Source organism: Spodoptera frugiperda, chromosome 25 (assembly GCF_023101765.2).
Source record: "Spodoptera frugiperda isolate SF20-4 chromosome 25, AGI-APGP_CSIRO_Sfru_2.0, whole genome shotgun sequence".
Classification (NCBI taxonomy): Eukaryota; Metazoa; Arthropoda; class Insecta; order Lepidoptera; family Noctuidae; genus Spodoptera; species Spodoptera frugiperda.
In genome coordinates, this window is record NC_064236.1 from 15,764,885 (window position 1) to 15,875,349 (window position 110,465).

The window sequence follows — 110,465 nt, forward strand, 5'->3', positions numbered from 1 at the left end:
AGCATCTATTGTAGTATTTTCAAAAACGAAAGCTATGTTGCATTCACATGAAATGAACACATTATTTACGCCAGTTTTATTAAACTGCAGTAAAATAAATGTGCACGGTAATCGCTAATCTTTGAGAGATCGCTACTTCGTTGCGCCTACGTTGTTCGCTGCGCTTCAGCAGCTCTTCTTCCAAAGGTGTAACCTCTGGCGTATATCGTCATCGTTCGTGTTCGAGTCACGATAGCGGGAACCACTGCGGCCAAGGCACCGTCTTCATCTCCTGTGTTCCGTGTGCTCGCCGGCAGCAACGCTCCTCCTCGCGTGCTCTCATACTCCAGCAATCCGGCTGCGGCGACTGTCAGGCTTGAGTTTCTGGCCGCCGTCGTCCAACGTCGTTGTATTCCTTCATCCATCTGAAATTTGTATTCATGATTTCCATTATTTCTGATCTCGTGTAAAAGTGTGTCTCGTGTCAAGTGAAGTCAAAGGTAGTCTACATTTGTCAAGAAAAATTAATTGACTGTTTATTTTTATACAGTTCGATGTCAATTTCAGGGTATTAGTTTATTAAGAATGTTAATATTTATGCAATTATAACTATTCATCAGCTGTATATTTACAAAAATACTAATATTTTATAACGATTGAGTAAATTAATTTTAGCAAAATAATATAATTCCAAAGATTTAACCAGGGCGTGCATTTCCGAGAGTAGTTCGGCGTAATTATCCGTCTAGGGAAAAGATTCCTGTAATATGCATTTCCATTCTAACATATGTTTAATAGGAGTTAAATCCTAGTACCAAGTTTTAGCCAGTGCCGTAGCGTGTCTTGGCGGGGCCCCGTATAATAATTTGTTTGAGCCCCTTTGAGGTGGGTTAATCATCGAATCAGCGAACCATGTTTGGAGGCCCTTATGATGACATTAATTATCCCAAGTTGCTGCTAACTTTTGAACGCATGCTTTACGCGGAAAAAAGGAATTGATTCGTTTTTGGACTTTTGTCGTTTCTTGTCATGTTGAGGGCCCCCGTAGCCCGGGGCCCCGTATAATTTATACGGCAGATACGGCGCTAGCTATGCCCCTGGTTTTAGCATATCCAGTCAGCTTGGGTAGGGCATAATTAACCGTTTGTTTGTCGTTCCAGTTGAAAATATTCGCGCAGTCGTCTACTTTATTCAGCCATACGTCAATACTTTGCTCTTTTAAAAGAGGGGATTACGTTATTCAATGAAGACGACACGAACGAAAGGTTCATGAAAAACGGCCCTAAAAAAAATTGCAACCTCTTCAAAAAAGGGTTCTCTTAAGTGTTCTAACTCTAGCCTCCGTCTGACGATATCCCAACCCATCTCCCATTATGTTAAGGACTTTTAAGAACCCAAAGGAAGAGTGGGGATGTACCCGGTGGACCTCCAGTCATTGTAGTCGGTCCCGTCACCAGCAGCTTTTTGGCTATATGCTTCTGTTAAACTAAACTGTTACGGTTTAAAAATCTGTCTTATGTCTGCCGTATTTTTTATCTATTTTCAATAAATAGTAGTCGTTAATAAAGAACCTACCTATTTAGGAGGTTGCATAGTTCTTTCCCGGGCCGCTCTGCTTGGAGCTTGCCTTCTACACTCCTCAACAGCTCGCAAGAAAGTTTTCAATTTGTTTCAAAGTTGTTGAACCCGTCCATGGAACCAGAAAACTAAGGTTATAAGGGAAATAATTTATAGAAACTGATAATTTACAATACGGAAAATAATAACAGCTTTGCCGCAAAAAACAAAAGAGAGGGAAAAATGTTGCCAACCTAACAATAACAATTTGACTCCACTACGCAATAAGAAAAAAACATTTTTGTCTAAATTGTGTAACCAACAAAATTAATGATATTTTGAATAAAGTTGATTTACTTACAATATTGTACCAAATAATTTGTTCCACGTATACAACTATAATGTTGATGAAAGTCATTAACGTTTTTAATAAGAAAAAAATATCGTTGGTTCCTTTTTGCAAAACTATCTCTGTGTGAGTTGGTTCTTAATTGATAATTAGGAATTCACCTCGGAATTCGAGATACCCAGCTGTAATTTTGTATATACTTGTAACGAGTGATTTTTTAAGTGGTATTTTTTTGATTTTCAAAAAAAAAACACAAAAAAAATGAAAAACTTGATGAAATCTTTATTGGAATCGATAGAACGATCAATATAATTTAATAATTAATGATGATTTCATCCAAATGCTGGCCGCGGCTCCGGTTTGGATGGCCCATTCGCAAGGCTCAACGACAATGGCCGAAACGTTACTGTGAATACCGTGTGATGATTGGCGATTTTTTTTGCTAGTTAGTTGTTGTTGTAGTTAAGTTGCTGATGAAGTTGCAGAGAAAAAGAAAAGTGAAAAATACAGGCGGGAGATAAAAAATGTGAGCACTCTTGAGTTCAAAGATACTGTTATAAAAAAAGCAGACGAACGTGGGGATGATTTTGGAGAATTGGTGAAAAGTCGATTTGATCACTGCTGATGCGAAGTACCATGCTGCTTGCTTTACAAACTTTTCAAATAAATCATCATCATCATCACCTCTTGAGAAACCTCGTCAAGATAATCAAGTTACAGAAGCTATGTTACAGATTTTCAATTACATCGAAAATAATAATGATTCTCAATTCACGCTAAAAGAGCTTAAAGATATTTTGACAAATGTGCCAGATGATAAAACTATCATTAACGTACAAGACTACAAGTACTTAACCGATATCGTAATTACGAAGAAAGTTGGAGCTTACACAATCATTTCTTTCCGTGATGCACAAGCTAATATTATATCGAAAGTTTAGTACGAAAGTAAAAAAAAAATATCCTGAAGCAGAAAGGCTAAGAATTGTAGAAGCTGCAGCAGCAATTATTAGAGAAGATATTCGAACATCTATAGTTGAAACTAAATCTTATCCACCTCCTAATAAAATGTTAGATAATGTTAATCAAGAAATTCCAAAAACTTTATTACATTTCTTAGAAGAAGTCATCATCAAAAACAAGAAAGGACAAATTGATCATTTAAAAACAAAATGTACTTCAGTAAGTCGTGCAATTATGGCTGGTAACAGTACTTTTCATGTTATGGGGATTATTTAAGATAGTAAGTCCAAAAAATGCTGTTCTCTACGATGAAAGGATAGAAAAATGTACTACCAAACCAAAAGCGAAAGAGTTGGCAGCCATATCACATGTATCTTTACAAGTTTACGATAAAACAATCGTACCTGGATACAGTAAAGTTCAAGTTGAAAATCTGCATGGCGGTCGAGCACTAACAGAAAAAACAATCAACGGAACTGATTTTTTGTGGTTATACGGAAAATGGAGGGATATTGCATCGTTGCTAGGGTGGAATGGTTATCTTGAGCAGCTCACTAAAAATGAAATGAATTTTTCAACATCTGAGGTGATGTTTCTTCCTTTTATTGATCATCCTGATAGTAATGTAGACACAATTTACACATCTTTACTTTGCGCTCTCGATATTGCCAAGTCACACGGACAAAAACGTGTGTAATTACTTTTGATCAACCCCTCTACTCTAAAGTACGTGAAATGGTAACTGCATCAGATTCTAGCTCAAATTTATGTAAAGTCGTTGTAAAATTAGGAGGATTCCATATGCTCATGTCTTTTCTTGGAAGCATAGGATATATAATGGATGGAAGTGGCCTTTAGGAGGCTCTTGGTAATAATATACGCAAAAAAATCTGTTGACAAGATGCTGAACGGTCACGCTTACTCAAGAAGCATCAGAGGCCATATATTGGTGCGACTTGCATTATCAAAGATCATTTTTTTGAACACATGAAAATTGAAGATGGTACGTTAGATGAGTTAATACAGCAAATCGCTTCTCGAGATGTATCCTACTCAAACGTAGAAGAATGCATTAATAACTCAATTTATCTTTCAACATTTCTAGACAAACTAGATGATTTGAAAGTTCGAGGTCCAGCAGCACAATTTTGGGTGCAATATTTCGAAATGGTTACAATAGCACTTGATTTTGTTCGCGCTGAAAGACTTGGGCTTTTTCAAGAACACCTTGATGCAGTGCGCAGGATGCTGCCATATTTTCACGCCAGTGGTCGCTTCTTATATGCAAAATCAACCCACCTGTATCTGCAAGATATACTCAAGTTGGAAGAAACTATGGATGAGCAAACTTATGAGAATTTCAGAAATGGATTTTTCATAGTGAAACGAACAGAAAAATATAATTCAGGTACATGGACAGATATGGTCATCGAACAAAGTCTCATGAAATCCATGAAAACCGAAGGAGTATCTCGTGGTCGAAGTACGAAAGAAAGTGTTTTATGTAAATGGGTATATGCTATGTACGCCACAAATACTATTTGTGAGGAAATCGAGAAGTTCTGTAATATCTCCTTGTAGTGGACCGAACAACACGTAGATTCCAGAGACTCAAGAGTGAAAAAAGACAATGCTGATGTAAATATTCTATTTGATTGGTTTAAACTCCATGATCCTTTTCCAAATACTATGTACGCAGTTATTATCAATAGCTTCTGGAATATTAAAAAAAAGGGGAAAACTATAACATTTTAAAACTTAAGTCCGTGGAAAGAAATATACTTAATTAAATAGACTATAAAAGGGGAATGAGAATAAGTGAGAAGAGACTGGAAGTTGATAGGTCGGGGTATATCTTGAGGAAGAATGTCGTATAATGAAAATGTTAATTTAGGACAGTTGAAAAAGATATGGTCTACCGTCCCATCATCCAAACCGCACTCACAGAGAGAGCTATCACTAGCTAGAATTCGGGTTGAACCCGGAGGCGCCATTTGAAACAATTTCAGAGAGTCTTACAAGTAAAGGAGCAACGTCGTACGGTAACACATCACTAAATTTAGCAATGATATTTGTGATCAGCATTACCAGTAGTTCTGGTAAGTTTTCGTTGGGTAATGTGTGAGCTTTATTTAGTCCACAACCATTAGGAAGAGATGGTGTCGGTTCTCTAATTAGGTCGTAATGAGCACGACGGTCATAACCCTCCGGAAGGGGAGTTCTCTCACGGTGGGGAATTTGAACTGTTTTGCGGTAAGAGATCTTTTGAGGGGTGGAACTAGGAGTTGTGTAGGGAGATGATGGGATCTGTACAGATTGGGGTGGAGATGAGGCAAGCAGGGTTTTAGCAACGTCAGAGTAGGCCCGTCTTATAGACGGTTCCTGTGCAGAGGCTTCCATATATGAGATACTCTGTTCTGACATAATTTTTTTAATGCGCTTTTGTCTGTCGAATTCAGGGCAGGATGGGTCAGTGGCTAGATGACTCCCTGTACACAGGAGGCATCTGACACGGTCAGGGGAAATATTACAGTTGTCTCCTGAATGTGACTGTCCACACTTAAAACAACGGGCATTTGACCGGCAAACATTCTGTACATGGCCGAACCTAAGGCATTTTCTGCATTGGATGGTCGGGAGTTGGTATACCTCCACAACCAAAGAGGTATAAAATGCAAAGATTTTTTTGGGGAGGGATTGGCCCTCAAATGTCAGTACCACAGACTGTGTGGGCAGCCAAGAAGACGACCCATCGTCTTTTTTGATTTTCCTATTGAGTCTACGAGTTTTGACTATTTTACCGTTGCCTTCTTTATATTCTGTGGCACTTACGAATTCCTCCATTGTCCATTCTGTTGGGACGCCACGAACCAAACCCAGTCGGGAAACGTTGTAGGAAGGTATCTCCGCTTTAAATTTGTGCTTATCTAATAATTTATGGTCTAAAAACTCGTTAGCTGCCTTAGCGGAGTTAAATTCAACCGATAATCTTTTACAGCCAACAGCTCTGATACCATCTTTTTTAACGCTTTCTACACCACCCTCCACCAGAAACGCTCCTAACCTTATAGGTTTTAAACTAACACCAGAATTTGGGGAGTCAGCAACGCGGGACACATGTACAATAAACGGGCCAAAATCTTCGACATTGTATCTACGATTACTAGTGTCGAGAGATGGGTGTTTGTAAATGTTGGATACTGAACCAAGACCACTCTCTGGGTCAGTAATGGTACGCTTGGACAATGGCTCGGTATTCACATTGTCAGCAGTCCTTTTCCGGGAAGATATTTGTGCAGCTGCACAAGCCTGAGAACCTTCAGTCTCCATCACACATTCATACTCACCACCCCCCTTATCAGGGGGCTTCAAGCGCTCGTCTCCATCCATGGCCTACATGGCAGTGGCCTACAATAGAGCAAGGTTCACTCACCTACGCGAACTTAAAATTAACCACCACCACACAAAAACACAAGGGAATAATTGGATTCACGGGAAGATAATCTCAAAACGAACCATGTAAGAGACTTCTAATTTTGATGGAAAGTATAAAGCACCGTTCAAGGTGACGAGCACTGATGCACAAAAATATGTATAGAGCAACAAGAAAGCTAACAAGAAGCGACGAACAAAAATATTAATGAACAGTTATTATTTTAAAACGTAAATAATTGCACCAAATCCAAAACTGTTTTGTTTGTATTTATATTGAAGAAATCTGTAAATTTACCAAATCTCACTCCGAATTGTTTGGAAAAGTGGGAGATAACTGCAACTGTAAAACTAGATTTCTAAATAAATTATCTCTTCCAAATATGAGAACGGAATTGTACAAACGAAGTTGTTTTCCCATGTGTATCCAAATTTATAATAAACTTCCTGACAAAATACGGGAACTACCGATGATTCGGTTTAAGAGGGCATTACACAGATGGTTAATGGATAATCCCTTCTATTCCATTAAAGAATTCTTGCAATGTAAGTTCCCGAAATAATTGTATACTTAAGATATATATACAGGGTGTCCCTGAAATCGACGTCCAACGGGCACTAGGTGATCAGCAAGGTTCCAACTGTTATCAGAAAAATATAAAAAAAATTCTAAGTCCTACAGTTTTTAAATTACAGTGACTTATGTGTTATCCACGAAAAAGTACACCCTATGTCAGTCTTTTGACTCTTGTTGCTACAAATCTTTATTTTTTCGTCTGCAGTCTTCCTTACATTATCCTGAATAGTGCTCCAGTAATATGGAATCATAAATTCTTAGCCAACTGCTTTAGATTGGAAAACATTGTTAGTTTTAGAGGAACCAAATACTCTGAATAAAATTTTCACCTTACTTTAAGTGACTGTACTGAATAAATTATGTATGGCGCTAGTAGTGGCAAATTTCACCAAAGTTGGCGCATTTAATAAGGATTATAAAATGGTATAGCACTTTGCAAATTATTTCTTAAATTCGACACAAAAAAAGATTTTTCAACGAAACTCCGTTTCGATGAATTTATTTGAACTTACTAATATTTCTTCCAGTGTACTCAAATCATACGTTACAACCTCGTATGCACTAGACAACACTTTGCACGTGATTTGTTATCATCATGTTGAAAATCAGTGAGGATCTCTTGTCAAACAACATTGTCTGTTTACCCGTGATTCGCTTGCAGCATTCGTCGGCAATATTATCGCTAGACGAACTGGTGTTGTGCATCTCGAGCCATCGTACCCGGGCTTCGGCATTTTAGCTGAGTACTGGCTTTTTTGCGCCATGTTGATTATTTATTTTTTTTTAAATTATTTTTTGCTCTGCAATTCCTTGTAACGGTGCAAATAACTCTTTCTCGACAAACTAAAGAATATTTGATGCTTCATCCCGCATTTGATCACAAGGCATGAACACGTAACTTAATCGGAGGATTCACCCATTTCTTTTTTTTTTTTGATGGGGATATGACGAGTAATTGTGCGTAAGGGCTCATGTACACCATACTACTACCGCGTCGATATGCTGTGTACATGAATCTGCCGCGTCCGTTCCTTTTGATTTTACTACACATTTGATAATGTGTTTGATGCACTATGAACATCATATTGCAATCATTCAATATTATTTAGTGAAACATGATTCACAACTTGAGTTCCTCTAGTAAGCGAAATCATGAGTAGACAGACAATGTTGTTTGACAAGAGATCCTCGCTAATTTTCAACATGGTGATAACAAATCACGTGCAAAGTGTTGTCTAGTGCATACGAGGTTGTAACGTATGATTTGAGTACACTGGAAGAAATATTAGTAAGTTCAAATAAATTCATCGAAACGGAGTTTCGTTGAAAAATCCTTTTTTGTGTCGAATTTAAGAAATAATTTGCAAAGTACTATACCATTTTATAATCCTTATTAAATGCGCCAACTTTGGTGAAATTTGCCACTACTAGTGCCATACATAATTTATTCAGTACAGTCACTTAAAGTAAGGTGAAAATTTTATTCAGAGTATTTGGTTCCTCTAAAACTAGCAATGTTTTCCAATCTAAAGCAGTTGGCTAAGAATTTATGATTCCATATTACTGGAGCACTATTCAGGATAATGTAAGGAAGACTGCAGACGAAAAAATAAAGATTTGTAGCAACAAGAGTCAAAAGACTGACATAGGGTGTACTTTTTCGTGGATAACACATAAGTCACTGTAATTTAAAAACTGTAGGACTTAGATTTTTTTTTATATTTTTCTGATAACAGTTGGAACCTTGCTGATCACCTAGTGCCCGTTGGACGTCGATTTCAGGGACACCCTGTATGTATTTTGCATGTCATTATATTATGACTGAATACTGTACTCATAAATATTTTGTAACACCTTTTATATAACTGTATTCATTAGCAAATAAATCCTTTGACTTTGACTTTGATTTGATCGAGGTTCTATTTTTCGGGTATCCTAATTATCTCGCTTTTTTCACTTTAAAATAAATCGCTTTGACCACGTAATGACTTTTAAAATTCCCGCGCCATGTTTTTTTCCTGTCCTTTTCACAAGCAAGCTTACGGTGATACCCGAGTCCCACTTCGTTTTCGAAAGCCCAAAAAATATTCAATTACAGTTTTCATAACATAACATGACAAGTGACAACTTCCATCACCTTCAAAATCAACCATAAACAAAACTATGACTTTTACCATAAATTAAAAATTATTGAATTAAAGAAATATATTTTCTTTACATATATATATTTTATATATATATATATATATATCAATCATTTTGTTTAATTGTTGGGTTACTATGGGGCTTGGATCTTGTTAGTTTATTGAAGAAATCCCAGAAATCCTCCTACTACTTTGTCATAAAAATATTTTGTTCTATCAAAAGATTCTGTATATTTATCTCGATTTTGGCTATATGTGGGTTGGTTCCTTATTATAAAGAATATGTTCCGTAAAGGGGTCCAATTATTAAAAAGAATCTTCTCAATTACCAACAGAAACCTATAATTATCAAATGAATACAAATAGCAATTTTGTACAAACACTATCATGCAGGGAATGTGAGCTCTTACTACCAGCGAGATCTCCTGCAACTTCTTCTAAGGACATGGAGAAAAATCTAATAAGTATGTAGTTTTGCAGGAGGGTTGATGTTAATTTAAAGTTTTGCATAGGAAAAAATACTTTATCTTTTCTTTTATTTCAAGTTTTTATTGAGGTCAAATTAAGAAGAGAGCAATTGAAGTAAGTAGTTACCATAAAATTTTACTTGCCAAGAGTTTAAAGTACGTTGTCGCAGCAGGGTTTCACCAGGTTTTAGTTGGCAGACAAATTTCTTAATCAGAAGCATTATTTCTCGTTATTTATTATTTCGTTTAATCTAAATGGTACATGTAGAATTTTGTATGCGTCTATTCTTTTTTAAAGAGCTGTCTGTCTGGTTATGAGCTGGTCGCCGACAGCGATGAAGCTGAGCCCGAAGCTAGAAGGCAACTTAGAGTGAACGGTCGAACATGTATTTTTGTTTTTGTAGTTTTCGCAATTATTTTCATTAGTTAATTTAAATGAAGTAAGCAGTGCTGCAGCAGTATTTAAGTCCAACCTAGGATTTTGTAGACTTTCGCTAATTTTGTTCATATTGTGTCTAAAATTATCATCATAGATGAATATGACGTAATTATCATCCAAAAAATATTCAATGGGTAATGGTTATTTCTATTTTTGCCATCCTTTTACGCAGAACGACAGCTATTAGTCTTGATTTAGTTGTGTCTTCTTCGTCTTCAATCATTTCTTTGAGGGCAATAATTTTAAAATTAATTCTTTGTGTTTGGTGAATTCCCTCAACATGTCGTCTAATCTGCCAGGCGTTTTTCTTATATTGATTCTTACAAGACTATAGTCTTTATTCTGACTGCCTCGTTGGCCGAGAGGTTGCAAGTGCGACTGCCGGGCAAGGGATCTTGTCGACTATTCTGCCAGTGTCGAGTGGTGACGGTATATTGTGAACCGTCGAACTTATAACTTTGTGGTAGTTTTAGATGTCATATTTTTTAATATTATTTTCATTAATTTTAGATATTAAATTGATTAGCTTAGAAGAAAAATATGTAAGAAGGGAGTGGATATTAATAGGGAGGGGGATTTGTATTTTGGAGAGAGATTTGTAAAGGTCGAAGGACTGGGAATTCAATTGGCAAGAAAAGAAAATGTGGTGCAGAGTACCCTCACCGAAACCACATTCGCACAACGCGAATTGTCACGCACGCGGATCTTACGAAGGAAGACTGGACTGCTGCAGTGGCCAAGTTTGATTCTGCACAACTACGAAACAGTGTGTCGGGGAAGTCTCGTGAACTTAGCAAACCAAGGTTTCCGCCGGATGTCAGGCTGGATGCTAGCGTAATAGACACCTTTCTGTTTGGAGGAGTCTGCCCAAATTGCAGAACAAGAATACAAAAGTATGTGTTCGGTGTCTGCCCGTATATCGTACCCATTCACAACGTAATTATGCCGTTCAACATCGTTCGTGGCCGCGAACTTTGCCAACGTATCTGCACACTCATTACCGCATATGCCAGAGTGGCCAGGGATCCATGCGATTTCAATATTAAGGCCATCCCTGTAGCAGGAGAAGAGTAAACTTTTTATTTCCGTAATTAGACTGTTGTGGGTGCGAGAATAGAGCTGAACTTGGCTGAGAGATTGAAGGCTACTGCGGGAGTCAGTAAAAATGGCCGAATTTTGAAGGTTGTGCGCTTTAATAAATTTCACTGATTCCAAAATGCCAGTGCCTTCACCCGTGGAGACAGATGCCTCAGGGGGGCATTTGGAGAGGAGAGCTATCTTGGAGTTCTGAAAATACGCGGCCACTCCTGTGCATCCGTTTCGGGACAATTTTGATGAGTCTGTGTAAAAAATATTCCAGCCTCTCCAGTATTTGCTTAGGGCCCGTTTAAATTCGGCCGTAGCATCTACGCAAATTTTGGAAATGCCAAGTCCTAGAACCACTTTTGGTCTGAAGTGGATAATCTCATATGCGGAAGAAAAAACCGGCAATATATTGATTGATGGGTGTAGAGAGGTTTTTAAGCTCCTTGGGCCTAGTAGTAGCTAGTAAGAAGCGGAGTTATAGGAACGAAGGATTTGGTCTAAGATAGTAAGTAGGGGTTATGAAAGGGAGAGGACTTTGGAAATGAAGCGGTTTGCCAAGTACTACTAATTTATTTTCATGTCATTGTCAGGTTGATGTAATAATAGGTGAAGGTCAGCTAGGACAACCCTGTCTGGGACAGCGGTTAACTTTTTATGAAGAAAAAAGATTTTATTTACTTAACGTTTCTGAGGATAGCACGCAATCACGCATTTTAAAACGATTATTCAATAAATTCTAGACAGCGAAGAAAAATCACTAATGGTGTTTTGTGCATCAATTTGTCAACGTTTATTGTTCTGTAGATACCCACGTGTCGCTCGTGCATTATGATTGTGTAGGCCCGCATCGGAGTAGTTTGTCGCAGGTTCACCATATATATGGATTTAAAACAAACTGGGGGCGGGCTTGTGCAAGCCGGTGACATCCCGAGCGCGCGTGACCGCACGCCACCGTCCGCTGCTCCTCGCATCCGAACTAAATTACTTTTAACATTAATAAACCATATTGCTTTAATTTACTTTACTTTCTCCTTCTTTTAATAAGCCCTTGGAAAAATTCCCGGGTAATGTGTACCAGTTGTTTTTTACGTCGCCCTGACGTCGGGCGGTTTTTTTCAGTTGCGATTTTTTGTGTAACTAATTGTTTAGTGAGAGAAAATCTGACACGTGGACATGGATGATAAAGACAGAGCACAAGCCATGCTGTTGGCGGAGGAGGAGATCAACAGGGTATGTACACGCGCTGTATGTGGAACGCACGCTAGCGTTCGTGCTGCGTTCGTGCCGATATTTATGACCTACGATCGTCGTTTCCACACATACTTTACAAAGAAGGTAACTTTTGAAGGCAGTCATAAAGATTTTAATTTGATTCGATTTCATATTCGTTATGGTATGAGACGGTCGGATTGTATGGAGACGTCAGCATTTTCTGACGTAATCTGAAGCCAGTTTGTTAACATTGGCATGAGTTCAGTATTTTACAAATTGTATTTTAACATCCGATTTCATGATCGTAAAACCTTTTACATAGTTTGGAGTTAACAATACACTACCAAATATTCGGATAGGCATGTTAAGGTAATATAATTAAAATATTTTTTTCTTTTACACATTCATACATAGATTTAAATTTTGACAATACATAAAATTATACTGCCCTGAATGTGATTATTATTATTTTGGGACTTACTATTACTATCAATTGTTTTTATCATTAATGATTTTAAAAATGTAGTTTTTTTTTCGAGTCAGTAGTATCAGTAAACTCGATTTCCGAAAATTATTTTTAAAATACTGTTTTCTTTGAATAAATTTCATCAATTTGAAAATGTCTGATGTATTTTTTGCTAAGGTGGGTTAGAAAAAGTTCTCGAAACAGCGTCCGATCTTTGCCCAGATCCGCTGCTGGTGCTGGTACACAGTACAAGAAATGAAAAGAAAATGTGAATTCGAAAACCTTAATTATTTTGGCTTCCATGTTTTATTATTTGTGTTTATACTTATTTAATTTATTGTCCAGTGAATTTACGTTGTTTGTTTTAGTACATATACATATGTCTCAGTGCTAGTCAATGAAACATTTTAAGTAAAATAACGGTTTATGACAGAGAGTTATTTTTCATATGGAGTTTTTTGCTCGTTTTTCTTAATTCGACGGTACACTTTAGAACGTGTCACATGAAGCTTCACTGCCGGACAGACTGACAGACAATTTGACGTTTCGAAACCTAATTAAGGATCAATATAATATAAATCCTTTGGTTTTGACTTAATTTCTTTTTCGTTATAACTTTGTCCGCCGGGTTATCCCACCTTAATTGGAATGCAAAAAGTATTGACTGAAAATAACCTTTTAACCCATCTATTTTATCTGAGTTTGTTAAAATCTTGATGTTTGAACTTAAGGGTTTCAATAGCGGACATGTCACAAGAACGACTTGACATACTTATGCACAGAATTCTGTTCGGCTAGTAAATGTACAAATATTAATATGTTATCTTATAATAATAAAAATCTTTGGTCATACAACAGTACAATAAAATATGTGTTATCTACACTAAAGTAGGTTTGGTCTGGTGTGCCGTCGGCAACGAATAAAATATATTTCGAATTGGTTGAATAATTTGAGTTAGGTGTTCTACCACCTAGGTTTGTATGTGACTAGTCTTTATAGTGTGACCACTATTCAGACTTGTGATCATGTAGAATATTATACAGTATGGAGATCACTCATATGATTGAAATAAAACTACAAGCAGTAGGTACTCGTTCACAGACGCATAATACAACAAAATATTTAAAAAAATACCGAAAAAAATTATAAACAAAATAAATAATAAAATCAATCAGGTATTAAATTCTGTGGGATCAGCTTCATGTTTATTGACCACAGAACAGCTGTAAGGTTATCTAGGAATGTTACGGACATGGGGCGCGGGTATTATAATGCCGTATTTGTAATAAAGAGTGTTCAAATTAGCTCAAAGAGAATAATGCACTTTTTGGCTAAACTACTGGGCTTATTTCATTCATTTTTCGCATATTATCAGTCAAGATAATCGATAACACATGTGGTTTAAATTAATTCATAAGAGGTTTCCCCATAGGATTTTATACGAAATACGATACGAAATTGAGAAAAGTGCAATAATCTTTTTAATTTGTTTTCGACTCGTTTTATAGTTATGATCGTATTCCGCTGATTTTAATTTACATACATTCTAATTAGACAGATACTTACTTTTTTAAACAGTTGTGTTGTTAATATATATTTGTTATACATTGAAAAGGGGCTTAACCGCACATACTACCAAAATCTTTGAAGAAACTTGTGTCATTGCTCACTTGTCTTGATGTATAACCTTCATTATTTGATGCGAAACATTCGCATCAAATAATGAAGTCGTCTGTCGCTTTTTAATATCTCATACCTTGGTATGTAATAATAACCAAAAGCTCAGTAGTTAGTAGAATACACGTACAACACTGAATAAACCCGTTCACTTTGTGCTAATGTCTCTAAACAAACACAAACCCCAACCCTCATCAAAATAACAAGAGAATCTATGTATGCATGTCTATAACCAATTCATGTTTGATGTAAAGTAATTACGCACCGCTCCACCCCCATAAACACCTAGATAGAATGTTTTGTCGATAGTTTTACACCTTCACCGTTTTAGTATCTCTCATATGGACAGTTGAAATCGCTTAAACAAGGTAAACATTCTTTTAGTGCTCAATTTCGGAGCAAGTCTTGTTAATTTAGTTAAAAAGTGGTAATTATAAGATACGAGATGAACGGTTGTAATGATAAATAAAGTGTTCTGAGAGCAATGATGAAGAGAGTAGCAGTGAGTGCTTTAGAGAAAGCTGAGGCAAGGGAACATTTTGAGAATCAACTGCGCTACGCTTTCGTGAAGTATGACCATTTTGACGACGACGATGAAAACTCTGAGGTATTTAATATCATTTGTATGGTAAACTAGTTCTTAAAACCCAATTACGATTGCTCATATTGAATTTTATTGCTCAACCATTGCCTGTCCTCGATTTCAAGGTTTCAATGTTAGGTAGATAAATGTTATAAAAGTTTAGATAAATATATTTGATGTAATAATATTGTACAACTGCAAACTCTTCTCAACGATTTAATAACAAAAAAAAAAATGATAAAATGTTAATGGTTGTGCACCGTTGTGCTTATTATGCCTAATTTAATGTTAAGCTATTTCATTGAATAAACACATTAAACTTGATAAGTCTAACAACAATATATTTTGAAAGTAATGAAAATATAATAAAATGAAAGATTGAATAAAACAACAATATGTGCGTTCTAAATTACTTATACAAACTTGTAAAAAAATAGGGTTCTAACCACAATCGAATAAGTAAAAGAGTATTATTTTGCTAATCTTAAAAATTTTGATAAGTAACTAATGTTCCGACTAAAATATTTATTCATTTGCATTCCATTGTTAAGTTCTTGTTGCTAGGGAAATAATAAATGCCTATTTCTTATTTTATAAGTTGTGCTTTTTTTCTAAAAGAAAAACGTCAGCCCCATTATAGCATTTAATTAAAATTAGTACATACTACCTACAATGAAGTAGCTAAACTGTTTACAGGTTTAGCTTGCTCTTAAACTTAAATATGAAATAATTACACTATACAGTGATCTAGCTTCAGACGATAATAGTGACGATAAAATGATAACCTAAACCAATATCGAAGTTCTTAAAACTAAATACCTGACCATATAAGATGTAATACAATGTCCTCTAAAACACCACACACAGCACTGTTTGGTGATTCCATTTGGTGCATGATATGAATACCTATGGGAAATGTTTCTTATGAAATATTAGTGAGACACTTCACTTGAAACTCAGAACTTGACCTTTTTTCATAAAATAAAATACCATGTTGTGTATCGTACCTATACCATTTACATAACGTGTAATGTACCTACGAGTACAAACAAGTATTGAGCACATCGATCTAACTTGTCTTCAATTTAAAAATAAAATTGTGTACTTACAACCTAGATTTTCAGCGGAATCGCGGACGTTAGAAAGAAATTATTACGACAGTTAGACTATTACGTATAACATTTTATTTAACTACGGTATCAATCTGATATGGAAAACAAGTATCTTTTGTAATGGAAAAATGTCATACTGCTTAGTTCACTTGGGTAACACGGCAGAACTACTTGTTTTTAGAAAAATCGTAAACTTAACGCAGTGACATCTCCAACGTAGTGACAGTTACTACGCGTGAAATTAAAATCGGTTTAAAAGTGTCGTTGCATCTAATTCAGAAATCCATTACGAATAACACAATGATTGTACAAAATCGTTTTATAGACGTTGTGAACGAATAAATTTGTTAAAATCACCCAATAAAATTAACTTGCTGACCTAGCATGTATGGATAAATCGAATAGCGTAACGACTAACGTCGAACCAATAAAAAAACTTTGATTACGACCACGCGACCCCAGCCTTACGATGCAAATCACCCACATTTATATGAGGAATGCTACAGACATGTGACATGAACATACAAATTCAGACAAAAAAGTTTTTTGTACCTACAAGTAGACAGACGAACACGGAAATCGGCAAGTAGTGTTATTAGTGTTGTTGGACAAATTTAGTGAAGTGTAGTTAGTGCCAATGGATGAAGATGCGGTCCAGGTGATGTTTATTTATATTTCTCTGCTTACCTATCAATGTGAGTTAGTAGTGCAATGTGGCACCATATAAATAACACATTTTAAAAGTATTTAATTAGGTACTTTAAAAGTTTAAAATTTATGACTGAAAACCTCGTTCAGTGATTTCTTGTTCTTCTTTTTCTTTCTACACACTATTAATGCACATTTGGTGAATGTGTTTTATACCAATTTTAAGATAATGACTAAAGTGCGTATGTATAATTATATTTATTTATTACTTTTATATAATATTTGCAGAATTAAACGTAGTACCTAAAATTATGAAACGCTTTTGTTTTAAAATACACTACAGTTTAATCTTTGAATTTAAGAGATAATTATAATTATCTTTTCTATTTTTCACTAGCTTTAATCTACTTCATCTAAATATGATAAGAAAAGAAATATGTGATTATTTATAACACTTAATTATGATTTTTATACAGGATAGTAAGTACGTGGTAGACAAAATTCCTCTTGGCCGATTGTTGGCTGCACATTGCTAAGTCGGTATTCCGATCGATATCTGAACAATAGCTGTACTAACGTCATAGAATTTACAGGATCTCGTATATCAGATATTAAAATTATATAACTTTTCCTTTAACCAGTGAACTGTAGTCCAGCAGGCGTCACACGTTTTGTTAATTCCTGGAATTGATCAATTCCCGCAGCTTTTAACGATCCTACGTCTCTAGTTTTAGTGCTAAAACGAACGTGAAAGATAGATGGAATATAAGATCTATGTGTTATATAGACCCGATACACAAATAGGTATTTGTGTTATCGGATCTATATAACACATAGATTACACACTTATACTGGTATAACACGTAAGTAATATCAATTAAAAATGACCATAGTCTGTGAGATTCCATCTCACTAATTCTCATAAATAACTTTTTCGTACTCTTTTTTATTTTAACTGCAAAATTTGTTGAAAATACGATCGTAAAAAAGAAAGATTTGCAAACTAAAAAATTGAGCCCACTGCCGAAAATTTATTATACCAAATTACTGAAGCACTTTTCAGGACCAGTGCCTGATGCAGCTGTTTCGCCGCTCTGGGCGAATTAAAAAACACTGTCACAAACCTTGTATTCTATTGAAATCATAGCCAAACCAGTTAATCTATTTTAGATTTTTTTATTATTATTGTTAAGAGAAACTTCTTGCACCACTAGCAACTGTCCCAGTAAAGTAAAAAACATTGTAAAAGCAATACTGATGTTTGGACCAAATCCTAAATCTGTAATGAATTTTAAATAATCTTGCGGAGACAAATTACTGTATAAAATCGTATTAAGGGCTGATAACTCCTCTGAAAGTTCTATTGCGTATATATCATATGAATTCTCATGAGTTAAAATAGTCTGAAGGTTCTTACAATTACTTACAATTCAGCTCATGGCATTTCCCTTATTGCATATGGCTTTTTTCGCCAACGATGCGCTACGCCGCCCGCTATTTTGCTGCTCCGGGCAGTTGCCCAGTTTGCCCCCCCCCACCCCTCCAAGATCGCGCCTTGTTTAGGATAACGTGAGTAAAAATAAAAATAAATGTAGCAATAAGAGTCAAAAGACTGGCACAGGATGTATTTTTTTTTTGTAGATAACACATAATTCACTGTAATTTAAAAATTGTATGACTTTAGAATAATAATTATTTTTATATTTTTCTGATAACTGTTGGAATCTTGACAATCACCTGGTGCCGTTTGGATGTCGACTTCAGGGACACCCTGTAAATCACTAAAATTTAACCATTATTTACAATGAACAACAAGAAACGACGCTATGGCCATTGGCTTTAGCTAAACTTTCGAGTATGCGTAGACAGGATTGTTGCGTAGCTACGTCGCCTCGCTAACTATGTCGCCGCCGCGCCGCTAGAAACTAAGTAGGGAGGTACTTCGAAACAAAAATAATGTAGGTAATGTTAATTACAAACATAAAATAAGGTTTTATGTGACATCTGTTATTTATATGTTTGGGAAAACCATCGGGAAAGTACATCTTTAAGTAAAGGTCAGAATGAAGTTGGTAGGTATAGCTTCTTATTGAGTTTTATAGGGGTTGTAATTATTATATACTTATTTAAAATAAGTATATAATACATAAATTTACTTAGGTTATGTGAATATATATACATAAATTCACATAACTTAAGTAAAAATTAAACTGTAAAGTAAAAATATTTTTATTTACATTAAATGACAGAAACATACATTTAGTGAAGCGTTTGGAATATTTTCATTATTTAAACTCCGACCAAAATAGTCTCCAATAATACTAAATTAGGACAAGACACTTTAGTGGAAAATAAAAAAAGGTGTTACCAAAATTAAATAATCAGCAATCAATCTGGGCTATGGTTTTAGATACCTACATAAAATAATTTCTATTGTGTCTTCGTACAATTATTTTTAAATGTCTTCTAATGAATAAATAATCATTATTAATACCATTACTTACAACAAAAAGGAAACTATATATACCTACTTTCATATTATTATTTCCGTTGAAATAGAAGCCATTGTAGCCCCAATTACAAACGATTGTATCAGGCGGATACTGTCTTTATTAAGTTTTGTTACCAGGGCAACAGTAAGTTACAGTAGACAAAGCAGTTTATGGCGCAAAAGGTAGCGCTTCATCTTAATTTCCCGCTATTTTTACCCAGGTTTCTCCATACTCCACCCATCACAACGCCTGCTTTCTAATCGGCGCGGGGTGTCAAATCAATAACTTAATCTGACCTATAAAATCAATTCCAATCTCTGAAAAGTTACCTATTTCAGAAAAAAAGATCTTTAATATAAAAATAAGTCGGGTTTTCCTTGTTTGTCGGGCCTTCCTGACGCTGTAAGTGCAGAAGAGTCCAAAGAAGAATAATATTGCAAAGAATATTGTGAAAAAAATCAAGAGAAACGCAGGAAAACAGGGAAAACCATTTTACACATACAACGCCATCTCTGATACATAAACAAGCGAAGCCTTCTGGTGGCGAAACGGAGTTCGCCGGGTTTGCTAGTCTTTTATAAGGTTGATTTGACTTTGAGATCACTTTTTAAATATGGTTATTGTGGTAGGTATTCGTTTAATTATTCATGTCTAAATCCTTTATATTTTTTTATACAAATTAGTTAAGTACGGTACTTCGGGAGTAATGCTCTCACATATAAATCAATGGGACATATTCACTGTAAAGTTACTTCCATATTATGTGAATATTAGAAAGATCGAAACTTTTCAGTGCTGTAAGTTAAAACTATTATAGTATATATGTATATATTTTTTTAAAAAAACGTTGCTCAACACTAGCATTTTCTCCTGTGTCGTGGGTGCGTTTACAAATATACAAGTTCACATACACATGACACCCAGACCCGAAACAACAATTTGAAACACAAAGAGTTGCTCCGTGCGGGAATCGAACCCGCTACACGTTGCACGGCAGCCAGTTGCCCAGCCACTGCGGAAACCATGCAGTCAAAATTATAATTATTATAAAAGAATTTTTAAATTGAATAATGATTTTTGGCTTAGGTAGAAAAAATCTTTTGGCTTTAAATGCAGCAAATAAAAACATATTTTTAGTTTTTCAAGTTATTTATTTATTGTAAGAGGGTTTATAATCATAATTATAATGATTTAATTTATCAGAGAACACCCGATTAGAAACTCGTTAAATAATCTACTGGTTCAGATAACTTTGCTCTGTCTGATGCTGCAGCCTTGTCCTTAGCAGTAACTGTGACGTCATCAACCCTTCAACTGAAAAAGACAAAAAAGACATATTTTAATCGTTTCTAAACTCTATGTCAGACCCTTCGGTAGTCAAATAAATTAAACACATGAAGTTTAATCTTAAAATGAAATAAAAAACAAAACTTCGAACAAATGTTTTCAAATTCTGAATAATATTGAATATTTATAATTATATTTTGGTGGCACTGGTGAAACATCTTTTCTAGTATTGTTATTTTTACTTTGTAAACGTAAAAAAATAACAAAGGAACTACATACATGTAATTAATTCTCCACATCTCCGCTTCATCCCATTTGATACTGTGGCAGAATCCCGACGACGGAAATTGTGAACTGTAAAAGAAATATACATAAATATTAAATATATGGCACCACGTTAAACAATGGAGAGGTCCATTGAAGTCAGCGGAGCTTTTGGAATCATATTGAGAGATTGACCGTCTAAATATAATCAATAGACGTTTTATCGCTCAAATATCGATCGATATTTTTATTTAGAGTTTATTGTTTTTTTATATGATATAATAAACGGCAAATATAGTTAATTTTGTCATTAATAAACGATATTTCGACGAAAATAAAACGGTATTTTCTCAATTGAAAGTTATGATTTACTTAAATATCAATTATCATTAACTTTGAGTAACGACTGTTTAAGAAAATTTTAAAACATCAATATAACATTGAAAATAATTTTTTTTTTTTTTTTGATAAGTAATTTGTTTCGTAGTAATCGATTTTAAGAAAATCGATTAAACAACACCCTCACCCACGCTACTTGGACATCCCTTTTTGGTTACTTCGTGAATCTTCGTGCTTATTCGGCAATACACGGTACTCGGTTATATGTCTCTGTCACACGTTAGCATTTGCGTATAGACGCGCCACTACGTTGACGGTACTGTACCGTCCCGCTCCGCACCGCCCCGCTGTTCTCCGCACAGCACCGCCTCGCTGTCCTCCGCACCGCATCGTCTCGCTATATATTTGTATGAATATCCGCTCAAGTCTGTTTCCATTGAAGCGGTGCGGAGATTTCGAGCGTCTAAGCTCTTCTCCGCCCCGCTTTTAAGACATGCGGCGCTGCGCGGCGTTGGTGCGCCGGTGTCATGGCGGCGGCGTCGCGTACATAGCATTATGGCGTCATCTACACCAGTCTTTACCGCAGATACCACCAATGTCCCTTCCATCAATACTTACCTCTCGTGATTCAAATATCACTCATTATTCTAACATGATATTTTATATCACCGACAAATATTTTTCACTCATCCATCACCACAAGGCTCATAAAATTATACAAATACATTACATGAATATTTCCCACCTTCACTGCACGCTTTAAGATTATTTCCGTTAATTATTGACATTAATATATAAACAATAATTACTACAAATACTATTATTAGGTACTGTTAAAATATGGAACACGTTTGGACCGCGAGCAGCACGCAATGAGACTGGCCAGATGTGTGCGGGGTGGCGTCTACTAAAGGGATGTACCTTACAGTGTAGATTTGGCAATCTTATCGATAAATTGAAAATGAAAAGCTCTAAAACACTTTTATTTACTGTATTTACAAGCTAAGAATCATCATCATCAAAAAAAAAAGCAACGGGATTCTGTCCCGTAATCGAAGCGAATCTACTTTTTACTAGCTACTCCGCTAAAACTTGACTTCAAAGTTTGCATGAAAACGCTATATCGAATGTGATTTGTCTATAAATTAATACGTGATGCAAAAACTTTGGACCCCTTTTTACGAAAATTGCGCGGACGTAGGAGCATAAAATTTGGTACACTTATAGTTTATGTGTAGGAGAAGTTGCGAATGCTAATATTTTTCAAAAATAATGCTTATAAAGTACATTAAATCAATACATAAAACATTACACACACTACCATGCATACTATCTGATCGTATTTGACAAAACTTCAAAATCTACAGACATTGCGATGATATTCTCACGTCTAATATGAATAGAGTTTTCCTGTTCATGATGCGCCGGAATATATTTATTTGAATTTTACAAGACTAGTTGCTACTAGTACTAAACGAATTGCTATTCGTTAAATAAATATTATCCTTGAACATTTGTTAAGTGGTATTGTAAATTAAATTGTATATGGTCGAATTTCGACCACTAGGCGATTTAATTTATTTGCGATAATGAACGTTTATTTCACACACAAGAATTCCAGTATGAGAGGATAGAAGACAGTTTATTCAGTCAGACTCTTACCGACTAAAACCCGTCCCGTCTCACACGTGGGTACGAGGAGGGTGCGGGATTCTTCCGTAGATATTTGATGGCCCTCGTCTTAATTTTTTTCCCCTCTGAAAGATATTGCATAGACAATTAAAATAAAATAAGTCACTACACTTGACTACACTGAGCTATAATTGGATGAGACTTTTTCTAATTTCCTCCCCCTAGATTTCTGTATAGGTCACTCAAGTCTTTTCCATATTTTAATGCATCAATTACTGGCCCATTTAAAATACATAGTTTTTTAGGTATGAGCATTACATACCCTCTTTGGTATCGGCTGAGCCACCACTCTGTCAAGTATAAAAATTTTGTTGAAATAAATTTGTAGTTCATTTAAAGTCTTAGGTAACCCTATGGGTCGGTTCATATCTGACGGAACATGCGTGGCGTATTATCGGTTGCGAAATCTCCAGAACTGACAAATGTATAAGAAAACACTTGACCGTTCATACTTAACCGATGATACGTTAGTGCAACCGACGATACGCTCGACGTATATTACGTCAGATATGAACCGACTTTAGGAGTTCAAATATCTTACTTCGATAATCATGAGACTTATTTGAAGTCTTTTATCATCAAAAGATTGATTTTGACGTTGATAGCGGCATGTTACCTATGTAGCCGTCAAAAGCTAAGTTTCTTCTTTGCATGCAAATTGGTCAGTTTTACCCAAGTTAGTTAATCCGCGGTTATTCCCGATGTCCACCACTTGTCTGGCCACCACTGGGGAACAGCGAGACAACTTTAAAACATTATTCCCGATGTCCACCACTGGGGGACAGCGCCACAACATTTCCATTCGTCACCACCGGTGGACAGCGACACGGATTTTTTAACATCCCCTATGGCCGCCGTAGGGGGACAAAGGCACAATTCTTTTGATCCAATTCCCACTGGCCATCAATTTAAATTGTTTAATCTAAAGACCGGTAAGGGATAGCTTAATATACTTACGGATTTGATTTTTAGCAGGGCTAAGGGTAAGACTAATTTAAATATTTATAAATTATATGGTAGGTAAATAATAATCATATTCTTGAATCAACTTTTATTAAATGTTTCACTCAAGTATTAAAAAATGATCCTACTACTTAGTGTTATATAATATAGCTTTGATTGCTTATTTTTTATTGAAGTGGGTAATTAACCGACTTAATTTCCACAGTTTTAAAATCGACTAGAACATTACAATCATAGTCCTATTCCTCGACAGCGGAATAAAAAAATTAAATATTATAAATTAATCAACAGTTTTAAAAATCACATAGTTAAACAAAAAACAATAATAATTTCTTACAATATCTAGAAATTGGCCTTTACAAGACCCATTTGGGTTTCTTGAATTAAACATAATGTAGGTACTACTCAAAAGTCTTAAACACCACATAGTTAAACAAAATACAATAAGTACTTATTAGTTTCTCATAATTTCTAAAAATTTGCCTACAGATATTTGGCCGTTTACAAGTTCCAATTGGGTTTCTTGAATAAACTGATCACTGTAAACATACTTTTTTTTTCGTTTGTTGGACGGTTCTTTTTTTTTTACTTATTTGCATTTTTTTCACAAAGAAAAAACATGCATCTTCTCGAAGAACGCTTAAAGCGTGCATTATGTTTGGGTTTTTCTTGCTCATCGCTGAATTTAGTTTGTGGTGCCACCCTGCGACAGCGTTTGTCGTTCGATGCCTTTCCCCAAAAACGCACCAAACTGGTATAAAATCATCTTTTAGCCATTGTACTTCAACGTATTTCCTGAACTTTAAAATATCAGGATCCGTAGTATCCCTGTGCGTTATATAGAGCCAACCGTTTCTTATTTCTGTCTCGGGCAGTAATGGAAGTACTGTAGTCAATGCTACCTCTCGAAATTTGAATATGTCAGCAGATGTTGTAAGTTTCAAATCACGGCCCTTGTTCCATATTGCTTTTTTAAAGTGTGAGTGACATCCTTTAAATGTAGTTAACGGACATGTCGCTTTTATGGCCTTCATAGCAGCTTTCTCAAAATCAATTGAAAACTTTAAAGGTTGCCATCCAGGAACTTGACTTTTGATTAAATTGAAAAGAATTGTATAGGATTCCTCATCACGGCGACTCATGTATGCATAAATTAGCGGAATTATGTTAGTACTATTTTCAGTACTTCTGAAGTCTCCATGTATCGAGTAAAGTTGAGTGAATGGCTCTGTGCAGCTTTTAAAGGTACCATCACATAAGAAATGATCAATCTCACAGATTACATTTTTGGCTTCTTCAATACAAAACACTACAATTCGGTTGCAGTTATATAAATAGTCTGCTAAAAGAAAGTACTTATAATCTTCTGGAACTTGGAATTCTTCCACATTTTTGCATTTAAGCCTTTTTATTCCAGCGATTGTATTTCTATGTCTGTATAAACTTGACTTGATGCTTTGAAATGACGGTATGTTTTGAATCAAACTTGGTATGGCTTTGAATTCACTCACCATAGCGTTGAAGGTTTCTGGCACTGGTGGAAATTGAGGAGAAACAAATTTATCTTTACATTGCTGTATTTTTTCTTCTACAAAATCTTGCAAAATCAGGTTGGCATAGATGTGGCTTTTTTTCAATTATATTGGTATCCTAGGTCAACAAAAAATATTAATAAATATTTTTTTTTTTACAAAAAAGACATATCAAATCATCACCATAGACAAAAAGTTGTTTTTTATTCACATTTATCTCACATTACCGTCATATTGGGATTGGTAAACAAAATGGGGGTCCTACGAGTAAACAAAATGGCGGCCTTAATAACGATGTCATCGAATTTAAAATTTCGAACATGCCTACTTATAAAACAATAAACAATTCCAAAATGAGTACTAAATAAGGTGTGATATATACCTATATGTATTATTATTAGGACTTACCTTGATTTTGATAAGTCCTTTACATTTGTTCTTCTTCCTGTTAGTACACTCCCAGATTATTAAACCACTTTTATGTTTTCGTTTTATTATATACTAGCTTCCGCCTGCGACTCCGTCCGCGCGGATGTCGGTCTTCGTGTGAAAGTTTTATTTCTCAATTTTAAGTAACTCTGACAATGACATCTTATAAATATCTATTGGACCCAAATACGGCGAGGCCCATAATAATTAAGGAGATCCCTCTATTGAGCTACTGCTGTTGAGCTCGCGTTCTGTAGAATAAAACTGAAAATTTTTTTTTTTGAATGACTTTATTCATTCATTCAAAAAAAAATTATTTTGGGCATAATATTGGATACTTTTTATTAAAAGTTTATATTAATAATAAGGTATAATTGTAAGTTGGATAATAATAAGGTATAATTGTGCCAAGTTTCACAGATAGACAAAAAAAAATTTAATCACATATTTGGGTTTGGTATCAATCCAGTAACACCCCCTGCTATTTATTCTTTCAATATTTTCAATGTACAGAATTGAACCTTCTACAGACTTATTATAATAATATGAATGAATGAATGAATGAGAGTGTTATAAACGTAAGAGTAGACAAATATAGTCAGAAATCTCCGAACTGCTAAGCTATCGGGAGTTATACGTGTTATTGTGAGTCAACCATAAAAGATAGACATTTGCTGTCGTAGAATATTTTTTAAACAATTTTAAGGAGAACATTTCCGTCATACATGATTTCTGTGTAGCTTTAACCATTAAGGCTGCACACGCGACGCAAGCTTAAAAAATGGAGCAAGTTCTCCTGTTTTCCCAACATTTTCCTTCACTGCTCCGCTCCTATTGATTGCAGCGTGATGAAAAGTATACTATAACCTGCCCAGGAGTATGAAGAACAATTGTACCAAGTTTCGTTAAAATCGGTTGAGTGGTTTTTGTTTCTATAAAGAACATACAGACAGACAGACAGACAGACAGACAGACAAAAATTTTTCTGATTGCATTTTTGGCGTCAGTATCGATCACTAATCACCCGCTGATAGTTATTTTGGAAATATATTTCATGTACAGAATTGACCTCTCTACAGATTTATTATAAGTATAGATTCATATCCTCCGTGTAATAAAATTGTCCCGCCCTTTCTATTTATATATGTTAAATGCACTTTTTCTGATGAACTGGAACCACTAGTATTTAAATCGGACATGGCTGGTTATGGCAGCGACGAGTGCACTAATGACGTAGTTATAATGACGCAAGCTTTTTTTTTTTATGTGCTGGCGTCTGTACTTTCCCTCATAGCAATACTTTTTGTAAATATCTTGATGAAGTGAATAGTATCAATAGATAATAATAATAAGCATTAGCAAGAAAATAAAATTTAATTTCAATGAATTACCTATAATTAATTAAATTAAGTATATTATACAAGGAAAGAAATATTATGTCATTATTATTATTACGTAAGCATTAGAATTGGATAAAAGTAGCTTCAGCATAAATCAAATGGTCTCTAGATAAAATAATTTAAATTGATGGCCAGTGGGAATTGGATCAAAAGAATTGTGCCTTTGTCCCCCTACGGTGGCCATAGGGGATGATAAAAAATCCGTGTCGCTGTCCGCCAGTGGTGGACAACGAGAATAATGTTTTAAAGTTGTCTCGCTGTCCCCCAGTGGTGGCCAGACAAGTGGTGGACATCGGGATTTTTTTTTTCTTTAAAAAAACGTTGCCCCACACTAGGATTATCGGCTAATCCGTTAGGTTCTTAATTTTTGCTATGATTATTTTTCTCTGGTTAGTGTTCTGGAAATCCGATGTTTTGACGATTTTTATTTTAATTATTATATGTTATATCGGCTTACTCACGTAACGGTTTGACGAGGAGAGTAGCAGCGCGACAATCGCCGCGTCGTGTGTCGCGGATGAATATGAGCCTCTAGCATGGCTTGAAACTAGTCGAGTTCCTCGTCAAATCGTTACGTGATTAAGCCGATAACATATAATAATTAATTTAGTATGTCTCACGAAAGTTACAATAAGACTTTTATTTTTTTCGTCTAGGTCCCAAAATAAATATCCCCGCTACCAATAAATGTTTTTTTTAAATAAAATACGTTACATATTAGGTAAACTAATGTATATTTGTCTGTTTGTTTGAAGTTCTTAAAATATAATTTATCGACAAAATCGAGATCATCCCTTTCGTAAAGTTGAGGGGAGGCTCCTGGTTTGCACACACGTGTAATTTCTTCGCGTCGCTCGCACACATACAAAACCCAGACAGATTTCGATCAATAAAAGCTATACAGAATTTTACATTTTCCTGTCGGGAGGTGATAATACAACAAATTTTCTACATATTTAGAACTGAGGTCCCTGGTCCGAAAGTGGATAGTTTCACAGGTCATTGAACTACGGTGCGGCGATGGTTGAATACCTGCTCCCACGCGTTATATTGGCAGGGGGTCCAACTCCATGGCATGCATGGTATCCAGAAACTAATGACGGTTAATTATTACATGAAGTCTTTTATTTATGCAGACGGAATTGGCCGTGTATCGAAAATGTGCATGTGAACTTGTATGTTTGTAAACGCACCCACGACACAGGAGAAAATCCTAGTGTGGGGCAACGTTTTTATTTAAAAAAAAAAAAAATCTTCTCCGAAACATATTTGAAGATAATGACGAAATAAGACGCATATCAGTGCAATAGTGACCGTCATAGAGATAAGGAAGCGTATTCGGGCATGTATTCATCGTAGGGAGGTCATTTTTAACAAATTTTGCAAATTAAGATGTTTTTGAAATCACCCTTTTCTCTTTACACTCTACTTATCATAACTTAATAAAAGCTATAATTGAGTTTCTTGATTAAATTAGACATTTCTATTAGGATAGGGTTATTTATTTAATAGAAGTATCGTCTACTTACACATTATTTACAATTTAAAAATATCTAAAACAAAGGAATAAAACCTAACTTAAAACTAAAATAAAGAAAAAATAAATAAGTTAATTAATTTGTTTTTCTGAATTTTAAATGTAATTTAAAGTTTCTGGGTAGCGGTAGGGTAAATTTACAAATAAGATTTTCTAATAGTTTTACGCTTAGTGTCATATATATACAATGTGATAGGGGTGAGACTTCTAACCCGTTAAGGCTGAGTACTACATCTAATTTTATCGACAAAAGTTGGGGGTCGAAGGGGTCGAATCCCCTCCCCCTAAAAGTTATGGCTATTTTAATATTTTTACTTTTCTTGATATCAAAGGTTGTATGCGTCGTAGAAACAAAAAAAAACGTCAAACGGTAGCTAATAACCTTGGCTAACTAATTCATAACTTTTTTCATATGTTTGATAATGTTTTGGTGAGAAAAAAAATCATTTGTGAAATATTTTTACCGAAAAAATCACTATTTTTCAATATTTTCAATTAGGGGTTCAACCCCCCATATTATTTTTTTTGTCGATAAAATTAGATGTAGTACTCAGCCTTAACGGGTCCGCTTCGAGATTCACAACTAACACCACTTTTCTGTGTTGCACTATTTATCAGCTGTTATTCCTTTTTAGTTATAAGTTGGTAAACGAGCAGATGGCGGATAACCTGATGGTAAGCAATCGCGCCGCTGATTGACACCCGAAACATCAGTTAAGTATTTCTGCGAGGCCGTGGTATCACTCTGGTCGAGCTGTCCCATTCGTGCCGAAGCATGGTTCTCCCACACTTAAGCCTAGCTCTCACACACTTTTCTCTGGTAGGACCGCTAGTTAAACTTACCACACGTCAATTTAACACAGGACCTAATTAAATTGATGTAACTATTTCGCTTGTAACGCCATTTATCGAGGCGAAACAACCGAAAAATAATAATTTCATTAATAATTGCTCTACGATTCCTTTATATGTTTTCCAATAAAATTATTCTCACGTATTCTTCTCAGTGTTAGTGCTGCGGCATTGTGCCAATACTAGTTTGCGTCAACAGTAAATAGTGTTATATTGATACTATTAAACCTTAAAATCATTTAAGTATCTTTTGGAACTATAGAAATCTTTTATTAAAGATTGCGCTTAAAGATTCTAATGCTTCTTGAGAAATGTTGAAATTAACCATTTCTGTGTATATCTTCCCGATATTCGATAACTTTGTAAGCAAATAAGTTTAAAGTATCAGAATTTAACCTTCAGAGGACTCTAATTACTTCATATAATCATTATCGGGGTCTCCTTAAATATAGGTAATTAAGTTAACTTGAGACATTGTAAATAGTATCTATATATTAATACGTGATGCAAAAACTTTATACCCCTTTTTACGAAAATTGCGCGGACGTAGGAGCATAAAATTTGGTACACTTATAGTTTATGTGTAGGAGAAGTGCAGAACGCTAATATTTTTCAAAAATAATGCTTATAAAGTACATTAAATCAATAAATAAAACATTACACACACTAACATGCATAGTATCTGATCGTATTTGACAAAACGTCAAAATCGACAGTTCTCACGTCTTATATGAATAGAGTTTTATAAAAGAGTTTGTTTGAGTTTGATTTAAATAAAAATTATCCTTTAACGTATGTTTAGTGGTATTGTAAATTAAATCATATATGGTCGAATTTCGACCACTAGGCGACCACTAGTTATCTTAAATCTACCAGTAGAAAAAGCAGCAGTGATAAAAATGTCGTTGTGAAGCGGCACACGATGTTACGTGCGGGAAATTCTGTTTTTTTTAACTTTGGTACTAGGATACTATAAGTGTAAAGAGCCATGTCGGTTAGGAAAAGCGGCATCAAGATAGACAAGGATAGTGCCGTCGAGTATAGCTTTCTTGCTCACTCTTATTCCAAAGCACCCTTAGCTCCACCCCTAACACCAATTACGCTTATCACAAAGGCACGTCGAAAAAGTTATTTCGATGTTTTAACGGAGCGAATAATAGTAATACTACTTAAAACTAAGCCTATTAAATATTGGTTTCATATTTTTATTTATTTATTTAATGTTTAATGTAAACAATACAATAAAATTGTGGTACATATAGGCATACATATTCATCATTAAGTGACATTGAAAATAGATTTTATTCTAATATTAGTTTCATTTGTTTATTTACGTAATACACATAACAGCTACCTACAATACCTAATTGTTAAATAAACTACTATCACAATTCAAATTAGGTGAAGTACATAATTGCTAAAAACTTAATGATATCCAAACAAATTAAACTAGTCTGTATTAAAACGAAAATACTATTATTAGAATTTGAGACGGGATATTTACCATGTTTATTTATGTCGATGAGTTCCGATATTTCGGCACTGTTGGAAACGCCATGATCATGAATAAACATGGTAAATATCCCGTCTCAAGTTCTAATAATTGTGTTAGTGACCATGTCAGTTCAAAAACTTATAAAACGATAATAACTTTGAAACTCAATTAAATAATTGACTCTTTAAAAATAATCCAACCAATAACGTTAGTATTTAAAACCGTGATAATTATGCTGATGGCGCCCTATATAAATAGTAGTATAATTAATTAAGTATAATATTATGTACTTCAGTTACGAATACGAATAACGGCAGTGTCGTCTCAAAATACATTCTACATTTGTCTACTAGATTTTTATCAAACCAAGCTGAAAAGGTTTCGTAACAAAACCTTCACATGCAGGGAACACATAAGTATATGGCGTCTCGTGTCACCGACGTCTTGGAAGCACCATCAGGCATCAAAGTTTTTGAATTACGACTTTCGTGTCCCATACACTATGTCTAGTAACACGATGGCTTTTATCATTCGACATTTGAACATAAAAATACGACCATATACGCGTATTATGTAGTATATAATCGCATAGTTTTCTGCTTAGTCTGCTAGTTCCATCCATACGCATTCAACGACTTTTTTTCCAAAGTGATTCGCGAAAATCGATACAGTTCGGATAGATCTGTTGTGATCAAACATGATGATGTAACGGTTTATACGATAGCGTAGTACCAATGTAGTGGTACCTTCATTTATATTCGGCGCAATAAAACGTTGTAAACAACTGCTTGCATTAAATTGTGATACAGGATTTAAGAAATTTTACAAAATGGATATGTCAGTGCTGGGAAAAGTTATAAGCAATTTTGTAAGTATCATATTTCATTTTAAAACGTGACCTATCTAGTTAATACTGTTTGTACTTGAAATATTTTTGATTATTCTTTATCGATTCATTTCATCCCGATGGCCTTTCCGAGGATACTTAAGTTTTATTCATTTTATGTAATCTTTTTTAAAAGCATTCATTTAACTTGCTATATTTATGAATGTATATCTATAAAATATCTTCAATCTATTGAACTCAAATTTTGTTCACAAATTAGGTTTGAATTACTATATACGCTTAGTTCTAATGATGTAAAAGCTCGTCGTCGATTAGGTCATCTAGAATCGTCAGAAGTCTCGTATTTTTATTAAAAATATGAAGTTATCGATTTATTTACGTATTTGGTAAAACAGATTTATTAAAAGTTACGTGAGTAAACCGATAACGTAATAATTAATTTAGTATGTCTCACGAAAGTTAGGATAAATTTATATTAAAAAGTAGTTTTATAGTCTGGTTGCATGTTCAAATAATATTATCTATTAAAATGAGCGAGTAAACGGCCAAGACTATTCTGAAACAGTGAAGTTCAAAGGCAATTAGAAACTGGATTAATATTCAGAAACTGTAATTTGATTGTCTTATCACCATAACACAATAAATAAGCATGCGATCTAAATTGTTACTTACGACAAAAAATCCATTACAAAGTTGTCAGTTTTATTATAAGAAAAATGTAATTTTAATAACTAAGTTTCGTTAATGCCTGTTGCCTATGAAACAATAAGTTATTTGCGTGTCTTGAACAGCATTATGGGAAAGTGCGGTGCCGTGCCATCCCCCTTCACGGCCCCTGCCTTAATGAAACCCATCTATCTGTTTATTAATTTACATTTTACAATTTGACTCTTAGGGCCCTAGGCTAGTTCGACACAGACCGCAACCAGGTGCCGTCATGCTTGTAGCAATATAATCAAACTAAAAAACAACACCTAGGTTTATAAGACAAACTTAAAACACGCGAATGAAAGTTTTTAGTTTGAATATAAGTCATAGAAATGCTCAGACACTGTTGAAATATTCCGAGATATAATATTGTATATTTTTCTACACTCGGTTCTGTAACTCAGTCAAAATGTTCGTCCACGGTATTAAGCCAGGTTCCAGTGAAGAAGAGGAAGAGGAAGATGTCATGGATATTCTCATGGTCTGTTCAGAAAAGATCCCTGTGTCAATATAAAACACATGGGTTAACCATCTCGATTTATCTTCCAGAAAAGAAGAGAAGAATGCGAGCGGAAGGCGAGGAGGGGGGAGATGGACCCCCGGCTGGAGTTCACCTTCCAGCTCCTAATAGATGGCACCGGACTTCCTCGCCATGCCATCATGGATCATGTATTCGAAGGAAATATGGTATAAAACTATAAGTACAATAAAGTGTATTGATTGCTTTTTTTTTTAAGTGTTCTTAGTTCTTAAACGACAGACAATTTTTGGTTTTTCTGATGAAGTTAAATGAGTTGAAATTGTCTACAGTTGGATGACATCAATCAACTCTTCCTTCCACACATGAGGAACAAGCTCCTATGGTACTACCAGGACGTGGAAGAGATCGAACATCGGCCGATCCCAGAAGGCACAAAGAAAGGTCAGGGGAAACCACCGCCTCCAATAATAACTTTGAAGAAGAAGTTGTTTCTTTCGGACGGTTGGGATGTACGATTTACAGGCGTCTGTATTTACATGTTCCGTATAAATGTCAGCAAGCAACTGCCAGAAGAAGGGTTTCATAAAGATCTGTGAGTGTAATTTTGTTTGTACTTAGTTGTGAATACGTACAACTTGTATATAATTTCTTACTATTTACCTTTGTCCAGTTTTTGTGGTATACTGAACGCTCAACGAGTTGGTTTAGTGACGGCTATAGAACGAGTCATGGAACATGTGTACATGAACGCGCTGGCACATCCTAGCAGCGACGGGGAAGAAGACGAAACGAGATTTCCCATTGTGAAGAACCAACTGTTGCCAGGGCTGAGGTCTTTCTGCAGCGCTCTAAAAGGTTTGTGTTATTAAGGATAGATATAAATTATGTGTAGTAAATATTAGCTTTCTATTCTATGCTCCCATAAAGCCACAAATGAAAGTTTATTTTTCTTTAACAAAAACCTTTTTGTCCATTAATATGTTTATTGTCCGTAACATGTTTTATTCAGTAAAATATTTACAATAATCATTCTCATCATTCTCCGCTCAAATGGCTTCTCTATCATAATGAAACCAGTCTTCAAAAATGTACTAGGAGGGACTCCTTTCTCAATCTCATTTTGTACAATGGCCAGTACTAACTCTAATCTTCAATTCAATCAGTTTATTTAGCCTCTTATACCATCCATCATTCTTAATTTGCTAAATCCACTATAATAAAGTGAAATATGTCTTCTTGCCGTTTGGTACTTAGTATCTTGTAGATTATAAATCAATCTTTGCACTATGTATACTAATACGAGAAATGTATACTAATACGAAAAGGTACTTCTTGTTACACGGAACTTGCGAACATCGGAGGTATTTAGTCCACAAAAGTAGGGTTACGTTACTATGTGAAAAGGCTATCAATATAAAGGTTTCTTTGAGTGTAGTTATTGTTTGTATTTTTTGTCTGATAAATGTGGAAATGTTATTGGTATATTTGGCTTTAGAGCCTCAAACCATGTGTATTTTCTAACTTTAATGAAATGCTTTGGTTTACAGTATGCGAGGATGTATGCAACCAAGTGAACCTCTTCGATGATGGCCAAGCTCATATGGCAGAGCTTCAGGATCACACCCAGCTTAAAGACATGGCAAAGAACCCCACTACTATCACTATGCTAGAAGAACGAGTCAACGAGTGGATCAAAAAAGTTATGGAAGTATGTTTTGATTAAATAGTTTAATAATATACGTTTAATTATAAAAACGTTGTCAACACTACAATTTCCATTGTTGTGGGTAAATTGGCATGGATCAATGTCTGTAACGCCCATCGGGGTGACGCTGATGGCTTACTTACGATTGCCCCTTATCCATAAAAAAAAACATTTACAAACATATTTCACACGTTCTGTACACATCACACATAACCGAAATAGTAATTTACGAACAACACAATTGTATGCCCATCATTGCTTTAATTATACTCATTTCCTGTAAACTGATGTTCCTGAAAGATATTTAAGTATTCCACGCTTTTAGATACTAAGTGAAAGTGAACAACTAAGACGTGAAGTGGACTCCAGTGGCCCACAAGATGAATTAGAGTATTGGAAGAAAAGAGGTGCTCAATTCTCACAGCTGGTTTCATATTTACAGGTTGGTTAATTACTATTTTACTTATAGATGCGCCAGGTACAGGTATTTCTCAATTTATTACTTTGATGACTACAACATATAAGAAGGAATAAAAACTAAGGATGTACTTATACACTATTAAGTAAGTAAAATTAAATAGTCTACGAACAGCTCAAGAATATCTAAAGTGACGAGAAGCCTACGAAATACATATATTGAATTCAAAAATGAATAATTGGGTACAAAAAATATTAATCCAATCAAGAAATTACGTTTACTGTAAACTTGTTGCTAATATTATTTCTTGTGTTTCATTGAAACAAAACAGAAAATTAACGAGAACTCAATTTTCTATTTCCACAGGACAACGAAGTCCAACTCACATTAAGTTGCCTGCAAATTGCAAATTCGAAAGTAATCAAGCTCTGGCGAGACACTGACCATAAGATAACTTTCTGTTACAACGAAGCAAAGGATAATGCAAAGTTTATACAAGCTATGGAGAAGTGCTGCCATTCGTTGTATCTGGACGATCCTGTGAAGATTAAGGACTCCATACTAAGCTTATTGCAGACTGTTCGGCTTATACACAGCGTGTCTCAGTTCTACAACACGTCAGAAAGAATATCCTCCTTGATGGTGAAGGTATGGATCAAGCTAAAGTAGCTTTATAAATGCGTCATTACATAAAATCAACATTTTTTCCGAGGTGTTGGCAAAATGAACATTAAACTTTATTACGTTGTAACAATAACGGTCATATTGCCATGTAGCGGGTACGATTTCAGTCTTGACCCATGGAAAATCTTTACAGTACATTACAATTTAAAAATATTTAGTATAAAGTTTGTTACTGCAAACTAGAAGTTCCATTTACTAAACGTTTTTCACGTTCTTTACAGATAACCAATCAAATGATAGAAACGTGCAAGCAGTACATCACTTGCCGCTTCAAGGAAACTATATGGTCTCAGGAGCGGGCTTTAGTTCGAGACAAATTAATCCATTGCATCAATTTAAACAGGACTTACAGAGAGACTTATCTGTTCGTCAAAAATCAACCGTTCTTACCAAACACAGAGCAATTTAGCTTTTCCGAGAATTACGTCTTTGGAAAATTCGACACGTTTTGCAAGAGACTCAACAAAATAATTGCTATGTTCGACTTGATGAACGATTATAATAACCTGTTTGAAAAGAGGATGGAGGGTTTATTGTTAGGAGAAGGTAAGTTATTTAGCTACAAATACTCTCTTCAAATTAAGTGTTCAATTATCTGCAAGACGCCTCTAGAGTTCAAAATCTTGAATTGAAAATCTAAAAAAGTACGTTGATAGCGACATCTACATAAAGTCTAACGAATTATCCGGTATCCTAGCGACTTGTTTGCGCGTACGGTATAGAAGTAGGGGCAGGGGCGCTACTAGTAGCAACACCAGAATTTATTCTACCATCTCACTTACTGGCCAAGAGGGGTCGCTATAAAAAAAAAACATGTTATACCAACATTTTGTACCAATGCACTGATATATTGAGAGCTATCGATGTACTCATTAAATAGTGTTAACGCAATGTGAAGATCGTGAGATCCTGTTTGTCCAATAAATAATAATTACAAAAACGCATTAAAAATAGGTCAAAAATTTTGATTTAGTGCACTTTTATGAAACTAAAGAAAGCAAACAGAAATGTAAAATACTTTAGCTATAAATAATCCTTTGATAATATATTTAGTAAAATAATTAAGATAAATATATTTAGCAAATTTTTACTAAAAAATCAAAAATACTAATTTAAATTTTTTACCTAACATCTTTTTTTTATTATTCGTAAAAATATTATGTATTATCGATACTCTCGACTTAGTTGGTTCCATGTATTAGTTAGTATAAATCAGAATTTAAAATCAATTCTACTCAAACTAAAAAAAATGGTTCAAAGATGTAACTCATTATAATTGAGACGCCAAAAATATTTTGTAGCAATAATCATCATTTTATAAAGTAAAATGATGATTATTGCACCAGCCATAGGGCGTTTTACAAACTGAACAAATACCCGCATAGGTCACAAACTATCCGCACCTGTACTAGGGCGCCATGTCTGCGAGGAGATCACGCTTCACACTGTTTTAGACTTTATGTCGACGGAATAAAAGCTATGAGAAAAACCTTACTCGCGTTGACCTATCTTGCGTCCAATATTTTCACGCAGATAATAATTTGACATTATTATAAGAAACTAGCTGACCCAGCGAACTTCGTACCGCTTTCGCGTAGCAATGATGCTCTACTTTATTTTGTATAGCTGAGTTATGTATGAGTCCCTATTCAATTTGAATTGGAATCTATAAATATCCTCCATATAAAAATAAATCCATCATTTCCTGATCTCACTATACCTGAAAAGGACTTTACTAATTTAAAAAAAAAACAAAATATATTTTCATAATAGTGTTTATTTCATAGGATTCAATCATTTCACTGTCCTGCAGGCGCCTTATCGGCTCTGATGACAATTTTGTGGTTATCTGATGGCATGCGGTCTAATGCATTTGTGAATGTCTAATACATCGGTCTAATGCAACTAATTCATTGTGTTGAAGGAAAAATGTTTGAACTTGTTTATCACAATGGATCTCTTTACTGAGTTGTTGTGTGCGCAACGCTGATCGACTTCTCTTGCTGAATTGTCCATAAAATATATTTGCAAAAATGTATAGTCTTCAACAGGCACTGGCAATAAGGAACCTGTTTGATGATATATTTGAATCCCTGAATCTGCAAGAATATAAATATGTATACAGGCAATTGTATAGCAAATTGTACCACCATGTGGCTCGCAAAATACTGCCACAATACTTTACATCATTTCAAATTAAAACTACTTTTAACCTCGACATTAAACAGCCTTCCACGGCAGCTTTAGGTAGCAGGCTTTACCAAGAACATCTTGCTCATGCCACTATAAAATACAACATGTTATAAATGTTGCTGATTAAGTCTTCGGAATATAGACTATTATTATGTATTTAATTTATTGTTTACAAAATAAACACATCACTGACTCGACATATTTTACACCAGCTACATGGTTTTAAAACTAAAAAAAAACGTTTGCCATACTTACTTGCTAAAAGTAGGCAAAAAATTGTCTCGTATAACTTTTGTTGCCCCAAATGATGTCATTTGAAAGCAATTATTGTACTGCTGGATATGAGTCAAAAAATGAACCAATGAATGTAATGGCTCTGGTGGCGGTACCAATGGCGTCAATTTGCTTTGGCCGCTGGCGCAACACAATCCAGAGGCTTCATTTTTTAATTTCAACCCCAATGTGGACACAAAATGTTCATTAGTCCAATAGCAACAATTTGCTCTGAACTGTAATCAATTGCCACATTATAACTGAATGCAGCTTTGTGGGGATTAAACACAACATTTCTATCTTGATATCGATTCAGTTCAAGTTCATTTCGCGCTTCGCGATGCTCATCAGTTTGATTTGCTCTTATATTTCTTTGACTTGCCGTATTTCGAGTTCTACGGCCTAAGCTTGTACGTCTGGTTGGTAGCATTGTTAAAAACGAAATTCCAACTGAAAATAAAAAGCTCTCATACATTTTCTGCATAACCGTGTATACCAAATTGTAGTATTGTGTAGTCACCAAAAGTTACTAAAAATCAATAATGAAGATGTGAACTTACCTTGATTAACAAACACTTATTAGCAAATAAAAATCTTCTTAGCCTTTAAAACTCGAAGAAATATTAAGATAATCTCTCAGAAATATTGAAAAATATACATTTAATTTTGCATATTTTAAAAAACGCGCAATACGAATGTCAATGTCATTCACACCAATAGACTATATTGAAAGAGCATCGTTTGTTCGAAAACGTGAATAGAAACTTTAATTTACACAAAATTCTGAACACACGCGTAACTGTTGATAATATAATTTGTCATTATTTCTGAACGCATGTATAATTAATATTTGAGGAATTTCTATTAATGCTTAATGCACTTTGCAACATTTTCAATAGATTAAAAAAAATACAGACAATTGTTTATTCACCCTTTTCATAGTTTATGCATAAATGTCAATCATTATTTACAGAATTTGAATTTAGAAACAACAAATATTTGACATTTACAAATGAAAATTTATCGAATCTAGCTTTTGCCCGCGACTTCGTCCGCGTAGTGGTGTTAGTGGTCAAAATGCTGCCGTATGTCATCTAAAATGTGAATTACTTGAGAATATGTTACTGTTAGCATTTTTAAAGATATGTATTCCATTGAAACCACGACCGCCGATTCATCATTTTATAATCATGATGAAAAGTAGCCAAGGTTATCTATATTATTATCCTTTAATTTCCTATATATTGCCTATCAATAAAAAAATACATTGTTTCGTTGTTATATTCCAAAAAAAAACATCCGTGCAAGCGTAACCTCAACACAAACAGGGTTACTTTCGCATTCATAACATTAGTATGGTAGTAGGGATATTGGCGATTTAAATAAGTATATGTGTATTTAAATAAGAATCGAACGCGAGTGAAGCCACAGGCAACGTATTAACAAAAATGATGAATTTTCAAGCAAACATTAATCTCCTCTATCAAACATACTACGCCTTCTACCCTTTTTATTAAAAAGTAGCCTATGTTCTTTCGCTCCTCATTAAGTGTCTAAATACAAAATTTCACTGTTACAGCTTTAAAAATGACGAATTTCCATATGACCATTCATCCCCTATTTTTACCCACTCTCCCCTATTTTTTTTGCAATAAAAAGTAGACCATGTTCTTTCGTTCCTCATTAAGTATCTAAATACAAAGTTTTACTGTTACAGCTTTTAAAATGACGAATTTCCATATGACCATTTATCCCCTATTTTTACCCATTCTCCGCTATTTTTTTGCAATAAAAATTATCAAGGTCTATTCTATCTCAGTACTAAATTCCATCAAAATCGGTTCACTGGTTTAGGCTTGTAAGCGTAATTACAGACAGACAGAGTTACTTTCGCATTTATAATATTAGTAGGGATTCTGTGCTCCAAGTCTCCAACGCACACTTATTCAATAGCATTTGTTTTTTAGTATCCAATAGCATTTATCCAACAATGAACCTTATCCAATAACAATAAAGCTCAAATTGACTCTACGTATTAGTTAGAAAACGTTTGTATGGGATAAAGAAAAGGGCTGTTTTTAGGGCTTTTCCGTCAATTATTTGATATTTTCTCACCTTTTAAACCTTCCCTAGACCTCCACGAATAATTCAAGACCAAGATAAGATAAATCCGTTCAGCCGTTCTCGAGTTTTAGCGAGACAAAGGAACAGCAATTGATTTTTATATATATAGATAATTTTCAGTTAAATAATACATAGCTGACTATCCTGAGATCGTATATTAATTATAGTTTCGTTTTTGTATTTTAAAGCCATGATTTCTTATATTTGTTTTTAAACGAAATTTCCTTTTTAGATACATGTTTAATGAAAATATTTTTTTAGATCTTGAGGAAGCGATGCACACTTTTGAAGAAGCAAAGAAAGCAGTAACAACTTGTCAGTATGATTATCTAGATTATAGAAACAACGAATTCGACAAAGATTATAATACTTTTGAAGACAAGACGAACGCACTTCGGGAATCTATTGGAAACACCATTGAGGAAAATTTTGCAACAGTTTGGGAGACCCCACAAGGGATTAAATTTTTGACTAGATTTGAGAAGGCAAGCAATTTTTCTTAAATGTCAATTTAAATGTCAATAAAAAAAATGTTATTTACTCAACTTAAGTAAGGGACGTTTGAAGAAACCTACATAACACGCCTTTTTCGTGTATTTTAGGTGAGCCAAAAGATCATGATAACGAAATTAAGTGAGAAGTATGATAGAGTGCTAAGATACTGTGAAAAAGAAGTGGATAAGATTACCAAAATGTTTAAGAGGCAAAGGGAAGATCCGCCTTTGCCACGTAATTACTCTCCGGTCGCAGGTCAGTCGGATTATTGAATGCTAAATATTTTTTTGTACCAGGGTCGCACATTTTAATAGCAGGTTCATTGGATGCCATTAAAAGTAAACAAAATATTTATATGTATCAGGCATTTCATTGATTGCGAGTAGTCTAAATTAGATTTGTTTCTATACAACATATATAAAACGTATCTAATTAATTAATAAGACTTATTTCAACTCTAAAGTAAAAGTTCGGTACAATAAGATATTCATAGTGATTTCAAACAAGATATATATGCTGATAAATAAAGGGTAACATACTTATCAACTACTATTTGTTGATTAACGATAATTAATACAGAGCTAGCTAATACTTTAAACCTTTCGTTTTGTATAAACTCAAACATTCGCGTGGTATTGGAGATTTGGAATGCTGCACGTGGTTCAATAATTACTAATACCAACCCCAACCCTTGCCGCGGAGTAGAAAGAGATAGCATGCTCAAACTATCGCTGTCCTTTACTGCGTGTTCCTCAATGCTGACGTCACAGAGTACTAGGAGAGGGTGGCCAGTTCAGTGTGACGTCACTATTTTCGTAATAGAGACCGGGTGCGCAGCAGTCTTTCGTCCCATACAACTTGATCGGAAAATCAATAGAATGTTGAACTCTTGGCATTGAACTTTGATGTATTTGTACAGTACTGTACGCAGGTATTTAGGTACTTCGCGCAGATTCAATGTACGTAATTATTGAATGGGGTTTATGGGTTTAGAGTGTTCCCAGATAGGGTGATTTGTATTACTTGCGTAATATGTACTGATTACTTTCTTATGCTAGGGTTGTTGAAAGAAGTTTTTATGTGTGTATAAGAATTATGAATGTGTATGTAATAATATACTTGAGGTAAACTTTCTTTTTGGCGTACGTCATGTTTATTTAAAAGGTTCCTTGGCAGTAAATGCATTCACACTTAAGAACAAAGTGTAATCACTTAGTTTCATTAATTACCGTTTTAAGATGTTTGTTGAATTTATTAAATATAATTTTTAGTATACACTTCTTTCGGCAGTAATAAACCTAGTTGTTTGAAGTATTTTATATTACCTATTACTCAGAAAGAGATAAAAGTTTCGGATTTCTACGAGGTTTTCTTATTTTAGTGCGATAGGCACCGGACAGGTTTACCAAATGAAATAGTTGACTGTTTCTTGGCTAGATGGCGCTACGTATAGCGTTTATTAACATTGTTTTATGTTTTAGTAAAGTAAAGTAGCGTATTAACCACATTTTATTTTAAGTGTATTACCTAATTACTTAAAATGAGGATATAAAGGCTTCATCCTTTGACGAGTCGAGATTAATAATTATAAACATTACAGGTCGCATAAAATGGTCTCGATGCCTGATGCACAATATGACGGAGACAGTGGAGAGCGTCTGTGCTCATCCAGTTCTCAGAGCTTTGCCAGCATCCGCTGATATGATGAGGAAGTACTCCAACACTCGTTCCCTCATTCACAATTACGAGGACACCATGAAAGCTGTATGGATGAATCAAAATGTAAGTGTTTTCATTAATTTAACATTGAATGTGGGCTGATTTAACCGCCTTATTATAGTGTAACGAACGCAACAGACTATTCGTTAATGTGTAGCTAGACCGAGATAAACCGTCGTATGAACCTCGTCTCGCTACTATCATTCTTTACGGTTCACTTTTTAACAGATGAAAACTTTTATTGTAATGTATTGTCTTTGAGGTGTTCTCCATTACAAGATTTTATTTTTATTATAACTTATTTACTATTTAATTGTCATCTTTAATGTGTTAGTTTAAGGACCTCGACGTGACTACAGAACACATCTGTAGGAACAACGTTCTTGCACGTGACAACAGTAACAACGACACGTTAAAATTGTTTCAATGATATTTCTTTAGTGCGTCTGATATCCTAGTACCCAAACACGCCGGTTACGTGTTTTGGGTCCGACCGCTGCACAGCACGGATGCATTCGGCGTAGTGCGTGGTGACTGCCTACGACACTACTTGACTATCTTTTTTCTAGTCGTCAGACTACACGTCTGACATTGTTTTGACTGATAAACAATTGAGATAATAATATTGTAATATTCATTTCGATGTCAAGAGCAACATATTATGTATCTTTTATGTATGAATACGCTAAGTTCATTTCTTCACTTTAAGCTTCCCCATTGTCGACCTACCTTGCTTGTCTCATTCCCCGAGGCCCGAGACACATGTGTTGGATCGATAATCCTTAGTTACATAAGAACGTAATAGATAGAGTGTAAGTAAATATTACTATGCAAGTATCATATACCTACACACATACGAGGTACATACATAATATATAGACCCAAAAGCCAGCGATGACTCGCTTTAAATTGTTCACACTACATCTCCTAATCACAGTTGTTAACCTAGTACTATGGCACGTCAGCTACGTGTTTCGCTCCGAATGACCCCTGACTGAATGCGCATTGGCTTGAGGTTGTTTGAACTTCCACTTTCACTAACCACTTTTATTTGAATTCTACATTTTTGGTGTACGAATACAATACCTACCAGTTAAGGAATATTATTAATTTTATATTGGACATAATTAATAATTCTTATTAATGTTACTTATTTAACAATATGTTTGTGTCCGGTAAACCAAAGCCGCGTGTAGTTTATTTACTGGCCGCATACGAGTTTGTAGTACATTTGATTCGACGATAACATACATTTGTCCTGCTTAAGAAGCAAGAAAATCATGTTTGTCAGAAAGGGACAAATACAGGTTAGTTTTATCAACCCCTAACAGTGAGGGTTGTGGTATTATCCAGTTGAGTGAAATAATTTCCCGCCACTAGGATCGCTCCGACAACGATTCGTTCAAATGGTTCTGACACACCTACTCAGTGATTCTGATCTCCTAGTAGCTTCGGCTTTTAAAAGCAATCCGGAATGCCTCGTGCATGAGAAGAAGAAGACATCGTAGGCGTGTGAATGGTACTCTTTCAGACAATAATAATAATAATTTTCATGGAGGGCGTAATTTTTTTTTTTGTTAATATTAGACATAAAATTGTTGTGAAATATGTAAATAGCTAAAATATGTACCAATCTTATATTAAATAGCGTTTGATTTATAATATAATAATTAATGTATATGTATACATATAACGTTATCACGCAAACAAATAGCTTTAATCTTTTCTCGTCGGACTAAAGATCCTAAGTTAATCCAGCTCAGGCTCACCCAGTTTTTCTATGAGCCCGAATGTACTAGTAGACCATAAATGCAAAGTGTTAGATTTTACGAACAGTGTTCCGGTACAAAATTCGTGTGTGGTCAACGCTGGCCGGCCGCATGTACGGAAAGTTGTGAAACTATATTTTTTAACATAAATACGATAATAGGATGTTAAATAAAAACAAGTTAATTTAAAGAACTAAAAAAACCCGACTGCGTTTGTTTATAATATGAAAATGAAAAAACCCTAAACAAGAAAGTCATCGTTAAATTGAAGCAGTCGGGACTCATTCTAAATATGAAGACTTAGTGAGGGCACATAACGGCTGGCTTTCTAGAATTGGCCATCAAGGCGTTTAGGCTGCAGAGCGTGCCAAACAATTATACATACATACATACTCTCGAAAAACATAACCCTCTTTCTGGCGCAGTCGGGTAAAAATAGTTTCAGTTCAGTTATTGTACTTATTATAATATGTTAAAATGTACTCATAATTGTTGACGTCGTAGTAAATTTAACTTAGGGTATTCATAAGAATGTCATTTATCTTTGAAAATTATAAATAATACGCACATCTCATTAAGAAGTTATTAAGAGTACGCTAATGTTATGTTTCGTTTGAAAATCACTAAATTTATATTTAAAATGCAGTAGAAAACTAGTCCTCATTTTAATCCATCGAATTTGATTGCAAGAAAAATATTGTGTGGTATTCATGCATCAAATATTTTATGAATATTAAATTCAGTTTTGTATAACGTATACATTAAAACAATGAAGTAAAAAAGTAGCAACACAAGCAAGATGTGCTACGCCTTCGTAGTAATTGCAACCTTGGCATCTCTACGTTTCGTCGCGTATCCTCGTAGCAACGCGTCGCGGCAGCCCGCGTAGCAGATTCAGTGCTAGTCAGAGTTTCGAGTCACAAGAAATAAACTGATTTTCCCAACAAACGACTATAATTTAATCAATTTATTAGATTAGGTTACCCATCCGTTTCTCAAAGGTACTTTGTCATTATTTTTCGGTATAACCAGTAATTTAATAAAAAAAAATAAAGTAAAGAAAGAAAAGATGTTCTTTTAAACGCTTAAAATACATTGTTTTCACTTTTTTTAGCTATTTATATTTGTTCTATTTTACAGTTGTGGGATGTCGACGACTGTTTAAACAATACTCTACTGAGGATCGATGACAATGGCTCTGTAGTAGTCAATCTCGACCACACCATACGACTACTGATCAGAGAGTCAGATTGCCTAGTCAAGATGGGTGTTGATTTACCCATAGTCTGCCACTCTCTCTACGCTAAGAAGAATTACTTTACACTCGTAAATGACTCTTTGCAGGTGAGATATATATTATTAGGGTTCCGTAGCCAAATGGCAAAAAACGGAACCCTTATAGATTCGTCATGTCTGCGTCTGTCTGTCACAGCCATTTATTTACGAAACTGTTGGGCCTACATAGTTAAAACTGTAGGTTGATGTATATTCCGGTAAACGCTATTAGAATTTTGAATAAAAATTTATAAATTTAAAAATTAAAGGGGTTACTCCATACATGGAACTGATTTAAGATTTTTTTTTTTCAGTTAACTTATCCGTGATGGGTGTCTATGGGTAGGACTTTAAAAATACATTAGTATTCCTACAACCACTTTTCGTCAAAATCAATCATTTGAAAGTTAGACGCTTCGAAAGTGGAAAAATTAGTGACCCCCTCTAACTTTTAAAATAAGAGAGTGAGAAAGCTAAAAAAATATATGCCATAGATTTCAATAGAAACTTACAACGGAAATTGTTTTGAACCATATATCATTATTAGTTTTTAAGAAATAAGACACTTCAAAAAACGCAATTATAAGTTTGTCGTTCATACAAACACTATGTAAAACCAAGTTATTTTATAACTTTTATATTATGTCATATACTTGCTGGTACGGAACCCTTCATGGGCGAGTCCGACTAGCACTTGGCAGATTTTTTCAACCCTTAAACGTCACAACGTTGTTTCACCATTTCTTATGTACTTCATTCTGCCTCTTCTTGCAGTTTCTTCTAGAAGATTACCTTCGCACAGTCCGAAGAGTAAAACTGGAAGTTCGGCCTCTCTTTCTTCCACAAGTAGTACGATTGTCTTCTCTTTTACTCCCTGGTCTACGGTTCGTGGGATGGACAAGCGATGATTGGCGCGAATTTATAGACCGCGCCAATGCAGCTATCAAAAGCTTTGATGTCCTAGTAACTAGAGTCCACGATATATATACCAACCGTATAATATACATGTTAAGTGGAATGCAAGAAGTTACCTTAATTACTTTACCTGGTGAGTGTTTTATAAAATAATTAGATGCTCTTTTTATTTTTTCAACTGTCGATATGTATGTCAGTTACTTAGTATTAGGACGAAGATAAGTCTTTTTCGTTATATAAGTTTTAATTACTGATATTTCTTACCTTTTTTTTTTCAGAAGAGACACCTTGGTCTGTAGAAGAATTTATCGAGAACGTAGAAACTGGTTGTCGGTAAGTAGTTTTTAATCTGTTTCCTTTATTATCTATAATTATTGTATTTTTCTTACGTAACTTACCTACGTATGTATGTGTGTTTATACAGGTGTTAATATCTGTGTACCCGAGTATATACATGAATGTGTATGTAGCTTGTATATGTTGTTTCGGTACCAATCAAATAACTACATGTGGTTTATGTTTGCCTAGTAGGTGTAGAAAATTCAAGATACAATGTATCTTGTTCTAGTTCTCTAAGATTCTAGTTGACATGAACTGCAGTTATTGTATGACATTTTATAAACTATTTTTATTTTTTCAACTTTGGTAAAAAATCGTTTTTGAAAAATAATAACAAAACTAAATGTATGTAAGGTTCGTTGCAATAAAAATGAGACCTAAACATTAATATTAATTACTTAGTTGAAAATGCATATCTAATGTTATATTATACATATATGTATCGTCATATAAAATATTACTTTACATTCATATTTCTGTAAATTGTATGTATAGGCTTGCAAAATAAACCTTCGACGTATTTTTGTTGTGCTTTTCGATACTTGTATTGAATTTGCGTAACTCATTCTGCAAAATAAATAAATTCAATGTTTAACTTAAGACGGAGTTTCAGTAGTTTTGTCATCCAAAACTATACATACTAATACATAGAACATTATGTAAAGTAGCAATTATACGTTATTAAGTTTATAAATTAGACATGTATAGATATTTCTGTATATCAATTAGACTGGGCAACTAACTACATCTATGTGTTTTTTTTTTTAATTTTAAAGTAACGCGTGCGTTGAGCTGAACCGCAAAAGTCTCATGGTGGAAGAGGCAGTTGAAGAAGTCTTGGATCTGGTGAAGAAAGCGGCCCAACAAATCAAGCCAACTGAAATCAATCCGGATTTTGAATTCCTTATCGCCGAAGGTGGGTTATTATAATAACATGTACATATTTGGTATTCTAATAGAAAAAATGTATTGACGAAGTTGACACCGAAATATCTCAACCAGAAAAGTGATATTATCCCCAGCAGTAGAATCCCCAAGGGCGTATACAAGTTGTAGACTGAATAAGCAATAGTCAACTGCCTTGGTGAAAGCAGGACGGAGAACATGCGAGAAATTGTTCACCACGATAGTCATAGCACAGTTGCTGCAGGGGCCGCACGTTCGTCTGGTTCGACATTCTATAAATTTAAACTAACACTGTATAGACTTGTTTAGTTGAATTTAACAAATTTAATCAGTAGGGCGTAATAAGTAGCAACCTTACTAGTCAATACGTCTTAGGGCTTTGGTTTATAACACAAGCGTACTTTACTTTAGTTGTCTGTCAAAACATTCAGGTAATACACGTAGGAAAAGGACTAACCTATGCACATGCGATTGTTGCCATTTCTTTACAATTGTGCCTTTGCGATATTTTATGCTATGTATTTTGAATGTATAATAATATACTTCATAACATTGTTGCTTATGACTTAACTTTGAATATATGAATAAAAACACGCATTTGCTATGTTGGTGTAGAGTAAAAATAAAGTAGCTTAGAAATATATTATGGCGTACTATTTCGCGTATTTTTTAAAGGCATAATCGTGAATAGGCGTATCCTCATATATTTTTATAGATTCTAATATCAAAGCTGTGTTTTCATTATAACATTGTTTAAAGAAAACAAGGAATGCAAGGTTGTAGCATAAAATATGACATAAGCACGCAAGGCTCAATGCTTGATAGTCGGGCTTGTGACCACTCAACTCACACATTGCGGAAGTCCAGTGTTGGACTTATCTTTGTTTATTTAGTACAGAAAGTACCTTAGTACATCATGCCTGGCTTGTACCGAAGTGTTGAGTTAAGGAACTACTTCTATGGCCACGAATTCTCCCTCTCTATCAACAGATGAGGACACCTTTGCGAGTAAAAGAGATAGGTATGGCTGCAATAGGGTTCAACGTAAATACAAACAATGTAGTATGTAGATGTTTTCATATGTTGATAAATCACTTCCAAGTGTATCATGAAGTCCTGGTATTCGCATTGGTTACATTGTTAGTCATATAGCTGGTTGTCTTTATTGGCTTGAAAATTTGTGGTCCTCGGTGCGGAGGCGATTTCTAGCTCATAAATTTACGTGCTATTCAGGAGCCCCATATTTATCTTTAGAATTTTCAACCAGTATACATATTATGACTTCTATGTATACATAACGCATACTCTACTTACCGAGTGGACGCCAACGCTACCACCAGTATTAATTACCTTTAGAGTTGGACTAAGGTTGGGTGAAATGGTTTTCAAAAGAATTAAACTTAGAACTACCTTGGTTTTTCACATCACATAACATTGTAGGCAAAACAAATGGTGCACTTGCCTAGGTACTTTAGTAGTATAGTTTTAGGGTATGGATGAGATATTATGTTATACACATTAAATAATGGTTTTAGAATTCAGACCCCTAACCGAGTTATGATACAAAGTTCTCTTTATTTCTAGCAGCAGTAGTACCTATGACACCCGCGTTTCTTCATAATCGCATAACTACTGCTCATTTTGCCTGATGCAACCCCGCTACCAAATAGACAGAATCTATTTGGTAGTACTTATGACATCCTAGTCTACTAACCTGTAGTTTATGAAATCAGCGCCGCTGCTCCACCAGACGTAACACCTGGTACCATAAAATATTTCTCATGCTTATGTTATTCTGTTGCTCGGCATCTTAACGCCCAACACCTCCTTGTATTTTTAACTCAAATCTTTTGTACTAGTCTGCAGACGTGGCGACGATGCCATCACAAAACAACTTCTCTAATACTTATGTTATCCTAGTGACAGACCGCTACATTGTAGTTCTCGAAACCAGTTACGACTGTTTACGCCTCCGTGAAACGTGACTACAAAATAAATGGTGATCGAGAGTTAGAGATGTTTCATAATTATTCTACTTATTTGCAAGTGTGATAGATATAGATATAATAATCATAATTGGGTATTATCAAAAATATATTATTACAACTTTTCAATACAATTAAATATTCAAAAACTAATCACACTCTCATTCATAAATTTGATGAACTACCTAACGTACGGTACTTAATTTTCGATAAGTCTGCTATTTGACGTATAAATGATGACGTCATAATAGTGTTTAATTTCAAAGTTCATAGAAAATATCGTTTTTGACGTTTCGAAAAAAGTATTGGATTTGACTAGTAGGAAACTAGCCTATTATATGTGGAAACTTTTGTTGGCAATAGTTTCTTCAACTCGTCGAATTCGATACTTTTTTTCTAAAAGTCTAAGGATTGATAAATGATTTCTGTGAAAATTGTACCCTATGAATGAAATCTTAACATTTTTGTGTTAAATAACATACATACTTATTTCTGTTATATATCTTAGTATTAAATAAAACGACACTTTAACTGTACGAACAGCAAATAATAAAGATTTTTACTTCATAGAATACTGTACCTACCACAGATAATAAACAAAATCCAACAGAACACTTACACACACAGTATCGATACATAGCAGTATGTACATTTATAATTACCTAATTTGTTATTATTTCAACATTTTAAAAGTATAATGAAATCACATAATTATATTAAACAATTTGGGAGTTAGTTAGTGGGAGTGTTATATTTCTTATTAATCTTAAAAATAAATTAATTCAATTTTATTTGCTTAGAAAAGTAATGCCTACAATATTTTTCAGAAGGAAGTGGAAACTATCGTTTTCTTTTCTTCTACTATCTTATTTCTTCTGATTTTTTTCGTTGTGGTATCCAAGACAGTTATTCATGTCCCTGAGACGCGCCGCCTGAGACTTAAGTGTTCCGGTGTTTTCATGGTTGTATCTAGTGTAGATGCTTGCTTATTAGAGTTGCAGTGGTTTGGGAGGTTGTGGCAGGCTTGTCCCATTAAAACGAAAATATTTTTAACCGACTTCCCAAAAAGGAGGAGGTTCTCAATTCGGTCGGTATGTTTTCCAAATGGCAAAAAACGGATCCCATTATAGATTCGTCATGTCTGTCTGTCGATCCATCCGTCCGTATGTCACAGCCATTTATTTCCGAAACTCCGAAACTGTTGGGTCTATATAGTTGAAACCGCTACTCGAATTTCGAATAAAAATTAACAATTGTAAAAATTACGACATAAATGATATAGATTAAAAAAATCAGCTAACTTATCCATGATGGTTGTCTTTGGATAGGACATTAAGGTTCCTAAAACCATAGCCATAGCATAACCATAAGATAGATGTTTCCAAAGTGAAAAAATAAGTGTCCCCCCTCTATAACTTTTAAAATGAGACAGTGAGAAAACTAAAAAAAATATGCTGTAGATTTCAATGAAATCTTTCAACGAAAATTGGTTTGAACAAGATATCATTATTAGTTTTTAAGAAATAATACATTTTCAAAAAACGCGAACATAACTTTGTCTTTCATACAAACACTATGTAAAACCAAGTTATTTTATAACTTTTATAGTATGTCATCTACTTGGATGGATTTTTTCAACTTAGTTCCCAGTATGATTCAGATTGGTTCAGTAGTTTTTTTTTCAAAAATATGCTTACATATGGATCTTTGAGGCTATTAGGTAGATCTGCTTATAAAAGGTACGTCTCATTAAGTTTAGATTGAGGTTTAAATAAATAGATGTAGTTAATTTTCATTTCTTTCGAGTTAAACCTTCAGTATTTACATATACCTTGTGACGTCACTTAACAAGTAACAGATGACATTAGTCGCACATAGGCTATCAGCGAACAAATCAACGTCAGCCTAACGTCATAAATATCCTGGATCGCACATGTGAAGTTTACATGCGAATAAACATGGATAGAAAATCCCAACGAACAACAGTTGGGCAAAAAGCCCGCCAGGCATGATCACCTCGTCTAGTCGGAGAATCCCCCTTTTCTTACCCTCTGTTCCCTAAAACCTATTAAACTAAAAGGCAAAAAATAAATTAAAATTACGTTTAAAAAAACCGGGGTCAGATTTTTACCCAACTGCCAAGGAAGGGTTATTACCCGACTGCCAAGGAAGGGTTATTACCCGACTGCCAAGGAAGGGTTATGTTTTTCGCGCGTATCTTGTATGTATGAGCCTAATATTCTTTATTACCTCATTTCTTTGAAACGGCTTGATGGAATTCGACAATCATTCGTTCGTTGGATTCGTCTTAATTACCCAAGTGTTCTTAGATATGTGACGTAAAACAAAAACCAACATGGCGGCCGTGAGGCGCCCTAGATAGGAGTAAAAAAAAAACAAACTTAGACAAATAAAAAACAAGCTTAGTCTAAAAGTGTAGATAGCAATGCTATTACCACAAAATTAAATAATTTCATAATCAATACACAAAAAATAATAATCTTATGCGAAACATAATTGAGTGCAACAGTCGGAACCCATATTGAATGATTTTAGTCTAGTTTATTTAATGGGTCCCGACTGTTACACTCAATTATGGTTCGCATAAAATTATATTTTTTTTGTATTGATTATGAAATTATTTAATTTTGTGGTAATAGCTTTACTATCTACACTTTTAGACTAAGCTTGTTTTTTACTTTTCAGTTTTTATTTAAAGTGTTTTTAATGCAGTCGGGTTTTTTATTTTTTTAAATTTTTTAATGTTTATGAAATCCTCAAATTTCACTGAGTAAGGCATGCAAATAGTAATATTATTAATTAACATTTACTCAAATTAACTTCCTGCTCCCTAAACTAATTACAGTTACGTGTAACGAATTAATTACTTACTGTTTTTTGTTATGCATTGTACTATTGGAATATTTCTTTTACTAACGAAACATCTGTATAGTCCAGTCAAATAAGGTTAAATTAGGTAAGAATCTCGGAATGCGAGATACCCAGCTGTAATTTTGTATATACTTGTATATTGACCCCCTAAAACTTGTCTCAAAACCTACATATGGTAGGGTGTAAGCAACCCTTAAAATTCAGGGTGAAAAGGCCCTAAAATCGTTTTTTTGCGGTTTTTTTAAATATCTCATTTCCTATGGGTTTTTGGTAATTGTATTCAATAGCAATATTGTAGCATACAAAATTCTCTACAACTTTTGTCTAAACTTTTTTTTTATACGGTGAACCGTTTTCGAGATAGAGGGCGGAGAGCGCGCGGTCACTGCATCTCCTCAAAAAAATTTTTTTTCGTCTTACCTATCCGTGATTGTTGTCTATGGATAGGACATTAAAAAATACGTCATGGTTCCTAAAACCATTTTTCGTCAAAATCAATCGTTTGAAAGATAGACGCTTCCAAAGTGGAAAAATGAGGTCTATAGAATGTGTCCTGCCCTCTAACTTTTAAAATAAATGAGTAAGAAAACTAAACAAAATATATGCTGTAGATTTTAATAGAAACTTTCAATGAAAATTGGTTTGAACGAGATATCATAATTAGTTTTTAAGAATTGATTAAAAGAATTGAGAAAGTGGAAAATTAAGTGTGTTTTTATTAAAAATGTATCAATTCTTAAAAACTAATGATGATATCTCGTTCAAACCAATTTTCGTTGAAAGTTTTCATTAAAATCTACAGCATATATTTTGTTTAGTTTTCTTACTAACTTATTTTAAAAGTTAGGGGACACATTCTATAGACCTCATTTTTCCACTTTGGAAGCGTCTATCTTTCAAACGATTGATTTTGACGAAAAATGATTTTAGGAACCATGACGTATTTTTTTATGTCCTATCCATAGACAACTATCACGGATAGGTTAGACGAAAAAAATTTTTTTTTGATGTGATGCAGTGACCGCGCGCTCTCCGCCCTCTATCTCGAAAACGGTTCACCGTATAAAAAAAAAGTTTACACAAAAGTTGTAGAAAATTTTGTATGCTACAATATTGCTATTGAATACAATTACCAAAAACCCATAGGAAATGAGATATTTCGAAAAAACCGCAAAAAACCGATTTTTGGGCCCTTTGACCCTGAATTTTAAGGGTTGCATACACCCTACCATATGTAGGTTTTGAGACAAGTTTTAGGGGGTCAAAATACAAGTATATACAAAATTACAGCTGGGTATCTCGAATTCCGAGGTGAATTCCTAAATTGACTGGACTAGTATTCATTTGTCGTACCCAACAAACATTTTGGCTGCAAATAGAGCTTACTTTAGAACCTAAAGTGTTATGAAGGTAGAATAGTAGCTGCAATTATAGATTCAGGCGCCAAAAGAGTGTTAGTAATAAAATATAACGCTTATAGTAACAAAGCAGGTTTATAAGAGCAATATATGGAGGTTAAACGCGTAGAGCAGCGATTATTATCCCTACAATACAGACCAAAGCTTCTGTGTTATAGCTTTGAGCGAATTTTACGACTATAAGATCTATATAAGAAATTAACATTTACTATTAACTTCTAAAGTTCTAAGCAAGCTACCACAAACTCTTTCGGAGCGCTGATAGTTGCACAAAAGGAGCATTTAACGCTACTAGCTCTACAATGGTGTTCATTAAATCTTTTACAACACCAAACTCCTAAAGTGATACAAAACTCCCTTGTATGATTTAGGGCTGAATAGTAGCGATATTTCTCCCTATTATAGAACTTGTAGTGTCAAATATAGCTTCTATATTACTTAAGGTTGAATTATTGAGTTCGTTACCACTTTAGTACCTCTAATTGGTCACGTGACGAACGTAAAATGGCGTCGCAACATAGTTCCTCTCAAAAGCGTTTTAAAACTTGGAAAATTCAAAGTAGAACCGGTGGAAATAGACGGAAAATTTTGAAAGATTATCGTAATATTTTAAACTACAACGTTGCAAATGCAAACTTATCGCCAGATAACCTGAATGAGAATGGAAGTGTCACTACACGCGGTCAAGTGGGGAACTTACTTGAAGATGAAGGTTCCGCATGTAATGGAAGTGATATCGCAACTGCAAGTTTTGATGTTTCTGAAGAGGACCGATGTTATTACTCATTGAGTAGTGATGATGAGGATGATCCGAGTGAATATATTAAGAATCTTCATTTTAGTGAAAAATTGAGGGCATGGTCCATTGAGAAAAATATTACACAAACTGCTATGAAAGATTTGCTGTTAATCTTAAATGACAGATTTGGCATGATTCTACCAAAAGATCCTCGAACTCTTTTACAAACACAAAAAATATTTTAATAAAATATTTTATGGTATATATGTATTCAAATCACAAATCTTTTTAATTTGGCAAATCAAACGATAAAAAACAATTTAGCACTCGTTCAGCTATGAGATACGTGTACTAGTCATCCGTAGGCTAGGTAGGGTTTTTGGAAAATAACTACGGATCCCCAAATTCATGCGGCCACCATTTTTAGATACCTAATGAAGTTAAGTAAAAACCGTAAAACGTACGAAACGAAAACTTAATACGATACGATACGTATGAAGATATTAATTTTTCTAGCGTTCTAATACCAGGGTCCCGACACAAGTCAATAGGCAAAGTTTTGTTACATATTTAGTAAAAAAATGTTTTTCTCCATGTGAAGCAAAACATTTTATTAGATAAATACACAACAAAGAGTGGGCGCTTCAATTATTTGCCAATAATATATACACATATTCACAGTAAACTTACCTTCGCAATGAAAATTCCGCTTCAGCTTCCACTAACAACGATTTAAAATAATACACCCAACTCCGCCATTTATTTTCGTAAACACAAAATGTGTTATATGGTTGTTTGATAAATCTTCATTCATTTAACATATAAAAAAGTAAATTAGACGCTAAAATTTCTTATTGTAGATCTATACTGCAACTCAAGGTGTTACAATTTACCTTATTGCCACCCTCTAACCGCTCAAACAGTAAGTAAGGTACATCATAGATCTACTATGCCACTTACGGAGTTTATATTCATACATTTGCTCCCTTTATAGCGCTCAAAGCAGCATGTAGCTCTACCATACCGCTTGAGGAGTCACTAGTCACTTAAATACTACTCTTACAGCGCTTTAAGTCTCAGTTAGCGCTACTGAACCTCCACAATTGCTCTTCTATAGCTCTTAAATTCATTCTGTAACTCCACTATATCGCCACTGTGGAACCTAAGGCTATAAGAACTTGTGCCCAATCCAGGGGTATAATAGAGTTATAGCTCGCTATAACTCCTATGTGATAGCACTTATTGATGACCTTAGGATCTGTTTAGCTCCTTTATATAGCTGTTATAACTTTTATATTAGCGCTTAATGTTAGTTGGGTAGTGACACAGTGATACAGATTATGTCAAAGATGTTACATAAGCAAATTGTCACCGTTCACGAGAGTGAGGGTCGTTCATTGTCCCCTTGCACTCGTTCTGGAATCAATTGTTCACTGAATAAGGTTATGCAATTCGTATGTGTGTCGTGTATGTTGTGCATATGTGAGTGGGATAGTGTGAACGATCTACTTCCTTGTATTCATCGAGCCCTAGTACACAGAGAATGCCTCAGTGAACCTGTATGTAGATTTATTTAACGTCATCGTACAATGTTACTTTTCAGTTGGTTATAAATAAAATTTAATATTTTAAGGTTAGTTTAAGTACGTAGATATGGTGTATTTTTTATGAACTTCGAATATACTAAATCTTATGTTATCCATGTATAAAAAATATGTAGTATTAACATAGAAATTCTTTGGTAAATGCTACGTTACATTATTGCTTTTTGTAGCTTACATTTAGGGCCATACATATACAATATATTGTATAAGCCAAGGTGGTGTGGCTTTATGCATGAGCATAGACAGAAATATGTTAAAAAAGTGTTACGCTTTTATTATTTTTACTAATTGTACACTATAAAATACAATATAGTAAAGGGGATTGACCAACTTATATGGAACTTTGGCTATTTTTAAACAAGCAGTTCAGCTAATAATATATGTTTGATTTAATAGTTTATATCAGTAAGAATGAAGATACAAACTTAGTTTTGTATCAAGATTTTTATTTAGATGTTTTTTTTTACATTTTATTGAAACTGGTTATGCATGAAATAAAACATTTTTTTCTATTAAAATGCATTATTAATCCGATTCATATTTAATTAAAATATGGTCAAGGAATAGGGCAGGTGGATTAATATTTTCCTGGTACCTTGCCCAGCTCAAAAACCAAATAATAGTCATTATATGTGCACAGCAACCTACTGTTCTACGGCCCACCATGCAGTTGCAGCAATATTGTTTTATGGCTGCCCTCCCTTCAGTGTTATTTTCATATAATATATATACAAAATATGTTTTTCCTACTAATGTGTCTACTTTGTATTTTCCCACGCAATAAACTGCTGTTGCAACGCTCACAATGCAAAAAAACAAAGCGAATAATATCTGTCATTTTGATGAAAAACACAAAAGATTGACAGCAGATTGGCAGTACTGAAGTCACATTCAAAGCCAACTGACTTGGTTTTATCATAACAAATACCAAAAAACCACAGATTTTTTATAATGCTAATTCGTACAAAGTTATTAGCATCAGATATTTACTAAAATATAAATAAAATTATTGGTAAATTACATTTTTGTTGAGCAGCCTGTTTAAAAATAGCCAGCTTTGGACAATCTCCTTTGAAAAGTAGTAGAGAGCACAATGGGTGACCTTATGGTGGCGGTAAGATTATCTTACCTTTGAATGGAATCGTTGTAAATATTTTTAAGATCCTGTTTTGTTCTCTGCTTTCATCGTATTCTCAAGAATTTGACCACTCGTAGAAGTACTTCCCGCGCGCCGGTTAATAATTCTCCGAACCTCATATTTTTTCATAATGTTCTATGAGTACAGAATATATTTTCCTTTAGTGACTCTTCTTAGTTTCCATTGTAAACATTATTGTATAAATATTTACACAAACAGTATAAATTTATAGATTATGATATTTATTACCTTCAGGATTAACCTGCTGATGCCTCGTTTTTTTTACCCAGCAATGCATATAATATTTTGCGCGCCTATACGTTAATGATACACTTAAATGACGTCATTAAATGGCGCCCAGTAACTTTGTTTCAACTACAATATCGTGCTGTCGCACTTTTCCTTGAAGTTTCATGCAATGTTGGCCACACCCCCACTACCCACAGTGCACTGAAACCTTCCACCCCCATCTCTTCTACCTATATGTGCATTTTCTTTATACATTTATATTTTACTTGTGTATCAGGAACCACTTCGTAGTTTATTGTTTCCTAGTATGTTTTATGCGGCCAATGCACTTCATTTCAATGCAATTTCTTAGACTGCTGCACTTTAGGCGGTCGGTAATAATATCTTACAGTGTCTCTAATAATCGCCTTTTAAACTTCATGCTAATCAATTCAATATGGCGTTATGAAGATATGTTTATAATAAAGTTATCATTAAAATTGTTGACCATACTATTATAATATAATATTAGGTACCTATAGGTATCCTACGACTGCATCGCCACAGAAGAAATGTATGAGTTTAGGGTGAGAGGTTTTTGATGCTACATAATATAGCTATTTTACTAAACCTTTAATATTTGAAAATAAATCTAGTTTCCTAGTAATTTTAATTAGTAATAACTGCAGTAGAGCGATATCCTTTTTGTAAGGTGGTAAATTGTCTATAACATTTTGCATGATATTTCTAAAATTCGTGTATCGCATCGCAACGCAAATCGCATTCCAACGATATATATCGGAATATACATCGTTGGAATGCCATAAGAATAAATAAATAAACGAACCTTAAGTGACTCTACACTTGTAGAGTTAATTATATTATTTTTTTCGAAATAAAATTTACTTTTCAAAGCTGACTAAGCGTAGAGATGTTAACATTTATTTATTTATTTGTTGCATTTACTACCACTTGCCACTTGCTATCAGTCTTGCAAGATATTTTAAAACTTATTACTTAATTATAAGAAACTAGCTTAACTAAATTAACTAATACAATAGTCTCTAATACACATCTTCTATAATGTAAAAATAAGTCGGGTTTTCCTTCCTGACGTCATAACTCCAAAATTTAGATTTCCACGGTTTTGCCTTTGTTGGAAAGGTCTCGGGCTCCGTGAGGTTTAGGTTTAGAATATAGCGAAGAAAATTCAGGAAAAATTTTAAGAGAAAAGCAGAAAAATATGGAAAATCATTGGTAGCGAAACGAAGTTCGCCGTGTTTGCTAGTAATATATAAAACCTTAACAATTAAAAACTATTAAATGTAAATAAATTAACAATTAAATAACTATAACACTTAAAATATAAGTACACAATGAACTCTATTTTGCTTAACAGCTATTAAATACCTACCTACTGACTAAAATAAAATTCAGTGCTATCTATCATGATAGCACCGACATTTCGTGTTTACTATAAGTAACTTTAAAATGAAAACCGAATAAAACCATATTACGTTCTTCATGACTGAAATAATTACAAATAAAATAAATATGTATTTGGGGTCCTCTAGATGATACGAATCATTAATAAAAACATACTAAAATAGGTATATACGAACCTAACAATTCACATGTATTTATCAAATATATGTTTGCCTTCTACTTTAACAAGAAATTTTACTGAAATTAGACATTCTCCATTCTTTGATCTCCTAGTATGTTCCCTCTGATAAATAACTACAATTGGAGCGCGCCAACTACGGTGATTCAGACTACGTTCTGATACTAACACAAGCGATGTACTATTTCTATCTCTTCTTCTCTTTTCTGTGACCCAGACGGTTCAGCGTTATACGAGCAAGTGTATGCAAGCGCTCGCTTATGTAGTAGTGCGAAATACAGACATGACCGTCTGTTCCATTCCAACGTAGTCGAGCTCAAATACATTCTGCCGCTTATGCTACCCTGCTGGTATAAACTATTGCATTTATTAGTTGCAATAGTTATTAACGTTTTAAACAATAATTAAAATAAAAATAAAACTTGTTTTAACATTACTAGCAACAGAACTATGAAAGATTTTCACGAACCATTTTAAATAGAGACGTCGTTTGTATGCTGTAGCATACAACAGATAGCTCAAGTCATATTTCGATAGTTTAGTTAGTTACATAACTGAATTTTTATTTTTTGATAGGATAAATAAGAATAGTATATAATTATTTGAGTACCTCTTTAATAGAAGTAACAATGATTTTTATTACTTGGATTAAAATTATTTAATAATAATGCTAAGCTTGTCAATAGTTGTAAACTCAGCGATATAATTATTTATTAAATAAACATAATAAATTATTATTGTCTTTTTTAGATGACAGTCAAGTGGGCAGTGGAGCCACCTCGACGGTTAACGATTCTTCATCAAGTGGTCAACAAGACTGGTCAGCAGTATGGGAGTGCTTCGAAAGTCCTCATCGGTTGCTGTCCATGCCCGCTGGTGGACTCTCGAAGAGTATGCAGGTAACTTTATGTACCTATATCACAATAGAATTGTTACTTTCATCTTCCTCAATCATCATTAGTACTTATATGTATCTAATAAACAATTACAGATATTATTAAAACGCGGTTCTTGATCTGTATTTGAGCGTGTATCACTCATAGTATGGGAACTTGCTTAGTTTTTATCGTTATGTTTCGATTCAGTACTCCACAGTCGAACTGAAATCACTTCTTGTTACTTACTGACTGCCTAGTACTGAAATACTGCAACGTATGGAGAGATCAATACCAGCTCTTGGAGCACGTGGTACGCAGCCACGCAAGTCATGTTTTCATTGCCGTGGTAGATTTTCTATGGAATGCTTAATATGAAAGAAAATATCATACAATCTTTTAGTTATTTTTTTTATAGATAATAATTAAAAGAACAACTGTTATAAAACTTATTTCTTTTATCTTATCTATTGTTTTTTAGGAAATGGTGAAGAATGCAGTGAGTGAGATGCGCCGCTATTACAGTCGAAAAGTGGTTGATGTACTTATAAAGGTCACTAGGAAAACACTTGATCTTATTATCAAACAATTCTCGGCCGATGTCAACGCTGTCGAAGGTGAAAATTATGTTTTTCTGTACTCCTGTATGAATAATAAGATATCGTAGTGGCCTGATTTTAAAGTCAAAGTAATATTTTTGTTATTCCAATGATAGCTCGCAGTTTGAAAAACTCACATATGTGGCACAATGTATTATAATTGATAGAACAATTTAGGTGCCTTCAAGTCTTGAGTAAATAATACATATAAATGGTTAAGTAACAAAACGATTTTATCTTAGTCCGTTCTAGAAAATTACTCCTATTCTTTAATATGTGTGGTAGTGAAAGATAGTTTTGTTTAGGTGTTGAAACTGTGTGTTTTCAATTCTCACTCCATAAAACACGTCTGAAAACCATTGTTAAAGTTCAAATTCAAAAATATTTTTATTGAATTAAGTCCATTAGTGAATAAAGATTCTTTTTTAATTCATTGCAACTGATATTTCTGTCATTATTATTCAGAAATTAACGAAAAACAACGCGTTGACAATAACATTTTATCATACGAACTTCGAACACAAGGTAGGAAAATCAATACGTACACGATTTTCGCCTTTTATCCTTTAGGTATTGAGACGAATATGGCAAAGCGCTACTCTGGTTGTTGTTACGTTTCAATTGCTGAAATTGCTTCCATTCTACTTGGTAAGGCTTATGGGTTCCTAGTATACCGCCTCGTATTTGAGCGGACTTCGCGAGTCCACGCAGGCGTATTAAACGAGCAATCCATCCACGTGGCAGGGGATGCTAGAATTGCGTGGGAATACTGGATTGCTATTCATTATCTGCGTTTTTATTTACTTATTAATTGGATGAAAATCTTGTAGGCTTAGATCGTTAGTAAATATAGCCTATGCTAATATTTCTCATTCTTTGTCATATACAATTGAAATCACAACTATATTTCTCAAAATTAGAGTTAGATATAGTTATTAAGTAAATCAAAAGGCCTTTTAACATTATTTTATTTTAAGGAATTAATTTTCCAAGCATATCTTTGTTTAGCATTATGGTAAAGCTACAAAAGGCCTTTGAAGGTGATGGCCGTGAATACAATAGACATTGTATGTTACTTGCTCGACATTTCTTTGGTCCTAGTGACTCGTCCTCTAACTTTGTAGGGGAATAACGGACATGCGCGGGCATGAACTGAACACATAACAATTGCCTTTACTCGACGCCTAACAATACTGTTTAGAATTCACACAAAGATTCTTTGTCGTTATAATTCGTTATGCGGGTGAAGAAAAGATTTCTATAAGTGTAGTATTTAGGCTATGTAAAATGTTGTTTTTAGAGATGAAAGTATCAAATGATAGTGTTTATTTGGAGATTACATGAGTATTTTATATGAACACATAATACCTTTTTTTTAATTTTCAAAAAGGTTTTAGACGGATCAGTTTCAGTTTGCCTGTTCACACCAATATAATAAGACTGCCATGCGCCGCATCGCCATTGCGCTGATAGAAAATGCCGGCCGGCCGTATGAAACCATTGATTGTAAAGAAATTAAAGTCGGCACCTTTATGAAACTTATACATATTTGTTAACTATTTCAGGAGGTATCATTTTTATATTATGTAAAGTCAAATTTATGTCATAAATGTAATAAAATAGCGAAAAAAACAACATTGACTGCGGTTTCACGTAATTTTATGTCAGAAGCTAAAACCAATGAAGCAGTAAAGTGCACAGAACAATGTACTTTATGCGAACAGATACAAAGGCTAGTCTCGTTATTTACGATCTGATACATGTTATGTTTTGACGCATAGAAGCTCAGTTTACTGGTGCTTCAATACCTTCTGGGCTCCTAGTACATAAAATCGTATTTCATCCGACGCCGCGTAGTATTTTTTCACGCAAGCGCAATGAATTGTAGTCCACGTGGACCGCCTGAGGGCGGGTGGTTTTGTAAACATTCTGGAATTCAGTGGAGTTTATGCTTACTTAATGTTAATCTGTATTGAATAGATACGAAGTATTGGGCGGTTTATCATTTTGAAAATAATTATCACGTAATTTGGTCTAACTTAATATAAACAAACTATATTTTAAATTAGATGTAAACTTATACATTATTAATATTGGTACGATTTATTATTAAATAAGTAATTATAAACTTCTAAATATTAGTTAAAATACATTTTCTTTTCAGATTCACAAAAGAAACCAATATTCTTGCTAAATGCTTCCTTAATGATACCTAATGTATCCGTGACACCTACTCTTGATGATATCCAAGAAGTACTCCTGTTGGCTGGGAAGCATATATCTGGACTTTCGAAGGGCGTAGCTCAATGGACTGGAGGAAAAACAACAAGGGTATGGACAACAATACAATATAGTTGTTGGGAACCATTTACCACACGTAGTACTGAGTCGTTAAATACTTTATGTCTGATTCTGAGTTATATGTATTCTATTTCTTTCTATTCATGCATAATAAAATTAGTTACCTAATGTAATGACAATTGAACATATTTTTCTCTCCCGCCAGTAATATAGTTACTTTTTCTCTTTATTAATTAAAGCAATTTATTTTAGCTACATTTTCTATTTAAAAATTAAAATAACTAAAATGGGATTTCTTTTTCTTCCCTACTTGTGGTGTTAATTGTTTTGTGTCGTTTGTCACCCTGCACAATGTGTATTTGACTGTGTCAATGTGTTTTGTCTGCAAATATGTGCTTCCGCGTGATTCATCTTTTATTTGCTGGCACTTGATGTGGCTTTATAATGATTTATTTTATGCTGTGAATATGCTTCGCGTTCTGGCTTAAATGTATATAGGTGAGCTGGAAGAAAATCGCTCGTCCTCCATCGAACCCGCTGTTAGACGTTGTTACCAAGGTTGACGAACAGGTCCAATCGATAACGGCCCCACCGGCCGCTTTGAAGTCCACGAAAATGGTTGACATGGCCAAGATGAGAAGGAAGAAGCATTACAGACTGGAATCTGAGGAGAAACCACAGTTTCCATTCCAACAGAAGAACTTTTATAGTTACGTTATGGAGAATAAAGAAATCATAAAGACCTTGACTTTACTGTCAATGTGTTCAGCAAATGTGAAAACAGTATGTTTTTAAATTCTTAATGTTTGTCGTTTTTCTGTCAAATACATTACTAATTGTCTAAAAATTGTAGGAAGTGAATACGTTGGTAAAACGTTGGCGCCCGTACCATTACTTATGGAAATGTGAGAAAACCCTTCGCCAGCTACTGGCATGGAATCTGAACGATTTTGAAATATCTTTGAAGCGTCACAGTGAACTGGAAGCTAAACTTGAACTAGAAGCTGATTTCCTGATCATTGGAAACTGTCTCGCTGTTTCTACTGAGAAATTAAAGTTGGGATTAACAACTGAACTCAAAAGTGAGGCTCTTTCATTTATAATGTAAAATGAAATTTAAAATATGTGACTCATATACACTAATCCTGCTTTGGTATTTAATTGGCATATGTAAAAAAATAGATCCTTGGTATTCAATCTCCAATAAAATTTTCAGATGGTACACACAGAATTAGTCAGGCTATGCGCAAAAAGTATAAACGTGAGATGGACTACGTTTACGCTATTATGAATGATTTGGACCGCAAATTAGAGAGGCCTATAAGAGACCTGGATGACGTCAGAACTGTCATGGAGACTCTCAAGAAAATTAGAGAACAAGAAGTCGACATGGAATTGAGAATTGACCCCGTTGAGGTGACTATAACATTTATCGTTTCTTTTTTTTTTCAAATACGTTAGGATATGACAACAACAACAATCTCGCTCGGTCGGAAGCTGTTGATTAAACAAAATATATTTTGATAGTAAGAAAAAGATAATATCAGTTTTTTTTATAAAAGTACTATTTGTATTTTTTTTTATTTTAGGAAGCATTCAACATAATAACCCGATACGACCTTCCCGTCAGTAAAGAAGATCTGGAACAGGTCGATAACCTCCGTTACACATGGCAGCAGCTACAAGCCAGGGCTTTAGCATCACACTTCACATTATTGAAGATGCAACCGCAGCTTGAAGACGATCTAAACAGTAATTTGAATAAGTTTAGAGAAGATAATTCGGAGTACGTCCATGAATACCGCTATGCAGGCCCAATGCAACCAGGGTTGAGTCCTAGAGAGGCATCTGATCGCCTGATATTATTCCAGGTTCTTAAGTCATAACCCCCATTATTGTAAGTGTTCTCTTTGTCACACTTTCTTTAATATTTGTCGATATTTTTATAGAATCGCTTCGATGGTATGTGGCGTAAACTTCAAACTTACCAAAATGGTGAGGAACTTTTTGGTTTACCGCACACCGAGTATCCAGAATTAGCTCAGATCAGAAAAGAACTGAACCTTCTGCAGAAACTTTACAAACTATACAATGATGTCATAGACAGAGTCAGCAGTTACTATGATATTCCATGGGGAGAGGTAAATATTGAAGAAATTAATAACGAGCTCATGGAGTTCCAGAATAGATGTAGAAAGTTGCCGAAAGGGTAAGTAAAACTTGTTACACATTTTCCCAGTCTGCGTGCATTAAATATTTTAGAATTACTTATACCTGACATCTTTAACAGACTTAAAGAATGGCCAGCATTCTTCGCTTTAAAGAAAACTATTGATGACTTCAACGACATGTGCCCACTCTTGGAGTTGATGGCGAACAAGGCGATGAAACCACGTCACTGGCAACGTATCATGGAAGTCACCAAATACAATTTCGAATTGGACAACGAAGACTTTTGTTTGAAAAACATTCTTGAAGCGCCTCTTTTGGTTAATAAAGAAGACATTGAGGTAAGATGATATTTATTTTTATTTCATATTTAAATTTCACAGTTTCAATAAGTTAAATTTGTTGTTGTTGTTACAATACCTACAAAAAAATCTTTATCATCTTTATAAATCTAAATACATTATTAAACGAAACAAATACAATCAAGATTGAATACAAAACATGATTTAAAATTTTCTTCTCTACCATTTTATGAGACTCAAAAAAGTACGTTGTGTTTTGCTTAGGGTCTGCGTTCTTATAAAACAAGGGTTCAAGAGTTCGATTGAAAAACGTTCTAACTCATAGGTTTTGAACTTTTGATTGCGGCACGTATTACTTGAGCAATAAGGACGGAATAACAATGCTTTAGTTTCTACAAGACATTTAAAATTAAGCTCCACTTTGATCATGCTCCTCTGATATCCAGAATGCTGTATTATCGAACCGTCTGCACGAGAATTTTGTCTTCTGGAAGACAGTAGAGATGTAAGAATAATTCTTTATTTTAGTTCGTTTTCATTCACATCGTATGAGATCGATAAATGTGGTTAGTACCAATGCCATAAACTTTGTGATACTGCAACATACAAAAAACTTTATATAAATTCGCACGTGAGAAAAATCTACGACAGTTGTTCAACAGGTTCTAGCAGATACGAATCTTCACATTTATATCGTGAATGCATTTTACCGATACGTTCTTGCATTTATGGCGCCCTAGTAACAACATCACCGCTACCTACCATTTTTCTACCAAACCACGTGGGGTTGATGGTGGTGAGGTTTATAAATGAACGTGTTGTGCTGGTTCATACATTCAAAACAAAATCTTCTCTAGTTATTAATAAGAATTATAATCAGTTTTCTAAGGATTATAATCATTTTTTGACTTTAAATGATATTTCAAATATGAACAGTTTTACTTCTTAAAAAGTAAAGAGGGTATTAGAAAATTTAGACGCTTAATAAATTCATCAAAAATGTGTAGTGTTTTTTTTTTATACTCGTGTCTTGCAAAATTTTAATTAAGCATGGAGTCTGTTTATGCGGTAATTGAGTTATTCCTTATTGCACGGATTAACGTAATTGGAAAAAAATGTTACATTATGTTTAAAAAGACGTTATTATGATTTTATTTCACACTATTTTTGCTATTACATATTATATGGCGAAAATAGTGCCTATCGCATTGAGGAAGTAATTTCATAATTTTCTTTTGTATTCTATTCATGAGTACCTAGATGAAATTGAATAAGTGCTACAAAACTGTTTTATGTTTATCATTTCTTTTTTTTTTAAATTAACGCTATCTTTAAACTTTCGTCTAATGCAATCAATTCACGCACTTAATGACGCTCCGTACCGAATTTCAATAAACCTTAATGGAGCCTTCTTACGACTCATTTGATTTATCGAACATGCGCACAACGTGTACAAACACACATGCTCTTGTTGGTGTTCTCAATATAAATAAATCTTCATACAGGAACAACCTCCTTTGCTTTACTGTCGCCCTGGTATACGGACTCGGGGATGCGACCCCGTCTAAGGTTATTTGTGTACCTATGTATATAAAGTTAATAGTAGAGGCGACCGAATGGGTCTAGGTCATGCATACGTCTGATATCGACTAGTGACGTATCGCTCAGAGTTCAGTCACCATTATGGATTATAATGAACGCTTTGGTGTTTGCATGGTTCTAACATAATAATTTTGGATAGCCAATTTATGATTTTTGTCTTTAGGAGAACCATTATTATAATATGTTCCTGATTTTTTTTTTGTATATTCGTTACAGTATCAACGTACACATTTTTCTTATTTTTATCCAGGCCTTTTCCCCAATTATTTTGGGGTCAGTAGAGTTTTAACCAGATTTGATAGGATATTAGTATTTCACATGCCAATTTTTTTTGAGCGTCTGTCTTGTGCCTTCTGTAACATGTTTTGCCTATTTTATTTATAATTATTATTGAAAGCAGTTAGTAAAACGCCTTAGTACCTACCTACATTAGTTTTATTCCATTCTGTGCAAAAGTCCGGAGTTTATAACATACGTACGTCGTACGTATGCCAAGGGGCATCCAGTACCCTAGGGGACGTCAGTTACGAACTTCAATTTAAACTCTTCAAACCTCATGCATGCCTGGTACAAGATTAAAATGCGCGCGGGCGTTGGGAGGGTTCTCAGTTCCGTATTGGATTTGGTGTTAATTTGGGCGGAGTCGTACCTCTCCGATTGGTCATGAAATTAAGCGGGTGTTTTTTTTAACAAAATACTTTAAGGGTTAGAAGTTTGTATCTCATTGCATTTTTATATTATATTATTTGTATATTATTATATTTTCATATATTTATTTAAAATACTCTAAAATTATATTTTTAAACATTACTTATAAAAATAAAAAACAAAATAACATTTAAAAATATTATTATTTTTTATATTTATTTAAAATTCTCTAAATTTACATTTTTAAATACTATAAATACAAAATAAAATAATATTTAAAAATATAAAAATAGGAGCCGACCAGTAGCGGGAGCATGGTCCAAGCCACCGGTGGTTAGGGCTCCAGAGACAGAAACCTCCTCACAATACGTGCCGTTTCGTACTGGAGTACTGCCTTCTGCATCAGGCCCTTGATCCATCCGCCCAACCCCAGCCTCCTAAGGTGGTTGTCGAGGCTGTTGGGTATTAATCCGTTGGCCGACACGACTATCGGCACAACGATAGCCGAATCCACATTCCACATGTCGACAACCTTGTGAGCCAAGTCAAGATATTTTATTTGTTTATCTTTTTCAGCTTTCACGAGGTTCTCGTCATGAGGGATGGTGATATCGATTATCATCGTACGGCGCGCTTGTCGGTCTATTATATTTTTTATTCATTTTTACATTATTTTTATATTTTTTATTTACCCATTAAGTATTAATAAAATAAAACATTAAAAAATAACAAATGTCTAATATTTTAGGGCAATAAGGGTGGCATTAATCAAGTAGTTACAATAAGTAGCACCAAGTAGTACTAAATATTATTAAGTACAGAGGGCATGCCCTCTAACCTAACCTTCCGGTTAACACAGGTACTTTCCGGACATGGCTGCTTTGGAAAGTACTTGTGTCGTATAGGCCGGGAGCAGACATCGGTGTGTCATCATTGCGATGGTGGTCTGGAGGATACGGCGCGGCATACGCTCGAAGAATGTTCTGCATGGGCAGAACCGCGCCGTGAACTCATTGTAGTACTCGGCGGGATAGACCTCTCACTGTTATACAAGCTTATACAAGCTATGGTCGACAGTGAGAGTGCATGGGACGGAGTCGCTTCCTTCTGTGAACAAGTCATGTTGGCAAAGGAAGCGGCTGAAAGGGAGAGGGAATCAAGATCTTTTCCCTCCCGCCGAAGACGCGCCAATCGTCAGTACCATGAGGCGGCAGCCGATCTACGACCTCCATAGGAAAGGCCTGCGGGCGACTGACTAGGGGAGTCAGACGTCCGCTGTATAGGCGAGAGTAATCGTTAGCGTAGTGTTCCACGCGCGCTACTCGAGGAAGGGAAGCAGCCTCCCAGGGCCGCTAACGTGGCGGGACCTGCCGCAAACGTAGCGGTAGGTCGAAACCTGCCGAGTGCGGTGAATCCATCATGAGGGCAGCCCGGATCACGGCCACAGGCAGTGGAGGAACACCGCGGTGGTTTTAGCCGGTAAGAGTCCGGCACACCCCTCCGTCGTCCCCACGGCATGTGAAATCCACGATGATTTCCATCGCGTAACAAAAAAAAAAAAAAAATATTAAGTAGCAAAACCACATCAAACCAAATTTTGCCAGCGACTTCACCCGAAATGTCAGGCATTCTATCTCTATGCCTGTGCCAAACATTCTAATCAGAGTTTTGCAAGAAAGAGTAACTAATAATTCCATACGCAATATTCATATCCTAACAATCGTTCATATCAATGCAATAGTTCAACCAATAGTATTATAGGATAAATCTTACTTTAGGTTCTTAATAAATTATTACACGCGTATGTCACTTATTTGATGGAATTTGATATTTTAGGATGGGATTGTATAAGGGGCAACTGAGCAGACACTAGCACACCTTACCTTACAACTGTAATGATAAACTGTAATAATTAATTATAATCAGACAGAGACTGTGGCCTATATTAAAATATAGCTCCAAAAGGGTATTTCGACGTATTTCTTTTGTAAAAATAAAAGTCATATCTCACAAGTTATTTAATTTTATACTTTTTTTTTATAAAAATGAATATTAAAACAGAAGACTTTGGTGGTAACACAGGTTCCTTTGTTGCTGGTAGTTTTTTTTTTTCAAACCGTAATGAAAAGTATTCTCAGTCATAGAATAATGTGGAACACTGGGCTTGTGTTCGGTTGAACGCCCAACATAGCTCTTCGTATTTCCTATTATCCTAGTAAACGTGCGGATTTACAGATCTGCGGATGCCGCAACTGGGTTATCTTATGCAGCTAATCCGAAATGTAACAGTTCAGATAAAAATCAAAATAAATAAAATAAATTTTATCCAGTGGCGTATTTTTTCTGATACAAAAAGAAATTAATTCATCATAAACTTATAAACATTGCGAAGAAAAATCAAGTTGTTTTGACTTACCCTACAATTTTAAGATAAAAATCAAGTCGGTGCCAGCATTAAAATATTATCTATGAGCATTCAAAATATACTTAGGTGATTCATTACAGATATCGTGATTTTCATGTAGCTTTATCTAAAGCTTGTTTTAACCAATTTAAATATTTAAATATTAATGATTGATAAGTAGATACAGTATTTTAAAAATATGGTAAATTGGAAAATGTGTGGTAAGTAAGTTTTGTTCTGCAGTCGTGTAGGCGTCCCCAACAAACATGTGTGTTAGCCTTGACCAATGTGTCAGGGAACTAAATTGCAGTAGTTGGTGAATGCTTGTGTGGAGCTCCTCGCACAATTGACTTCCTCTAATGGTCTGCCCTCCTAGTATTTGTGCGGAACGAGTTAGGTGCGGATTCGTATGATCAGTTTACGTTACTGTGAAATTGCAGAAAATATATTAATTTAAGGATAATAGTAATGTACTTAGTGAGTGATAAAATATGTTTTATTTTAAATTAGCTGACTCCGTAAACTTCGTACCTTTTCAAACTATATTTTTCTTACTTTATATACCTTTCCCTTTACTTCCACGCATAATTCTTTCCATTATAAGCCCAGTATGTCCAATCGATCTCTAGAATTAGCGAGACTATCGAACAGAAATTAATTTTTATATACAGATTATTTTTGCGAAGTGAACTAATTACAGTGTCGGTATATATTTTGCAGGACATTTGTATATCTGCAATGAAGGAAAAAGATATAGAAGGGAAGTTGAGAGGCGTTACAAATGAATGGTCTGTTCACGAACTAACATTTCAAACATTCAATAATCGCGGTGAGCTGCTACTGCGAGGCGATACTACTGCTGAGACCATCGGACAACTAGAAGACAGCTTAATGATATTAGGCTCCTTGCTTTCTAACCGGTACTGAATATAAAAAAGATTCTTAACTTTATAATTCAGATGTATATTATATTTGTTAAATAAGCAATTACGGAAAATAATTTGTGTCAGTTATTTTGTGTTTAAAATTGAACTAATTTGTGGTCCACAGATATAATGCTCCGTTTCGTAAACAAATTCAACAATGGCTATACGATCTTCAGAGTACCAACGAGATTTTAGAAAGATGGCTTCTTGTTCAAAACATGTGGGTTTATCTAGAAGCAGTGTTTGTTGGAGGTGATATTGCCAAACAACTACCAAAAGAAGCTAAAAGATTCTCTAAAATAGACAAATCTTGGCAAAAAATTATGCAAAGAGCCCACGAGACACCCGGCGTAGTATCCTGTTGTGTTGGCGACGATCTGCTCAGGCAGTTGCTTCCGCATCTTCAAGAACAGTTAGAACTGTGCCAGAAAAGTCTCAGTGGATATTTAGAAAGGAAGAGAACAATGTTCCCAAGATTCTTCTTTGTGTCAGATCCTGCATTGTTGGAAATTTTGGGTCAAGCGTCAGACTCGCATACTATACAAAACCACCTGCTATCTATATTTGATAATATCAGATACGTAAAATTTCATGATATTGGTAAGTTTAAACATTTTATTTCTGCTATACGTCTTAAATACATGTATTTATTCCAGCACGTTCTACATAGGTATGTTGATAAGAAGTAAAAAATAAGCGATTATATTGCTGCTTCATTTAATGCTTGTTATTTATTAGATGACTACGATTTTCAGAATACAACAAGATGATTGCTATAGTGTCTTCGGAAGGAGAAGAGATAAAACTAGAACGTCCTGTACGAGCAGAGGGTTCCGTGGAGACTTGGCTCACTTCTCTGTTACAGTCAGCTCAGGGCAGCTTACATTCTATCATTAGGAATGCTGTAACAGTGCTCAACGATCCTGCATTTAACCTACTTCTCTTTTTAGATAAAATGCCAGCACAGGTTAATATAATTTCTTATAATTATTGGTTATTTGCAAAAATATCCACTTTGCATATATAGCACGTAGAAGAATAAAATTAGCATTATCATAAAATAATATTACTTTTGCTCTCCAGATCGGCCTTTTGGGGATACAAATAATATGGACAAGAGATGCAGAATTAGCATTAATGCAAGCTCGGCAAGACAAAAAAATAATGATGGAAACCAACAATAAGTTTTTGGAGTTACTTAATACACTAATCGACCAAACGACGAGGAATTTATTAAAAATTGAAAGAATCAAATTTGAGACTCTGATTACAATTCATGTCCATCAAAGAGATATTTTCGACATGCTGGTGGGTGAATTACATTAAATTCTTTCACTACTCCCTTTCTGCAGTGGTATTGATCGAGGGGCGGGGACTTGTGTGTGTGTGCTGTAGGCACAGACTGGACATCAGCGAAAGTGAAACTGCTTCGGTACTCTGATTCTCCATCCTGCTTATATTCCCCTAGTCGTTGCCTCCAAAACTATTGATTTGCCGGTCCTCGAAGAGGTTGTTATACGTGAACTTATACATTGTAGGTTGGAATACTGCGTCATGGGCAACATACAATTCCATTTGTTTTCTTTTAGTACTTACAGCTGTAAATATGAGAATGATGGTAACGCGTATTATACGGACAGGAAGTATAGAATATGGCTATATGCTTCAGTTCGAATAAAACTTAAAATTGTGGCCAGGCCCAATAGTCTTTAGACGCAGTAATAATCGAAAAATAAATCATATTTGTGTCTAATATCAGTTTTCGAAACTTATTAGGACATAAATGGTGTCGAAGGTATCACAGGAAACTTCTTCCCGTTAATATTCTCCTAGTATTCGCCTCCATAAGTATTGATCTGCTGGCAATCTGCCAGACGTTGGAACTAGTTGTGCTGTACTAAACCTATAATACCTGTGTTGGAGTGGAAAGGCTACGTCACTGGGAATGCACCCTGGCATTTCTGATCATCTGGTGTTTGGAACTACAAGTATTGATTTGCCTTTGAAACGTTCTGAGACTAATCTCAGTATACTTCTTGCAGCTAATATTCTCCCAGTGATTGCTCCCACAAGTATTGATCTGCTGGCAATCCGCCCGTGTTGCAACTAGCTGTCTTATATTGAATCTATGTTGGTGGAGATACTACGTCACGGAGAAAGCACCATGTCATTTCTGCTCTTCTGGTGTTTAGAGCTAAAGGTATTGATTTGCCATTGGAGACATATAAGACGTCTCCCCGTTTTTGAAAAACAGAATTATCATTTTGAAAAGGTTCCTTGATGTAAGTTCACTGTTGTATCTGCAACTAAATTCAAAACATGACCCACGCAATATATGTAAATATGGTCTTTGTTATATTGTTTTACATAAGCTTTTAGTACTGTAAGGCCCTTGTGTTGTTGGCTCCGTCGAATGAGTAGGCAAACGATGCTGGTCAAAATCTAACTTTATAAGCTCTTAGCTCCACAAGAGCGTAAAAGTCCGGTTTAATCCTATACCACGTTCAACTGCAAAAGCTTTTCATTGCTCATGACGCAAATTACTCGTATTCGAAGAAGACTTACCGAAGATCAGTGAAACGTCTTCTTAATTTTCTAGTATCGTAATACTTTTAGCTTATCTTCTCCTGGTTATTCCCTTCATAAATATTGATCTGCCGGTCTTGGAACAGCTACCCTATGTTAGTGTCAATACTACGTCACAGGAAAATCACCATACCATTTCTGCTCTTCTAGTATATAGAACTATAAATATTGATTTGGTTTGAAAGCAATGTGGCCTGCACAGGGACACATAGTAAGTGATGTTGGTTCTGCTACCATCACCTACTTATATTCTCCCAGTCATAAGCTCAGTTAATTATTGATTAGTGAATTCTGAACTAGTTATCCTGCATGAAACTGTTCTGGGGACATCTAACGTCACAGGAAGCATACCTTATCGTTGCTGCTCTTCTAGTATTTGGAACTATTGGTATTGATCTGGTATTGGAGCGACGCCATGTGTCATTGCGTAATGGTGCACTCACTAATTTTTGATTCTGGTCTAAAAAATAACCTAAGCCTTTGTGTCACATAAAACCTCATGTAGTCTAGTTTAACAGTATCGAAATAGCTACGTTTTATAAGCTAAATTAATAAACTAACATATTTGTACCTGTACTGGGTATTCGTGAAACTGACGAACCTTATTAATTTTCTAGTTTCGAATGCCTGTCATGCTTTCTCTTGCTTATATTTCCCTAGTGCTCCAAATTATTGAACCGCCAGTCCACATGGACTGTTATATGTAGGTAAAGTATTTATGGAAATACTGTACGACGGGATATGCGTCATGCCATTTCTGCTCCTCTAGCATGAAGGACTACTGTTTGCATCTTTGAATAAAATATGATTATATTAACTTTGGGACTGTTGTAAACCTATCTGATAAATTTGTAGGTTATGAAACAAAGACTGTTTTTCGGCAGGTGATTTTGATTATTTTTGTATATAATATTTTTTTAAGTTTACAGTCGGTTTAATTTTTGCTAGAATTCCAGGCAGATACTTTAAATAAAAAATATATTAGTATATCTGTATCTGACTGTTAAAATTTTGCAACTTGTAAGAACCGTAACACTGTTTTTAACGAGCAACTCTGATTCTCCTTCCTGGTTATATTCTCCCAGTGTTTGCCTCCACAACTATTGATCAGCGAGGCGTGGAACTGGTTATTATATGAACCAATGTATATTGGTCGAAATACTACGTCGTAGGAAATGCACCATGTCTGTTATGCTCCTCTGGTATTTGCTGCTGCTGATATTGATTTTCTTTGAAATACTGGGACGAGCTTCTTGATGATGTTATATATAAGGTTTTAAGTATATTAAAATAATATTATTATACAAAATGTACTATTTATTCAATGAAATGTTCCAGTGTCGTTTGAACGTGCGCTCGGCTAACGACTTCGAGTGGCTGAAACAATGCAGGTTCTACTTCAAGGAGGATGCTGACAAAACTTGGATATCAGTCACTGATGTTACGTTTACCTACCAGAATGAATACTTAGGTTGCACAGATAGGCTTGTGATTACACCTCTGACAGACAGGTAAACTTTATTTGTTATTTTGAAAGTACTTATAGAACTTAATTTTATTGGTTTCTACTCAATTACTATTTCGCAAGGATATGATTTCCCAACAACTCGGGTGAATTTTCGATAGTTTTATAATGAAAAGTAAGTTTACTGGACACATTTTAATGTATATTCCCAACCATCAACTGTTCTACTTAATCATCATCATCCTGTGTTCATCTATTGATAGACTCAGGCCTATCCAATAGCACGCCCTAGAGCTTCATTTTCACCTCTCCTCGTTCAACCACTGCCACCTTGCGGATGTCGTCACTCCACCTAGCTGGAGGGCAAAGGAAATTCGAAAAATCTTTTCATTAAAAGTATCCTTAGTGTCAAATCGATTAAGCCATTCTTCCTTATTTTATTTGTGTGATATTCGAAGTCAATTCGAATTCAGAGTCAGATGCCATTCTCAGGAACAGCACAAATCTTGAATGCATGCCCAATACCCATTGTATAGTAGTTCTTACTCATATTTGCCGTAAGTTTGCCTACATACAACATTGGGGGTAAGTAATTAATAAGTGTATTATAGTGTTATTTTATGAGACTAAACAGTCAAATCTTTATTTTTCAGGTGCTACATCACGCTCGCTCAAGCCCTTGCTATGAGTATGGGGGGAGCTCCCTGTGGGCCCGCCGGTACTGGTAAGACGGAGACAGTCAAGGACATGGGCAAGACTCTAGCCAAGTACGTCGTAGTTTTCAACTGCTCCGATCAGATGGATTACAGGTTAGTTACTTTAATTTTTAAACTATTCACCACACGCCTCTTGTATAAAAACATTAAAATTTTATATGCACGTCACATCCCGAGCCAAAACATCATTTGTGGGACACGCAAAAAGGTGTTCCATGCGGGAGTCAAATAAAAAATAGGTAACACCAAAATCGCCTTGTTTTATCAATAACTTTAATCGGACACAATAATTAAACTTAGTAAAACTAATACAAAGATAAAAGAAATAAAAATTATTCTGTGTATTTACAGAACGTTGAGTTATTCGCAAAATATCAGCATCTTATATTTACATGTAGTAAACGTTCACGCACACAACTGCAACGCTCTACACAGCAGATTACTACAAAGAAAAATGAGTAGATACCAATTGTGGGTCGACGTCGGCGGTTCACTCAGATTCTTCGTCAGTCGGCTGATAGCTGGGGCTCAGCTCACAGTCCAAGCTATCAGCTGATCTAGCAAAAATATATCTGCAATATGTAGTGTTGCTAGATACACACATGTACTAGATGACACACTGTTAATGATATTTATGGATTACAAGACAATTTTGTATTTTTCTAGTTCGTATAAAAAAGTAAAATAAAATTAATATTTATAGTAAAAAATCTAAAATATACTTTTCTTCATCGATAGTTAAGATATCCGAAACACAGCATATTACCAAAATAATAATTATACTTACACATATTTTAAAATAGGTAATATTACCAATTCCAGGGGCTTGGGGCGTATCTACAAAGGTTTGGCTCAATCAGGGTCATGGGGCTGTTTCGACGAGTTCAACCGAATTGAGCTGCCAGTACTATCAGTCGCTGCGCAGCAGGTTGCTGTAGTGCTTTCTGCTAAGAAAGAGAAGAAAAAGACTTTCGTTTTCACGGACGGCGATACTTCGGAAATGTGCCCCGAATTTGGAATATTCATCACTATGGTATACTTTATTTGCTTTTATATCACTACTCGTCTGCTAAGTGGAAAATTATTTACTTTTTGAATAGTTAATCGTTGATTGTTGAAATCAATTGAAGTTTTTACCTCTAGTTAAAAGATTGAATGAATCGCGAATCATGATTGCGACTTCTGAACAAATAGTTATAATTTCGATTCTGAAATGGATAAAGTTTAATCGGGTTTCTAAGTTTCAAAGTTTTCAATAGCTAGGTAATATGCAGTGTCTGAAACTGAGCCCATTGGCTACATCCCAACCATAACGGGTGGAAAGTGTACCACAATATAAGTATGTATTCTGCTTATTGTAAGTTACTTTGTTTTTCTTCAGAACCCCGGATACGCTGGTCGCAAAGAGTTACCTGAAAACTTAAAAATTCAATTCCGTACAGTTGCTATGATGGTACCGGACAGACAGATTATCATCAGGGTGAAGCTAGCGTCTTGTGGCTTCTTAGAAAACATCACTTTAGCCAGGAAATTCTACACGCTTTACAAGCTGTGTGAAGAACAATTGACGAAACAGGTGCGTGAGAAAACTTAATGTTAAAAATAAAATGATTTTCACAAATAAATTGACTGCCTCGTTGCACGAGTGAACCGAACAAGGGGTTTCGAGTTCGATTCCCGATTCGATTGTCGTTGGCCTTTTTCGGTATTTCGAAAATAATCTTAGTAGTAACACGAAATAATCTTAGTAGTAACGAAAAGTCTGGAATTGTGCTCAGTATATGCCAATAGGCTCACCCACTATTACATGACGACTTATAACACAAATGGTGAAAAGTGGGTGTACCGTAATGTGCACCTCTGTCTACCCTTTCGGTGATAAAAGGCATGACGTTGTTTGTTAAAAATAAAATATGGAGGAACGAATAATGTCGCTCGCTCTACGCAATGTACGTTTGCTGAATCGAGATAGAGATGAATTTGAATACATACAAAAGGCTCGTAGAGTAGTTTGATTGGTTGATTTATGTTACTCACACATAGAACGACGATGTGTGTTCCCTCTGTGTATGAATTCAGGAACAAACTTCACCTGTTTGCAACGTATGCTATCCTAGTAGTTGTAATACGCTACAGTAACTGTAAATATGCTATAGCTATGGAGTTACAGTAACTTATGTATAATTTATCCGTGTGCAATAACACCTCTTGTGGCTCCTGGCGACCATCCTTATGAAAAAATAAATAAAGTCATTGAGGGAGCAGTGGACGTCTTGTGCTTAAGGAAATGATAAATAAAAAAAAATATATTATTACAAAATCAATATCACAGTCCGCCACTTAAGATTTCTTGACTTAACACAACTGTATGTATATACTGTAGTAGGTACTACTATAATAACCTTGCTTAAAAGAATAATGTGTTTTTTAATGGTGCTAAGGATAATTTTATATAACACGGAACACTAACTATTCCAGGTACATTATGACTTTGGTCTCCGTAATATTCTCTCCGTACTCCGTACCCTCGGTGCAGTGAAGCGAGTCAATAATAAGGACAACGAGAGTACTATTGTCATGAGAGTCCTTCGAGATATGAATCTTTCCAAGCTGATAGACGAAGATGAACCTCTTTTTATATCTTTAGTAGCAGACTTGTTCCCGAACCAGGCTCTAGAGAAAACCACATATAACGACTTAGAGGAAGCAATTAAGAAGCAAGTTAATTTACTCGGCCTCATCTGTCATCCGCCTTGGTTATTGAAGATTATTCAGGTACCCTAACCATTTCGATATTTTATAATGTACTTTTGTAGCTTGTTAATTATAAGGGTCAAAGAGGCTGCTCACTATAGGATAAACTATTTAGAATAAAATGTTAGGATAGAAGCAGGTAACGTTTTTTTAAATGCATATTTATTATTTTTATAAACTTAGAGGTGTGTATATAAAAATTGTAATCAAGAGTCTGCAAAAATAAATTTTCAAGTAAAATAGCCAATACAATTAGTTGAACAAAAATAATACATATTTCAGCTGTACGAGACACAGCGAGTCCGTCATGGTATTATGACGCTGGGGCCCCCGGGAGCCGGCAAGACAACTTGCATACAAACCCTCATGAGCGCTCTCACTGAAATTGAGAACCCGCACAGGTAACCTGTTTGCTTCAGAAACTATCAACGTAGTAATTATAACGAAACATCGAACCATACGTCACGAATGTTTGGAACTATTTACCTCCATGTAGTGCATGAACTCCTAGTAGCTGAGAACAAACTTTTCAATAAAGTTTGCACATGACGCAGCGGCAAATTTAAAATTTGCAAACTACGCTTTTATTCTACACGTATGAAGGAAACATTTCAAAACAATGTATTCAATTATGAATTTTATTTAGCTGGTTCTTAATGTACCTAATCTTCGGCAAAAAGAGATGGAATTGCATTCTTTAAATATTCTGCGACGTAACCTAACTGCGAACGAAAGTGCAAACATTACGACAATTCCTCTTGTAGAGACTTGTGTAAACAAACAAACAAATAATTATAAGTAAAATCATAATATATATGAGTTAGTTTCTAACATACAGTACCTTAATAGGCAACCATTCCTGGTCTACCTAGGTATGAAGCGCAACATTTAGTCATTCAAAATAGGTTTTATTTATTGTCTTTTGACATCAAAAAGAAGGTAATTTTCTGATTAAAAAAAAATTACGACCAACTTATTCCAACACAACTAACCGTATTTAATTGTTATAATAATCGTAATTCAGAAATCTGTCTCGTTCTTTACGGCCTTGTAGGATAAGGAAAAGTTAGTTTTATCGCATTCTTTAGTTCTCTTAGTACTTACTGTTGACCTGGTACTGTGAATTTTCTAGCACCGCATAGATCAATACTCTGTTGGTCCATCCCACTTGATATACTACGAATAAGGCCGCGTTTCCATTGAAGCGGAGCGGGGCGGAGAAGAGCTTAGCGGTGCACGAATTGACCAATCACTATGCTCGAAATCTCCGCTCCGCTTCAATGGAATCAGCATGAGCGGGGCAGAGCAGAGCTGAGCGGATATTCATAAAAATATAAAGCGAGACGATGCGGTGCGGAGGGCAGCGGGGCGGTGCTATGCGGAGGACAGCGGGGCGGTGCGGAGCAGTGCGGTGCGGTACTGTACTGTACTTAAGACAAGGATAGTGACACTAACACGACGCCAATGCTAACGTGTGACAGAGACATATAATCGAGTACCGAGTATTGTCGAATAAGCACGAAGATTCACGAAGTAACCAAAAAGGGATGTCCAAGTAGCGTGTGTGAGGGTGTTGTTTATCGATTTTCTTAAAATCGATTTCTACGAAACAAATTACTTATCAAACAAAAATATATTTATTTTCAATGTTATATTGATGTTTTAAATTTTCTTAAACAGTCGTTACTCAAATAGTCGTTAATGATAATTGATATTCAAGTAAATCATAACTTTCAATTGAGAAAATACTTTCTTTTAGTTTTATTTTCATGTCGAAATATCGTTTATAAAATTAACTATATTTGTAAATCTTATTTAGTTTAATATATCATATAAAAAAAAACAATCTCTAAATGAAAATATCGATTGCGATATTTGATCGATAAAGGGTCTATTGTATTTAGACATGGTCAATCTCTCAATATGATTCCAAAAGTATGCTCCGCTCCGCCTCACTCCACTCCGCTGACCATTTTTCACCGCTCTTCTCCGCCCCTCTCCGCCCAGCTCCGCGTCAGTGGAAACACTGACAACTTTTCACCGCTCTTCACCGCTCTTCTCCGCCCCGCTCCGCGTCAATGGAAACGCGGCCTAAAGCTTGATATACTACGTCCGTTTCCATGGTTACAGTATTGAGTCTATAATGGACTACTAACGCATTTACCGACATTTATTAACAGTCGCAGTATCCTTTTAATATCAAAATTATAATTAAAAATAAGTAAATAAATCAAACACTGCCGTTATGGGTCTGGTAGTATTAGTTTTTTTAACGATAATAATTTAGTCGCATTGCCAGCCATGTGTAGAAAATGTTGGTGCACAGTTACCGCAACCACTTTTAGGATAAAATAAATATAGAAATAAACAATATATTTTAACGGTAACTATTGGAAAATATTGTTATTTCTATTTGAATCTAATTTTATGTCATCCATAGTACAATTTATGTCATATAATCAAAGTAATTTTGTTACGAAGTGGCACGGCAGCGACAAAACTGTAATTTCGACGGACCGGCGTCTATTAACTTGCTATTATACACGCAATTACACATTTTCACTAGAAGATTAACTTTGAAATATGTTAGTAATTTAATAAAGTTTCATTTCTAAGTCATAATTTGTGATTATTCACACAAAAACCCCAAGAAAACTGCCTTTCATTGTCATAAATCTGTTTTATTGACGATAATACGAAATGTAACTTATACAATAGGTCATAATGTGCTCACAATAAGTGAGCGAAAGTGAACTTAAATTCCATGAAATAACGAAGGGTATGGCTTGGCAGTCAAGCAGAGTTAGTCACATGTTGATATCACGAGACCACCTCGTAGCGTTGATGGACTCCTAGTATTCTACCACGTATATAAGCGGATATCGAATGGTTCACGCAAGCGCACTGAGCATTTTTGGTAGCGCTGGTTAGCGTTGTGCAAGGCTTTAGTGAGAACTGGAATAATGATACGACTCGTTTTAACTTTAATTAAATTGTATTAGCGTAAAGAAATGTGTGCCTTTATACAGTTCCTACCTAAGAGGAGGGAAAACATCACAAGCAATTGAAATAAATAAATAGGTCAAATATATATTACCTACTAGCTAGCTAAATTAAATGTTTTTCGGCTTACTCACTGTTTGACAAGGACCTAGACTAGTTACAAACCATTCTAGAGGATCATATTCATAGTCACCGCGTCGAACTGCGAAAAGATACACTAGTAATTGCTATGTAACCTGAAACCGCTGAAATTGTGTAACGCCAACAGGTCAAACCGTTGAGGCCGTTATATTAGCAGGATGTGCCTGAGGACAAATTTTTATTGCCCTCTACTAATACCAACTGTATTTGAATGCGCTTACATTCCTTCTAAATAAAAAAACAAACTAAAACATTGTGTTTGTTGATGAGCGCATGTTGCTCCCTCTTACTGAATTCGCCACCGTATTTACCGTATTTTTGTATTTAATTAGAAGAACAAGTAAAATATACGTTATATTATACATTTTAATAATATTTACAATACTCGATATTAACAAAATTGGAATTAAATGTAGTTATTACAAATGGGAAGTCTACTTTAAGTTGGTAATATTTAGTTTAGAGCCTGTTTGACGCTGAATGAATTGTTGCCAAGGAAACGCAGCTGTTGCACACCACGTGCACAAAAGTGAAGTATTGATCCATCTAGAAGTTAGAGAATTTGCAGCACTAGGTTTCCATGAGAGCTAAGAGCATCTGGTACCTGTTCCTCCTACATAAAAACACTTATGTGTGTAATCTTCAGTGCACCACGCAAGCGCCCACCGTTCTTTGTTGGATCTAAGAGACCAGAATAGAGAAAATGAGATAAAAAAAGCTTGCATTAATATGTGTGGGAACCAAACTACAGGACTTGACTTGACTTTGCTGTTGTGTTAGTTAATTAACCTTACAGAGTAATTATATTGCCGTGTTACATGTGAATCAGGACTTAATATTAATTACCAGGTAAACATTATTTAGTAACATTATTCGGTTACAGTGTTTTGTTTATTAAGTCTAGACCTACACCAAGTGCATCGCTGTCAAGGTAACACAGCAGGCTTGCCACGTGGTGAAGGCAAAGTTATTGATCCATACAGACGTTACAGAATTTTCAATACTAGGATTGCATAAAACCGTAGGGTTGCACTATTCTGACGTAGGAGCTACGTTTCAGCTCTATATAGACTTAGGCTCGAAGCAAGCGCGCTTTGACGAAGAGACTTTAAAACGTGTATACATAGTGTACCTACCCATATTATATTGAACCATAATTTATTCAAAGACAACTTACTATACAACATTGTAAAAAATATTAATAAAAACATACGAGCGTTTTATTCCAGCATATTAAAATAACATGAATAATTTAGAATCGTGTAGCGTTTGTAGTGTCATCTAGAAAAATATTGGATATATTTTTATTTGCGAGTTAGTTTTCTGTGGTAAGCCTACCTAAACGTTGCCAACTCGGCTATAGACCTTGAACTTGCAGACGATCTGTGTGCATCGTTTCCGTATCATAGCAACCAAACCAACCACGTGCTCTTTAGATAGTATTGATCCAAACTGCTAGTATGAAATGTGCAGTACTAGGTCTTCATGTAGCACTAAGAGGTAACCTGGAACAGGTTAACACAGGAAAGAAGAATAAGTTTACACACATAGCAAGCGTTTATTATATTGTAACTTGATATATGTAATGAGCATACGCTACTTTTTTATTAAAGAAGTGATAACTAGATGACAATGTAGGTAGAGTACATCCCTATTATTGGAACGGGAATCGCAAGAGCCGACTGATGACTACACTTTAAACGAGGCCAAGCAGCGCTCTCTGATCACTTGAACATTTTAACTTGCGATATCGCACCCAAACCAAAAGTAGAACTTATGGCAAATTGGCAAATGGAGAGACCGCCCAAAGTTCAGTAGCCAATAGGCTGCTGCGAGCTGTTGATTAATGTGTATGTGTGTTGTAAAACTAAATTTAATACTCAAACAGAATTTTCTCTATTACTATTCATAGCGTATACAGTTAAGAATATTGTCACAATTTCATAAATGATGTATGGAAATGAACTGGTAATAGTTGTTTGCCAGAATTGTAACATGTTATTTTCTATTGTCCTTGCCCACTTTAATGGGAAATATACTCGTATTTTATTTGTCTTGGTTAATGTAAGCGTGTCGCTTGGTCAGTTGGTTTTTTGGGAGAGAGGGAGGTATATCGTCCTTTAACCTCTCCCGCCTAGGGTGAGGCGTGTCAGACTCTTACTGACTAAAAACCTCTTACCCGTGCTCTTCGAGCCGGAACCCCGGTAACACGCTAGGTAGTTCGCAGCTCCGGGTCAAGCATAACCTACTGAGCACCATCTGTGGTGGTCTGATGGTTCTTTGAGGCACGCGCCAAACGCGACGAGGTGCTGTGATCAGTACATGCGACTTTGATTTAATTCTTGTTGAATTTTGCTATCCTAGTACTTGGTGCATTAGTGCAGAAATAACACCCGCGTGCTGAATCCCGTCACTGCCATCGATTCCATCTAGTGAGATGGGTACGTTTCCTGTTATCAATGCGTTTAGTACACAAAAAAGACGACGCAAATATAGACAGATATAGATTAATTATGTGAACCAGTTTTACAGGAATTTAATAAAGAGAGAGTATACGAATATTTTTTAAATAATCTGTAATACGAGTAATGTGTTTAAAATAATGTAAAGAAATCCACACAATTATAGGGTGCTGACGTAACGTGAAAGAACTTCATTGTATGGTATTAATTTATAGAATGTTAAAGCAGTCTCAATTGACGAGCATACATCAAAAGATTGATGAATGTAGCACATCTGCAAAAAGAGGTACCTATGCAGAATCTTTGGCGTTTAATCATCCCTTCCTATCCCAATGGAAGACAGGCGTAACGATATGTATGTATGCATATGTGTTTGTTATAATATTTCATTTATTGAAGTAGTAGGACTGTAGATCGCAGGCGTAAAGTGCATCGTTGTCATGGTAATCCTAGTAGCGTCCCACGTGCTTTGGGCATAGTATTGATCCGTCCAGGCGTTATGAAATGTGCAGCACCAGGTAGTCATGAAACACTAAGAGCAACTGAGAAATGAAACATTTAACTAGACTATTGCATGTATGTAGGTAGGTATAAGTTTTGCATGTCGTGGGAAGACAGGGGTGTAGAAAACACTATGCCTGATCTTTCTGTGTTCGACATATTTAACAAAGATCAGCAGCGTTTTCTGATAAACTTAATCTTTTTGAATAGGGGTCTCCAAGCCGCTTACTAAACATAAAGGTTTTAGGCAAACCCCACTTTTGCGATATAGGTCCATAGTCTAGTAGTAGACTCTCACCGACTGTTCATGGTGGTAGGTATTATTACACTTACCTAAGATATTGGCACTATTGATAAAAGAAATAAATAAATCTATAAAAAATATATGAAGTTTCATAGTAATTCTCAACCCACGTTTATTTCTACAGCTCCCATCTTAATTGTTTTGAAAACTGCATGGTTCGTTTCAAAAAGAAAAATCGACACATTTACAACGTTTTGTAACAAAAAATGATAACTAAATGTACTTAAATAATATAGCATTGATGTTTTATTATTCAACATTTACTACATACATTTATAAACTGTATTACGATGATATAAGACTGCAATTCATCTGCACCTTTTCTGTCTTCTAGCTTTGCGTTTGCGGGTTATTGTAATTGAAAATAGTGTTTAATCCTTGATTTTTATGTATAACCACAGGTTTTGTCATAGCCAATCTGTGTATATTTAGATTTTGTTGTGTAAATAATAAATATTGGTTGTCTTAAAGCAGAGTTCCACTCAGCTCTTATTGGTTGATGATACCCTGGTCTTAGGTGCATTTATGCATAAATTAACGCAAATGTGTAGTAGTTCCTTGTTACATTCAACTGATTTGCGAAGAAGTACTGAGAAGTACCAGTATAAGCTTAATGTTAATAGTTTTATTATTAGTATCTTATACTTTCTCATTATTTGAGTCATTTTTTTTTTTTTTTATGGAACAAGCCGGCAATCGAGCAGACGTATTACCTGATGGTAAGCAATCGCCGCCGCCCATGGACACTTGAAACACCAGAGGCGTTACAAGTGCGTTGCCGGCTTTTTGGGAGTTAGGAATTTAAGGGTTGTTGTTCGGGAATCGGGGATGGGGAAGATTGGGAAGGGGGGAATTGGGCCTCCGGTAACCTCACTCACACAACGAAACACAACGCAAGCGTTGTTTCACGTCGGTTTTCTGTGAGGCCGTGGTATCACTCCGGTCGAGCCGGCCCATTCGTGCCGAAGCATGGCTCTCCCACACTTAGTCATGATATATTACCACATTTTTAGCTAATGAAATCTCGAAAGTAGCATAAAATTTGTCTTAGTACTTGATATATGAGTATTATAAATATATTAAATGTGTTTACCTAAGTTTTGGTGAAAGCCTCTAGTCTGTATAAATGATCTTTCTTTTTGTTGCTCTTTGTTTGTGTAACGGTATGGTATGGTATACTTAGTTGATTTATTTTTGTGCTTTTTCACGTTCCAATTTTATAATTCATTATTTCGTATATATTAATGTAATTAATATATAACCCTATTAACGTAATAATAATAAATAAGTAGATTAAATTTTGATTCAATTTATTTAAATTAACTAGGAAATATTAAATACAATACTTAATAAATAATAAAGCGTGGTGAATAACACGTAACAGTTTTTAGCTACGGCGTAACCAATGCAATGATTATTACTGCTACGCATTTGTAGCTCCTTGATATCTTTTAGCCTTTTTATATTTAACATACAATTTTCTCATATTACATTTTCACATTTAAAACATACTACGTACACTTGATCGATTAAAAATGAATAGTTGTTCTACTAACACAAAGTGTGATTGATTGGACTTATTAGTTACTTCATTATTCATCGAAAGTTAATTGATACTGAGACGTAAGTCGGCATTAGAAAAAGATAGTACAAACATTTAGTAAATTTACACAGAAAATATTAGCGTTACTTAAAGAAATGTATTTTGGTAGTCGTCGTCATGGTCTTGAGTTTGTAAGTGCAGTGAAAATGCATTGTGAGAATGCACGTTACTAGGAAGTAAGAAAGGCTAGGATGTTAAAACCTTTTCAGTCTATGAAGCTACCCACACTAGTAAAAGTTTCAACACACTTGCATTTAAGGTCATATGAAACTGTTGCAACCGTTGGAGAGAGCGGGATGTCAATATGTGCTCTGCTAGTGTTTGACCTACATTAGTAGCAGAAAATTTATGAATGAACGCTTGAACACTATATTTTATTTATAGGTCCAATGAATGAGGCTATCTTTCCGTCCCTTTCAGTATTCCATGATTCATGAAGCCGGCAGCACGCTTGCTGAAACCAATATTGATGTTTATAACTTCCGCAAGTTTTAAGTGTTAAATGATAAATATGGCAATTACCAGAATTGGCATGCACTGTGTTTAAAAAGAGATTTACCATGTTACCTTACAATGTATTTTAGTATTTCTAGACATTAAATGACCCAAAAAAGTTGGCTATACCTACTTAAGCATTTCTTGAGTTAGGTGAGCTGATGTTACTCTTTAAACTATTCGATTCACCACCGTGTGTTAGAACCATCATCAATGTGATGATGTTTTTAAGAATATATTTTTAAGCAATAGTTATTTAGATTAAACTGAGTTGTATAAATCTGTGCAAAACGTTTTTATTCTAAACATACCATATTTTGCATTTACAGAGAAATGCGGATGAACCCAAAAGCCATAACAGCTGCGCAGATGTTTGGTCGGTTAGATGTCGCCACAAATGACTGGACTGATGGAATTTTCTCAGCTCTGTGGCGTAAAACACTCAAAATTCGTACCGGAGAACATATTTGGTTAGTGTTAGACGGTCCGGTTGACAGTATATGGATTGAAAATTTGAACTCTGTTCTTGATGACAATAAGACTTTAACTTTGGCGAACGGTGACCGTCTAACGATGTCTCCGACTTCAAAAATTATATTTGAACCCGAAAATATTGATAACGCGTCTCCCGCTACCGTCTCTAGAAATGGCATGGTGTACATGAGTTCTTCAGGATTAACGTGGGACCCAGGTAATAAACATATTTAATTATACTAGTGGTCGCCTAGTGGTTGAAATTCAACCATATATGATTTAATTTACAATACCACTTAACATACGTTCAAGGATAATTTTTATTTAACTCAAACTCAAACAAACTCTTTTATAAAACTCTATTCATATGAGACGTCAATATCATCGCAATGTCTATCGATTTTGACGTTTTGTCAAATACGATCAGATGTGAGCATGTGTGTGTAATGTTTTATTTATTGATTTAATGTACTTTAAAAGCATTATTTTTGAAAAATATTAGCGTTCTTCACTTCTCCTACACATAAACTATAAGTGTACCAAATTTTATGCTTCTACGTCCGCGCAATTTTCGTAAATAGCGGTCCAAAGTTTTTGCATCACGTATTAATATATAGATTCATTGTATGTGTACATCTTATGGCCATAATCCAAACTCGTGGGACTTATTACAATCATTTTATATTTCCAGTGCTGCGAGCTTGGCTCAAAACTAGATCGCCTCGAGAGAACGAAATTTACACTCCGCTTTTTGAAGAAACATTCCCGATCACCTACACATGGTGCACACAAAACCTCACATTCAGCATGCGCGTACTTCAAAGTAATATTATAGCACAAATATTGAACCTTCTAGAAGGATTAGTGCCTCCACAAATAGTTGAATCTGAAGACCCCTCAGGTAACAAGTCGCTTAATGGTGACGAGGATGAGGAAGAAAAAGACAAAGGCGAGGAAATCATATTATTCACCCCCGAGCACCTTCATAAAGTTTATGTATTTAGTCTCATTTGGGGGTTTGGATCTCTACTAGAAACTGAAGATAGAACACGATTTGATGGTTACTTGCGAAAAAAGTTTAGTGAAAATTTAGATTTCCCGAAACATCCAAACAATAAACCATGTATTGTTTTTGATTTTTATGTAAAACATCCCGGTAAGTGGGAACTGTGGGATGATCTAATGATGCATTACCAGTATCCAGATACAGCAACACCTGACTACGCGAGCATTCTTGTTCCAATCGTCGATAATGTTAGAATTAATTACTTGATCCACTGTATCGCTAAACAAGGAAAAGCAGTGCTTTTGTTAGGGGAGCAAGGTTCTGCAAAAACTGTGATGATGAAGGCTTATATGAAAAATTGCAACCCAGAACAATTTATTGGACGCTCGTTTAACTTTTCATCAGCCACAAGCCCTTATCAGTTCCAAAAAACTATAGAGAGCTACGTAGAAAAACGTAGTGGCATGACGTTTGGGCCTCCTGGTGGGAAGAAAATGTTAGTTTTTATAGATGACATAAACTTACCGCAGATAAATGAATGGGGTGATCAAATAACAAATGAAATTGTAAGACAGACTATGAGTATGAATGGTTTTTATAGCCTTGAGAAACCCGGTGATTTCACTACTGTCATAGATATACTGTTTCTTGCTGCTATGGGTCAACCTGGTATGTTAAACATTTCTAGAAACAGTTTTTTTATTTGGTTATTTTCTTGCTTAAGTAATTTTATATTTGTTTTTCCCAGGTGGTGGAAGAAACGACATCCCAGCTCGATTGAAACGTCAATTTTCTATATTCAACTGTCCATTGCCAAATAATGATTCAATTGATAAAATCTTCAAAGTCATTGGTGAAGGTCACTATAACGCAAAACGAGGTTTTGCTGCCGAAGTCAGGTCGCTCATAAAGAAAGTTATACCTTTGACGAGGGAACTCTGGGCGAGGACTAGAGCTAACTTGCTGCCTACACCTGCCAAGTTTCACTATGTGTTCTCTTTGAGGGACCTCTCTAGAGTATGGCAAGGTATGGTGGGGACACTACCTACAGTAATAGAGTCTGAAAAATGTTTGATGCTTTTGTGGAAACACGAATTCTCGAGGGTATTTTCCGACCGATTCACTCATGAAAAGGACAAGGAGTGGTTCAACAAAGCTATGTATGATATCACTGAAGAGGTGCTCGGGACAGAATATAAGAAGATGATGCTAGATAAAGAACCTGTCTTCGTAGATTTTATGAGGTACGCAATTTTTTATACCCACCAAAATAACTGATAAATGAAAATATGAAGCATTTTTGTATTAAAAATAATAGGCTCTACACGTAAATCACGTGTTGCTCATGTAGTTGTACTGGGAATTCAAAACCAGACAGTGAGTCCTATGAATGCGGTATATTTGAGTCTCAGGGTCGATGGAAACTTTCTCTTTCGTTCCCGTGCTACATGGAAAGTGAAGTTATTTACCACTACTGCACGTGGACATTAGTGTGCGCAATTTAATGTACGGTTCTTCGCCCTTATGCTTTCTTAGTAACTGGCACTATGAATAACGATCGGAAACTATTCCCTACATACTTATATCCACGATACTAGTTCATCTCTTACTCCTTATCCCAGCTGCACTCTCGCAGTTTCATGATATCTTGGTAACTGTAGGCTTTGCGTATTGATTGGAATTCCACTGAATTTAACACGTTGCCAGCTCGACTTATGGCTTTAACCCGTCGTGTACCGAAACAGGGATCCACGCGAGACACAATGTTTATTGTAATATAGTTTATTGTAATAATAATCAGCTTATAATAACATATTAGTATTTGAAGCCTCCTTTTAGGCAAATAATGCCTGTGTTAGGAGGTCCGTTTTCTATTGTGTCTTATATACAAGATACATTTTTGTATTAAGGTTAAACATTAAGTACGGTACTAACTTTTCAAACTTTTTAAACAAGCAAACATATGTTTAATACTAAAATAATAGACTTTGTTAATATTCATTGAAAAAGGAAAAAATACTTTATATTTTTATACGATTATTGTATTCCATCTATTTTTATAATAACCAAATTCTAATCTTCACATATTACATTATTCACATTCATTATCAAAATGTAATTCACTTCGTATAAGATGTAATCCGGCAGCATTGCATTTAATAATATTTTTACTACGGTATTGAAGGAGACCCCAGCTCAGCGTCATAAATTAACATTCTAAATTTTGAACAATATACATATAAGTAAAGTCAACCACTAATATATCAATATTCATAGCAGACATGTAGTAACTATGTATTCTGTACCAAATAGAATAAAAACTAGAAATCGGCATAAATTGACAACCGTCAGTGTTTACCATCACCATTATCTTCGAGGGTTTCGCTGTGTGCCAATTGTAAGGTATAACCTTCGTGCATGGCATGCTTTCTTGTATCAGAAACTAAATTTAACGATCGGAAACTATCCCCATTCTTGGTGGAGCGATACTACGAAGGACGTCATCCTAGCAATACCTTAGGGCTTTATGGTTTCTTGGTAATAGGAACGTGGTTATTGATCTGGTTGTCGCAAATTGCAGCAACGGTTCCACAAAATCAATCGATAACTGTGACGCTGATACTTTTTGCATGCCTATTAAATAAAATTATATCTGCTATAGGTCTGACGTCAGTCCAAATCCACCATTGCATCTTCATGGTTTCTTGGTAACTATTGCACGGTTATTGATCTGATTTATGCACAGCAGTAGCCGACTTACTACATTTTGTCAAACTTTAATAGATTGTCGACTTTATTACAGATCCATAAAATCGAAAATCCTTTAAAACTTGATGAATTTTACCTTACCTTAGGCAGTATTCCAACTCTCAAACACACCATTGCAGCTTCATGTTCTCTTTGTAAGAGAGAGTTAACTTATTGATCTTGTTGAGGTTAAGATTTGATGCAGCAGCAAAACCTCCAAAGAACCATACGTTTATTATAATAGCATTGCAGTCAGTACCTAGAGATATTTTGGAATAAAGTCAGGCCAGAGCAGTCTTAACTGATGCGTTTGTAAGACCAGATGCATGAATATATAACGAATAAATAACAAATTAGAATAACAAATACGTTATCTGAACTTCACATTCATTTCCAGCGCCTCAATAAGTTCCTGAGAATAATCAGAGAGAGTGACGTATTTTGCTTGAGACTGGCAATTCATTCTGAATTTTTATTTTTTTGCTGAGATATTGTTTTTGTATTTTTTTTCTTATTCGCATTTTATTTTGATTATATTTTATTTTTGTATTATTGTCAACTTAAGATTATATGTATACTGTGCTTACCTACAACTGTAAACACAGATGAGCTTAAGGTATTTTTTATGTTAATGTTATTTTCATTGTGCAATATTACAGTATTTATGTTAGTGACACCAAATAAATAACGTAAATAAATATAATGGATGATTGAGAAGTCAGGGTCTGTTATAAGCCAGAAACTTTAGAATCTGAATTTTTGCCATCACTGCCGCTGTAACTTTTTTCGGAAAATGTTTTGGTTTCCCTAAGATGACTATGTCTGGCTTGCCTTTCGACTAACACAGGTTTTAAAGTGCTACAAATATGGAGATTCCTTCTAATTAGGATTTTCATCAACATTAACAAGAAAAGCTTTTAAAGTTTATTATTTCCTTCATTATTTCCTTCAGGAGAAAAAAGAAAACAGTGTTCTCCAATTCAAGGATAACTTAAATTAGATTATCAAGTACTTAACTAAAATAATAGGAAAATACGATCCGATTAATTGTAAAATCGCTTTTGTAACTGGGAGAAACATTCCAACTTTGCAGCGCAGCAATTGCGTTGGCGTATACATATCAATGCAGGTACCGGTACAGGTATCTAGTACACAAGTTTCATTTACACTTAACGCTGTAACTACACAGAAATACAGGACAAAAGTTACCAAAATAGATTCGCGAATTCAAATTATGCCAACTTTTATTCATGTACTATGCGTATTCAGTCATTTTTTAAGAAAAATATCAATTTTACGATGAAAATACTTGGTCGTAGTCGGTGTTGGAACAACTGAATTAATGCGCCCTATGTATAAGAACACTTACTGTGTAAACAAAAGTAAACCTTAAATCTATGAGTGTTACATTTCAAATTGGTGATCAACTGAAGTTTGACATCCTACGTTTCACTTGTAGCTGTTTTCACAACACGAACCGTTGAAGCTCCATGTGCTCCTGGTATTTAGAATCGAAATCGCGCCGAGTTTATATTTTCACGCAAGCGCATTGCGCTGCGGTCCACGTGTAACGAGCACGTGGTCTTGTCGGTCGGAGGGCAACGAGGATTGAAAGTAGTTATCATTTCGTTATTATTTTTTATGTTCTTAACTGTTAGATTATACTGAAAGCCAATGGTGAGTAACTTGAGGTCGAATATTTTACACTGTACATAGGTTTGGTAAATTTTCTACTGGCTAACATTCTTTCAATATCTTAATTTCTTCCAACCAGCGCCACACATGGGAAATTCTGGAGTAATAGGACACATTGATAAAAGGAGTGGCTTTATTTTAATGGAATTCAGTTTTTCAGTATATCTACAACACTTGATTTACAGTAATAAGTATGTATTGTTTTAACATGATCAAATTGATCTAAGCATCATAAATCAACTAAAGTTACTAATTTCTACATTATATGTTAGATACATCATTTTAGAATCAACACTATCCATTTTTGACCCAAGTCAAAAACTCCGCCCCTATTCGTACATTATTCGTCAATTGACGAGCAAAATACTTCTTTCGCGTTTATGTTACCCTGGTACACTGAATGTTTGAGAGGACAACTTTGTTGCAAAAACCACGCCTCCTGAGTGGGGTACAACTTTCTGTAGTCACTAAAGATGTGTGTACCTGTAGTAATATTTATGTGCAGTGTGCAGGTGGTTTTAGGGAACAAATTTGTTCCTGAAACCACGCCCCATTGGTGTTGCCTCTTAAGAACTAAAAGGGCTCTGTGATTTTATAGGTTCAGAGCACTAACCTGTTGAGATAACTTGATTGTAAGAATAACGCCCCTTTTTACATGTCCCGGTTCTCCAGTACACAGTTGAGAAAGTAGCTTTTATAACGTTGAGTGATCTATTTTATAAATACTTGACTAGCTACTGCTGTGCTGCTATGTGTTGTGATTTCTGCACTAAATTATAATTATTTCGTACTAGCTGGACCGGCAAACTTCGTACTGCCTCCAATATTTTTTTCTCACCTTTTTAACCTTCCCAGGACCTGCACAAATAACTCAAGACCAAAATCTGCTAAATCGGTCTAGCAGTTCTCGTTTTAGCGAGACTAACAAAAATCAACTGATTTTTATATATTTTATTTTTTTTCTCTTAATTTTGTACACCTTATATCAGAATATTAGTGGACATTTGTTTTACAAAACTTACAATCTTGCGGGAATCCGTTGCACGTGACACGGCCACCAGTTGCCCAGGTACCCCACGCCATCCATACAGTTTAATCTGTTTAAGTAATTTAGGTATTTACGTGGGTATTCACGGTACATAGAGTGGGAAATCTAGGCGCTTACTCAATGATGGGCACGTGCCGGCGCGCCGTGCACTACACAGAGAGGATCAAGGATGTAGGTGTACTTCCTTATAGACAAAAGTGCTATTACAGGTGTTGCAACGTGTGGGCTTTGGGATTGGTCTACTAAGAGGAACCGGGGCCTCCTTAAGGTTTTGGTGAGGTAAAAATTTAAACAGCAAGGTGCATTTTAAAAGTTTCCTCCCCGTCAACAAAAAAGAAAAGGTATTTTTACCTGTTATTCTAAAAACATAGAATACTTACTTAAATGTCGTCTTCCATTAGCAGTGGAACGCCAAATAACTAGATTCTGTCAAGTAGGACTCTTTTACTCTAGTATCACCTACATTTAAGGAAATCAAAAAATTAAGGAAATCGTATTAAAAAGTACCATAAATATTCCAAAAATAAATATGGCTCAAGAGCTTACACGTCTTTTGATTCGCAAAGTTTGAAAAGTATGGTCACCCATCTATAATCTGCCTTGTGCTGCATCATTGCTGGGACTACTCTACAAACTGTTTGCTTTAGCCTCCAGTAGTCAGTAATTGTTTACATATGAATTATTTTTTTAAATGTACATTATTATTTGTGTGTCCAACAATGCCTCATCGTTCGCAATGCCATCTGGTTTGAAACTGGAAGTACTACGTTACCAGACTGAGTTAGGTTACTCGTGTTTGCTTACAATCCAGTGAAAAAGCGGGTCTGCTTATCCTTATCTGGGCAGATGGTGCTTTGTATAAAGTTGAGTTTATATCATTAAATATTGTTAAATCATTACACTGTTACACAGCTATATACAATACATCAAGTAAAAGTGAAACTCTGAGAGATGAGAGCTCTTCGTGGAAATTCGAAGCGCAAACAAAATTCTAGGAATTTCGCTCGTCCTACAAGTATCAGTTTTACTTTCATTCTAATACGCGTTGGAATTACGATACGAGTTAAAATCAGTGAAAACGTATTTGTACGCAACCTATGAAATCACTACTCAACAAATTTTCAACTTTTAATTTTATCTGAGTTTTCATTATGTGATTATTATTCCTTGCCACTGATATTATAAAAATATATAAAGAAGCACTTTTCATCACATCTCAATTTCCAGATATACACCTATGTCCGAAATGACAAAGTTGTCATGATTTTATTCTTGTTTTAATTGGAATGGTGTGGTTTTTTGGAGTGACTGGCTGTCCTCTTGTACTCAGATGCTGGGGTACGTCTAAGAAGGCTCCAGCAGTAATCTGCGAGCATAGCAGGCTCCCATCGACCTTGAAAACGTTTCTCAAACGCAGCAAAATCTTGATGAAAGCGTTCTCAGTGTTTGTCACTGACTGACCCCATATTGTCAAGGAAAAAATCCAAATGTGCATGAAGAAAATGCAGTTTAATGACATATCGCATCCCAATTTATGGAAGCAGTCCAATAATATATTTATTTTTTCGCGAAAATCATCTGCTTTCTTGTTACCAAGGAAATTCTTCGTGACATCGACAAAAGCTTGCTTGCCATGCTTGTTTTTCAATATTGTTGAGAGTAGATGTAAAAGACGAGTCTCGAATTAGTTTATTTATGTCTGGACCTACGAAAACACCCTCTTTGATTTTCGCGTCACTAAGTTTAGGAAACTTTTGCTTGAGAAACTGGAATACAGAACCGTCTTTGCTTAATTTTTTGTCAATTTTTTTTATAAGTCCTAATTTGATGTGCAATGCCGGTAAAATTAGTTTAATCAGGCTAAACCAAAGGATCAAATTTAATGTTTTGTTGTCCCACAACTATAGAGTGACGTGATGGCCAATCTTTTTTTCATAAAATGTAGTGATCGCGCTCGGCTTGGCGTACCAAATGGCATTTTTTTTTTGTAGTTCCCTTAGACCAACCATTCAGATTCGTATAGCATCTTAAACAGCATACTTTAGGCACCCACAGCTTGTTATGATTTCTTACGTCACGGTTAAAATAAGCTCGATAGGCCTGTTTAATTAAGTCAGACAGAGACTTTTTTTTCGCTTTTGGCGTAAATTCTCCACAAACATAGCAAAATAAATCAGGACTATTAACACACGCTCGCGACATTTTAAAAAACAGTTATTAAACTAACGAATGGACTAAGTTTCATCCGCAATAGTTATAAATTTCATGACTACCCGTAATCTAACTATTGAATGTCGGTAAAAAAATTAAAAGTCCTATACACCTCCAAAAATGTGATATCAAAATAAAATGCCTATAGTTATTTATCATAAGGCAACCTCATTATGAAATAATACGCAATGGGTCAGATATTTTTTTTTTGTGTTGAATTATATACATACATATTATATTTATTAATTGACAAAGTTTATTATTTTCACAGAGTACGACCGTGAAAAGAATTAACTTTGCCGATGCAATTTATAAAATAATCATATATAATATAAAATAATCAGTTGGATAAAGATATCTTATCCATTATTATATAAAATAATTTATATTCATCCAACTGATTTAACTGACAGTAACTTAAGCTTTCTTTATAAATATTGATTTTCTTTTCTTCTTCTTCTTTACAGAGATGCTCCGGAACCGACTGGTGAAGAAGGCGAAGATACCGATATGGAGTTGCCTAAAGTATATGAGCCTGTGTTTGACTATGCCGAGCTACGCGAACGATTAGACATGTTTCTCGCCCAGTTTAATGAAATGGTGCGAGGTTCAGGCATGGATCTAGTATTCTTCCCTGACGCTATGCTTCATTTAGTAAAAATATCCCGAGTTATAAGACATCCAAGAGGAAATGTAATGCTAGTAGGCGTCGGCGGCTCTGGAAAGCAATCATTAACTAAGTTATCTACATTTATAGCCGGATACCGTTCATTCCAAATAGCTTTGACTAGGTCTTATAACGTTAGCAACTTTCTTGAAGACTTGAAGTTACTTTATAGATCATGTGGTGTTCAAGGAAAGGGAACTACATTCATATTCACAGATTTAGATATTAAAGAGGAAGGGTTTTTGGAATATTTGAATAACATTCTTTCGTCTGGCGTAATATCAAATTTATTTACTAAAGACGAGCAACAAGAAATTATTTCCGAGTTAACACCAATCATGAAACGTGAAAATCAGAAGAGAACTTTAACTAACGAACTTGTAATGGAATATTTTTTGAACAGAACTTGCCAAAATCTTCACGTTGCATTGTGTTTTTCACCGGTAAGTAAAGGCATGAGTATTTGAATCGTTAACCTCTTTAACTTACTTGTCAATGTTCCACAAAGTCTGGTGTTTTAAACGTGACCTACTTTTGAGCTACGTGTATAACTTTCAACCAAATGTTTACCCAATATATTATCTATAACGTGTAAGTACGTTCTCCGCATTAATTTTACTTAATTTTTTTAATAAGTTGTTAATAGTAAGGTAATAAAGTGATGATGATTAATGTAATTTTCAGGTCAGTGAAGCATTCAGATACCGTGCTATGCGCTTTCCTGCCCTTATTTCTGGATGTACGATAGATTGGTTTCAACCTTGGCCTAAAGATGCATTGGTTTCGGTAGCTGATCACTTTTTAGCAGAATTTGAAATTGAATGTACAAAAGATGTTAAAAAAGAACTAGTAACTGTTTTGGGAACAATACAAGATGTGGTGTCACAGGTATCAGTAGAATATTATCAAAGATTTAGACGTTCTTCTCATGTCACGCCTAAATCATACCTTAATTTTATCGGAGGCTATAAAACAATTTACCAAATGAAGCAGAAAGAATTAGGTGATGGCGCTTTGAGAATGGACACTGGCTTAGAAAAACTACGAGAAGCGTCGATATCTGTGGAAGTTTTGAAAAAAGATTTGGCTGTAATGGAGCAAGACTTAGCTTTAGCCTCAGAAAAAGCTGGTCGTGTATTGGCTGAAGTAACAGATAGAGCAATGCAAGCTGAAATTGTTAAAAATCAAGTGCAAATTGTAAAAGAAAAAGCCGAAGCACTGGTCGCGTATATTGCAGAGGAAAAAGAAAAAGCTGAAATAAAGTTAGAGGCTGCGAAACCGGCTTTGGAAGAAGCTGAAGCTGCGTTGAATACAATAAAACCGGCTCATATAGCTACAGTCCGAAAATTGGGTAGGCCTCCACATCTCATTATGAGAATTATGGACTGTGTACTTATTTTATTTCAACGACGGCTGCATCCTGTTATATCTGACACAGCTGCACCTTGCCCTAAACCGTCTTGGGCTGAATCACTAAAGGTAAAGTGTAATAACTTTATTTATCTGCACTACCCTATGGTTGACCATAAGGTATTAAGGACCACCATTCACTGTTATGTATGTAAAGAAGAAATAAATAACTAATCATAATGATATGGTGAATTTAAAACTCACCGTCTAACAGTTTGACAGGTAATGTTTTATTTTTTTAGATGATGGCCAGTACTACGTTTTTATTACAACTACAGAACTATCCTAAAGATATTATAAATAATGAAATGGTGGAACACTTGACTCCTTATTTTGAAATGGAAGATTACAATATGGACACAGCAAAACGAGTTTGCGGTGATGTTGCTGGTTTATTATCATGGACCAAAGCGATGGCTTTCTTCCATAGCGTAAATAAGGAAGTTTTACCATTGAAAGCGAATCTGTTGTTGCAAGAAGCGAGGTTAAAGGTAAGTAACTAAAGTAACATTATATTTGTAACATTTTTAAATTAATTATATTAATATCTAATTTCATATAACAGGTAGCCATGGATGACTTAGCGTCAGCTGAAAGACAATTGGAAGAACGAGAAATGTCTCTACGAAAAGTTAAAGAGCAATATGAATCAGCAGTTTCTGAAAAACAGCAATTAACAGATGCAGCTAATGTATGCTTAAGAAAAATGACAGCTGCTACAGCCCTCATCAACGGTTTAGGTGGTGAAAAGATTAGATGGACACAACAAAGTAAAGATTTTAAAGAGCAACTTGGTCGACTTGTCGGTGATGTGGTTCTAGCGACCGGATTTTTATCATATTGTGGCCCTTACAACCAGGAATTCAGAAATAGTTTACTTAGTACGTGGATGGGAATACTAACTAGTAAACAAATACCTGTCACGCACGATTTGAATATAACTAATATGTTAGTGGAAAGTGCTACTATATCAGAATGGACTCTACAAGGTCTACCAAATGATGAGTTGTCGGTTCAGAATGCTTTGATTGTGACTAAATCTAGTTCATATCCACTGTTAGTTGATCCTCAAAGTCAAGGCAAGAATTGGATCAAAAACAAAGAAAGTTCTAATGAACTTCAGATTACATCTCTGAATCATAAATACTTTAGAACTCATTTGGAAGATAGTTTATCCCTTGGACGACCACTTCTGATAGAAGACGTTGCTGTAGAATTGGATCCAGTTATCGATAATGTTCTAGAAAAGAATTTTATTAAATCAGGTTCCATTGAAAAAGTTATTGTTGGCGATAAAGAATGTGACGTAATGCCAGGATTTATGCTCTACATAACAACTAAACTTCCTAACCCTGCTTATTCACCTGAAATAAGTGCTAAAACATCTATTATTGATTTCACTGTAACTATGCGGGGTCTAGAAGATCAGCTGCTCGGTAGAGTAATATTAATGGAGAAGTCTGATTTAGAGGAAGAAAGAGTTGCTTTATTCGAATCCGTTATGAAAAACCAAAGGAGTATGAAAGAATTAGAAAGTAATTTACTTTGTCGATTAACTTCATCTGAAGGTTCATTAGTAGACGATGAAGCTTTAATTCAAGTATTACAAATTACCAAAACGACAGCGGAAGAAGTAAATGAGAAGCTCAAAGTTGCAGAAGTAACAGAGAAAAAAATTGTTAAAGCTCGAGAAGAGTTTAGAGCAGTAGCAGCCAGAGGGTCAATCCTATACTTTTTGATCGTTGAAATGAGTAATGTAAATCTGATGTATCAGAATTCATTGAAACAATTTTTAAATATATTCGACAACTCCATTACTAAGTCCACAAAAAGTAATGTTACTGAAGAACGAATAAATATTATACTTAAATACTTGACGCATGAAGTATGGGCGTTTACACTACGCAGTTTATACGAAAGGCATAAGGCATTGTTTACTTTAATGTTGGGGATGAAAATTGATTGTCAACGTGGTTTGATATCACATGATGAATTTATGGCATTCATCAAAGGTGGTGCGTCGTTAGATTTAAACGCCGTCACTCCTAAACCTTTTAGATGGATCCTTGATATCACTTGGTTGAATCTTGTTGAAATTAGTAAATTAAAAACGTTTAATGATGTTCTTATTAGGGTAAGTACCATTCTAATTGGGTAGATTGTAACTCCTGCAAAAACTCTTTAATAAAAATTATAATTTGTATTTAGATAACGTCCAATGAGAAAGAGTGGCGAGTGTGGTATGAAAAGGCAAAGCCTGAAGAAGAACCTTTCCCTAGTGGTTATCAAGAAAGTCTTGATGTATTCAGAAAACTATTACTAATTAGGTCTTGGAGTCCCGATAGAACCTTATCACAAGCAAGAAAGTATATTGTTGGTAAGTACTAAACGGCAATTTTTAGAGACGTGAATTGACGTCATCAGTACGTCGGAAGTACGAGACTATGATTATTAAATTATCGTTAATTCTTAAATTATACAATCTTTTTAGATTCTCTGGGACCAGAATATGGTGAAGGATGTATTCTCAACTTAGAAACCACTTGGGAAGAATCAGAACCACGAACACCACTCATATGTATTTTATCTATAGGATCTGACCCATCAGCGCAAATAGCAGCGCTAGCGAAAGCTAAAGAAATTGGTAAGTTGGTGAAGCTACAAAATATATTACTTTATACGTTTATACATTACTCAACTATACTATAAATACGAAATTTCTACAGTATTGAAATCTGTATCTATGGGACAAGGTCAAGAAATAGTGGCGAGGCAAATGATCTCAGATTCAATGAACGAAGGAGGTTGGGTACTGCTACAGAATATACACCTGTCGCTTCCATTCTGCGTTGAAGCAATGGATGCACTTATTGAAACTGAGCATATTCAGGAATCGTTTAGGCTTTGGCTTACAACAGAAGTGCATACTGAATTTCCGATAGGCTTACTACAAATGGCAATAAAGTTTACTAACGAACCTCCACAAGGAATCAGAGCTAGTATGAAAAGGACATATCAGAATATAACACAAGATTCTCTAGATTATTCTTCATTGCCACAATGGCCTCCACTTCTTTACGCTGTAGCCTTTTTACACACCATTGTACAAGAAAGAAGGAAGTTTGGACCGCTGGGCTGGAACATCCCGTACGAATTCAATCAATCTGATTATGCTTCCAGTGTCCAATTTGTCCAAAATCATTTAGATGAAATCGACCCTAAAAAAGGTATATCATGGCCCACAATATGCTACATGCTTGGCGAAGTAATGTATGGTGGTCGAGTTACTGACGACTTCGATAAACGCTTACTAACTACATTCACCAACGTGTGGTTTTGTGATGTTTTGTTACGCCCTGGTTTCGAGTTTTACAAAGGTTATAAAGTACCTACTACAAGGAATATTCAAGGATATGTAGATTATATCAATCAGCTACCCCTCACCGACACACCTGAAGTGTTTGGTCTGCACGGGAATGCTGATATCACATATCAGATAAATAGTGCTAAGGATATTTTGGATACCATCTTGAATGTGCAACCAAAGGAAGGTGGAAGTCAAGGCGGAGAGACAAGAGAAAGCATCGTGTACCGTTTGGCTGAAGATATGTTAGAAAAGTTACCAAAACAATACGTTAGTTTTGAAGTTAGAGAAGCACTTCAAAAGATGGGCGCGTTTCTTCCTATGAATATTTTTTTGAGGTGATCTTATACTTTTATTTACATAACTATCTAATAAACTTAGTCAAAACAACAATAGGTACAATCCTCAATCTCAATCCTCAATCTTTACAGGCAAGAAATTGACAGAATACAAAAGGTTGTGAAGACTGTCAGTTCAACACTGTGTGATTTGAAATTAGCTATAGATGGTACCATCGTAATGAGTCAAGGATTAAGAGAATCTTTAGATGCTATGTACGATGCCCGTATCCCACAAAAATGGCTCAAGGTGAGTTCTAATTCAATGATTATACTCATACAATTTTTACATGCGGGAAACTAGTTGGTCGCGCTGAAAGTTCATTTGTCTTTTGTTTCAATAATCGGACTATTATTATTTCACGATAATATTTCGAGATTGGTCATCAATCACCATTGTCTTATCTCATATGCGTTGCAAACAACAGGCAAACCGCCCCCATATTTACCACCTAAGGAGCGGCTAACTTTGTTTATGGCTAGATAGCATTATATTAATCTAACCGCATTATTTCTGTCTGTCAGATTTTATTTGTCTAGCTATAGATATGAATGCAATTGGAGAGAGGACGTAGAGAACCTTGGATTACCTTAAAATAATCTTCTTACATGCTAATTTATAGGTATCTTGGGAGTCTGCAACACTCGGTTTTTGGTACACAGAATTGTTGGAACGGGAACAGCAGTACAGAACTTGGCTTCGAACTGGAAGACCATCAGCGTTTTGGATGACGGGATTCTTCAATCCTCAGGGATTCCTTACAGCTATGAGACAGGTAACGTATTTTTATAAGTTACTTTATAATCTAATAGTTTGGAGATTGATAGCCGATTCAGGTAAAAGCTACTAAAGGCCGTATGTAACAATAACATTTGTGTTTAAAAAAATTATAACAGTGGTTGTAGAGTATGTTACATGCTATTATAAATGTTACACAATGTTGTATAACGTTATATAACTGCTGTGTGGGAGCACCTTTACTAAACTTGTGTTAACATGTATGTACCTAAGTAAGGCGAATAACAACTGATTAAAAATAAAATTATGGTGCATCAAAATTATTACAACTACGTATTCCTATGTGTTGACAACATATCCATGTTTGTATGTTTGGTCCCTCAATTACATACCTACAAATCTTACAACAAGTTTTGTTTTGTGGTAATTTGTTAATGTAAAACGATGTGAATAGGAATCAAGAATGGGTGAATTGGTATTGCGAATCTATTCACTGTTCTTTGTCTGGGTTCCTCATCACCCTGTTGTACCGTACTGATTGCAGGAGGTGACACGTAGTCATAAAGGCTGGGCTCTTGATTCTGTAGTTCTTCAGAACCACATCACTAAACTAAATAGAGAAGACGTCCATGAGGGGCCAGCGGAAGGTGTTTATGTCTATGGACTATTTTTAGAAGGTAAAAAACTGTTTATGTAGTATTAATTTTTCATAAACTCAATGACACGAACTGAAAATTCCTGACTTTATCGAGTCGAGAAACGTAGTTGCAAATCAAAAAGACTAGTTTGATTCCTATTTTGAGCATACTAGCTACTAAGGGCCAACTCACACCGAAAGAGCGGCGAAGGGCAGCGGAGCGCAGCGACCCGCTCGGTAGAGAAGGCGCGAGGATTCCCGTGACTGCTCGAGAAGTCGCTGGAATGCGCGAGAAGTCGCGGGACACCGCGCGCCATCTCGAGCCCGCACGCGATGAATTCACGGGTCGTTCTATGCGCAGTTCACTTTCAATAAAACTCGAGGAAACTTGTGTTTATGCAGTGAAAATGAGTATTTTGGATTTAATTATTATTGCACATATAAATAATTATTATTGCGAGGGGCGGGATATTGCCAGCGGCCGCTCGTGACTGCTCGAGCATTCTCGGGAATTCCCGAGAATGCTCGCGCAGGCGCACGGCTCCGTTTATGGAATTCGCCGGAATTCCTGCGGCTCCGCGGGCATCCGCGCGCCTCGTTCGAGTTTCTCATGCGATAATAGTATTTATAATAATAAAAATTAAGTTAAAATTCTCATGACACTGAAACTGCGCTCCGCTTCGCTGCCCTTCGCCGCTCTTTCGGTGTGAGTTGGCCCTAAAAGATTGATATTATCTCGACTTATTTTGTAATTTTTATCTATATTTTTTTTATTTTCTTGGTTTTAGGAGCATCTTTAGACAGAAAAACCGGAAAATTGATTGAGTCAAAGCCCAAAGTTTTATATGAGCAGATGCCTGTGATTTATATATTCGCAATCAATACAACAGCAGGCAAGGATCCCCGACTGTACGAATGTCCTATTTATAGGAAACCCCAAAGAACTGACGCTAAATACGTGGGATCTATAGATTTTGAAACCGATAGTAATCCAAGACACTGGACTTTGAGAGGAGTAGCCCTTTTGTGTGATATTAAGTAAATCAAATGTAAATTTAATAAATAATTGGCATTGATATTGAATTGAGTGTATGATTTGCTTCTCTGTCACTTTATACAACTTTACCTTTCCTTAGGTGTTTGTTGTCAACACTGATGCAAAATGACATAGTGATTGAGTTACTTCCCTGGCTATATAGAAAAGTAAGTATAATATTAAAAAGAAAGGTAAACTAAATAATAAAACATTTGAAATAAAAATCTTGTATTTATCAAACGAGTCATCACAACAGTATTTTAATAATCACCAAATAAAGTACGCAACATTCACGTACACACTCGTTTTCCGAGTCTGGTTATTGACTTGGAGTAAAGTATTATAACGACTGTTATAATACTGCACCGACTAGTGCCGTTCACAATAACTTCTTGATATAGTCGTATAGTACGAGGACAAATGCTCCACCAGTTCCTCTTAGGACATTAGAGAAAGCACCTTTGAAGAATGCACGAAAGCCTTCTTTTTTCAATATTACTGCCCAGCAATGTGCGGTACTCTTATATAGACGCTGTTCTGGTGGTATACCGGACTGCATCATCATTCGCCGCCGCACCGTGTCCAGTGGGTAAGAACAGATCCCCGCAAATGTAGTGACAGTCTGCAGGACAAAGAAAAAATGTTAATAATGGATGAATTACATATATAAGTGTGGCGCAGCGTATCCTGATGCGCTAAAAGCAGTGCTGGATAAAAGCGACGTGGGCCTGCAGCAAATAGAACAGGCCCTTGAGTTACATTACCTATTAAAATGACAATGCCAGAATCTCTATAGAGCTTTGCCCCACCAAAAAATATATTGTACAGGCATACCAAATGTAGCATTCTATTGCTGCTCTATTAGTGATAACTAAAACAGGATTAAAAGCCTTTAGAACTTGCGGTTTCTATATAAATCTAAGAACAAAATATTACATTTAGGTTAGGTACCAGTTTAGATTAATTGCAGTTATAATGGTAGAAATAATTAAATTAAGTGCTTTACATTATTACAATGCTATCATAGGGTGTTTAGCTATGAAAGGAAGGAATGTCATCACCAATATCACCTTTAGTAATCCTACTTTTAATTCATAGTCATAACGAAACAACAATGTAAACAGAACAGACAGAGCGAATGTCAAATAATGATTTTTTGGACATAACTGACACACGCACGCCAATGACGTTTCGTTACATCTAATCACTAACGTTCAAACACGAAATAATATTTAGAAAATGCATTCATTATAATATATATTATAAAAATAAATAAATTAACTAACAGTATGTATTTATACCAAATTCATATTAAAATCCGTACACATTACATTAATAAATCTTTTTTTTATTGAATGACTCTTTGTGTTCCTTGTGCAAGCGTACTAAGAAACGCAGATAGTCGCGATAAATACAGGAAATAGGCCTTGGGTTTTTTAAATTCTTTTTATTTCCTAATTTTTATCCGCAACTTTATCAGAATAATAATTAAGTAACCGAGGGTCGTATTTTCATTGCATAATATTGATTAATTTACATTTCTTGTACATTGATGAAATTAAGTGGGGCAGGATCTGGCATTGTCATTTTGGATGTTAATACCTAAACCAGAACGTTAACAATAAGGCTTTTTGTCAAGTTCTTGCGATAACATTTCCGCGATACTTCGCAGATTTGCACTTCGATGTATATAAGCATTTCTAGTTCTACATTGTCAGTGGGTAAAATAGTATTTTTTTTGTTATTAGTTCTAGATTTTTCGTTTTTAAAGTCAGTTTTTTGTTGATTCGGACACAGGCGCGGGGCCGTAGCATTTGCTGCCTCCTACTATATGGCTAATCCTGTACTGGCTAGAAGCATAACTGTTTCATACATTTACTATGGCTCGAGACTCGAGACACATTTGCGTGTCATGTCGCATGGATGCTAAATGCTCGCAGTTGATGAGTGGCCACGGCATAACGTCTCCACGGTTATGAATCTCTGACTACCTATAATTGTAGTGACAAATACCTATAATTTTTAATATTTGATCTACAAAAATACATACTCAGTAACAGTAAATGATATTAATGAATTTCAAGTGTAATGAATGATGTAAAAATAATGATTAAAATAAATAACCTGTGCTATGAACCAAGTTAATAACAGCGGAGTGTTGTTTGGATCAGGGAAAAATGCTTTTGCCGTGTCGAAAAACCCGAAGTACGTCGCTCGATATATTATAATTCCTTGTACAGACACAATAAATCCACGGTACCAGCCCAACGGCCCATCTGACTTAATTGTCTTGAGAAGGCAGTCAATAAGTCCATTGAACTCTCGTTTTTTGTTTCCTTTGCCCATATCTGCTGCTAATCTGTGGTACAAATACTTAATACTACACATATGTTCATATTATTATAATATTATGATTTTACAAGTTATAAGGCCGATCTAGTTGTAAAATGTCGCCGCGATACTACAAATCATATCAATTCATAAATATTAAAAACTGGGCAATTGGCTAAATATGAGAGGATAATTTATACATGAAGTAACTTAGTTTGTTTTTATCTCAATATTCCTATAGTATTGGAACTTATCTACTCGTGAAGACATACATATTCAACATTAAAATTCCATACAGGCAAATTTGTAGGCTAACATTAAGACCTTGGTAAAAAGATGTTTATATGTATTTAAAAAGGTTGTTTACCTGGTTCGTCCAAAATCTAGAGGGTACACAAAACACATAGATGTTGCACCCGCGGCTCCACCTGACGCCAAATTTCCAGCAAAATATTTCCAAAAGTTTGTGTTTTTATTGACGCCACTAAGGAAGAGATTCTTGTATTTATCCTTAAAAGCGAAATTTAGGGCTTGTGTCGGAAAGTACCGTATAACATTTGCGAAATTGCCTCGCCACAAAGATAAAAATCCCTGCTCCTTGGGTACTCGGACTAAGACATCGATAATACCTGTAAGAAAAAAGTACATTATTAATAAGTTTTATTTTATTTATAGCAACCCTATCTGACTAAAGGTAAAAAATCTTGGCACAACTTTAAAACGAACATTTTTTATAATAAATTAAAATGAAGTCGTTTGAAAAATTTACTAATTATTTTTTAATGAGCTTAATTAACAATGAAATCGGTTTTACCAATCAGAATAACCAATTAACAGTGAAATCTGTATTTCGGGTCGCATTGTTTTCATATTTTATGTACAAAGATTGAACTACCTGAAAAGATGGACTGCAGACAAATTCAGTAAGAGATGTTTTATTTATTATGCCGTAAGTAGAAATAAATATTAAATAATTTTTCTTAGGGTTATGATATAGTATTTGGTATATGGAATGTATAGTAAAGTAGGTACCTTAAATGAAAATGTTTTATAAAATTTAACAGAAACACTGTACCTACTATTAATGTGGATACAAGTATCAATGGTGTAACACAGCTTTAAAAATGAGTGATTAGTGTCAACAAACCTTTGTATTTCTTGTCCTTTTTGACTTCTTTGTGGACATCCTGTACTTGTAATAGAATTTTTACTCGCTCAATCGGAGCCACAGCGGTCTTTGACACGGCAGCTGATATACCTCCCGCTAGAAAATCTTTGACAAATGCGCTTGTTTCGCGCTTTGGCTTCGGTGCATCTCCTTTACCTGCCATAAGATTTCCTTAATACTTGGTAAGATTTAAATGAGACAGTTGTAATTTGCCTCAAGATCCTGATACCACACAAATTTTGAATCCCCGAGCTAAAACTAGTATAACTCAGCAGTGATTTTTCATGTTAATAAAAACAAACCCCATGCCAATTATAAAAACCAATGGTAGAAAATCATAAATATAATATAATATAAAAATTATAAAATAAAATAAATTTCATTACTTTCACTTCATGACAATATTCAATAAAAATACAATGAAAGTTACAAAAGACAAACGCTTATCAAGTTTAAAATTAGAATGATCAAAAATCGACCAAAGATGTTGGGCCACCTAAATACTTTTTTGTCGAAAGTATAAACATTTTTAACATTCATTCACTTTATTAATCGAAATAAATATTAAATAATAAATATTTAGTAATAATTAATCTATATAAAGGTTATTTGGCGAATGAAATCAATTTGTTCACGGAAATAAGTTAAATTCACTATAAAAAACTTAGGTACTCAATCGATTCTGATGACGTTTGATATAGCCGTAGAATATACATTGTAAAATACTATTAAAAAAACCGAAATTCTACTAGAAGTCGTTATTCCACGTGGACGAAGTTGCAGGCAAAAGCTATTTAAACAGTAAAACTACATTAGTGCGATCATTAAGCCGAAATATGGGAGTTGCCTGGAATGTTTTCTGGGAGTGTTGCAAATTGGCTATTTTGAAGAATTTGATGCGCTCTTTCATTAAGCTGATTCTGATGATCCGGAAGTCGCAATTTCGTCTTGGGTACTCATTGATATGCCATAACTGTTATTTTTTAATCAAAAAAGCTTGTACCGATTCTGCAAAGTGCATCGCTGATATTGCGAGAGCAGCGCACGTACGAGGTTGCAAGATGGAAATAGGAAAGAACACATCAAAATTGCCATTTTTACAAATTGTCAAAAGGAGACTGATATTCTTTCACACCTGTTTGGGCCCAAATTGTAAATAGATATTACTATTTTTTATGGTATAAGCTGGTAATGGCTGGTAATAATCCGCCTACCCGTTAGGTAGGCGGATTACCTGATTGTAAGCAATCGTCGCCGCCCACGGACGCCCGAAACTTCAGATGCATTACAAGTGCGTTGCCGGCCTTTTGGGGGTTAAATCCTATTAAGGGTTGTTGGGGAATCAGGAATTGGGAAGGTGGATACATGGGCCTCCGGTAACCTTACTCATATAAGGAAATACAACGCAAAGGTTTGTTTCACGCAGATTTATGTGAAGCCGTAGTATCATTCCAGTCGAGCCGGCCCATTTTTGCCGAAGCATAGCCCTCTCACACTTATTTGCCAAACTATGGCAAATTCTTAATCAATACTCCAATAAACTACAACTTAAAATAGTCGTTAAGGCATTTTATCATAAAACAGGGACAGTAGACTGCGCGACATCACCGCGTTTGCGCACGCTGCTCATGATGAAGAGTCCATTTGTGACTCGAAACTATTACAGCTTTTCTCCATTAATTTACGTGAGTGTCTCACGATAGTTTTTATAAAAATTAAATTGAATTCAAAACTCTTCTGGCGTTTCAGATAGATTAATAGCTTGATTGGCAATGATGATTTCAAACCGTTTGCGGTTGAAACTTTAGGGTTCAAGTGCTCATCTCCTTTACAAATACATTGTAAAGAGGAGAAATACTTTACAAATACATTACAGTGCACATTGTCAAGTATAGGGTTAACACTTCAGGTGACTGAAAAGTTGTCACGCCAGTCTTTTACTTACCTTACTTTTGAAAAATGTTGAGGATATGTTTTTTCGACGCCGAAAGTTATATGTTAATGTCTTTCCGGTCATTGAAATGTAAATATTTCATGATAAAAAATACTGAATAAAAATAGATTAACGTACACTGGGCAGTGAGCCCTATAGTACCCAAACACAGAAAGTCACAAACAATAGAAAAATGACACCGAAAGATATAGAAGAAATATTCCTGTAATGTTTTCAAGAGACTATTGAAACTCAAAATAATACGTACGTAAAGTGGTTATAATTTCCATAATTGCTTTAGTAGCATCAAACTTCAACTTATAATATTTTAAATATTATTACTTTCCCTAT

General features: G+C 35.0%; 4 protein-coding genes and 2 long non-coding RNA genes across 8 annotated transcripts; 3 read left to right on the top strand and 3 right to left on the bottom strand.

The window, feature by feature from the left end:
- Positions 1-20,320: 20,320 nt before the first annotated feature.
- Positions 20,321-21,967, bottom strand: LOC118266386 (uncharacterized). Its single transcript, XR_004782852.2, has 3 exons — positions 21,820-21,967; positions 20,751-20,825; positions 20,321-20,498 (listed from the first exon to the last, which is right to left on the bottom strand). It is a non-coding gene; the product is annotated as an uncharacterized LOC118266386 (long non-coding RNA).
- Positions 21,968-33,065: 11,098 nt separating this feature from the next.
- LOC126912463 (dynein axonemal heavy chain 5-like) lies at positions 33,066-37,291 on the top strand. Its single transcript, XM_050704607.1, has 8 exons — positions 33,066-33,216; positions 33,340-33,602; positions 33,681-33,865; positions 34,558-34,718; positions 35,041-35,157; positions 35,500-35,781; positions 36,039-36,363; positions 37,203-37,291. The coding sequence occupies exons 1-8, from the start codon at positions 33,121-33,123 to the stop codon at positions 37,289-37,291; spliced, it is 1,518 nt and encodes a 505-aa protein (XP_050560564.1). The 5' UTR covers positions 33,066-33,120.
- An 81-nt stretch (positions 37,292-37,372) lies between these two features.
- LOC126912339 (uncharacterized) lies at positions 37,373-38,862 on the bottom strand. The gene is made up of 2 exons (XR_007706971.1): positions 38,266-38,862; positions 37,373-37,916 (listed from the first exon to the last, which is right to left on the bottom strand). It is a non-coding gene; the product is annotated as an uncharacterized LOC126912339 (long non-coding RNA).
- Positions 38,863-40,682: 1,820 nt separating this feature from the next.
- On the top strand, positions 40,683-46,733 carry LOC126912464 (dynein axonemal heavy chain 5-like). The gene is made up of 5 exons (XM_050704608.1): positions 40,683-40,892; positions 41,010-41,157; positions 42,503-42,684; positions 45,531-45,734; positions 46,440-46,733. Exons 1-5 carry the CDS (start codon positions 40,683-40,685, stop codon positions 46,731-46,733), a joined length of 1,038 nt encoding a protein of 345 aa, XP_050560565.1.
- Positions 46,734-48,010: 1,277 nt separating this feature from the next.
- LOC118266371 (dynein axonemal heavy chain 5) lies at positions 48,011-104,729 on the top strand. Of its 3 annotated transcripts, none has more exons than XM_050703913.1 (34): positions 48,011-48,087; positions 60,204-60,352; positions 60,810-60,945; positions 63,092-63,258; positions 63,727-64,011; positions 64,082-64,310; positions 64,445-64,644; positions 64,818-65,099; positions 65,178-65,437; positions 65,519-65,738; positions 71,074-71,273; positions 71,404-71,879; positions 72,035-72,246; positions 72,363-72,587; positions 75,204-75,376; positions 75,984-76,139; positions 76,869-77,079; positions 77,428-77,622; positions 78,525-78,821; positions 79,083-79,201; positions 87,639-88,000; positions 88,475-89,458; positions 89,538-90,033; positions 96,959-97,601; positions 97,843-98,637; positions 98,811-99,059; positions 99,134-100,702; positions 100,777-100,945; positions 101,060-101,212; positions 101,295-102,270; positions 102,364-102,520; positions 102,894-103,046; positions 103,554-103,686; positions 104,435-104,729. In XM_050703913.1, exons 1-34 carry the CDS (start codon positions 48,024-48,026, stop codon positions 104,686-104,688), a joined length of 11,349 nt encoding a protein of 3,782 aa, XP_050559870.1. In that variant the 5' UTR covers positions 48,011-48,023; the 3' UTR covers positions 104,689-104,729. The 3 variants fall into 3 exon arrangements, with proteins under 3 accessions (XP_050559870.1, XP_050559871.1, XP_050559872.1); XM_050703914.1 differs by having other exon boundaries at positions 63,799-64,011; XM_050703915.1 differs by having other exon boundaries at positions 48,062-48,256.
- A 164-nt stretch (positions 104,730-104,893) lies between these two features.
- Positions 104,894-108,596, bottom strand: LOC118274299 (ADP/ATP translocase 3). The gene is made up of 4 exons (XM_035591789.2): positions 108,161-108,596; positions 107,381-107,642; positions 106,807-107,041; positions 104,894-105,304 (listed from the first exon to the last, which is right to left on the bottom strand). Exons 1-4 carry the CDS (start codon positions 108,342-108,344, stop codon positions 105,062-105,064), a joined length of 924 nt encoding a protein of 307 aa, XP_035447682.1. The 5' UTR covers positions 108,345-108,596; the 3' UTR covers positions 104,894-105,061.
- Between the last annotated feature and the right edge of the window lie 1,869 nt (positions 108,597-110,465).

Excerpts from the sequence above, each read along its gene's own strand:
- LOC126912463 (XM_050704607.1), top strand. The coding sequence starts at position 33,121 with ATGGACCCCCGGCTGGAGTTCACCTTCCAGCTCCTAATAGATGGCACC. Across the intron at positions 33,603-33,680 it reads GAAGGGTTTCATAAAGATCT|TTTTTGTGGTATACTGAACG; the intron begins GTGAGTGTAATT and ends ACCTTTGTCCAG. Across the intron at positions 35,782-36,038 it reads TATCCTCCTTGATGGTGAAG|ATAACCAATCAAATGATAGA; the intron begins GTATGGATCAAG and ends CGTTCTTTACAG.
- LOC118274299 (XM_035591789.2), bottom strand. The coding sequence starts at position 108,344 with ATGGCAGGTAAAGGAGATGCACCGAAGCCAAAGCGCGAAACAAGCGCA. Across the intron at positions 107,643-108,160 it reads AAAGGACAAGAAATACAAAG|GTATTATCGATGTCTTAGTC; the intron begins GTTTGTTGACAC and ends TTTTTCTTACAG. Across the intron at positions 107,042-107,380 it reads CTAGATTTTGGACGAACCAG|ATTAGCAGCAGATATGGGCA; the intron begins GTAAACAACCTT and ends TTTGTACCACAG.
- LOC118266371 (XM_050703913.1), top strand. The coding sequence starts at position 48,024 with ATGCGAGAAATTGTTCACCACGATAGTCATAGCACAGTTGCTGCAGGG. Across the intron at positions 60,353-60,809 it reads GACTCTCGAAGAGTATGCAG|GAAATGGTGAAGAATGCAGT; the intron begins GTAACTTTATGT and ends ATTGTTTTTTAG. Across the intron at positions 98,638-98,810 it reads CTTGGGCTGAATCACTAAAG|ATGATGGCCAGTACTACGTT; the intron begins GTAAAGTGTAAT and ends TTATTTTTTTAG.
- LOC126912464 (XM_050704608.1), top strand. The coding sequence starts at position 40,683 with ATGCACACTTTTGAAGAAGCAAAGAAAGCAGTAACAACTTGTCAGTAT. Across the intron at positions 41,158-42,502 it reads TAATTACTCTCCGGTCGCAG|GTCGCATAAAATGGTCTCGA; the intron begins GTCAGTCGGATT and ends TAAACATTACAG. Across the intron at positions 42,685-45,530 it reads CTGTATGGATGAATCAAAAT|TTGTGGGATGTCGACGACTG; the intron begins GTAAGTGTTTTC and ends TCTATTTTACAG.